Source organism: Macaca nemestrina, chromosome 1 (genome assembly GCF_043159975.1).
Source record: "Macaca nemestrina isolate mMacNem1 chromosome 1, mMacNem.hap1, whole genome shotgun sequence".
In the NCBI taxonomy this organism is placed as follows: Eukaryota; Metazoa; Chordata; class Mammalia; order Primates; family Cercopithecidae; genus Macaca; species Macaca nemestrina.
The window spans coordinates 224669298-224811306 of record NC_092125.1 but is presented as its reverse complement, the minus strand read 5'-3'; the positions used below and the strand labels follow the sequence as shown (position 1 = coordinate 224811306).

General features: G+C 53.0%; 1 protein-coding gene across 5 annotated transcripts; it reads left to right on the top strand.

The window, feature by feature from the left end:
• Nucleotides 1–22943: 22943 nt before the first annotated feature.
• LOC105479077 (splA/ryanodine receptor domain and SOCS box containing 1) lies at nucleotides 22944–97988 on the top strand. Of its 5 annotated transcripts, none has more exons than XM_011736892.3 (3): nucleotides 22944–23099; nucleotides 86316–87157; nucleotides 97715–97988. In XM_011736892.3, exons 2-3 carry the CDS (start codon nucleotides 86464–86466, stop codon nucleotides 97840–97842), a joined length of 822 nt encoding a protein of 273 aa, XP_011735194.1. In that variant the 5' UTR covers nucleotides 22944–23099; nucleotides 86316–86463; the 3' UTR covers nucleotides 97843–97988. The 5 variants fall into 5 exon arrangements, with proteins under 5 accessions (XP_011735194.1, XP_011735201.1, XP_011735188.1 ...); XM_011736899.3 differs by lacking the exon at nucleotides 22944–23099 and adding an exon at nucleotides 23482–23807; XM_011736886.3 differs by lacking the exon at nucleotides 22944–23099 and adding an exon at nucleotides 36554–45104.
• Nucleotides 97989–142009: the final 44021 nt, after the last annotated feature.

Genomic DNA, 142009 nt, shown 5'->3' with positions numbered 1-142009 from the left:
GTCCTCCCTCCAAGCTGTGTCACACTCCCAGGAATGTTAAGTGTTTTGGGGAAGTCAAATAGGATTTCAGGACCACTTGAGGTACAGGAGTTAGAGGTTTGCAGGTTGTCACCAGTGGCATGCAGGAGCCACACAGGTTTGGTGACAGCACAAGGTGGCAAAAGGAGCAGCACGCCCATTCGAAATAGGTGAGCTCTGGGCAGGGACCCCACGGCAGAGGGGACAGAGACAGGGGTGAAACATGCCCAGAACCTGCAAGGGAAGATGTCAGGAAGGCCAGAAACCAGAGCTGCAGTGACCGTCCCCGCCTGTCCCTCAGATGGGAAGTGCGTGGGGGATGTGCTGCTTCCCTGGGGGTAGCCCAGGGCGCACCTCCCTGCTTCTGTGTGGTGATGGCTACTAGTTCTGCAGTCCTCACAGAAGCATGGCGGGCAGGACTGCGGGTCCCAGCCAGCATCTGTGAGGGGCACACTGGAGAATCACCTGGTGACCAGTCCCCGTTTGGGGACCCTCCTGTACATGCGTTTCTGGGGAGTTCTGACGGCAGCCATGGGGCGTGGGACCCAGTGCTGGCCGATCAGGACATCCAATGCCCACAGCCGCAGCAGTGGGATCAGGGAGCACTCAGGGCCCAAGCTGGTCAAATCAGAGTGACCCCAAGGACTCAGGCTGAAGTGGTACCATTGCTCTGGACTCAGGCCTTGGTGAGCTGCAGGAGCCATCTCAGCACCACGGGGGCCTAAGGACAAGGCCGGCATGGAGGAGAGGGGAGCCCCAGGATCCCACTTCGGGGGCCATCTCTGGGACCTGATTCCAGTCTCCTGAAATCAGCCTGCAGACCTCATTTCCGGGTGCCTAAACTACCTTATAGCAGCAGAACCTAACAGATACCGGAGCTAGGAGCTTTGTTACGTATTTCCAGAACCCCAGCAGAAACCCTACACTGACCTAAGTAAGAAGGTGATTCACGTGAACCAAGAGGACAGATCCTTCTGTTTCGGGCCAGGGTTTCATCAGGCCAGTGTGGCAACACCAGTTGGGTGGCCCCTGCTGTGGAGCTTTGGTTTCTTCTTGCTTAATTGGAACAGTTTTCCTGAGAGACCATAGTTTTGGAGATGCAGGGACAGATGGAAGGGCAGGAGGGGAAGAGTTGAGCAAATCATAAAAGAAGCCATGGTGGAGACAAGCTCAGGGGCTGCTGGCCTGAGTCCACCTTCTCCAGGGTCTCACAAGCTCTTTAGAGGCAGCCAGAGCCCGGGTGGGGTCAGCCAGCCGCCCTCCCCGCCGCCAGCTCCCAGCAGAAGGGGAGGGGATGCAATTCCACCTGTGCCCTCTGTAACCCCCATCTTCCCACTCACCTGTCGGGCTGAGGACCACGAAGGCAGAGACTCCACATGTTCTCATTTTCGTGTTTCTGATACTTTACATGCCACCCTGCAGTGAATGTATGAGTGAATGAGTGAGTGAATGGCAATAATGAAAGCAAGGCCAGAACTGTTATCTCCAGCTGGGAGAGGTCTGGGATTGTCCCGGTGTGATCGTCCACAGGTCATGCAAACACTTGTAGGGTTTGATGCTCTGGACGCCAAAACCTTGTGCCGTCTTCTGAAGGAGGACAGAGCGGGGCTGCTTCCTGGGTCACCTGGGGAAGCTGTGCCAGCAGCTGCTCAACCAGTGCTCACGACCTAGGGGTGAGTCACCAGGAAAGGCTCAGGCAGGATCTGCGAGTGGGACCCAAGGCAGGTGGCACAGCACCAGTCCCGGTGTCTGTGGATGAGGAGAAGAAAAACTGGTGGGTCGGGCTCAGGGCTTCCATAAGAGAGTGGTCAGCAGAGCGGCTGGAGGGGTGGAGGCCCGAGCAGGTGTGGGGCTATCCGTGAGCCTGGCATGTGTCATCCTCTCTAGGGAAGGGAGGTTCTGAGCACATGGGTCTCCTGTGCCCAGAGTGGGCCAGGGCCTAGGGGTGCAATGGATGTGGTCCAGCCATGGCAGGTCACCACTCTTGTTGGCACTATGGGATAGGAGGGCCACTCAGAAGTAGGGCAAGGTCTGGCCCCCACTCCTGACAGCTCCCGCTGGCTGCTGATGGAAAGCAAAGCCAGGGTCAGTGCCTACTGCCGGATGCTGCAGCAGGGATGGCAGCCGGGGGGCCCCCCCAACAGCCTAGGGCCGCTCTGCCCCCCTGGAGAGGCCTCACTACAGCCCTTTCCTCTCCCCCGTCCCCACTCATTGACTGTGGAAACCCAGCCTCATGAGTTCTGTTTGTCTGAAGAAGCATCGTTGGCAGGAAAAATTATCAAACTAAGCTCATGCTGTTAGTCAGGCCCTCCTCCTACTCTGTGCATCTTTATTTTTTTACTGAAAAAAAAATACAGTAAACACTCGGATGAGAATATTAATCCGTGGAGATTGCCCTCCTCAGCATTCACTGTACAAGGTCTTTTTATATTTGCTTTTTTAAAAGAAAAAACACAAATATATATTTTTTGACGGCGAAAACCTGGACACACACGTTTTTGTAAAAATCACACATGCTTGTTACCAATGCATTCAAGCAGTGAAGAAAAGTACACAAATGTGTGTAAAGAAAATCACTGTAGTCCAACCCTCCAGAAATTAGCAACAGCAGCATCAGGCACACATCCTTCAAGACACAGAAGCAAACAGAAGATCAAAAATATTTCGTAAAAATGGGATCCTCCTCTTGATGCTAATTTTAATCTTAATAAATAATAGTGCATTAATAATTTTACTAGAAACTGAAGGAATTGCTGGACTTCAGAAATATATCTTGTCACACATCAATATCATTTCCCAAAAGGTCTCTTTAACATTAGAAGTGTGTGAAAAGCCGGGTGCGGTGGCTCACGCCTGTAATCCCAGAACTTTGGGAGACCGAGGCAGGCAGATTATCTGAGGTTAGGAATTTGAGACCAGCTGACTAACATGGCGAAACCCTGTCTCTACTAAAAATACAAAAATTAGCTGGCCGTGGTGGCAGGCGCCTGTAATCCCAGCTACTGGGGAGGCTGAGGCAGGAGAATCGCTTGAATCCGGGAGGCAGGGGTTGCAGTGAGCCAAGATCGTGGCACTGCACTACAGCCTGGGGGATAGGCCGAGACTCTGTCTCCAAAAAAAAAAGAAGAAGAAAAGGAAGAAGAAAGAAGAAGACAAAGAAGAGGAAGAAGAAGGAAGAAGAAACATTAAGTCTGAAGTCCTTAATGGATTTTAATGTGATTTTTAACTCCCTGAATCAGTTTTGATTGGGGGTGTCTATTGACAAATATGGACATTGATTCTCCATCACTTCCCGTTGCCTGGCTTCCAACTATGGATTTTTTTTTTTTTTTTTTTTTTTTTTTTTTTTTTTTTGAGATTTTTCAGTCTGTCACCTCAGGCTAGAGAGTAGTGACGCGATCTCGGTTTACTGCAACCTCTGCCTCCCGGGTTCAAGTGATTCTCCTGCCTCAGCCTCCCAAGTAGCTGGGACTACAGGTACACACACCACCATACCCGGGTAAGTTTTGTTTTGTATTTTTAGTTAGCAGCGTTGCCACTTGGCAGCTGTCATCTTGGGCAAGCTGGGTGACTTCTTAAAGCCTTGGTTTTGCATCTGCAAACTGGGAGCCTCTTACCTGAGCTGTGAGTCAGCTGTTGTGGGAGTGGTGGCCTCTTACCCTCTTGTGGGCGCAGCCTCTGAGCTGTGGATTTGTCCTGCAGCAGGGCAGTGGTGGCCTCTGAGATAGTGCCTTCAATCATCTTTAAAGTCTTTGGGTTAAAATGGTGAGAGCTGGCGGGGACAGCAGAGGGTAAGGAAGACTGTTGAAGATGGGTGGGCGAACCCCAAATAAGGGAGCAATGCAAGACTCAAGAGAACAAAAAGCATACGGCCCGGGAGGATGGGCTCTTGGTTCCTTGGTATCCCCTGGAACAGTGCCCAGCCCTGAGCCACTAGTCACTAGTTGTTAGGACGTGAGCCCCGCGTGCTGGGCAGTGCAGGGCTGTGTGGTCAGCCTGCCCATCCACATGCATGAGGGACAGATGGACACAGCCAGAATATGGGGCAGCCCTGGCCTCAGCGAGAGAAGGATGTAGAGAAGAAGGGTGCTCTACAGGCAGGAAGACAACTGAGACGTGGTCATGCCTCCCTCCTCCTGGATAGGAGACAGTGCCTTGAGTTCGGGCATTAGAAGTGGGAGGCAGCCAGGTGGGAGCCCACAGGAGGCAAATCGTACAGAGTAAACAAGGAAGGAACAATGAAGGATCCTGGAGAATAGTGAGAAAAAACCCAGAGTTGGGGCCGGGCCCGGTGGCTCACACCTATAATTCCAGCCTTATGGGAGGCCAAGACGGGTGGATCACTTGAGGTCAGGAGTGTGAGACCAGCCTGGCCAACATGGCGAAACCCCATCCCTACACATAACAAATTATTTATTTGCTCCCACATCCACAGCTTGGAGGTTGCCCCCACAAGAGGGTAAGAGGCCACCACTCCCACAACAGCTCAGGAAAGAGGCTCCCAGTTTGCAGATGCAAAACCAAGGCTTTAAGAAGTCACCTCGCTTGCCCGAGATGACAGCTGCCAAGTGGCAACGCTGCTAGAGTCTGCCTGAGCCCTTGGTGCACTCCCTTAACCAGCAGCGGCTCCAGGGAGAGGAAGAGCTGACACTGGGCAAACCCGCAGCTCCAGCCACCAGCAGCCGACCCATCGCTGGACGCTGTGTTACATCTCCAGCCTGTATCAGGCCCCCACGGCCCCCAGGTCAGGACTCCAGCCAAGACTGGGATCCAGTTTCCCCAGCTCTGGCTTCTCCCACAGGAAGCATCTACCTGCTGAGCCACAGCAGATAGTATCATTCAGTTGGGGCAGGAGCTGTCACCAAGGCCTGCTGGCTGCCACCAAATCTCGGAGACTAAAACGATGTCTGCCAATCCCGAGAGCAGGTCCAGGGGTAACTTTTATTTTTATTGCCTGGGCTGCTCTATTGTCCTCTTGCTTTATTCTCTTTGTGAATTTAATTATGGGGGGCACATAGCTGAGGCTTGTCCACCTTCTCACTTCTTCTCACTTCTACCCCAAAGGGAAGGCAGTTTGTTAAGGGTGAATTTTCTCCCCTTGGATTTCTATTTATGTGTAAAAACTACCTTGGGCCGGGTGTGGTGGCTCACACCTGTAATCCCAGCACTTTGGGAGGCCGAGGCAGGAGGATCACTTGAGGTCAGGAGTTTGAGACCAACCTGACTCACATGGTGAAACCCCATCTCTACTAAAAATACAAAAAATTAGCTGGGCGTGGTAGTGCATGCCTGTAGTCCCAGCTACTTGGGAAGCTGAGGTGGGAGAATCGCTTGAACCCGGGAGCCAAGATTGCGCCACTGCACTCCAACCTGGGTGACAGAGTGAGACTCTGTCTCAGACAAACAAAAAAATTAATCATGTAACCAAAAACAACTCGTTGGCTACTGAAATAAAATATATATGTATATGTAATATTCTAATGAAAAAAATATAAAATAAAAATAAAACAACCCAGTAAGTACAAATTTCTTTGTAATGAAAGACAAATGCTGATATAATTCAAATCACAATAACAGCCAATGGCCTAAGAAAGAAAGGAAGGGAGGGTTTAGAAGACTCAAGATAGCCCAGGCACAGGTGGAGGCCCAGAAAATCTTTAGGTCAGGAGAAAGGAGTGAACCTCAGGTCACTTGCTATGTAGGCAGCTGCAGGGATGCAGGGCACCCACCTTGAGAGAAAAGAAAGGCTGCCCTGGACTGGAGGCCACGACACCAGACCTCGAAATTCTCCTTCTAGGAGATTTGGGCCCCTGTGTATTAGTCTGTTTTTACGTTGCTGATAAAGACATAACCGAGATTGTGTATTTTATTTTGTTTTGTCTTGTTTTATTTTATTTTTTTGAGACAGAGTCTCACTCTGTTGCCCAGGCTGGTGTGCAAGGTGCAGTCTTGGTTCACTGCAACCTGTGCCTCCTGGGTTCAAGCAATTCTCCTGCCTCAGCCTCCCCAGTAGAGTAGCTGGGACTACAGGTGTGCGCCACCACACCCAGCTAATTTTTGTATTTTTAGTAGAGCCAGGGTTTCACCTTGTTGGCCATGGCTGGTCTCAAACTCTTGACCTCAAGTGATCCGCCCACCTCAGCCACCCAAAGTGCTGGGATTACAGGTGTGAGCCACCCCACCAGGCCCAGACTGAGTAATTTATAAAGCAAAAGAGGTTTAATGAACTCATAGTTCTACGTGGCTGGGGAGGCCTCACAATCATGGCAGAAGACAAGAGGCACATCTTACATGGTGGCAGGCAAGAGAGAATGAGAGCCAAGTGAAAGGGGAAACCCCTTATAAAATCATCAGATCTCGTGAGACTCACAACTGTGAGAACAGTACTGGGGAAACCACGCCCATGAGTCAATGACCTCCCACCGGGTCTCTCCTACAACACTTGGGAATTCTGGGAGCTACAAGGCAAGATGAAATTTGGGTGAGGACACAGCCAAACCATATCACCCTGGTTCTAAACTCTCCCTCTCCAAGCCACTAGATTTCCATGCCACACCTCACTTTGATCCTGAATTTTGGCCATCACTTTCTATATTTCCCAGGACTCCTTTGGTTGCAAGGGACAGAAACCCAACTCGAACTAAATTTAAAAATGAAAAAATACAAATAAAAAAAGGAAATGTCCTGGCCCTTCTCCTTGGAAGCCCCAGGGGTGGAAACAGCTTCAGCAGAGCTGGGTCCAGGGACATTAAGCAACGTCGCCAGGAAACTGTGAGTTCAGCTCCCTTTGCATTCGTGTTGCCAGATTGAGCAAGTCAATCTTCAAGATGCCTAGTTAAGTTTGAATTTCAGGTAAAGAACAAATACAATTTTCATGTAAGTATGTCCTTTGCAACATTTGTGACATTCTTATACTAAAAATTATCTGCTGTTTATTTGAACTTCAAATGTTCTTAGGTGTCCTCTGTTTTATCTGGCAACTCCACCGTCTGTATCGGCCATTTTCTTGCCTCCTGCGTTTGGCTTTTCTTGTAAGGGAAAACGGCTCCAAACAGCTCTCAGCGTCCTGATGGCCCAAGATGCCAGAGGAAGAGAGGCCATCCAGCTGCATGGCTGCGCCTTGGGCATCCCAGGGAGGCCCTGGCTGGGTCTGTTGTGGATGCTGTGGCTGCAACATTGGGAAGCCCCTGGGGTGCCTTCTCACTTCCCCCAACCCCAGCAGCCTCCTCCCTCCCACACCAATTCTTGGGTAGGACTGGTTGAGAGTTTCTCAGTCTTTGTCGAGGGCTGTGCCAAGGCAATTTCAAGCCTGGCTGTGCTCCCTCTTCCAATCGGATTCTGCCCAGAACCCCTCCCCACGGGGATTCTGGTAGGGTTCACGTCTGAAGCGATCACTTGCTGGATGGGGATGGGGGCCGGTTGTCCAGCCCTGGGGTGTTGCACGGCCCTGGGTGAGATGCTCCCAGAAGGAAATGCTGAGCACAGAACCACACGGATCCATGCAGGGGCTGGAGGTGAAAGTTCCGAGGGATCCCGGGAACTTGTCACTAAGCGTCTACCAGGCCATAGAAATCAGGACGGCCTAGTGAACAGAAAAAACAACTTTAGCAGTTGTGATTCCATGTTCCAGGGAAGGGAATATCCACCCAAAAGTTTTTCTAATCATAAAGTTATTTCAGAAGCAAGTCATGCCCCAAGAAAACCACGCCGAGGGGTGCATTTATAACAGCCTCACAGGGAGTCGGCTCCAACGCCCACCTGTGTTGAGAGCAAAGTTTGCAGGAGACTGAGGTGGGAGGGGAAGAAGCATCTTCCTGCTCTCGAAAATCAGCACGGGCCGCAGTGCTTCACTTCCTCAGCTCCCCCACCGCAGGCTGCTAAAATGACCCCGAATGCCTCAGAAATCTCAGGGCCACCGCAGCCTCTCCACTCTCAGCCATGGTTCGATTCCTTGTAAATATTAAGACTTCATGTGCTGCTGTGGGGGATTTTCACCAAGTCCTAAAATGCGGTGTAGAGGTTCCAGGGAAGAGGAAGCAAGTGACATTCCTGGCCCGCTCGGATGCCAGGAGACGAGCCACGAGCTCTGCAGACGCCGAAAGTTTGCTCATGTGAGGCGGGAGGTGCCAAGGGTTGGGCCTCAGGTCATGCAGAGGCCAACTGTGGGCCAGGGTCCCAGCGTCAGCCTCCCCCACACCTCCCGGGGCTGTGTTGAACCCTGGAGAGAGAGAGCGAGAGAGCGAGAGAGAGAGAGAGACAGACAGACAGACAGACAGACGGAGCGAGAGAGAGCTAGCATGAAGGCTTGTCGGAGGCCTGACTCCCCAAGGCCAAACCCTGAGGCCTCGAAGGTCAGTCAAGAAGTTGACCAAGCCAAGAAGTGCTGAGACTTGGAGCCACAGGGCCAGTGGGGCACCATCTCCCCAGAGCAAAAACCGTACCCCAAGAATTGAAGGGAACTATTATTTTTACTCTGAAACGTTCTGGAGCAGAACGCAAAATTCCATCCCTTTCAAACAGAAAACACAAGACTTCAAAGCTATTCCCACTTGAGGTGGGTGAGGGTGCTTTTGGGGAAGAGTTTGACAGTCGTTTCCTGGGCATTGGGCAATGATCAAAGGGTGTCTCCCTCGGGAGGGGTCCAGTCAGGCCTGGCTACACCGGGATGGTCAGTGAGGTAGGGCTGGGCGAGGAGCGGCGGCTCCTCCTCAAGTCAACCTTTCATTCATTCATTCATTCAGCAAATGGCAGCCGCGGGGTAGGCAGCCATGCACACGTGAGTCCTTGCCCGCTGCCCTCCCTTTCCATTCCAGACCGTGATTGATCCGTGCACGCCCCCGCTCCCCGCCCCGCCCCGCCCCGCCCCGCCCCCGGCAGCGGGCAAGGACCCACGACTCATCCCCTGGCCTCCCTCTGGCTAAGTGCTTGTCGACTGAGTCAACGACTGAATCAGCCGCGGTTGTCAGGGCTCAGCGGGACTGAGCGCTGCTGCCTGTGGGCGTTTCCTCCTCATGTGTTTTTTATCAGCAGCAGCAGATACAGGATCCCCGTGCCCAGGGGTTGCCTCTGCGTGCTCACTTTGCCGCGCACTCTGCCCACATCCCTGCTCCATCCAACCCGCAGATGGAGCGGTTTCCTTCGAGCCCCAGGCCTGTCCAAACACACGCCGGTGCTGGGCTTTCCCTGTGGCACGTTTTCTACCCTCTCTGTAGGCAGGAAGGAGCAAGCACATGGAGGGAGCCCTGTTGTCCTTGGCCTTTCCAGGACTCCTGGGAGGAGACAGCACCCTGTAAGGCTAAGAGTTGAACTCTGGAGTCAGAAAGGTCTGAGTTCAAATCCCACCCCTGCTGCTGAGAGTGGCGCAGGACAGTTTCACCGCTGCGAGCTTCTTCCTCCTCTGTGAACTGAAGAATAAACCCTGCTTTCCAGAAAAGAGGCGCACAGTGAGGCCTTTATCATAGAGCCCACGATGAGCTCCCAGGGTCTGAGCGAGAGACCCGCAGCACCGCTTGGTGGGGGCAGGGCCATGTGTCTGTGTGTGCACCTGTTCATCTGCTCACCGCAGGCTCTCACATGCCAGAGGCTTTGTCTTCTACAAAGATGACCAAGACATGGCCCTGCACTCAGGAAGTGACAGGCAAGGAGCGCTCTCAGGGGTGGCAGATGTCGTGAGAGCCTTTTTGACGGAACCACAGGGCTCTGGGCAGAGACTGCAGTTCTGTGGTGAGGGAAGGAGATTGGGGAGTCAGGAACGATCTCCATCATGCGGGGGCCTCAAATTAGAAGTTCAGCAAGTGCCACTGACTGATTTCACATCCCACCACAAGTATTTATTGAGCACTTATTGTGTGACAGGCACTGTGCTTGGTGCTGGGATAGATAAGGTGGTAGCACAAAGGAAGACCGTGTCTGGGGCTCCTGGCCTGGTAGGGAAAGTGATGGCAGCCCCAAGGGGCAGGGCCAGGCTGGGCCATGTGGAGGATGCTGGGGGACTGCCTGGCAGGGGCACCCGCCCGCCCTGGGGATCAGCACAGAACATGATTCCATCCTGATGGAAAAGATGTTTCGGCTGGGAGCAGAAAGATGAGGAAGGCGCTGTTGTGTGGCATGCGGCCAGCTGCTTCCCCTCTCTGGGCCTTGGTCTCCTCACCCACAAGCAGAGGGACTTGGAGCTCTGCTCTCTCAGGTTCCGGTGGCTCTGATGGGATGTGACACCCATGACATTCCCAAGGGCTGAGAGGATCTCCTGCTACTTGATAACCTGGTAGCCCTGTGAAAGCTCAGGCCTCTGTCAATGTAGGAATCAAGGCTGTGGAGGAGATTAGCAGCAGTCCAGCCAAGGGCCGGGCCCTGCTCAGCATACCTCCTCTGCACTGGCATTACCTGCATGCCCCAGTCCTGCCACAACTGCACACTCCACCTCTCAACCTGAGCCCCAGGGCCCCAGGGCCCTCTGAGAGGAGGCAGAGCTTCTCTCTTGGCCTTTGCTGCAGCTCCGCGCTCTCCCCAGCTGGCCCAGGAGCCAGATGGGATCCGGCCGAGTTGCAGAACCACCGTGAACCTTCCTGTAGTCCTCAGCCTGGGACCCGAGGAGCACAGGCTGACGGCCTGATGCGGCTTCCAGACAGAGCTCAGCCCACTCTTGGAAAGTGCCAGCTGCCTGGGTGGTCTGGTATCGGAATGAAATCCAGAGGCCAGAAGGAGCCCGGGGTTCAAATTGCCACCAATTTCCTGAAAGTTCCTCTAGAGCTCCAGGCAAACCCACCAGTTGAGTGTGGAAAATAACAGACCCCTCACTTAAAACCAGATGTCAGCATCTGTCTTGAACCAGCCTAGGGAGACAGAGGCCTCCTGCTCCCTCCTTTTCCTCTTCCTCTCCCTCCCCCTCCCCTTTCTCCTCCCCCTCCCTTCTCCCCCTTCCCCCTCCCCCTCCTAGTCCTCCTCCTCTCCCCCTTCCAACTCTGCAACCAGGTCAGCCACGACCTCTGGCCACACAACAGACCCTCTGCAAAGGAAACAACTTCTTAGCTGGCACCTAAAAATATTGACGTGTGTTTTTCTTTAAATAGGAAACTCACTCACTCCACCCCAGTGCTCCTCTTTCTGGATTCTGAGTGGGCACCCTGGGACCTCACCCAGACTCAGCCGCCCCCTCACTGAGCCACCTCGGTTCGGAGGGATGGAGCCATTCAGGATGCAGGAGGGAGTGGGGCTTGTCCACTCCTGAGAGAGGTCTCCTGGGGCAGGGTGGGAGTGGGGTTGGCCGGATATCCCAAAGCCCATTCATCCAGAGAGGGATGGCCTCTGATCAAGGAATGGGGTGTCTCTGTGGCACATATAAATCAGAGGATGAGGTGGTCACGGTTACCAGATGATCCATAAAACAAGAAGAGTGACAGGGGCCAGGCACAGTGGCTCATGCCTGGAATCCCAACACTTTGGTAGGCCAAGGTGGAAGGATCCCTTGAGGCCAGGAGTTTGAGACCAACCTGGGCAACATAGAAAGACCCTGTCTCTACAAAAAAAAAAAAAAAAAAAAAAAAAAGCTAGCTGGGCATGGTGGCATGTGTCTGTAGTCTACAGGCACTAATTGGGATTCTGAGGCGGGAGGATCACTTGAGCCCAGGAATTGGAGGCTGCGGTGAGCTAGGATCATGCCACTGCACTGCAGCCTGGGTGATTCTACCACTGCACTGCAACCTGCCTCTAAACAAAGAAAAAAAAGAAAAGGAAGAGGGTGACAGGTGATGCCTCAAGCAGGCAGGCCTTGCCCAGATCTTCAGGGCTTACTGAGCTTACCCCGCCCCAGATCCCCACTTGGGCCTGTATGAAAAGCAAGTCAATGGACAGTGGCCAGGGCAGGAGCATCTCCTTCTGGGTTGGGTGCCAAGGCCGTGAGCTCTGCCTGAGAGGAGAGGCCCCTGGGCCCGGTGGCTCTACTCCTGCATCTGTGGCTGGCCTCATAAGGGCCCTTGAGCTCACACAGGCCCCTGCAGCTGGGAGCCCTGCTTGATAACGAGGCACAGCCATGCGATAGGAACTAGGGAGAGACCCTGACGCGCTGACGGGAGCCATCTCCAAGTCAGGCTGTTGGGGAAAGAGGAAAGAGGCAGCCCTGTGTGTGGTGTGAGGTACCTATCTTGGAGAGCACAGATGGGTCTGAAAGCTCTGGGCAACGCCCAGGAAGCTGGCCAGAGGGTGACCACTGGAGAGGGGAATGGAGATTCCTTTTATACTGTCGGAATCTCCTTTTCTCGATTTGTTTTGCATTTTCATCCAATAATGCATGCTGCTCAGATCTGAATGTTTGTGTTCCCTCCAACCCCCAAATTCCTCTGCTGAAATCCTAACCCCCAAGGTGGTGGTATTAGGAGGGAGGAGCTTTGGGAGGTGATGAGATCATCACGGTGGAGCCCTTAGGATGGGATTTAGTGCACTTGTGAATGTGGCCCCAGAGAGCTCCCTCACTCCTCCACCAGACGGGGTCACACAAAAAGAAGCCAGCCCTCAGGGAACAACAAATCTGCCAGCACCTTCACCTTGGACTTCCCAGCCTCCAGAACTGTGAGAAATAAAATTTATGTCATATATTTATCTTTTGCTTATAAGCTACCCAGTTTACAGTACTTTGTTACAGCAGCCTGGATGGACTAAGACACATACAAATAGTTTTTTAAATGTCAGAGTGTTACAAGTAAAACAAAACAAAAAAAAAACCCCAACCACTTCCTACCCCACCCCTTCCCACACCCAACTGCTACACCCAAGAGGTGACAACTTCCTATTCTTTTTAGCTGTTCTGATATTTACCGCTGTTATTTCTCAATAGTCTGCTTATGCTTCTGTTTCATAATCTTTTCATTTCTGGCATTACCTAAATGTCTGAAATCTAACAGGCTACATAGAATAATGATTAAGATGCTGACTTCTGAGCCAGATTACCTGGGTTCAATTCCAGGTGCTGCCACTGACTAGCTGTGCAACCCTGAACAAGTCACTAATCTGTGCCTCAGTTTCCTTATCTATGACATGGAATCGTAGTACCTACACCATAGGGCTCATGTGAGGATTAAAGGAGTTTACACATGTAAGTATTTATTCTGTGCTTGGAACATAATAAACTCTCAATTGAGTGTTGGCACTATTATTATTATTATTACTATTAACTTCCAGGTACGAGAAATGAGGAGTCACACTCTTCTTCCAACTTCATGGTATGGTTGTATTACAACTTTTGGTTAAATCAATATTCATCGTATTATTATCAGTATATAAATATTGTTTACAGCTGAGCCATGTAGTGTACTATGATTAAATTTCCTTTCTAGTTTATTTTTTGCTCTGTTTTTCCCGTATGTAATTATTGCTGTGTCTTTTAATTTCCTAACATGAGTTTTTCCCTTCAAATCACTGACAGAATTGTGACTTTTCTGTCAATATAACCAGTACATAAGGTCACCCATTGATTCCACTTCTGGAGCCTGTTGGCCTCCTCCTCCTCCCCATTATGATGCCTCTTTGAACAGGGGTCTAGCATGGCTAAGGGCCAGCCTGAATGGGCACCCAAATCCTGAGTTCCAAATATCTCTCTCCAGTAAAAGCAATGGGCCGCCCTGACTGTGAGTTGCCTGCATGGCAGAAATCATAATCAAAATAATGGACTCCCATAGGGGTTGAGGCTGAGCTTGGGGCTCACTCTGGAGGAAGGAGAGGGGCTCCCTGGTGTGACATGGGTTTGCTTGGGGTCCATGGCACAGAGAGAGACTTTACAAACAGTTCTACTTCCAGTCTTGAAATTTAAACCTAAAACACTAAGACTAATTTCTAATTTCTGTTGCCCACTAGTTCTGGGCCCTGAACAAGTCACTTAGGTCTGCATGCCTCAGTTTCCCCACTCAGCCATCATGGGTGTTTCAGGATCATCCACTCCCCCAAGTGCTGGCATTGGAGGATTTTGTGATTTGGGGGCTGCCCAGCTCATGTTCCAGGTGGGTAGGGGAAGCATTGGTCCACTGCTGCCTGCCTCTGGGGAGGGGGTCTGTAAGGAAACTTCCAGAAGCTGGGAATGTATGGTTCTTTTGCTATAAGGAGAGGGAGGGGAGGGCAGTCGATGTTGGGGTCCAGGGCTGATGGAAAATACACTCCTCCTGCCTTTCAGCTCTCGGGTGAACTGCAAAGGTATCAATAGAATAACAGAGTGAATCCAAATACAGTAGAAGGAAGGAATAATAGAAAATATTACAAACAATGAAATGGAATATGAAGAAATAGTAGAGAAGATCAATAAAGCAAAAAATGATGATTTTAAAGACTAAAACAGAACATTCACACTTGGCAAACTTGATCAACTACAAAGACAGAAAAACAAAGAGAGAGAGAAATGCAAACAGTATTAGAAATGAAAAATGGGAGCTAAATATAGAGACAATAGAAAATATAAAGATCGAAAGAATAGACCATGAAAAACTTCTTTATGGCAATACACTTGAAAACATATATTCTAATAAACAGGGATGCCCAGTATACATATGATATACACATTCTACACTTGTGGCATGACTAGAAATCAGCATAGAGTCCAGGTTGAGTCTGGCTTCCTAGAATGGAAATTCATTCAATTAATATTTATGGATACATACTGCATACTTTTAATTGTGCTAGTGCTAACTTTTTTTTTTTTTTTTTGAGACAGAGTCTCACTCTGTCACCCAGGCTGGAGTGCAGTGGTGTGATCTTGGCTCACTGCAACCTCAGCCTCCAGGGTTCAAGCGATTCTCCTGCCTCAGCCTCCTGAGTAGCTGGGACTACAGGCATGTGCCACCACGCCTGGCTAATGTTTGTATTTTTAGAAGAGACAGGGTTTCACTATGTTGGTCAGGCTGGTCTTGAACTCCTGACCTCGTGATCCACCCACCTTGGCCTCCCAAAGTGCTGGCATTACAGGCGTGAGCCACCATACCCAGCCTAACATATTTTTATAAATGAGATAGACATTAAACAAATCAGTAAAAGAAATAAGTATTAACAATTGTGGTAAGTGCAGTATAGGAAAAGTGAGAGTGTTTGACAGGGAACCTAATCTTATTAGGGCAAAGGGCAGATCAGCAAAGGTTACTTGAAAAAGTGATATTTAAGCTGTGACCTCAGTGAGTAGAAATAATCCGGGTTAGAAGGTGGTACAGAGTCTAAATACAGAGGAGAAAGAAAGCGATATATGAAAGCAGTCTTGATACGAAGGATCAACCGGGGATCAGAGGGTGCAAAGGTAGAAAGGTGTGTGACTCGGTGTGATCAGAGGGGGGCCCATGGGAACCATGGGGAAAGTGAGCGGCAGAGGGTCCTGTCCCAGAATCCTCTTCTGTGGCCATGGCAGGGCCAGCGTGTGTCGCCCCATAGTGAAGGTGGGCAGGTACGTGTATGTCCTTCCACAGGAGCCTAATGCCAACCTTGGCAGGGTCCCCTGGAGACGGTTTCCTGAAGGCCACCTCAGGAGGCCAGGGCTGGGGCCCATTAGACCTACAGACTCCCAAGGTCCTCCTTTGGTTTTTCACCTGCTGTCTCTTCGTTTCCACTTGACTCAGTTCTGCTCAAGGAAATGTCTCAATTTGTTCAACAAACATTGTTTGAGGACAGTAGAAGATTATATTAGTGTTCAGATGTTTACTGTCCCCCCACCCAGTGGAACAGCGTTCTTCTCCACCCCATGGCCTGGGACTCGACCACAGGACTTGTTTTGCAAAGCCACTGGAAGTGAATGGATGGGACTGAAGCCAAATTGAAATGCACTCGCTCCAACAGGCTTTTCTTCTCCTCCTCTACCATCGCAGGGAGAGCTTCCAGGCCTCCCACCGCCCTTCAGCCCAAGCCCCAGGATGAACACATGCAGAGCCGTTCTGTGGGCCAAGCCCAGGCAGCCTCCATGCCAAAGCAGTCACCCAGTCAAGCCCAGGGGGACCTGCTGAGCCCCCCCCAGCCACCCTGCAGAAATGAGAGTGAGAACAAATGGTTTGAAGCCACTGAGTTTGGGGGTGGTTTGTTCCACAGCAATGGATGACTGACACAAGGGACTACCATGGGTCAAGGTCCCACCCACATAAGCCTTGGGAGTTCACTGGGAAGCAAAGGCAGACCCTCATGAAATGAACAGTCTGGCGAGATGTAGATTAACGAAAAAATCAGACAAGTAAGTGTGAAAATCACCCCCATGACAAGTGCAATGAGGGGGTTCATGGGAGCATGTGCCATAGGAGCAGTGAGCAAGTCAGACCACAGAGAGTCTGTGGCCACAGAAGGTTTTTGGACTCTATTTTAAAAGCGGTGAGTGGGGGTCTGAAATGTGCATTTTGCAAAGATCATTTCTGCTATTGAGTGGGAAACAGATTGGGAGGGGCTGTGAATGCCAGGAGGTGGATGAGGAGGCTCGGCAGTCATCTAGGTGAGAGGCAATGGTGGTACGTGGCTGACAAGGTCAAGATCAAGGTGTGGGCAGGGCTGTGCTCTCTCTGAAGGCTCTAGGGGAGGATTCTTCCTTGCCACTTTCAGCTTCTGATGGTTGTGGGCAATCGTTGGCATTCTTTGGCTTGTAATGCCTCACTCCAATCTCTGTATCTCTTCTCCGTGTTTCCATGTTCAAATCTCCCTCCTCTTATTAAAAGGACACCTGTCATTAGATTAAGGCCTGTCCTAATCCAGTATGGCCTCATCTTAACTTGGTTATGTCTGCAAATACCCTATTTCCAAATAAGGTCGTATTCACAGGTTCCAAGTGGACATGAATTTTGGGGGAACACTCTTCAACCCAGTACAGAGTGGCATGGGGTGGGGGCAGAAGATGTGACAGCGTGGACAGTGTTGGGGGTTACTTGAGGAGGGGAAATGAATGGAATGTGGGAGGGGGCCACCAGTGGGCCATCTGGTGCCCTATTCTTTTCTTGACCACATTCTGACCTTTCTTTCTGGCCACGGAGCCACTCCTTAGAGTCAGCGTCTGCTCATTTCCTTGTTGTGCGGTCAGGCTTGTCCCTGACTTGCACAGATCCTTTATTTGGCTATTGTTCTGCCTATGACCGTCACTGGGGCTGCGAAGGGAGCACCTACCCTTTTCTTTGCCACTTGGTACTCCCGGTGCTCTGGGTTCAGAAGAGTCACTCTCAATCTGACCTGGGCCAACGTGCAACTTGGCTTTTGCATTCAGGGGTTCAAGTCCTGGCCCTACCACTTACTGGCTTGGCGACTCTGGGAGATCTATGTAACCACTTTGTATCTCAGCTTCCCCACCGTAGAGTGGAGATAATCATAGAACCCACCTCATAGAACCCACCTCCTACGAGGGTCACATGAGATAGTCCCTGTACCATACAGAGCACGGTGCCTGGCACATAGCACTCAATAAATTTTAGCTTTGAAAACGTCTATTGTCATTCTATGGGTTTGGATCCCTTAATTATTTCTTCTTCCAAACTGACATCCCCTGAAGAGAAAGATCCAGGACATCCCCACTGAAGCAGCCCTCCCAGAGTCAGCCTCGCTGTTTTCAGCTGGAACGTGCCAAGCTCTGTGCAGAAGGGTGGCAGGACAGACTGGGTGCGGTGCCTCACACTTGTAATCCCAACGCTTTAGGAGGCCCAGGCAGGCAGATCACATGAGCTCAGGAGTTTGAGACCAGCCTGGCCAACATGGTAAAACCCCATCTCTACTAAAAATACAAAATTAGCCAGGCGTGGTGGCGGGTGCCCCTAGCCCCAATTCCTAGGGAGGCTGAGGCAGGGGAATCACTTGCACCCGGGAGGTGGAGGTTGCAGTGAGCCAAGATCATGCCACTGCACTCTAGCCTGGGCAATAGAGGGAGATTCCATCTGAGAAAAAAGAAGGGTGGCAGGACTGACGCTCCAAGCTCCTGGGGGTATTTTTCCAGGAATGAGGCAGAATGGGAGGTGATTCACTCTCATTCTCCAAACTGGTCCTTCATGGGATCAACGCTAACTTTAAAACCCAGCACAGAGCAAGGCATACAACTTACATCCAGTAAATGCTTGCTGAATGAATGAGGCAGTTGATCCTCTGGCTGGGGACAGGGGCATCCTGAGATGAGGATGGAGCAGAGAAGCTGGACCTGTCAGTTTGGCCTCTTTATCAAGGTGTTGACCAAACACAGCAAGCTCTGTGGTGGGGAACAGGAGGGTGAGATGTGTCCCTGACTATTGGAAATCTCTGATCTGTTATTTGAGACAGAAAGGTGAACTTTTCTAGAATATTTATATAGATTCTTAAAATTTGAACTGAAGCCACTGAATACAGGTCTTTCTCCCTCTCTCTCTAAGTTTTTAAAAAAAGACCACAGAGCAAACTTACATAAAATGATTATTTGTTAACACTGTTACCAACTGGAATGATCTCATTTATTGTTTACTATTGGTCTCTCCCACTGAAATGGAAATTCTCTAAGGCCCAGAGCCTGGTCCATATTGTTTATCGCTCTCCAGCATGCAGAATAGCACTGTTCCATATTTATTTATTAGGTTCCTAAATTTTTAATAAAAATAAATACTGAGGGATCAAATAATAAATACTTGGAGGGGATTTTGCTTTGATTGTTTAATGGAGTTTTACTACATTAATACTACTAAAATTAGTTAATTATATTATAATGTATATTCAAGATGTCCCATGGATAAAGATAAACTGAAATACTGTTAAAAGCAACTGGTGAAGATTTAAGATAGGCACCAATATCACAGCCTGCTCACTATTACTTCACTGTGTTTTTGAAGAACTTTGCAATAGTTATTGTCCCAAACCCAAGATCATCTCTTTATTTTTTTTTTTATCAAAGTCATAGGAACTCTTTCCAAGCCTGTTTATCATCTAATGTCTCATTTAAATCTCCCCAAAACTTTGCTCTGAATCTTTTCCTTTATTCGTGATTAACAATGTCTGATAGAGCTATAGTGCAATATCATGCTTTGCCAGCAGGCGTCGCTGTCTGACAATATGTGATCCGGTGTGAGCACTACAATAGTTTATGACCAAATGATCTACAAAATGAATCAATGTACTAAATTAGGGAATATTATGAGATCAAAATTCTGTAAGTAGTTGGCTGTGATGGCTCATGCCTATAATCCCAGTACTTCGGGAGGCCAAGGCAGGAAGGTCACTTGAGCCCAGAAATTCAAGACCAGCCTGGGCAACATGGTAAAACCCTGCCTCTATTTTTTTTTAATTAACATATAAAGCACTCTGCTTCTGTTTTGCATCATGAGATAAGTATACGTCTTATGCTAAGGATGCATAATAGATGTAAATTTTATTAATATGCTCCAGTGTTCTTTATGTTCTGGTGGATCTTGCTACAATTCTGTGTTGTGGATCCCAGGCTTAAAAAAAAAAAAAAAAAAAAAAAAATCTATTATCTTGAAAATTCTCAAAATCCTTGATTTCATTCCAGCACAATTAATTGTGCTCAATTAATGTTTGTTGAATGATTGCACCACCTCCCCAAATTCTGGGGAAATGTGTAGAGCAGTTCCACAGATGAGAACAGGAAATCTCAGAAAGGTTAAATAACTTGCTCAAGGTCACATAGCTGATGAATGGCAGAGCTGGGGGTTGCTTTGGGTTTGTCTATTACCAAATCCTTTGCACATTCGCTCCAGTTGGCAAAAGGGACTTGGAGAAGATGGCAGCCCTTAACACTTGTGAGGGCAGGAGGATTCTGCGCTAAGAGCTCAAGGCTCAGAACCATTGTCAGAAAAAGTAGCTGATGCTAATTCACCATCTAACAGTTTCTCTTCACCATTTCCCGGAGACAGATTAAAGACAGGAGCAAATTGTGCTGATGCAAGTAATAAAATGTGTGTGGGGGTGGGGTGGAGTTGGGGGGGTTGGGGGTGACATCACTGGGAGCTCAGAGCCACCTCCCTCCCGACTCACCCCTGCAGTACACAGATCCTTGAAGAAGTCCTGAGTCACCCTTCAAACTTTTGGATAGTATCTATCAGCTTATGTCACAATGTTGCAAGATTGTGTATCTTTTTTTTTTTTTTTTTTTTAACAAACAATAGTATCAGCATGCTAGGGTGATTCTGGGCCCTTCTGACACATAACCTGGCCTCCAGGATTGCTCAACATTGCCCCATGCCGCAGCAGTCACTGCCGGCTGACCAGCTTTCCATCATCCGGCCAACCTGCCCAGCGACCTGGAGGAGAGGAGGTCCACTCCCCAGGGGTTCTTCTGGGAAATTTAGGTCAGCGGGATCTAATTATTCAACTGGATCAGAGCTGAGATTTCCAGATTAACGCCGAAGGGGGGTGGGGTGGGGGTGCTGAAGACTTTTCATCAGGAACTGTCTTTCAGGGCCTTAAATATCAAAGCTGAGTCTCTAGCTCCAAAGTGCCCCAGTCTGCCCTGGAAGCTTCCCAGATGGTAAGAGGTGAGGCCTGGAGGAGATTCTCTTAGGAAAGCTGACACCACCATGGCCCCAGACCACGTGGCCGTAGCACCAGCCCCATGAGATGACAGTGCCTGGTAGAGGCCACACACACAGTGAATAACCCACCAAACAGGGCTACTCTCCCAAGGAGGAGAAATGAACCCATCAGAGGCAGCTGTGATTTTTCAGCAATGACTGCAGTGGGCTGCACCCCATGGGCCTGTCCCAGAGGCTCTCACCAGTCTCCCAAGTAAACAACAGTTCTCAAACTACAGAGTGGCTGGAGGGGGTCATATGCTCTTTTTTTTTTTTCTTTTTTTTGAGACGGAGTCTTACTCTGTCTCCCAGGCTGGAGTGCAGTGGCTCGATCTCAGCTTACTGCAAGCTCCGCCTCCCGGGTTTACGCCATTCTCCTGCCTCAGCCTCCCGAGTAGCTGGGAAATTTTTTTGTTTGTTTGTTTGTTTTTAAGTAGAGACAGAGTTTCACCATGTTAGCCAGGATGGTCTGGATCTCCTGACCTTGTGATCTGCCTACCTCAGCCTCCCAAAGTGCTGGGATTACAGGCGTGACTCATGCTGTTTTAAAATTATTATTATTACTGTTTTTTTTTTTTGAGATGGAGTCTTGCTCTGTTGCCCAGGCTGGAGTGCACAGGTACAGTGTTGGCTCACTGCAACGTCTACCTCCTAGGTTCAAGAGATTCTCCTGCCTCAGCCTCCCGAGTACCTGGGATCACAGGCACGCACCACCACACCCAGCTAATTTTTGTATTTGCAGTAGAGATGGAGTGTTGCCATGTTGGCCAGGCTGGTCCTGAACTCCTTTTGTGTGTGTGTGTTTGTGTGTGTGTGCGTGTGCGTGTGTGTGTGACGGAGTCTCGCTCTGCCGCCCAGGCTGGAGTGAAGTGGAGCAATCTCGGCTCACTGCAATCTCCGCCTCCTGGGTTCACGCCATTCTCCTGCCTCAACCTCCCAAATAGCTGGGTTTTGCAGGTGCCCGCCACCATGCCCGGCTAATTTTTTATATTTGTAGCAGAGATGGGGTTTCATTGTGTTAGCCAGGATGGTTTTGATCTCCTGACCTCATGATCCACCCGCCTCGACCTCCCAAAGTGCTGGGATTACAGGTGTGAGCCACCGTGCACGGCCAATTATTATTATTATTATTTAATTTTTGTGCTGAGTCTGTGTCTTGCTCTGTTGCCCGGGCTGGTCTTGAACTCTTGGGTTTAAGTGATCTGCCTGCCTCAGCCACCCAAAGTGTGGGGATTAAGGGCGTGAGAGCCACCACATCCAGCCTCAAGTGCTCTTTTAACTGGGAAGCACCCCTAAGCTGCTGGCCATGGCTGCCCACCTGACCAGTCTGGGTTCAGCATTCCTAAACCGCTGGCACCTGGAAAGTCAGAATGCCCACTCAGGCCCGCCCAGCCCAGGGCAGTCGGTTGAGTCTCCGTATTCCTATTCTGAGTTCAAACAAAGCTAAACTAAACTGATTTTCAGCACCGTAAGATGGGAGACATCAAACTTTGTAATCTCACAGTTCAGTTGGGTTCCAAGCTCTGGACAGCTGGCCTCGGGCCAGGTACTGTTTCCTCTTTACAGTGAGGGTGATACTAGTCCCGCCTTCACTGTATTGGGTTATGGTAAAGACCCAATAACTACGGTAGCCCCACTATTTGTTTCGACTTCCCCAGAAAGGCTAACTCCTCACCGTTTTCAATGGACACTACACAGCGAGGGGTGGGGAATGCAAGACAATTTTGCTCTCCAAACAATAATGTCTTTAAAATCTTCCCAGTCCCAAGTGACTGCTCTGCTCGGGGAAGGGGCAGGAAAATTCCTTGGACGAGCTAGAGCCACAGGACAAGTCCTCAGAGGCTGGGACCTGTTCAGGGAGCAGCCCTGCGGATGCCAGGTGCCCGCGCCCTCAGGGTCTCGAGGTCCGAGGCCCCCGTCCCCGTGGACACCGAAACGTGCGGGGCTGAAACAGCGCTGCAGGGGGATCCCTGGACCCCCTGGCGGCCGCCCACCCGTCCCCGCTGGGCACTTCAGAGGAACCCGGCGAGGCCTTGCTCGGGATTACTGGGACAACCCCACTCTCCGCGAAGATTTCTCCTTCTCGTAAGACCCCCGCCCCCACTCCAGCCTCCCGCGGCTGCAACCCAGGCCCTGCGCCACGCGTTTCCCAAAGGCGCCTCCGGAGGGACCAGAGCTTCGGGCTGGCAACACCAAGGCGGTGACTCGGGAGAGGGCGGCGGACTAAGGGGGCGAAGGGGGCGGCAGAGCGAGCGTCGGGCTTACGCGACCCGCGCCCCGCGCCCCCTGCCTTCCATGCAGTGTTGAGTGGTCTGTGCGCCCGAGGCCGGGGGCGGGGCGGGGCGGGGCGGGGCGGGGCGGGGCAGGGACAGGGGACGGCCCCACCCACCGGCGCTTTTCTCTTTTTTTCACTTTAAAGCCGTCGGTTGATTTTCTCCTCCGCACAGAAGTCGCGCTCGGGCAGCCTGCGCGCTCGCAGCAGGAACCAGGCTCCAGGCGCCGGCGCCGGGGCCGCGGGGAGGAGGCGACTTAGCTCCCTGCGGCGGGCGCGGCCCGGGCGCCCGAGCCTCCTCGGCCTCGGAGAGCAGCGGCGGCGGCGGCACCCCGGGCGCGGTAGGCGGCGCGGGGCACCTGGGACCCGATGGGTGGGCGTCCGGCCCGGGCGGGGGGCGCGGGGGCCCGGGCGGGGGCGGACGCGGGGATCGCGGCGCTGGGGGACCGAGTGGGTGGCGCGGGGCTGGGCGCGGGGGAGCGGGTGGGGTACGGGATGGGGACTCGGGGCGCGGCTCCTCCCGCGGTGGCTTCGGGGGCGCCTGCCTCTCCGCGGATCCAGGGAAAGGGGCCCGGGCCCGCTCCTCGCTGCCGCCGCTGCAGGGCAGGGGTCCCGGGGCGAGGCCCGGCGGCGGTCTCAGGGCGCGGGGACCGTCGCGACGAGTTGCGGTCCCGAGGAGGGGCCGGGGCGCTCCGGGGCCGTTGACCCGTCCCCTCCTTAACCCGGGGGCAGCGGGACCCCGCTGGGCTGAGTTAGTTTCGCTTTTCCCGCCAGTCCGAGTCGGGATTGGCGGCGCGGCCCGGTCCCCCGTCAGGGTGCCCCCACCCTCCCGCAGCACCTCCCCCAGGGAGCCTGCCGGGGACACCCGAGCGCCGCCCTCCCCGCCGCCCCGGAGCCGCCGCAGCTTCTCCCAGCAGCGGAGGGAGAGCCGGAGAGTTGTCAGGAAATCGATTAAATCGGAAAAACAAGGGCGGCCTGGGCCCGCGGGAGGACTCGCGGATGGGTCACCGTCCCCGGGCGTGTGCGGGGCTCGTGGCGTCCAGGTTCCGGTGAGGGGTGAGGACGGGACGGGACGGCCCCCAGGGGAGGGTGCGGGTCTGCAGGAAGAGCGGGTGTCTCTGAGAGTGCATCTGCGTGTGTGTTTGTGCGTGTCCTTGTGAATATGTACCTGCGTATGAGTGTATTTGTGTGTTCATGTGTGTATGTCTCTAAGTGCATCTGTGTATGTATGTGTCTTTGAGTGTGTGTCTGAGTGAGTCTGTGTGTCTGTCAATGTGTGCCTGAGACTCTGAGTGACTGTGTGTGTGTCTCTGTGTATTTGGGTGTGCCTCTGTACGTCTGTGTGTGTCTTGAGTGTGTGTGTGTGAGTTGTGTATATGTCTTTGGCTGTGTGTCTCTGCAAGTTTGTGTCTCTGAGTGTGTGTCTGTGCAAATGTGTGTCTCTGTGTCTTTGTGTGTGTGTGTGTCGTTGTGTGTCTTTGTGTGTGTCTCTGTGTGTCTTTGTGTGTCCGTACGTGTGTCTCTGTGAGTGTCTCTGTGTCTGTGTCTCTGAGTGTGTCTGTGTATGTGTGGGTGTCCGAGTGTGTGTCTGTGTGTCTTTGTGAGGGTGTCTGTGTGTGTGTGTCTCTGTGAGTGTGTGTGGGGACCATGCCGGAGGACCTCTGGTTCCTAGGTGCTGCTCCTCGTGGTGATTTCTTTGCTTTGTTCTGGATAGCTGGGCGTGCTGGGCCACAGACACCTCACTAGGCCAGCCCTGCTGGTGCCCCCGAGGAGAGTGCAGGCTCTTCCTCCCTCCATTTCTCTGAAAATGAACTACACAGTTTGGGGGTGAGTTGGCAGGGGCTGCTTCCTGAGTGAGTAATATTTAATTAAACACTCCAGTCTGTAGCATCAGAAACTGGTCATGAGTTGAGTTTTAACAGGTGTTCATGGTAAAAGCGCCATCCCTGGTGACTAAGGTTTGGTGTCCTTGGAAGAATGTTCTTGTTGCGGGGGGCTGGGCCCACAACTTCATTTCTCATTGTGGGGTGTGAGGAAAACAGCAAGCAAGGAAGGGGATGAGGGCCTCTCCCTTCTGCCCTGCCTCCTCCTCAGACCCCCCTCCCAGTGGTGGAAAGCCCTGGGCTAAGCATGAGCGGCACAGGTGGTGGGCTCTCCCCATTGAGGAATTTTGGAGTCAGAGAAGCCCTGTCTTACTGTCTAGGCCAACCTGTCCTTTCCCAGCAGAGGCCCAGAGAGGGTGGTTCACTTACCCAGATTGCACAGCCAGGGCTATGGACCAAGACTCCCCAGTCCTGAAACTGTTGCTGTTGGTTACTGTCCCCAGCACTGAGGTCATGGGCCAGGCACTTCATGTCTCCCCAGCTGTGAAGTGATGGGCTGGATTAGATCATTTAAAGCACTCCTGCTCTCTTACAGCTGCTTTTCTTCTGCAGGGAGCACTTTACCCAGTAGATGGAGTGTGTGTGTGTGTGTGTGTGTGTGTGTGTGTGTGTGTGTGTGTGTGTTTGTGGGTGGGGAGGTGTGGAGTGGACTAAGGCAATCACTTTACAAGTCTTCCTTTTCCAGCCTGGCTACCACCGTAGCAGCAGAGAAAACAAAAGCAGTAGCACATTGGCCCCAGTGGCTCAGACAGCCCCGAGCAGGGAGCAAACCCAGTGCCATGCCGGCTTCAGGGAGGCCAGGCCCTGGGAAGAATCAGTGGGTTTCAGGGCCCTTAGGAAGGAGTGGTCCTGCTGGGGGCCCCGGTGATGTCACTTTGGAGCTGGGTGAGGCCGTTTCTTGGGCTGCTCCAGTAAGGCTGGATCCGCCCTTCAGTGGGTTCCTCTGGGCTGCTGCAAAAAACTCACCCCCTTGGAATCATCACAGATGTTTAATTTCTCCACCAGAGCTGGGGAATGGGGTGGGGTCCCAGCTCGTGGAAGCCAGCGTTGCCCTCCCACCCCCATGGTGTGTGCCGTGCTCCCTTCCTGCACCTGCCCCTCCTCCTGGGTGGATGGAAACTTGCCTGCAGACGCATTTTCAAATTTAGCAAAACCTCTGATTCTCATGGTGTTCATGAGTTCATCTGGGCATTTTGCATCAGTTCTTCTCAAGAAATAGGTTGTGGCTGGTGTGCATGATTCAGTTTATCTTTTTGTTCTGAAAAATTTTATCAGACGAAAGCACAAGGTCAGGTACAGGTGTGCCTCAGTCTGCCCCGGGGTGTGTTACCTTCTCCCCAACCCCCAACACTCGATCAATGAAATTTAGACTCTAAGGCACTTTGATTTTGGACTTTCAATGAGTGCTCTCCCCTCCCCCAGTTATCTGATAACATCTCCCCCAGTCTAAAGTTCCACTGGCAGCCAGGTGCCAGGCTCTGTGCTACAGAGTGCTTTATGGACGTGACTTTGAGTCCTAAGCATAATAATAGTGGGAAATGGTTTCATGGTTTCACAGTGCATGTGAGTGCTGGCTCTGACCTGAGTCCTTGACACGTTGACTCATGGGCTTCCTAAGGACCCTGGGAAGTGGGTTCTGCCTCCATGTCCATTCTCCTGAGGCTTGGAATGGGCAGGTAACTTGGCTAAGGTCTCGCTGCAAGGGAATGGTAGAGCCAAAACTCGAATCCAGATTTGGCACCCAAGTCCTTTGCCAGTGCAGTTTGTCACTTCCACCACCTGAGCCTTTTCTTCAAGAAGTATGTGCTTAGTTTTTAAATGAAATGTTTTGTTATTATGGAAAATATCAAAAATGCCAAAGTTAGAAGCAGAGTATGATGAGCCCCCAGGTTTCCTTACCTTGCATGCACACACATACTCACATATGCACATACATACTTATGCTCGCAGAAGACGCGCACATATGTACACACACATACACAAACATATGCATGCACACTTACATATGCACACACATACATGCACACATACACACACACGCTGGATTATTTTGAAGCGCGTACAAGATGTCAGGTCATCCGTAGCTTCTTCCTAAGAAGCATTTAAAGGAAGCATCAAGTCTCAAAGAGGTTGACTGTTACTTTATGCAGGGCAAGAGTCAGGAGATGTACATCCATTCTGACTTGGACTTGAGGCTCCTTCCTTGCTTGGACAAAGGGAGGATGGCAAAACCCAACAGCTCATTGGGGGATCTGTCCTGCTGCCAACCCCCTGGAACCTTTGGGAAGCTGCCTGTTTGCTTTGTGTTTTAAAAGTTCTGTTCATTGCCCAACGTTAAAAATAAATGAGTCCAGTGGTCATGAGACAGACCACATCAACAACAGGCTTAGGCTCTCGGGGCCTTTCTTGGAGATGGGGAAGAGAATCCGCCAAGGCACAGCCCAGCCTTGCCCGCCATTGAGGTCCAGACCTTGTGCAATGCAGGCATGGGATTTGTGGCAGGGCTGGCTGTCAGGAGATGTGACTGTGAGAATGGTTTGTCAACAACCTCTGCATCTGATCTGAAACTGAGCCTGCCCCTCTTGAATTTACTGCGTAGGCAATGGGTGGAGGAGTCCAAGAGTCTCTGCCACCTTTGGGCATCTCTTGGAAAACTAGGAAGACACTGGGTGATTTGAGCGCAAGATGAAGAAAGTATTAGGATGCAAACCCCACCCTTGAGAAATGACTGCTGAGTAGGAATATAGGATTCCAGGGTTGGAAAAACCTACCTGTGACAAGGGCTTGACAGGTGCCCCAGTTGTGAACACCCCTTGCCAGACAGTCTGAGTGTGGCCGATCTGGTCACACCCTTTCCAAGGTCAGAGTGAGGAGCTGCACTCCACTCCAAGAGAACCACTTGAGTTTTCTAACTGATACAAGCAGACACCAAGGGAGCGTGTGTGGGAGTGGATATCAGGATGTGGAACCAACATAAAGTTGGATCCGGCTGAATTTATGGATATAGGCCCACTAAGCAGAGATTCTGCACTTTATGTTGTAGCTCAGGGAGTTAAGAAGAGATCCATTTGGTTGGCTGACTGGAACATGGATCAAAGAATGACCTGCTGTGAGTGAGTTCGAGTTGCTGGGTCTCCTTTGGTTTAATGTAGAGGTAGGGATTCATAGGCTTAGGTTTCATGTAGAGTTAGGGATTCAAAGACTTAAGGACATTGGAATGCTGGAGTGGATCTGTCACTTAAAAGCTACTCACCCACACTGGGAAGATTCAGAAGACAGATCTTTCACCAATACGTTGAGAGAGAGATTTGTGAGGGGCCCCAGCATCCCTGAAGAGCTCTGTGATCCAGCCCTTACAGTACAGTCACTCAAATGGAAAACTTAAATGCAACGGGAGTAATTGCATTTGGAGTGCAGGGGCCAAGTGGCAGTACTCAGCCATCCAAGGCAAGGTCAGTGTGGTTACCTAATGGACTGCAGAGGCAAAGCTGCAATCAGAATAGTCTGACTTGTGTGGATCTATGGCATTGGATAGTTAATCGTGGTGTTCTTAGAAGTGAAATAGACAGGAAACCTATGAAATTCTTACTTGATCTTATAAGTTACTTGATTCTTTGAAGTTTTCTATATAAGCAGAAACTTACAGGTCAAATGAAAAAGAAGTCTTGGGCCGGGCGTGGTGGCTCACGCCTGTAATCCCAGCACTTTGGGAGGCCGAGACGGGTGGATCACGAGATCAGGAGATCGAGACCATCCTGGCTAACACGGTGAAACCCTGTCTCTACTAAAAAATTCAAAAAACTAGCCGGGCAAGGTGGCAGGCGCCTGTAGTCCCAGCTACTTGGGAGGCTGAGGCAGGAGAATGGCGTGAACCCGGGAGGCGGAGCTTGCAGTGAGCCACTGCACTCCAGCCTGGGGGACAGAGCGAGACTCTGTCTTGGAAAAAAAAGAAAAAAGAAAAGAAGTCTTAACTTGAATAATTGAAACAGAAAAATAATTAAAACAGAAAATCATAGCCCTCAATCAGCTTCCCAGGCTTGAGCCAGTTTACACAATTAAGCCCCCCTGAATGAATGAATGAATGAATGAATAAACGAATGAATTGGAGGCTGGGTCCCTTTGAAGAAGGACCTCAGTACACTACAGCAAGTGTATGCTATTAGTCTTCCTCCTAGCCTTCCCCCAAAGGGACCTGTGGCCTTTTACCAGGGTGAATATGCATTGAGGAAAGGGAAATAATTAGACTTTTCAGGGATAACTGGACGCTGAACTAATACTGATTCCAGGAAACCGAAAACATCACTGCGGCCCGCCAGTCAGAGAACGGTCTTATGGAGGTCAGGTGATCAATGGAGTTTTAGCTTCGGTCCAACTTGTGGTGTCTCCAGTGGATCCCTGAACCCATCCTGGGGTTATTTCCTGGTTCCAGGTTTGTAATTGACATACTGAGCACCTAGCAGAATCCCCACACTGGTTCCGTAACTTGTGCAGTGAGGGCTATTATGGTGGGAAAGGTCAAAGGGAAACCATGAGCGTTGCCTCTGCCTAGGAAAATAGTACATCAAAAGCAGCATTGCGTCCCTAGTGGAGCTGCAGAGATTAACGCCACCATCAAGGACTTGGAGGATGAGGGCGGTGGTGACCCCCACCACACCCCCATTCAGCTCTCCGATTGGGCCGGCGCAGAAGACAGACGGACTTTGGAAACTGATAGTGGATTATTGTAAACTTAACCAAGTGGTGACTCCAAAAATTCACATATCTCTGGTCCCTGGTACTGCATGCAGCTGTTGATATGGCAAATGCCTTTCTCTTTATACCTGTCCATAAGGCCCACCAGAAGCAGTTTGCTTCCAGCTGATCAGGCCAGCAGTGCCCCTTGACGGTCTTGGCTCATGGGTATATCAGCTCTCCAGCCCTGTGTCACAGTTTACTTCACAGTCATCTTGATCACCTTTCCCTTCCACAGATATGCTAGGGCTGGACACAGTGGCTCACTCCTGTAATCCTAGCACTTTTAGCACTTCAGGAGGCTGAGGCAGGAGGATCGCTTGAGCTCAGGAGTTTGAGACCAGCCTGGGCAACATAGTGAGACATCATCTCTATAATTTTTAAATTTTTTTTTTATTTTTTATTTTAGACAGAGTCTCGCTTGATCTTGGTTCACTGCATCCTCTGCCTCCTGGACTTAAGTGATTATCTTGCTTCAGCCTCTCGAGTAGCTGGGACTACAAGTGCGCACCACCACTCCCAGTCAATTTTTTTTTTTTTAAGTAGAGATGGGGTTTCACCATCCCTACAAAAAAACTTTTAAAAAAATTACCCAGACATGATGGTGCATGCCTGTGGTCCCAGCTACTTGGGTGGCTGAGATGGGAGGATCACTTTAGCCTAGGAGGTCAAGACTTGCAGTGAGCAGTGATTGTGCTACTTTACTCCAAGCTGGGCAATAGAGTGAGACCCTGTCTCAAAAAAAAAAAAAAAAGGTATCTTGCTGGTTCATTGCATTGATGTCATTATGCTTGATTGGACCTAGTGAGCAAGAAGTAGCAACCACTCTGGACTGATTGGTAGGACATATACATGTCAAGTGATGGGAAAGAAATTCAACAGAAATTTGGGGGCCTTCTCCCTTAGTGAAATTTCTTGGGGGCCAGTGATGTCAGGCCTGTGAAGGTATCCCCTCTAAGGTGAAGAATAAGTTGTTACAGCTTTCCTCCTACAACCAAGAAAGAGGCACAATGCCTAGTGGGCCTATTTGGGTTTTGGAGGCAACACATTCCTCATTTGGGTGTGTTACTCCAGCCCATTTGCTAAGTCACTCTAACGTGTCTAGTTTTGAACGGGGCCCGTCGCAGAAGACTGCAACAGGTCCAGGCTGCTGTGCAGCCTGCTTTGCCACTTGGACCACCAGCGGATCCAGTGGTACTTGAGGTCAGTGGCAGACGGGGAGGCTGCTTAAAGCCTTTGGCAGGCCCCTGTAGATGAATCGCAGTACAGGCCTTGGGATTTTAGAGCAAGGCCCTGCCGTCATCTGCAAATAACTTCATGCCTTTTGAGAGACAGCTCTTGGCCTAATACTGGGCCCTAGTAGAAACTTAACGTTTGACCATCAGCCACGAAGTTGCCATGTGACCTGAGCTGCCCATCATGAAATGGGTGTTGTCTATGATCTGACCCACCAAACCGTACATTGGGCATGTACGGCAGAACGCTCCTGTCAGGTGGAAGTGGTATATATGGGATCAGGTCTCAGCAGGTCCTGAAGGCACAAGTAAGTGACATAAGGAAGTGGTCCAAAGGCCCATGGTTCTTACTTTGCCCACTGCCTTCTCTCTCCAGCCTGTACCTGTGGTCTCCTGGGGAGTTCCCTATGATCAGTTGACAGTGGAAGTGAAGACTCAGCCTGGTTTACAGATGGCTACAGATGACTCTTACTATATGTAGGCACCACCCAAAAGTGGACAGCTGCAGCACTATAGCCCCTTGCTGGGACGTCTCTGAAGGACAGGGGTGAAGGGAAATCCTCCCAGGCAGAGATTCAGGCAGTGCACCTGCTTGTACACCTTGCTTGGAAGGAGAGATGGCCAGATGAGTGATTATATACTGATTCATGGGCTGTGCCTGATGATTTGGCTGGATGGTCAGGGACTTGGGGACTTGGAAAGAATATGATTGGAAGATTGGTGACAAAGAAATCTGGGGGCCTGACATAGTGGCTCACACCTGTAATCCCAGCACTTTGGCAGGCCAAGGTGGGAGGATTGCTTGAGCCCAAGGAATTCGAGACCAGCCTGGACAACGTAGTGAGACTCCCCGTCCCCCATCTCTAAAAAAAAAATTAAAAATTAGCTGGGCATGGTAGCTCATGCCTGCAGTCCCAGCTACTTGGGAGGCTGAGGTGGGAGGATCACTTGAGCCTAGGAGGTTGAGGCTTCAGTGAGCTGTGATTGCTCCGGCCTAGGCAACAGAATGAGACCCTGTATCGAAAAACCCAACCAAACAAAAAAGAAATTGGGGGAATATGTATGTGGATAGACCTCCTGAGTGGGGAGAGGACATGAGGTATGTGGGTAGGATGACCTAGGTGGATTCTAGTCAGCCTCTTTCCTTAGCCACCCCTGTCATCGCCTGATGGGCTCAGGGACAAAGTGGTCATGGTGGCAGAGATGGAGGTGATGCGTGGGCTCAGCAACATGGACTGCCCACTCACCAAAGCCGACCTGGCTGTGGCTACCACTGGGTGCCAGTCTGCCAGCAGCGGAGACTAACACTGAGCTCCAATATGGCCCCATTTGCCAGGATGATCGCTGCACCTGGTCGAAGGCACATTGGACCACTTCTGTTTTGGAAGGGGCAGCATTTTGTCCTTACTGGAACTGGCACTTATTCTGGATACAGATTCGTCTTCCCTGCACATAGTGCTTCTGCCAAAGTCACCATCCATTGATCCACAGAACACCATACCCACTGTCATGCTGTCCACATAGCACTGTTTCCAAGGAACTCACTTCACAACCAAAGAAGTGTGGCAATGGGCTCATGTGCATGGAATTGGCGGGTGAGCACGAGCCCACTGGTTTCACCTATCACGCTAAGTGGAACTATGACCTTGTTATTGCCTTTATTTGGAAATTAAGTATGACTTAAGATGCCAGTGGGTGCCTATGGGTGCCAGTTGATAAGGGGTAGACCTGTGATGATTGATTTTGGATGTCAACTTGACTAGATTAAGGAATACCCAGATAGATGGTAAAGCATTGATTATTCTCTATGCTTCAGTACACACTGAGCCTGTCCCTTTTCTGCTGACAGGGAAACCCAGTGGTTTGACATTATGTAGAATGATCGGGCTGCCCCAGATGTGTCTGTGAGGGTTTTTTTGGAGGACACTGGCAATTGAGTCACTCAACTGGGTGGAGAGGATCTGCCCTCCATGTGGGCAGGCACCATCCAGTCAGCAGGGGGCCTGGATGAAACAAAAGGCTGGAGGAAGGGCGAATCCCGGCTCTCTGTCCCAGAGCTGGGACGCTCTTCTCCTGCGCTTGGATGTCAGAACTCCAGGTTTTCTGGCCTAGACTCTGGGACTTGTACAAGTGGTCCCCGGAGTCTTTGACCTGGGACTGGGAATGACCGTGTTTCCCACCATCCCGAAGCAGCTGACTTGAAAGAAGGGCAGTAGAGTCTTTTGAAGTTGCAATTACAACGCCAGCTAGGTGACAGTACTTTGTAGGGCTGGGGCAGGGGTCTTCAAAAGGCTGTATGTACTCTGTATCAGCATCCAATATATGGTGCTGGTTTCTACCATAGCCAGGGTTCATGGGTCCAGGAATCAAGGGGAGGAAATGGGAGTGGCACCGTGCATCATATCCCCTAGGGACCCACTAGCGAAATTTTTACTTCCTGTTCCTGTGACTTTATGCTCTGCTGGCTTGGAGGTCTTCGTTCCAGAGGGAGGAATGCTCCTCCCAGGAGACACAACAGTGATTCCATTGAACTGGGGGTAAGGCTGCCACCTGGCCACTTTGGGCTCCATGTGCCTCTGGGTCAGTAGGCTGAGAGGGGAGTGATAGTGTTGGCTGTGGAAATTGATCTGGACTACCAAGGGGAAATTAATGTGGACCGCTCCACAATGGAGGTAAGGAAGAGTGTGTCTGGAGTACAGGATACTCCCTAGGGCATCTCTTAGTATTACCATGCCCCGTGATTAAGTCAATGGGAAATTACAAGGATACAATCCAGGCAGGACTGTGAATGACTCAGACCCTTCAGGAATGAATGTTTGGGTCACTCTGCCACTTAAAGAACCACAGCCAGCTGAGGTGCTTGTTGTAGACGAAAGGAACACAGAACAGGACAGAGGGAGGTAATTAAAATAAATACCAGCTCCAACCACGTGACCAGTTACAGAAACAAGGGCAGAATTGCCGGGAGTACTTCCTCCCTATTTTGTTCAGAATACGGTTGTATGCATTTACTTGTATATTAGGCAAATATCAGTTTTCTTTCCTCTCTTACTTCTTATTCTTAGAACATGTGTTGAGTCTATAGCAGTATTTAGGTATTAATTTTACATCATAGTATTTAAGTTATTGAGTATCAGAGGAGAGAGGAGTGAATGGCACTGAAGGACTGTACCCCCTCTCTGGAGAAGGGATTGATGCGTCTTTGGTATGTAGCATAGTAGTGTCATGATAGGTGGAACTATGACCTTGATATTGTCCTTGGAGATTAAGTATGGTTTAAGGAGATGCCAATGGGTGCCAGTTGCTAAGGGGTGAACCTGTGATGATTGATTTCAGATATCAACTTGACTAGATTAAGGAATACCTGGATAGATGGTAAAGCATTGATTATTCTCAATGCTTCAGTATACACTGAGCCAGTCCCTTTTCTGCAGAAAGGGAAACCCAGTGGTTTGGCATTGTGTAGAATGATCAGGCTGCCCCAGGTGTGTCTGCGAAGGTGTTTTCGGCATTTGAGTCACTCGGCTGGGCAGGGAGGATCTGCCCTCTATGGGGGCTGGCACCGTCCAATCAGCTGGTGGCCTGGATGGAATGAAAAGCTGGAAGAAGGGCGAATCCTGGCTCTCTGTCCCAGAGGTGGGACGTCCTTCTTCTCCTGCAGTCAGATGTCACAACTCTGGGTTCTCTGGCCTTTAGACTCTGGGACTCATACCAGTGGTCCCCAGGGTCTTTGGCCTGGGGCTGAGAATGACCCCACTGGCTTCCCTGGTTCCGAGGCCTTCAGACTTGGCTGAGCCACACTCCTGGCTCCCCTGGGTCTCCAGCTTACAGATGGCCTGTAGTGGGACTCAGCCTCCATAACCGAGCAAGCCAGTTCCCCTGACCCATCCCTTCTCATCTGTCTCTCCCTCTCGATCCTATGGGTTTTGTGTCTCCGGAGAATCCTGGCTAATGCAGTTATGGGCGCCTTAAGAATCTGGTGGAGAGGAGGCTGGAGCTGGAAGGCCAGAGAGATGGCGGTTCATATCCCTGACCTGCCAGTTGGGATGGACGCTGGTGGCATCTCCAAGGTGGCGTGGGTAGGCTTCGGTAACTAGTTGAATGTGGGGTGTAGAGACGGGTGAAGAACTGCAGGTGCCTCAGGTTCCCAGCTAGTTTGGGAGTCATCGTGAGTGATGACCTACAGGCTAGGGGAGTAGGTCCATGGAGGTGCTTTGAACCTGTCCCAAGTCGAAGTGGTCCGAGTGGACATGTCTGGCAACTGGGCTCAACGCTCAAGCAATCCTCCCACCTCAGCCCCCCTAGTAGCTGGGACTATCGGAGCACACCACCACCTCCAGCTAATTTTTAAATTTCTCACAGAGACGGGATCTCCCTATGTTGTCCGGACTGGTCTCAAACTCCTGGGCTCAAGCAATCCTCCCAAAGTGCTAGGATTATGGGCATGAGCCACATGAGCTCACCCTCTGCCGCTTGGGTGCCGCTGCCCTATCCTGGCTTAGAAAGCTCTGGCCATTCCCTAGGCTGCACCTGCCTCCTATGCCCAGACCCATCTGGCATTGTCTTCCCTACAGGGGCCTCTCCCACCTCTCCCTCTCGTCCTTGTGGCCCATATGCCCCCTCAGGAGAGTCCCTCTCCGCCCTTGTAGCCTCAGTCACTGTCACCTGTATTCTGCTGACCCTGTTTCACACTCTTCATGCTGCCTGGTCCCGCCTCGGCTGGCCCGTTCCCACCGGCTGGCCCACACCCCTCTCGCTTCACTTTCCAAAACCGGGTCCCCTCACACCTCCCCTCTTCCCAGGGGTGTCCCCTTCAGCAGGTAGCCCTGCCATCCGTGGTCCACCCTGTCACACAGACACATGCACCCTCAACCATGCCAGGGACAGCTGCTGTTGTGGGCAGCCCAGTGACCTGTGCGCTCCAGGAGGGCAGGACCCGGCCACGTGGCCGTTGTTCACTGCTGAGTCCCCAGTAGTTAGGTCCACAGTAGGTTCTTGGATACCTGTTGGATGAAGGAGTAACGGGAAGACTGGTGGCATATTGGATCCTAGCAGGGTCTGGGAGAGCTTGATGTGGGCCCGGGGTATGGGTTCTGGGGGTGGGGACTCCCCGTCACGGAGCTGGACTGCCAGGTGTTCTGTTCTCAGACGAGACTTCCTTCCATGCCCCCGTGGGAGGTCAGGAACTCTGAACAAGCCTCCATTCTCAGGAGTGGTTAGTGGACCACTTGTCATTCTTGCTTTCGTTCAGACATTTGCCGAGCACCTACTGTATGCAGCCAGTCTGCTGGGGCCGTGGATAAAAAGAATGAGGAAGCTTTCATTGTCTAGTGGGTGAGACAGGCCCATCTCTGCTGATGATAGTGCTCAGGGCATCAGAGGACACCGGTGGCGGGGGTGGCCAGGTTGGAAAGGCAGGAAGGGTGCTGGTGTGTGGCCGAAATGAGCGCAGAGAGGCAGGAGGGCCCACAGACCTGGGGACATTTGTGCAACTGCAAGTAACGTGGGAGAGGGGTTTGTGCTTTAGGGAACGAAGACGTGTTGGGGACACAGCAGTGGTTTTTGAGAATCAGTCAGCAGGCTGGGTCCCAGCTGTGCTCCTACAGCAGGAGGGACCAAGACGTGGGGGCTCCTAGAAGGTGAGCCTTGCCCTTGATCCCTCAGGGCAGGGACTGAGGGCATCTCGGACGATTGCCTGTTACTATCAACCACCTTCATTGTTTTGGGTGTGTCGAGGGATGGCGGAGCCCGGGGCCTTCCTAGCCGCGTCCTGCGGCAGTCGACTTTTTCGCTCTACGGTTTTCACCACGGAGAGCCTTTGGAGCACAGCAGAGCTGGGGTGGGAGGGATACCAGTTTTCCTTTGTGATGCCCAGCCTGGAGGAGGTGGAGACGGATGGAGTGGAGGGGGCTGTGGGAGGTACATGGGCTGGGGTCCGTCTATAGTGGGGTTAGTGACAATAGCCACCAACCGGATGTGGCATATCTGAGCACGCTTCCAGGTGCTGTGCATGCATGAAGTCATTCATTCGTCATAGCATCAGTGATACCTATAGGGTAGGTACTACCCATTTTACAGATTAAAAAAACTAGGATGGCTCCGGGCCTCCCAGCCACCCAGGGGAAGAGCTGGGAGCTGAGCCCCAGCAACCTGGCTCCCAGTCTTACTCTTCACCACCATTCCCTGCCACAAAGAAGGAGCGAGGAAGAAATGAGCCATCTGAGAGACAGGTCAACAGAGCGGATGTCACTGTGGCTGGGTGAATAGGATGCAGGGGCTGCTGAGAGTCGGAGGTGGTCCCAGGTACATGGGGATGGGTGTCTGAGCTAAATGGAGAGAAAGTCGAGTCAGCTGCAAGATGTCCTGGATATGCAGATGTGCTCTGTGATATTGGCTAATTAGGGTGTCTTTTTTCTTTTTCTTTTTCTTTCTTATTTTCTTTGAGATGGAATCTCGCCCTGTCATTCAGGCTAGGGTGCAGTGGCACAGTCTCAGCTCACTGCAGCCTCCACCTCCCGGGTTCCAGTGATTCTCCCACCCTAGCCTCCTCGGTAGCTGGGATTACAGGCACCCGCCACCACGCCTGGCTAATTTTTGTATTTTTAGTAGAGACAGGGTTTCACTGTGTTGGCCAGGCTGGCCTCAAACTCCTGAGGTGATCTGCCCACCTCGGCCTCCCAAAGTGCTGGGACTACAGGCGTGAGCCACTGTGCCCAGTTGTCTTTTTTCAATTGAGGTGAAATTCACATCGTATAAAACGAGCCATTTTAAAGTGAACAGTTCAGTGGCGTTTAGTACATTCGCAGTGTTGTGCAACTATCCCCTCTGTCTAGTTCCAAAACATCTTCATCCCCCCAGAGGGAAACCCCATCCACATCAGGCGTCACCTCCCATCCTCCCTCCCCAACCCCTGGGAACCGATCTGTATTCTGACTCAACGGATTTGACTCTGTGCTGGACAGTTCATATAAACAGAACCATACATTGCGTGGCCTTCTGCATCTGACTTGTGGCTAATTAAGTTTTGCACAGAAGATTGAAGCGTTTCCTAAGTGGAAGCTGGATTTCCCGTCCTGGCTCAGTTGTAGAGGCCACGTGAAGGTGGGATGGAAGAGTTGGATCCAAACAGCTTGTCTAAGAGGTTGGCTGGGAAACACGACCACCTGTCTTTTTCTCCATATCCCTCGTCACCAGAGACTCAGCCACTATCCTCTTGGCAGCCAGTGATCTTGTTACTTATTTATATTTTTCCTCATTGATCTATTAAAAATGCCACCTGTTGTCAGTTCCCTTCTGAAGCCCATCAGCCGTTCCCATTGCTCTTACGGTGAACTTGCAAATCCGTGACGTGGTCTTTGGGGTGCGTGCGGCCCCTCCTAGGCTTACCCCGCGCCACTCCCTCCTCGCCATGGTCCACCTCGACTGTGATGCCAGAGGTATCCCCATGGGGACTGATCCTGAGGCTGGGGATCTGCAACTCATGGCGCTCCTCCTCCTGGGGGGCAGGAACTGTTTCCAGGATTAGTTGCTGACAGGGTTGCAATTTGGTGCCACTTCCAAATCCTGTTAACCTGTCTGGGACCAGAACTTCAGCTTTAGCAAGTTGCTTTCTTAATTCCTTTCCTTCCGGTTTTCCAATACATATCAGGCGCCGAAGGGGGTGGACTGTTTCATTTGACAGAGAGTGTGACAGAAGTGTGCTTAGGAGCTTCCTGCCTGTGCTCTTGGGGCAGTGATGCAGTTGCGCTGACTGGTGGCACCTAGCAAGGGGGCTGTTTGCCCTGGGCCCACCCTTGGCAGGGTCATGGGCACTCCAGCAGTAGGTGCTGCATAACCAGGGCCCCCTGGAGCCACGGTGCACTGACTGTGGGTTGGGGGACAGTTTGCAGAAAGGAGACGGGTGGGGTTGCCCCAGGCACGAGAGGAAACCTAAGCTGTCATCATCTGAGGGGCCTTCGACTCCCAACAACTTGTTCCTGCCTCTGGGAACTGGCGTTTAGTTTAGGGTGTCTCAGATCCCATCTGCTGTGAGTGTGATCCTGCCGGAGATAGCCTTCACATGTGTTGATTGAATGTGTGCCATGAGCCAGGCTCTATGCTTGCCACTATAGATGGGTTTTTAACCCCTAAACAATCCTGTGAGTTAGATGTTACCTCCCAGTTTATAGGTGAGGAAGAAGGACTTTTCTTTAGAAAGGTGTTCTGCATCGAAGGAGGTGGCACGGCTCCCCGGATGCTGGAAGGTGGGCCTGTTTTTCTACTCTGACAGTGGAACGTGCCAGTCCTGTTGACTGGGCACCTGCTGTTGCCAAGCACAGCTAGGGAGGTGTGTGATGCACCTCCAGGCCCCTGAGAGCCTGTGGCCCAGCAGGTGCATGCAGGAAACATGAACTCCCTGCCAGGAGCTGCGCTGGCACCAGTTTTGCGTGGGTACAGAGGGCCTCCTGGGACTGTCAGGAGGGTTTGTTCTAGGCTGGGGGGTTTCATAGTAGGGGACCAGGAGACTGGCTGCCATGAGGAGGACCGGGAGAAGGCTGCAGAGCTGTGTAGCAGGGAGGGCACCGAATGCCAGGCCCAGGGGTCATCAGTGGGCATGGGGTGTCCTTGCACTTCCACACCATTCACCTCCAAAGTTGTTCCTGAGATGTGCAGATAAGCTAGACTCCCCCTTCAGTTCCTTTGTGCTCCCCTGCAGAGAGAGAGAGAGAGAGTGTGTGTGTGTGTGTGTGTGTGTGTGTGTGTGTGTGTGTGTCAGGTTCTCTCTCTGTCACCCAGGCTGGAGTGCAGTGGTACAGTCACAGCTTAATGAAGCCTCGAACTCCTGAGCTCAAGCAATCTTCTCACCTCAGCATCCTGAGTAGCTGGGATTATAGGTACATGTCACAATACCTGGCTAATTTTTTAAAGTTTTTGTAGAGATTGGGTCTTGCCATGCTGCCCAGGCTCTCCCTTGCATTTAAAACGTGGTAATCAGGCTGGGCACAGTGGCTCACACCTGTAATCCCAGTACTGTGGGAGGCCGAGACGGGTGGATCACCCAAGGTCAGGAGTTCGAGACCAGCCTGACCAACATGGTGAAACCCCGCCTCTACTAAAAATACAAAAATTAGCTGGGCATGGTGGTGCAGGCCTGTAATCCCACTACTTGGGAGGCTGAAGCAGGAGAATTGCTTGAACCCAGGAGATAGAGGTTGCAGTGAGCCAAGATCGTGTCATTGCACTCCAGCCTGGGCAATAGAGTGAGACTCTGTCTCAAATGGATAGGATAGGATAGGATAGGATAGGATAGGATAGGATAGGATAGGATAGAATAGAAGTAACTGGGGACCCTGGCCAGTCTCCCTTGGGAGACCCAATTGAACTTCCTGGTCCTTTTGTTTGGCTGTTCCTGGGGCTCTTATCTGTCTTCTTGGGAGTTTGGCTGTAGGTCCTGGGCTTCTGGCTGGGGTAGTTTTGCCTGCTGCCCAGAAGCTCTCCTCAGGTAGGGGATGGTGAGGGGCCTGTGATGATGCCCCTGCACCTGCCCTGGGAAGGCCGCAGAGTCTAGGCCCATCTGTGATGATGCCTCTGCACCTGCCCTGGGAAGGCCGCAGAGTCTAGGGACCATCTGTGATGATGCCTACGCACCTGCCCTGGGAAGGCCGCAGAGTCTAGGGGCCATGCTGGTGGGACTTGCCTCTTGGGTTGATCCCAGGAAGCCTCATGCAAACTCAGGATTAAGCACAGGACTCAGACCACAGTGGTTTTTGTGAGGGGCAAGGCATCTCATGTGAGTTTCTTGGGGCGCCTTCCTGGATTTCTAAGGGATGAGCTCCTGGATAGATCAAGAAGACCTGAGGAGCTGGGCACAGTAGCTCATGCCTGTAGTTCCAGCACTTTGGGAGGCTGGGGCAGGCAGATCAGTTGAGGCCAGGAGTTCATGACCAGCCTGGGCAACATGGTGAAACCCTGTCTGTACTAAAAATACAGAAAAATTAGCTGGATGTGATGGTGCATGCCTGTGATCCCAGCTACTCTGGAGGCTGAGGCAGGAGGATCACTTGAGTTTGGGAGGTCAAGGCTGCAGTGAGTTGTGATCGTACCACTGCACTCCAGCCTGGGCAATGGGAGTCAGACCTTGTCTTAAAAAAAAAAAAAAAAAAAGATCTGGGCAGCAGAACCTTGTCATCTCCTTCCTCTGCAGATGGGGGTCGGGGGAGATGAGTGTTTCTCCTGTCTGAGGGTCTTCTCATTTGGAGATTTGAAGAAAGCACTAATGGGAAAGGTCGCCTTACATTTGTGAAGCTTGGGGACGTCATCCTAAGGGGGCCACAGCATGCTTAATTTATTCTAATTCCATAATATATAAATTATATGTAAATGTCAGGGTTCTTCTAAAAGCAGTTCGCCATCTTTGGAAAAATGGAATGTTCAAAAAGATAAATATTTTTCCCCCTTCTTCTAGTTGCATCCTATCGGGCCAACTTTGAGCTGTTCGGTGTGAACAGACCCTTTCTTCCCCCACCTCTAGCCTCCCAGGCTCCCTGAAAGCCAAGTCCTCACCCCCACACCACTCTCAGGGGTGTCTAGACAGCGCGGGATAAAGGTTTTTTTTTTTTAAATGCCTTCATCATTCAGCCGGTATTCCCTGAATGCCCGCTCTGTCCTGGCTGTCACAGTGCCTACGCCGAGAGAGCCATGCCCAGACAGGGCCGACTCAGGAGGCTGCGTCCGAGCCGAGTCCTGACCCATGACTGGGGTTTCTTTCTCCCCCTTGATGGGTCTCAGTGCGGCTGAGGTTTTGCTTTGCTGTCCGCATTTATGGAGATTTTTAGAATGGAAAATTTCAAACACAGGGCAGAGTAGAGCGACTGGCATCCTGAACCCCACACCCACACCACCCAGCACCAATAATGTTCACTCGTCTCTTCACCACACACAGGACATCTTCCTTCTGGAAAGACCGATTGGGCTTAGAAATAGCATCAAAGTCCTGGAAAAGGGTCAGACTTGAACCAACCCTGGAGCCAGAGCAGTCTCACTCTTACCTCTTGGCTTTATTTTTTTATTTATTTTTTTTTGTGTGGGGCAGAGGAGCACTCTGTAGAAGATTTAACTCCGCTGCTTCTGGAAAACGGCAGGAGTAGATTCGGGTCAGCACCCAGGATGTTTCTGCCAGGGTTTGCCGAGTGGTAGACGTGAAACGTGGCTTTATCCACCACGTTTTGTGTGTTTGGGATGGGACCTCTATTTTCTCCCTGGAAAGGTGGGTTTGGTGCATCCCCAGGGGGTATGAATTTTCTTGGTGGCACTGAGCCCTGTTTCATCCTCTGCCAGATGAAATAGCTATGCTCAGACAAAGCAAGAAAATGGGACTTTTTCTCTCCTTAAGCCAGTGGCTAAGTATTGAGATACAGGAGCCTTCACGCAGATGACGTTTTTGTCTTGGTGTAACCGTTGGCCCTGCCTGCCTCTTGTCGCCCAGGCTGGAGTGCAGTGGCGTGATCATAGCTCACTGCCCCTCGAACTCCTCAAGTGATCCTCCCTCCTCAGCCTCCTGAGTAGCTGGGACGACAGACACACGCCACCATGCTTGGCTAATTTTTATTTTATTTTAATTAATTAACTTTTTTTTCGAGGCAGAATCTCACTCTGTCACCCAGGCTGCAGTGCAGTGGCGTGATCTCGGCCCACTGCAACCTCCGCCTCCCAGGTTCAAGCAATTCTCCTATTTTATTTTTTAGAGCCGAGGTCTCACTGTGTTGCTCAGGTTGGTCTCGAACCCTTCCTGGACTCGAGCAGTCTTCCCAACTTGGCCTTCCAAAGCTCTGGGATTACAGGCACAAGCCACTGTGCCCGGTCTCTCTGGTTTTTTATGAGACAAAGCAGGGAGTCCCTGACCTTCCTGAATATTGTAGGCAGTAAGCGCTAACACAAGGTTCTTTCATAACAGCCCTGTGGAGGAATTATGCACACGCCATGCAGTTCACCTGTTGTAAGTGTACACATTGATGATTATTAGTGCACACATATGGTCAGGCAGCCATGGACGCCGTCCTAGAATTCATTTCTTCTTCCTACCTCAGCATGCTCTGCGGGCGGAGACTGGGGGAGGGCCGCATTCTCCCAAGTTTCCTGAGTGCTGCTGGTAACACAGTCAGGTGCCGGCTCGGAGTTTTGCTGGACGAGCAGCTCATGAGCTGAATTTTGCAATGATCAGACGATCGTGCATGGACTCATCTCATTAAATTGGCGCGGTTTTGGTTTTCTTTGGGTTTCATTATTATTATTGTTAATTGATTTTTTCAACCTGGTCAGTCTTATTGCAAGAGGGTCGCAGTTTTGGAAGGCGCCTAGGGAAGGCTGCCTGGTTGGAGTTTGGAACTGTGTGGAAGGAGTGGAGGTGAGGTGGCCAGAGGCAGTGCGTGCCGATTGTCCAAAGCCAGGCCCAAGGCCATGTGTCCCTCACAGACACACCTTTTCCCACCGGCTTTAGAACAAGACCAGTTTGCTTGATGTTTACTGAGTGCTTGCTCTGTGCCTGGCACTGTTCTGGGCACTACCCACACATTAACTTATCGACTGCTGCACAGAACCCTGTGTAATGGGGATTACTGTGCCCATTTTACAGATAGGAAAACCAAAGTTTAAAAAAGTCAAGGCTGGGCACAGTGGCTCACGCCTGTAATCCCAGCACTTTGGGAGGCTGAGGCGGGTGGATCATCTGAAGTCAGGAGTTCGGGACCAGCCTGACCAACATGATGAAACCCTGTCTCTACTAAAAAAATGCAAAAATTTAGCCAGACGTAATCCCAGCTACTTGGGAGACTGAGGCAGGAGAATCGCTTGGCCCTGGGAGGCAGAGGCTGCAGTGAGCCAAGGTCGCACCACTGCACTCCAACCTGGGCGACAGATTGAGACTCCATCTCAAAAAAAAAAAAAAAAAAAAAGTGAACAAGACAACTGGAAAATACCCCCAAATGCCCACCTGACATTTTCAGCGTCTCTGCTGGGCGGGGAGTAGATCTGGCCATGCCCCACTAAATCCTTCCTCCCTCCCACCCCCAAGTATACAAGGCAACTCTCTGACTTGGAAAGCTGGAGGACTGCCTGTTCGGCAGTCATCTATCCTGGTACGTTCCTGATGGGAAGACGGGCACCGGGCTGCCTGCTTGTGGGCATCTAGACCCCGACTGCCCACACACCTTCTGCAGACCCAAAGGGCTGAGATCTACACAACGAGGCCGTTCATCACCAAATGGAGAGAGAGGCAGGTTAGCGAAAGGAAGAGCAAGACCCCAAATATTTGCCTCTGCTCTTCATCTAGTAAATCACACGAAGAATTGCAGAAAGTAGCAGCCTCATCCCTGAGTTTCCCTGGGCCAGACTGGGGCATAGGTCTTCTTACATCGTCTTGTTTTTCTCCAGGAAGAATCAGCCTTGAGTGTCAGACTTGAATTACTTATTCCCAAGGGACACTTCCTGTGGCCATTTCTAGTGGCAAGTGTCTGAGATTGTGCCCCTAAATAAAAGTAGGGTTTTAAATTGGGTCACAAACTCACATGCCCCCAGGGGTCGGGAAGGAGGCACAAATGAGGGAGGCAGCCAGCAGGAGACTCCAGGGCAGGGAGAGGACTGCGGCAAAGGGGAACAGCATGTCCTGCACACAGGAGTGGCCTGTCTTACCTGGGGGAGTGGAGTCCTTGGCTCTCTAGTATCCCCTTTGAAGTCAAGAGTCCAGACTTTTTAAAATGTTGGCAGATAATGCAGTGGAATTTTTGTTTGTTTGTTTTTAAAGACACAGCATTGCACTGGTTTAAAATACAACGTCTGTGGGATGAATCTCCCCTCTGTAGAGGTGAGGAGGGCGAGGCTGAGAAGCTCAATGGTGCTGGGACAAGAGCTGTAGCTGCCAGCACCGGGCCTGGCCCTCTGCCTGCCTCCCCATGCCGCATCACGGGCAAAGCAGTAGGGCTGGGAACCAACTCAGCAGATTCCACTGTGACAAGAGACCCCATACTAGCTCCAAGGGACACAGCCCTGTGCCAGTCTCACCCGCCCACCTTCGCTCTCCCGCAGGAGGGCATCTCAGCAGCAGCCAGGACTTTGTGGCTGTCTTTTGGGTGCCAGGCACAAAGCATCTTGTGTCATTGTCTCTTGCAGTCTTTACAGCGCAATACACACACCTTGTGGTTTCTGCTCTCCCCGTTTTAGAGATGAGGAAACCGAGACCTGGAGAGGCCCGAGTCACATGACGGGGTGGGAGTTGAATGTGAATGTGACTCCTGAGCTACAGCTTCTAACCATCGAGTGAAGAACACTCTGAGGCCCACGGGGAGATGTGCATGGCACCCTCGGCCTGATGCCAGTGACCTTGCCCTCCACCTGTGGGATGCAGCCTCGCTTCGACCCTCTACCAGGGCATCACGTGCAACGAAGAACACTTGAGTCGGGAGTTGGTGGGGGGCCTCAGGAGCACAGGCAGCCCCACCTACGGAGGGACCGCACTGCTCACAAGGTTGCTGACTAATTCTCTTTGCAAACGGTTCAGTTTCACATGCTTGAGTTTCCAGTAACTATGTGGGTGGATTTGTTTCATTTAAGGGGAAAACAAAACAAAACAAAACATGGAGTTTTCTTTCCCAAGAAGAGGGCTCGCCAATTACGGGTTTCACGCGTGCGGCTCCGGGCATCCTGGTGCAGTTCTGCAGCCAGCGGGGCCTCTTGGCAGACGGGCTCGGAGGTGGAAATTGCTTAGTCATTTGCAAGCCGGGACCAGGTGCCCAAGGTCAGGGAGGTGGTGGGGACGCAGCGGCACAGTGGTCTCCGGGTCCTGCTGAGGGAACCACGGTGGTCCTGTGTTCTTCCTGACTCAGCCTTGCCCTGGGCTGGCAGGGGGCGGGGACCTGGGCGAAGAGGAAGGTGCCAGGTCAGACAGCTGGCCTCCCTGACCCTGGGGCTCCGGCACCCCCAAGAGACCTGGCCTGGGAAGGAGACCCTCCCTGTGGGCGAGTCTCCTGCTTCGGGTGAGTTGGAGATGGGGGTGTCGTTTGGCATGCTAGACTGTGCTAGGGCAGAGGTGAGAGACAGCCCCTGGGGGACAAGGGAGGGGCATGTGTGCACTTGTATTTATGTGTGTGCATATGTGCTTGTGTGTGTGTCTGTGTGTGTGTCCCCACACAGGCTCAACCAGGTGGTACCGGTACTCACCAAGCAGAGCAGACTTTGATGGGCACAAGGGCAGGGTCCTAGGGGGCTGCTGCTGGGCCAGGCATCACCCCTTGAGGTGCTAGATAGTGAGGAGGTGGGGGCTGATCAAAGCGGGTTCAGGGGCTGCCATTTATGAAAGGCTGGTAGCGTTTTGCTACCTTGGAGCCCACCTGTTCCTGCCACCTCGGGGCACAGGCGCAGGCGGTCAGCCGTGACTCCCGGATTCCTGTGGGGTGGCACAGGCCTTTGTCAGGACCGTGGCTGCTTCTCCAGAGGAGACCGCCCCAGAAGCGGCATTGGGTCTAGGTCCGGGGGCCGAAGCAGCTTCGAGCCCAGCTTGAGAGGTGGCTGGCCTTCCGCCTCAGTACTCCCTGCTCCTATTACCTGGCCGGGCCGTGTGACCTCTCTGAGCTTCAGTTTCCATCTGTGAAACGGGGCTATAAGAGTGACCCCGGGTGGAGGGAGCTGCCTCATGCTCTCTTTCTGGTCGCAGAGATCCCAGGCCTGTGGCAGGGCCGGGCCTCACCTCGGATGCACCTTCCTCCTTCCAAGTGGAAACACACTGGAATTTAGAATCCTTAACCTGGCCTGTGAGGGTTTGCTTCCTGTGCTCTTGGGAAGGAAAGAGAGAACTCTCAAATAATATATTATTCTAGGCAGAGGGTGATAAAGGTGATCAGAGGCCGGCAACGTTCTGGCCTTGGGGATCAGGGTTTACTCTCAGCAGGTGAATCTGGGAAGGCTTCCTGGAGGAGGTGATGCTGAAACTGGGCCTTAGGATGTAGAAGCACTGGAGAGGGAGGAGGAAGGGAAGAAGGGAGTAAATGTCACTGGTGGAAGGTGGCACGTGTGTGCAAAACCACTGGGAGTTTTGATGATAGCCGGTATATAGTAAGTGCTTGAAAAAAGTCATCGCCAGAATCGATCCGACTCCAGGATTTGGTTTAGGTATCTGGAAGAAGGGGTGTGGGGCGTGTGGTAGAGATTTTCAGACCACCAGGTGAGAACAGACAGGTTTTTTGTTTGTTTTTGAGACAGGGTCTTGCTTTGTCACCCAGGCTGGGGACAAAGCTCACTGCAGCTTCTGCCTCCCAGGCTGGGGATCCTCACACCTCAGCCTCTTGAGTAGCTGGGACCACAGGTACGCACTACCATGTCTATATATATATATACACACACACACACACACGCACATATATATATATTTATATTTTGTATTTTGTATTTTTTGTAGAGTTGGGGTTTCACCATGTTGCCAGGCTGGTCTCAAACTCCTGAGCTGAAGCAGTCCACCCTCCTTGGCCTCCCAAAGTGCTGGGATTACAGGTGTGAGTCACCAAGCCTGGCCAGAAAAGACAGTTTCAGAGCCTTATGTAGGTGATTTCCGGTGGTGAGGGAATCAAATTTTTTTTTTTTTGAGCCCCTTAGATTGGCTGGTTGCTTCGGTGGGAGTTTCTTGCTTCGTTGGCCCCCCATTCGCTCCTCAAGTTTGTTAAGGGCCCCTGTGTGCCAGGCTCAGCCCAAGCATCTGTGGAGCCAGAGGAAGCTGGGTGGACAGTCACAGGTTTGGTGACGCACCAGGTGGGGAGAGGAAGCAGCTGCGCTCATTCCCCTTTCCGGGCAGGTTGGGGAAACCTAGCGATTGTTTTGGGAAGCTGCAGCTTGGGGAGAGATGACGTTTCCTGTGGCCCAGTGAGGGTGGGGCCCTGGGGTCTGGGCTGACAGTGGGCAGTGGGGGAAGGTGGGTGTGGGCACCTGGAGGCCCATGATGCCCCCAGATCCTCCACCAGGGATGCAGCCAGCAGCAGAACAGTGACAGGTCCTCCGCCCGCTTGGGTCTCTGCCCACCCACGCCTCCCTTGCTGGTCGTCCTCTCCGGCCTCTGCTTCCTTGCTTTCTTGGCTGACAGTGTAGGACCCTGCCTGAGGCACAGCATTTCCAGGCTGCCTTGGGGACAGACAGGGAATGGGGACAGCGTCCTGTCCTATCGCCCATGAAGCCCCCCTGCCATGTTCCTCTTTGTCCCCAAGGCCACCCTCCTTCCTCCACTCCCACGTTTCCAGCATCCAGGGAAGACCCTGAGTTTGGAATCTGGCTTCCGACCCAGATCCTGGACAAGTTACTCAGCGTCTTTGAGCCTTGGTTTCCACATCTGTAAGAACGGGCGTGAGACTTACCTTGCGGAATCATGCAGATTGACCAAAGCTAGACTGTGTGGCCAGTGCCTCAGTGGCAGCTGTTTCTACCATTTAGAGGATTGTTCTTCTATCCATTCAGCAATTCGGGCAGCTCACTCAGATCAGGGCCTCTGTCAGGCTCTGGACATACAGCAGGACAGGGGTCCCTGTCTCCAAGGACTCACTGCATGTAGTGGGGGACAGTCACATGAGCTGGTGATTGTAACACAGGGTGACAAAAGAGGAATCCAGCCTGGGGTGTCCTGCAGTGAGTCCTAAAGACGAGGTAGGGCCGGGTGCAGTGGCTCACACCTGTAATCCCAGTACTTTGGGAGGCTGAGGCGGGCACATCACCTGAGGTCAGGAGTTCAAGACCAGCCTGGGCAACATGGCAAAACCTTTCTTTACTAAAAATACAAAAAAATTAGCCAGGCGTGGTGGCGCACACCTGTAATCCCAGCTACTCCAGAGGCTGAGGCGGGAGAATCGCTTGAACCTGGGAGGAGGCAGAGGTTGCAGTGAGCCAAGATCATACCACTACACTCTAGCCTGGGCAACAGAGTGAGACTCCATCTCAAAAAAAAAAAAAAAAAAAACCCAAAACAACAGCAACAACAACAAAAGAGGAGGTAGGACCTGGGAAGTGGGGGGACCAGGGGGGTGGCACAGGGAGGGCACCAAGGCAGGCAGCATTGTGGGCTGCAGGTCAGTGTGTGGACACGTGTGCGCTGCCTTGGCTGTGGCATGTTACTCACCAAGGTGGGGAACACACCCAGCCTTCGAGGGTCAGGTGCTTTGCTTCTCCTCCCTCCTCCGTCCTCCCTCCTCCCTCCTCCGTCCTCCCTCCTCCCTCCTCCTCCCTCCTGTAGGATCTCGAAGTACAAGGGTGGGAGGAGGCCCCGAGGCCCTGCTGTCCCCGTGCCCTCCTTGTGGGACTCCTGGGCCCTGTGCTCCCCGCTGAAGTTGAGTGGAGGAGGCAGGGAGCGCTTAGGTCAGGCCCTCCGGCCTGCGTGTGCCGTGTCTTATGGTGGCTGATGTTCTGTACCAGGCTGCTATTCCGTTCTGGCTGATGCAGAGGATGCTGCGGGAGGCCAAGCCTGCTCATCTGGCCTGGCCAGATCTGCGACGCAGAGCAGCCCCCAAAGGTCCGCTCCAGTGAAGGGAGGGGACTACAGGGAAGTTGGCCTGGGGTGGCGGGTGACTGGTTCCATGAGTCTTTGGGTGAGCCCTCACATCCACACCTGCTGTTTCTGTGGCCGCTGGAGCTGCTGGCCCAGCCACTCTCCACCTGGCTTCAGGTGGGAGGCAGCCTCCCTGCCTATCCAGCCCCAGACCTCCTGGGAGGACCATAGCTGGCTCCTGAGCTGGCCACCTGCAGGCCTGATCCCCGGGGTCAGAGGCAGGACCCTCACCTTCTCAGAGGGGTGGAGGGGAGTCTGTGCTTCGAACTCACTGGGCCAGGTGTGTGTGCAGCTGCACTCACCTGCTCAGGGCAGGCCGCCAGGGACCCCAGGTGCCCAGGCTTCTGCTTCTCACCGGCCCCACCACCCACTGTAGTTTCTATTTGTCGTCCTCCTAAATTTGCATGGCAGAAACTTCCTTCTACAAATATTTGCGGAGCACCCACTGTGTGCCAAGCATTGTTCTAGGCAGGGGGTTGCAGCTCGACCAAGACAGACTGCAGGGCGGTCATCAGCCATTATTGCCTCTTGGACCAGGACTGTCCTCTGTGTCTGTGTCACCCCCCCCACCCCAGCCAGATGGCTGAAAGCTCCTGGGGACTTTGCTCCTTTCACCTTTCCTCCCCCTGCCCTGCCCCAGGTGTGTGCAGATAGGGGGTAGCCCCATCTCCCCCATTTGATTGGGAGGCCTCTCGAGGGCTGGGAGAAGCCATTTCCCTTGGCGTTCCACAGCACGCTGCTACTGGGATGTTTTGTATATAGTGGCCTCGCTCCGTGCATCTAAGTTATTCCTTGATAGACAGAGGAAGCAAGTAGCCCTCTCTTCCATTTTACGAGTATTTGGAGCAATGGAGCGGGAGAAACTGACTTGCCCCAAATCTCTGATCCTTTTCTAGACGTTGCCCTATCCTGGTGACTTAGGGTCGTGACCGCACCCTGGGCTCGCCTCTCTCGGCTCTGACTGGCTACGACCTTCCTTTTGAAGGTACCTGGAGGGTGGCTCTGTGTTTCTTGCTTCCTGGTGGGGGATTTTTATTTTATGTCACTGGTGGTTTGGAAGCCACAATGTCCTGTACCAGGTTTAGCAGGATGGAGTTAGAGTGAGCTCTGGCCATGAAACGCTGGCCTGATGGGGAGGGGCCAACCCCCCCAACCCCCCCCAGGCCCCAGTGGAAGGCCCCCCTCCCCTGCTTAAAATGCTCCTGAGTCCCTGGCTGCCACTCTCCAGGCCAAGGCAGTGGGAGTTGCTCTGTGGGGGATTCTGGCTGGAAAAGGCAGCCGTGTAATTACAGGTACTGGAAATAGTCCTGTTTCCCTTTCAGCCTTTTCCTCCTTCCCCTCCCCCCAAAAGAAAACAACAACCAAAAAATCCCCCAAAAACACAAAGCTGGAAAAAGCTCTTAAACTTTCTTAGTTTAGTCTGCAGAGGCGTCTCAGGCGGTGGGCCTTAAACATTTACATTCTTTGGGCTTAGCTGACTCTTTCAAGCGTCGAGTTTCTGGGTTGATGGCACATCCAGGATGAAGCAAGAACTCCTTACGGAGAAAGCAAGTGTGTGTGGTGGAGCTCTAGACGGCCCGATGGCAGGGGGTGGGCGCCGAGCTCCAGGGCCCATTCTTGGGAGACAGCGGATCCTGTGTGATTTTACGAAACTTGTCCTGACCTGTTATTCATCACCTTGGTGCCTGATAGGGAAGTGTCTCCGCAGTTCTGTTCTCCAGACCTTTACTGAACACTTACTGTGTGCCAGGGATTCCGCTCAGAACACGGAAGAGGGCGTGTGAGAGGCTGATGAGTCAGTGAGGGAGACAGATGCATGGGCAACTTGCTAATGCTATATTTCATCACATCTGAGACCTGTCGACCGTGAGCTTCACCTTTTAAAAAAAAAGAAAATAGTGCTGATTGTCACTGTCATGTGCCCTTGACTCCAGGACCAGGCTGATGGCAGAGATCTTAAGATGTGAATCACATGACTCTGAGTCGCTGGGGGAGGAGGACTCTGAGAGGCTGGGAGACTGGCCGGGGCACTGCAGAGCTCACGGGAGAGGCTCTTCAGTGGCACAAGTATCTCGGGTGGTGCGTTATGGGCAGAGTGGGGCTGGGGAATGTGACAGCAGCAAGATTCATACCCGTAGGTGCCGTTGAGGAGTGATCCTGCTCTGGGCTCTCCAGTCACCTATAACCCTGCAGGGGACAACCACAATGTCTGTTTCACAGATGGACCACAACCATCCCCAGGTGGTGTGTACCTGGGAATCGCACTGGGCAGGTGATGTAAATATGTGCGCTCCTGAGCACCCATCCCAAATAAGGGGCTTGAATAGTTCTTTATTAACGACCCACATTCCCGGGACTTAGCTCCTGGTGATCAAGGCTGGCTCCCTCTTTGTCTTGGACTCATCTCTGTGGCTTCTCTTTAATCAGCACTTAAAAATGCAGCAGGCTGAGTAGTGTACCGGCATCGTCTCCTCTAATCCCCACATCATCCCAGTGAGACAGGGCTGTTAACCTCAGTTCGCAGGTGGGGAAACAGAGGTTCAGAAAGTCTCTCAGGTTATAGCCGGGTCAGGGCAGAGCTGGGGTTAGAACCAGGGTTGTCAGCTCCAAAGTCCATGCCTAGCTCTAATTTTTGCATGTTTCAGCAGATTCTCTTTGGTTATTCCTGTCCCGAAAGGCGCCTGCTCACCTGCGCGATCTGTCACCTACTGGGCTCTTGGCCAGAGGCATTTAAAGCCCTAATCTGATGGTTAATTGAGGAGGGATGGCAATCGTGATGAGGGCTCAGGGTTCGTAGCTGATGAGTTTTCTTTCAAGCCCCTGAGAAGTGGCATCGTTGCGGACAGAGGTGGGAGGTGGGCTGGGGAGAAATCTTGGGCCAGATTCTGGGGAGACCGGGACCACCTGCAGGTTCCACTGTGACTGGAATGTTCTGGAGGCTGAGGAGAGCCAGCACCCAAGGTGGCAGGTGTCGGAGAGGGACGGTGACTCGGAGGTTGGGTCTTGCTCTGGCAGGTCTGATGGTCAGCGGGGGCAGGCAGCCCTGACGTGGAGGGAAGCGCCGTTAGGTCACCAGACACCTCGAGCCCGCACCCACCCCACCCGCCCGTACACTCTTCTCAGCCCCTTTCTTTTGTTGTCTGGCTGCGTCAGACGTCTGGGCTCGCAAGGAGGTTCCTGAATGGGCCTTGGAAATAGGTCACTCCCTTCCCGTGCCGCCAGCACTGACCCAGATGTGACCTTCCCCACAGTGACAGTGTCTGGCTGTCACTCTTTGATGCCAGTGGTGGACGGGCCAGGCGGTCGCCCCTCCCCAGCTCCGGCCTTCGCGGACTTTGCCACCTCTGCAACCGCCTGCCGGACATTCCTTCCCGCTGCCATGTTGGAGAGGGGTATCCACAGGGCCTCTGTCCCCGCACTCAGCCTTTTTGCTCTCATGAAGTACCCTGGCTGGGCTGGTGGCTTTGAGTGTCTGGATGAAACATTCTAGTTCCCGCTGAGCCGAGGGGGGCTGTGGCTCCACTGGGCCCCTCTCTGGCCCCAGCCCCTTGGTGGGGCACTCAGCAGTGGATGTGCCCTCCGTGGAGTCGCTGGGGACTTTCCACATCTCCCCCTGGCTGGCTGTGGAGCCTCCCTCAGGGCCCGTTGGCAGAGATCTCAGGGGATCTCAGAGATCTCAGAGGGTGCTCAGCCTGGCGCTGGGTACCAAGGCTGACCTTGAAGGTCAGAAGTCAGCGGTGGACTGTGCTGCCCTCATGGAGGCCCGGAGCCCTGTCCACAGGCAGGGACTTCATTGAAGCTCAGTGTTTAATCTTTGTGGAATCCAGATGTGAACGAAGCGGAGAAGGGAGAATGGCAGACGCGCCTCCCTGCATGGAGATGGTCTCGAACACATGGCTGCCCGTGCATCTCCAGGCACCGAGAGCCCATGTTGGGCAGATTCTGGGGATTTGGCCTTTGGAGGTCCCCCAGGTGGCTGGTCCTCCAGGCCTCAGTGAGACAGTGCCATTTTGCTGCCAGTTTCCAGGGTGATGAGGAATACATTTCTTCTGCTGTTGCCCATGGACGGCAGGGGCTGCGCCATGTGGTACCTTGGAACCAGGGCCTTCTCCCATCCCTTCCTCTTGGATCCGCCCTCTCGGTGGCCCATGGGAAATTCAGGGGGTCTTTTCCTGCAGGAAGGAGAGCCAGGGTGCAGACCCGGAGGAGGTGGGCCGCTTGCGGGTGACTACCCAAAGCTCTCCTTCACAGCCCAAACTCGGGCTGCGGAACCCTCCTCGGGCCAGCCTGGTTGCTCTGAGCCTGATTGCTCCGTCACGGCCCCACCTTTTTTCCTAGGTTTTTCAGTCCGTATCTTTTTTGTGTGTGCCAAAGTGGGGAACCATATTTCTGGTAGATAATCTCGTATTTTTCTCCTCCGGCAAGTGGGCGCCTCTGACGTGGCTGGAATGGGCCCTGGCGGGAGGGACTTTGTCTTTATCACCATGTGGAGCCGGCACGTAGTGGGACTCACAGCTCTTCATGGTATGGATGAATCGTGCTCCGATTAGCCGTTGGTGGTGTGCCATCTGCGGCTCTGCTCTGGTGAGTTCCGCTGCTGTCCTGTGGCTCAGCACGTGGTAGGTCCTCAGTGAGGCTGTGATGAGCGTGGGGGCGTCTGGTGCCTGGGTGCACGTCCCTGGCTGTCCTCCACGGTGTCTGTCTGTGCCCAGCCTCTGGAGGGTCGGCTCGGAGGGCCGTGGGCCCAGGACTCGGTGTGTCTGACGAGGAAACCAGCTTGGGTGGGGAGGGGGAGTCAAGACAAAAGCCTGGTTGTGCCCTCGGAGAAAACCCAAACCTGGGTTTCCCTGAGGCTGAAACTGCCAGTGGCCGGCCTGTCTTGTTCCTATAAAGGGCACTTTGTGTGTGGCTCCTGGCAGGAGGCAGCGGCCAGCCAGCGTCTCCTGGAGCCCAGACTCTCTCTGGGAAGGAGCGCGGCCACCTCCGAGCCACGGCTCACTCTGACAAAAACACTTGTGGCCCTGGACTTCTTAGAGCCGCCACCGGGCCAGACAGTCGTGTTTGGGACAAGTCTGTTCGCCTGGCCGTGGAGCCAGCATGGTCTTGTCGGATCCAGACCAGACACATGCTTTCTTGGAAAACTGAGTGGAGTGGGGGAGCAGGGACACCCGGCTGGTGGATCGGAGGCGCCTGTGAGCAGGTCTGTACTGGGTCTTGCTGCCGCTGCCTCCTGAACGGACAGCTGGTGCGGATGCAGTGGCCGCACTCGGTGGAAGCTGGGACTCCAGAGCTCAGCACGTGGAGTTGGATGAAGCTTCCTCTGCTCTCACTGCAGACTGGGCTTCCCCCAGCCGGGGCGCTGGGCATCCAAGAAGACCTGTACTCTGCCTCCACCAGTGCAGACGGAGAGCTGTCCCTGCTCCCTGGGTCCTCACCAGCCCTGCACGCTAGGGACAGTCTGGGCTGTGTAAGACTGAGCTCTTGCCACCTTTCGGGAGTGAGTTCTCAAGGAATGAGGGGCCTGGAGGGCAGACCTGGGGCAGGAGAGCTTTGGATCCAGTGGGGAAGGTTCCATAGCAGGTCGGGGACAGAGAGATGGATGCCTGCCCATCTCTTTGGGAAGGTGGTGTGGGAAACCCTAGGCCCTGCTTCTATGGGAGTGGCATTTCTGCAGCGCATGGTGGTGTGGGCAGGTGGCACCGTGGAACAGTCACTCAGCAGGCATGTATTGAGCACTTACTCTGTGCCAGGCACTGTGCCAGGCCCTGAGGCACAGTGTGAGCAAGACTGAGTTCCAGCCCCTGTGTTCTCATAGGGGGACAGGTCTTGAGCAGATAACCAAGTGAACGCCATTGTGAAGTTCCATGGGGAAGCTCAGAGCGTGGCACGGGGGCAGAGGACGTTTGCCATTTGGGCAGGATGGCTGAGAAAGGCCTCGGTGACGTGGTGACCTCAGAGCAGAGCCGTGAGGGAAGTGGGGGAACGGCCACCTGGGGCCTCAGGCCCAGTGTGCCCAGAGCCAGGCAGAGGACTTGGGAAGTCAGAGATCCTGAGGCAGGAGCTTGTCAGGCGCCAGGAACAGCCAGAAGACCAGTGGGGCAGGCGGGAGAGAATGGGGGAAGGAGGTGACAGAGTGTCCTGGGTCCTGGCCAGGAGGAGTGTGGGCTCCACGAGGTCACAGTGACCTGTCCCACTCCACCTCTGCATGTCCCTTAGTCCATCTGTCCCCAGGAGGGTGGCTGGGCCGGCCGCCGTGTGGGAAGGTCAGGTGGAATGCTCTCGGTGAGGCTGAATTTAGTCTTCCCTGCCTTTCTTTGGTTGGGCTTTGGCGCTCATGAGAAGACTTCTTGAAGAACCAAGAACCATCCCCTGGGACTCTTGGAAAGGTCAGCACCACCCCCAGGCCTGGGCAGGTTGCTTTTCTGATCCTCACTCTCCCTGTGCACTGGAGGTAGAGACACCGAGGGGCCACTCAGACTGGGCCTCATGGAAGCTCTTGGAGTCTCTGCAGGGGCCACAGAAAAGTCAGTGGGTGGTGTTGGAGGGGTCACCTCACACTGCCTGGGCACCGTGGCTAAAGGCGTGACCGGAGGGAATGGGGAGGTAGGATGTTCACCTCGAGACCGCCAGGATCACGTCTGCATGTGGCCGAATGTTCCCCCTGGTGGACTGGTCAGGGAGGGTTGGGTGGGCTCCGAGTGGGACGTGGGGTGTGAGTCTGAGAGCGCCAAGAAGCTGGGGGACCAGAGGCCTTGCTGTGGCTCCTGTGCCACCTTCCAGAAGGAAGCCACTGAGGCTGAGCCACCCTTGGTCAGCTGCCTCCAGAGAAAAACAGCAGCCTGACCATCCGCCGTCTTTCCTCCCCCTGGCCGAGCAGAAATGGCAAGCCCGCTGCTGCTGAGGGGCCTTCCTCATTCCTGCAGTTTAGTCTGTGTTGGTTTAATCGGAAAGGCTTATTGCCTCTGAGTCAAAACACAAAAATCCCCGTGGATGCAGCAGGGTGTTTGCTGCCAAGGGAGCAGCTGGCGCCTTTTTTAGGTGGAGGGGGGGACCCTAACCCCTTCTTTCCTGCTTGCCGCCCTTTTCCAGTCTTCCAGATTGGAAAGGCACCTGGGTCCCGAGAACCCCAGCCTCCTTGCACCTGGGGGTCTTGGCTTAGGGGCAGGTGCTCGGGGCAGGGCATTGGGATGGTTCCTCATTCTTAGATGCGTCTGCTGTCATTTCCTGGGGAAGAGACTAGCACAACCCCCAATGCCCATGGGAAGCACGTCCTAGGGGGTCCCAGGATGGTCCTCTAAGCCCACGGCCTCCGGAGCGGCCACTCACAGGATGATCCACCCAAGTGTGGGCAGCTATTTTTATCTCATCCAGTTTCATTTCTATTTTGGGGATGTGTGTTTTGTAACGTATATAATCTATTGATACAGAAGCATGTGAGTATCATGTATGCGTGAGTATCACGTATGCATGGGTATGTATGTCTTTGGCGGGTACACGCTTAAAAGTCGATCGCCAGGCAAGTGCATAACTGAAGCAGGATAGTAGCTTCTGGAAATGAGGTTCTGGGATGTAAAGGGAAGGGGGTGTCACCGGGGGCCCAGGAAAGGCTGCGCCATGGGGAATGCACCTTACGAGGCAGAACGGGCAGACCGGGAGGGTAGGGTTGGGCATGAGCTGGGCAGATGGCAGGATCTGAGTGCTTGTCTGTGCTTGAGGAGCAGCTGGCCACCCCAGTGCACCAGGATGCAGGCACCTGAGCCAGTAGGACAGAGTCTTGGGGGAGTTTGGGGGAGAGATTTGACCCGTTTCTTCACCATTTCCTAAGGCCTCAACCAAGGGTCAGCAAAAGGGCCAGATGGTAACGATTTAGGCTTTGTAGACCATATGGTGTCTGCCGCAACTACTCAAGTCTATTTGTAGCGTGAAAGCAGCCACAGACAACACGTAAGCCCGGCCGTGTGCCAGTCAAAGCTTCACTTCCAGAAGTAGACGGTGGGCCACATTTGGCCCCTGGGCATCATTTGCCCAACTCTGGTCTAGATTTAAGAGGACGGGCCCTAACGGGGCCCAGGACCAGCCTCAGTTTCTCACCAGAGTGCAAGCCCCTGACCTGGGATTGGTGAATGGGGGGCTCCAGTCACACTTGCTCTTTGGGAGGATTTGGGGGCTGTGGCGTGGATGTTTCAGAGAGTTCGCTTAGCTGGAGCAGGTGATGAACGGCCCCATACCTCACACCGGAAACATCTCAGCTCTGCCGCGCACCTTCGCGCCCCCTTCTTTAGAGCCAGACGAACGTGGCTGTCTGAGGATTCAGTACAGGGGCTGAGGGAGGAGGCAGGGCCGGCCCATCAATAGAATCTCGAAGCAGCTGAGCCCAAAGACATCCGGAGGTCCTCCAAACTATCATCCTTCATGATGTTGTGCAAAGATGTACTCTGGGAAGAATGTCCCATTTCTTCAAGTTTGGAAACCGCTAGAGTTCAACAGAACCCTTGCGTTTCTGTGCTGCAGGACTTCTCAGAGCCTTTAAGATGCTGATGGGTTTAGGACTCTTTAGGAGGGATGTGATGTTTTCCCAGCTCAGATATGATTTCAGGTGCCTTAAGAATCTGTCAAGGCCACTTCGGGGAAGAGCTGGTTTCTTTCAGTGCTCCGTTTTATAAACAGGGACTCTAAGGCCCGAGAGGTAAACGTCTTATTCGGGGTAACCCAGAGGCTGATGAGCGCGTTGGGATGAGCACCAAGCTCCAGCTCACTACCTCCCTTCTGGCCTGGGAGAGCCATGGAGCTGACACAGGGCCACAGGTGTCGGGTCCTAGGTGGTGCTTCTGGGCATGTGAAGTTGGTTTTGTCCCAGGAATACCCTGCATCTTTTCAGCTGAAGCTCGCTCTGCATCAGGGCTTCCCAACATGGCACTGTTGACACAGGGCAGAGGAATTGTCGATGTGAGGCCTGTCGGCATTGCTGGGCGTTTAGCAACATCCCTGGCCCCCACCCACCAGACGCCACCCCAACTTGTGATCCCCACGTGTGTCTCCAGACATTGCCAAATTCCCTGGGGTACACTGGGGTAAGGGAGGGAGGGTAGTAAAATCACCCCGGTTGAAAACCACTGCTCTGCCCTAATAGGGGCGGACCCTGCATTTGCTGGAGTTTGCCAGTAAAGGGCAGAAAGACTTGCCAGAACTCTGGCAGATGTGTGGGAGTTCGCTTGGGGGACAGGGTGGCGGGGACGGCCTCCCAAGTGGGAGACTTGAAGATACCTAAGGGCAGTTGTATGAAGCAGCGTGAGGAGCACTGCAGGTGGTTCAGTCTGCACGGGGCCTGAGCGCCGCTGGTTGAGGGGTTTGTGGCTGGGGGGAGATGCAGCTGCAGAGGGAGGAAAGGCGAGATCCTGGATGGGTGGACGGGTGGACAGGTGGACCGGTGGACAGATGGATGGGTGGACGGGCGGACGGGTGGATGGGTGGACAGATGGATGGGTGGACGGGTGGACAGATGGACGGGTGGACGGGTGGATGGGTGGACGGGTGGACGGGTGGATGGGTGGATGGGTGGACGGGTGGATGGGTGGACAGGTGGATGGGTGGACAGATGGATGGGTGGACAGATGGATGAGTGGACAGGTGGACGGGTGGATGGGTGGACAGGTGGACGGGTGGACAGGTGGATGGGTGGACGGGTGGACAGATGGATGGGTGGACGGGTGGACAGATGGATGGGTGGACGGGTGGATGGGTGGACGGGTGGATGGGTGGACAGGTGGATGGGTGGATGGGTGGACAGGTGGATGGGTGGACGGGTGGACAGGTGTGGGTGTCTCGCTCCAGGAACTTCATGCTGAGGGCTGGAGGGCAGTGATGGAGAGGTCAGGGGAGGTGACACACGGTGGTGGGTAGGTCAGGTGAGAGGATCGAGGAAGGGAGTAGGGGAGAGCATTTGGGAAGATGGGCTTGGCCACCCTTCAGAAGTTAGTGCTGGACAGCCTGGCCAACACGGTGAAACCCTGTCTCTACAAAAAAAAAAAATGCAAAACTTAGGCATGGTGGTAGGTGCCTGTAGTCCCAGCTACTCAGGAGGTTGAGGCAGGAGAATCCCTTGAACCAGGATGGGGAGGTTGCAGTGAGCTGAGATCGCACCACTGCACTCCAGCCTGGGTGACAGAGTGAGACCTCGTCCCAAAAACAACAACAACAACAACAACAAAGAGAAAAGAAAGAAAAAAAGAAAGAAAGAAGTTAGTGCTGGAGCCCAGGAGACCTCCCAGATCTCGTCGTCGGACAGATGGCGGTGGGGCCATGGGGATGGTGGGCTTGGGTATGGAGGTAGAAGAGAACGTTCTGTGGGTAGTGTGACTCTGCAGACCTTTCTTCTCAAAACTTGGATACTATGAGGCCTTTGGAATCTTTTCTGGGACTGATTCCTAGAGTCCAGGGAGAAAATTGCTGTGGATGACAGGACAGCGGGTTCAGAGTGGCCCAGGAGCAGGTGATTGCACGTTTTTGCAAAGAGGAAAAGGGAAACCTGACCATCTGCTGGGTCTCTTACCTCCATTTTGAGGACACAAGGCGTCTCTTCTCACTGTAGTTTGTCCGAGATCAGTGGCGTAAATAATTCCTAGGTGATTGCTCATCTAGAAGAATCTGAATGACCCCTGATACGTACACATAAAAGTGTACCAGGCTGGGCACAGTGGCTCACGCCTGTAATCCCAGCACTTTGGGAGAGTGAGGTGGGCAATCACCTGAGGTCAGGAGTTCGAGAGCAGCCTGGGCAACATGGTGAAACCCCGTCTCTACTAAAAATCCAAAATTAGTCGGGCGTGGTGGTGAATGCCCGTAATCTCTGCTACTCGGGAGGCTGAAGCAGGAGAATCGTTTGAACCCGGGAGGCGAATGTTGCAGTGAGCCAAGGTTGTGCCACTGTGCTCCAGCCTGGGCAACAAGAGTGAAACTCCATCTCAAAAAAAAAAAAAAAAAAAAAAATATATATATATATATATATATATATGTATCTAATAATAATAATAATAATAATAATAAAGATTTGCCAGTCTCCTCACTCCTACCACCCCAAGGAAACCACAGTAACGTCCTGCCAGCCAACCTTGTCACGCGGACACACGTATGCCTAACTTCACCTGACACATTCGGGGGAGTATTTTGGGTTTGCCTTTCCTCTTCCCTTCCTCCCCTCCTTTCTCTCTCCCTTCCCAAACTGATGTTAGACTGGAGCATGTCCTTCTGAACTGTTTTTTTAAATCGTGGTAAACTATACAAAAACCTAAAATTTACCATCTTAACCATTTAAGACGTGCAGTTCAGTAGTGTGGAGTACATCGCTGGATCGTGCAATCATCATTCTGAGTTTTTTGAGGGACCACCCTACTGTGTGCAGTGGCTACGCCATTTTGCATTTCCATCCATGATACACAAGGGTTCCAGTTTCTCCACATCCTTGCCAACACTTGTAATTTTCTGTGTCTTTTTTTTACATACTTAAAAAAACCCCATAAATCTTTTATTGAAGGATGATACACCCAGAATAGTTCCATACCTCCCTGCCTGCACTGACCTGTATGTCTGTATCTTTGGGGATGCCATTATTTTATTAGAATGGGCTCTCCTTTCATATTCTTTCATGATCTTCCTGCTGAATGCTTGTGGAAGTGTCTCCAGGCTCACTGATGTGGTTCTACCTCGTCTTTTTTATTGCTGCATAACGACAGTTCATGGTGTAGACATATCAGAGCGGCCTGCCTGAGTGACCTTTGTCAATGACCGTGCACTCGATTTGGAGTGGCAGGAAGTGGCCGCACCTCTGTCATAAACACCTGTTTATGGATCTCCTTCTGCTACTGGTGCTCTTGTTTTTTTGTTTGTTTGTTTGTTTTTGTTTGTTTGTTTTTTGAGACGGAGTCTCGCTCTGTCCCCCAGGCTGGAGTGCGGTGGCGCGATCTCGGCTCACTGCAAACTCAGCCTCCCAGGTTCATGCCATTCTCCTGCCTCAGCCTCCCGAGTAGCTGGGACTATAGGCACCCACCACCACGCCTGGCTAATTTTTTGTATTTTTATAGAGACGGGGTTTCACTGTGTTAGCCAGGATGGTCTCGATCTCCTGACCTCGCGATCCACCCGCCTCAGGCTCCCAAAGTGCTGGGATTACAGGCGTGAGCCACTGCACCTGGCCTTTTTTTTGTTTTTTTGTTTTTTGTTTTTTTTTTGAGACGGACTTTCGCTCTTGTTGCCCAGGCTGGAGTACAGTGGTACGATCTCGGCTCACTGCAACCTCTGCCTCCCAGGTTCAAGCGATTCTCTGGCCTGTGTCTCCCGAGTAGCTGGGATTACAGGCGTGCGCCACCATGCCTGGCTAATTTTTTGTATTTTTAGTAGAAACGGGGTTTCATCATGTTGGCCAGGCTGGTCTCGAACTCTTGACCTCAGGTGATCCACTGCCTTGGCCTCCCAAACTGCTGGGATTACAGGCGTGAGTCACCGTGGCCAACCGGCACTCTTGTTCTTATGGGTTCATGCACCAGGGGTGGAATTGTTGGATCAGTTGCCCGTTCATTTCCCCGAAGATACTGGATTCAGATCCCACCAGCCACGTTGGTACTTGCTTTCTGCTTCCTGTAGACAGGAGGCACCATCTCTGTATTGACTCTGTAGCAATCTGGAGGGTGCAACATGCGATCTCATTACTGCTTTTCTTTTATGTCCCTTTGTCTCCTTGGGAGGTTGAGCTTCTTTTCCTGCAAGTTTACTTACTGTTTGCATTTACTTTTTCTCTGTATTGTCTGTTCCAGTCCTCTGGCTATTTGACTATTGTGTAATAAAAGGACCGAAAACAAATGTGCCAAACTGTTGACAGTTTGTTTTGAGTGTTGAAAATATGTGACTCTTTTGTACATCTTTGAATTACAGATTTTCAAAATTTAAAAAAGCCTTGGCCAGGCGAGGTGGCTGATGCCTATAAATCCCAGCACTTTGGGAGGCCAAGGCGGGAGGATTGCTTGAGGCCAGAAGTTTGAGAATAGCCTGGGCAACATAGTGAGACCCCATCTCTACCCCCCCCAAAAAAAAAGTCTCAATGGGAGCATTTTAGGAAGATCTGTTTGAGTGGGCTGAGATCTAAGGGACTTGGAGACTCTTGCAGTGGCCTTGCAAGCGATGACTTAAGCCGTGAGAGTGAAGGTGGGAGTGAGCAATTATGGGGGGAGCAATTTACAACGTTCGGTGCTAATGTGGAAAGCCAAGAAGAGGAGGAATCGAGGGAGATGAGGGGTTTGAATCTGGGTGAACTGGAGGTTGATGATAGAAATTGGCAGCATTGTAGAGGCCAGGAGGGGGCCGTTTGAGTCTACAGGGATGTATGAGTGGAGGCAGGGTCCCCGCTATTTGGGAGCGGTATTTAGTGGACACGTCAAGTTCACAAGCAGACACTCCCTGGTGCCATGAGAGCAAAGGATCCCACGGAGGGAGGCCCTGTGGAGGGAGAGACCCTCCAAAACATCTGTGTGAAAATAGCAGGAAGAACAGGCAGAGGAGCTGGGACAGAACCTTAGAGAGTGACTCACATACTGTCACAAAGCTAGGAGCATTTCAGGCCAAGGGCATGGTGGTATCTTCAGATACAGTTGAGAGGTAGAGAGAGGATGCTTGTTTTTTAGGCCCATTCAATTTATCGATTAGGAGGTCATGATTTTGCAAGAGCATTTCCCCTGCAGAGTCTAGGCGTGAGGTCAGCTTGCTGCTTCTGCAGCCTGAATGCGTGGAGGGTGACGGAGACCACAGGAAGTGTGGTGGCAGCAGGAGAGGGCATCGGCCGCGGGTGGTCCTGGCCTGGGCCCCATCTTGGGGTCCGTGGCTGAGACTTGGTTTCAGTGCTATCCACCAACAAGTGCTGACTGAGCTCCTGCCCTCATGGGCTGCGTCAGGCACAGCAAACACCCAGGGTCCAAGAATCAGCCTCCCGGGTGCATATTCCACAGAAAAATGGCCAGAAACATGGAACCCACCTTCTTCGGTGAGAACCTTGGTCTGCCCCGTTCAGTGTCTGCTCCCAGAGGGACCAGCACAGCCATGTGTCACTTTCTGGACAGCAGCCCGTCCCCAATTCTTAGCCATCTAGGGCCTGGTCTTATATGCATTTATCTCCTTTTTCAAGTCCACTTCTACTTCCTGCCAATTCTGTCTTCTTGTCAGCTTCTTTTTTTTTTTTAAGGCAGAGTCTCACTCTGTCACCCAGGCTGGAGTGCAGTGGTGTGATCTCGGCTCACTGCAACCTCCACCTCCCGGGTTCAGGCGATTCTCCTGCCTCAGCCTCCCAAGTAGCTGGGATTACAGGTACATGCCGCCATGCCCAGCTAATTTTTATATTTTTAGTAGAGACGTGGTTTGGCCATGTTGGGTAGGCTGGTCTTGAACTCTTGACCTCAGGTGATCCGCCCACCTCGGCCTCCCAAAGTGCTGGGATTACAGGCGTGAGCCACCATACCCAGCCCTCCTTGCCAGCTTCCTGAAGTGCCTGCAGTGTGAGCCTGCTGTGAACAGCCTCATCCAGTGTAGGCTGACCCCCAAAGCGGCCCAGGGAAGAGCACAGTCCTTTTTTTTTTTTATTCCAACGGAAAGGAGAAGAGGTTGCCAAAGAGGCCCAAGGAGCCCATGAGCCAAATAAATAGCAACATTCTCCCTCTGCCCAGCTGGTTTTCCTCTCCAGCGTGGCTCCTGGGAAAACAGCTGAAGGTAGAGATGACCTGGCTGTTGACTGGCGTAGAGGCAGGTGGGGCCTGGCCAGGGATGCTCGGCCACATTCCTTCACACTTTTTCACTTTTGTCCCAGTGGCATCAGGACAGAGGGACTCCTTTCATCACCTAATCTCCATATCTCAGGTTTCTGTTTATTTTTATATAAAACAAAGCATTTTTCAATTGTAGCAAATACATGTAACATAAAATTAACGGTTTATTTTATTTATTTTTTGAGACAGAGTCTGTCTCCCAGGCTGGAGTGCAGTGGTGCGATCTCGGCTCATTGCAACTTCCGCCTCCCAGGCTCAAGCAATTCTCCTGCCTCAGCCTCCCGAGTAGCTGGGATTACAGGCACCCGCCACCATGCCTGGCTAATTTTTGTATTTTTAATAGATACAGGGTTGCACCATGTTGGCCAGGCTGGTCTCGAACTCTTGACCTCAGGTGATCCGCCCACCTCAGCCTTCCAAAGTGCTGAGATTACAGGCATGAGCCACCATGCCTGGCCAATTTTTGTAATTTTAGTAGAGACAGGGTTTCGCCTTGTTGATCAGGCTGGTCTCGAACTTCTGGCCTCAAGTGATCCACCTGTCTCAGCCTCCCAAAGTGCTGGGATTACAGGCGTGAGCCACCATGCCTGGCCAAATTTACCATTTTAAAACCATTTTTAAGAATTCAGTGGCATTAAGTACCTTCATATTGTTGTACAACCATCAGCATTGTCCATCTCCAGAACTTTCTTATCTTCCCCAATGGAAACTCTGTGCCCCATTCCTGACCCCCCATTCCTGCTCCCTGGAGTCCCTGGCAACCACCATTCAACGTTCTGTCTCTATGGATCCGCTTGTCTTAGGTACCTCGTGTAAGTGCAGTCATACAGTATTTGTCTTTTTGTGACTGGCTTACTTTACTTCCTATACCGTGTTCAGGAGTCACTCATATAGCATGTATCAAAATGTCCTTCCGTTTTAAGGCTGAGTAATATTTCATCGTGGGGATGGGCCCCATTTTGCTTTTCCGTTCATCTGTCCATGGACACAGGTCGCTTCCACCTTTCGGCCTTTGTGAACAATGCTGCTATGAAGATGGGTGTACAAATACCTGTTCAAGGCCCTGCTTTGCATTTATTTGAGTGAACACCCCGAAGTAGATTTGCTGGGTCATATGGTAATTCTATTTTGAGTTTTTTGAGGAATTGCCATATTGATTTCTACGGGGCCTATAGAAATTACAATTACAGGCTCACGCCTGTAATCCCTGCACTTTGGGAGGCTGAGGTGGGCAGATCACCTGAGGTCAGGAGTTCAAGACCAGCCTGGCCAACATGGTGAAACGCTGTCTCTACTAAAAATACAAAAATTAACCAGGTGTGGTGGTGAGCACCTGTAATCCCAGTTACTCGGGAGGCTTAGACAGAAGAATCACTTGAACCCAGGAGGCGAAGGTTGCAGTGAGCTGAGATCACACCACCGAACTCCAACCTGGGGTGACAGAGCGAGACTCTGTCTCAAAAAAAAAAAAAAAGAACCATTGTGGGACTGGGTGCAGTGGCTCACGCCTGTAATCCCAGCACTTCGGGAGGCCAAGGTGGGAGGGTTACTTAGTCCAGGAGTTCAAGACCAGCCTGAGCGAGATCCCATCTCTACAAAAACTCAAAAACTAGCTGAGCGTGGTGGTGCATGCCTGTAGTCCCAGGTACTTGGGAGGCTGAGGTGGGAAGATCACTTGAGCCCAGAAGGTTGAGGCTGCAGTGAGCCATGATTGCGCCCCTGCACTCCAGCCTGGGCAACAGGGCAGGACCCTGTCGGTGGCAAAAACAAAGAAAGAATGTTGTCGCTCTCTAGTCCCTTGGTCAGTGGCTGGAAGATGATCTTTGGAGTTTCTACCCTCCGAATGTCATGTGCACACAATAGCCACCACCTAATCCATGAATACATATCAAGTACAAGGTACTCAGGGGTGCCCCATGCCAAGCTGTGTAAGCACCCAGCACTGTTTGAGGACCTATTGTGTGCTGGGAACTGTTAGACTCTTCGTGTCTGTTCATTTTCTTCTCTGAGGCTCTCTGCAGTCTTCCAGGGTAGGCGTTTATTGTTCTCATCTCTGTAGGTGAAAAATGAGCAGCGCTCTCTCATGCTGTTGATTTGAAATGTTATTTCTTGGGTTGTTAACTCACTTTGAATTTGCTGTTTACTGAAAACCAATTTTCTAATTTTTCCTCCTGGTTCTTTACTACTTCCCGCAAAGCGAAAGAAAGAAAGAGGAGTAGGGGATCATCTGCCTGTGTGCATTCAAGGAAGAGTCTGGGGCTGGGGCAGGGGCCGGAGGCCACTGCCTGGGTTTACCGGTAGTGCTGGGCTAGTGAGGACGCAACTCCTGGCCGGCTCGGGCAGGTCCCTCACTCTGAGACAATAAAAGGGCATCGGTTGCTGCATTCAGGGAACCACTGCCCTTCGTTGTCTTATCATTAGGTGGTGGAACTGCACTGCTCCCCGGAAAGAGGGGGACACTAGCCCTCCATCTCCATTTATACTTCTTTCTATAGTCTCTGTCCAGAGACCCAGGGGGGTGTGGGTGAGTTTGGGGAAGGAGCCTTCTGACCTGCCACCTCCCCTTCTGGTGCCTGCTGGTCCCCACTGAGGGGCTGCTCTGCAGCGCTGGGGCCTGACTCCCTATCGTGGCACTCAAGGCCCTTGGCATCTGGCTGCAGACCATGTTTCTAGCTCTCCCTGGCATCATTGCCCCAAATGCTCATTGACATTCTAAGAAACTCCTCCATCAGTTCTGCTTGTCCCAGTGGAAAGAGATGACGAGGGGCCTACACGAGAGGGGAAGGGGTGCTTTCTGGTCGTTTCCAGCTGGTTATCCTGGAAACGGTCCATTTATGTTATCAGCACATCGAAGTCAGGATCTGAGCCTCTAATCCCCGGTATTAGCTCCAACTCAACGGCCTCCCCCTCTGAGGTGGCGTGGAGGGCAGGAGTTGGCTCTGAAGACCCTCTAAGAGGTCAAGGCCGGGGGCTTAGCGGGGGGAAGAGGAGAGGGCTCCTGACACTCAAGGGAGGAGTGTGGCCAGGGCGGGCACCTCACGCCTGGCCAGCCACCTGCCCACCTAGCCAGTGAGACTGTTCACTCGTTTTAACTTTAAGGTCTCCGTGGTTTGGAGACAGGAAGCCCTCTCTGGGGGGATGGGAGAACAGGGCAAGGCTGGGGGTAGGGGAGAGGTGTACCCTAATCTCACACCCCAGCCCTCTGCGGGCTTTTCTCCCCTTCAGCTGTGAGTGCTGTGCCTCCAGCCTTGCGGAGGTGGGGTCCCCACTTAGGTGCCTTTCTGGGGGTGGCACCCACTCAGAGCCTCAGGCCACCCTCCTGATGGGGACACCCTGGCCACTGGGGCCCTGAGCCAACATCCGTGGAGGCTGCAGAGCCACTGGAAAGGATGAACCGCCCTTCTCCCTGCCTCCCTTCATTCTCCTCATGCTCCCCTACTCTGTCTCTGTCTCTCTCCTGGGAGGAGGCCCCATGAAGCCAGGGCAGCTGCTCTAGCCAGAGACAAGCACGGGGAAAAACCGTATCTAAGAGTGCCTTTAGGGGCGGGGGGGTAACTTAAGAGAGTGACCTGGTGTCTCTTCCTGTGCAGAAGGGCTATGGATCTGCTGCTAACACTCTGGCCAAGGTCAGCAACCTGTCTCTGAAAAAAGGCAGGGATGGAGATGCTCCCACCTCCTCAGCTGGGGTGCAGGGAAGAGAGAGCATGGCTTGAATTGGTTCCTGGAAGACACTGAGTGCTCAGATGGGGGAGGGGCCAACATCTCTCCCTGCAGGTCCCCTGTCCCCTCCCTCCTCCCCCAAGACGTGGAGACAGGGAGTTGGTAGGGGGTTATCACTCCGCTCTCCCCTACCCCGTTTCTTCAGGCTTCTGCTCAGGGAGACCTGGGACATAGCCAAGACCCCGGCTGTGGGCTCCCTGGGACCCCTTTGTGGGGTGCCCCTGCCCAGGGGAAGACCCTGTCCCCAGGGAGGAGGTTCGTGACTATCTGGGGGCTCTGAGTGTGCTGTGACAGGAGGCAGTTGGGGATCCATGCCCAGGCTATCCTGGCTGTGCCTAAGGCCCCCCAGGACAGCACTTGTGGGGGTCACTGCACCTAAGGCCCCCCAGGACAGCACTTGCTGGGGAGGGCAGGGGGCACAGCCAGATGCTGCCCTGGCCACTCTCCTGCCAGCCCCGGCCTCTCCCAGGAGGAAGTGTACTTTCTCTTTTGCTTGTGAGTTTCTGTTCATTTCAGGACAAGTTGCCTGGGAACCAGAGAGTTGGCCACGGCTGGAAAAGGGTCTGGGAAGGGAATTGTACCGGCTTCACCTTTGAGTCTGGCCCTGCGGGCAGGGCTGGGGTCTTCAGTGCCGCCTTTTGAGGTCTGAGGGGGGCGTCACTTCCCCCATGTGACTTCATGGCTGTGAAACGTGGGTGGCGCAGGCCACAATTCTGCCTTCGCCCCGACTTCCTGGGGGGCGCCCGCCTTGCTCTGCTGTGCTTTCCTGAATGGGATGAGGGGGTCTCCGGGTCTTGGGGAGGGCACAGCAGCCGCAGGACAGGAGTGTGGACACCCTGGCCCCATTCTGGAGAACTCTGGAAAACCTGGCCGATTACCTTGTAATTGTTCCCAGCAGTGAGGAGCGAGTCTGGGCCCGGGAGCGGCCTCCAGTGTTTGTTTTGCCTTCTGGTTCTCCAGGCCAGTGGTAACCAAGGGCCGCTTCCCCTTGGAGACGGTGGAGCTTGCTCGGGCCAGGGCTGACCCAGCCCAGGCAAGGCAGGCCTGGGGACACAGCAGGGAGGCCCCCTACTGCGGGGGCTCTGGAGGTGCTGCCCTCACCCCTCTTCTGTCATTTTTCCCCCAGTGGTGAGGACCTGTGGGGCTTTTCTCCTGGGTCTTTTCCCAGGCACTTGCCTGGAACATTCGAGAACTCCAGATCCCCCGGTAGGTATCTGGGACACCATGAGAACGCTCACTGGCCAGCCACATGTGGGTGGTCTCGGGTGGGGCGTGGACTTCAACTAGGACTCAGGGCCGTGACTGACCGCCAGGCCAGGTTCTGGCAGGACCCAGGGTCCTGAGAGAATTCCTGGGCGAGTTTGGAGCCAAAGGAGAGGTGCTCTGAGACGGCGGCAGTGGAGGCCAACCAGGGAAGGCTCCGTGGAGGAGGGGGCACTGGAAGATCCCACACAGATGGGATTCCTGTCAGGTGGGGTTGTTTGAAGTGAAAAGCACGTCGTTATAACTCATGTGGTTCTTAAGAACTAGCAGGGCTGGTGTGGCCACTTGTGTCTAAGGGACCGTTGGAGAAGCTGAGAGGGCCTGTCAGGGGCTTGGAGGTGGAGAGCGGGGAGCCTGTGAGGAGGGGAGGGGCCTCCAGCAGGGTTGCCCTGACCTCTGTCTTCCCAGACCCCGAGTGATTGACAGCTTCTACAGGGTCTGGGCAAGGGGATCACAGCCTGTTTATGTGCCCCGCCCCCCATTCTTGTGGACCTGGTGGCAGGACAGGGGATGCTGCCTGCTCCTTCCGTGGCACAGGTCGGCCTCTAGATGTGGCTGGTTAAGGTCAGTTGTATTTTAGGATTGACTTGGAGAAGGATGGAAGCCCCTCCGCCTTTTGCTTCTCATGTGTGTTTCCTCCAGCCCCCCACCTCAGGAGGACTCCCACCAACAGCGCTGAACCAGCTGGGCACGCGGGTCACCCAGAGGTCTGGGGCCAGTGCCATTCAGGGCTGGTAGCCCGAGACTCTGCATTTCCAGCAAGCTCCTGGGTGATGGTCTGTGGGCTGCCCTAGGGTCACCGGGTGCAGGGCACACAGTGTGACCAGTTCCCTCGCCCCTACAGGAACTGTTCTCAAGAAAGGAGACAGACTCTCCTTGGGCAGGCTCTCACTCCTGTCTGGTTTTCCATTTGGGGGCCTAGAGAAGGGGTGCTGTCAATCAGCAGAGGAGGGGCCTGGTGGGGAAGGCAGGGACACTGGTGTTTGGGGACTGGCCCGAGCCCCGCGGTCTAACTTTCACACGGATTCCTGCCACCGGCCCAGCTGCCGATACAATTAAACCTCAGTGATTCACTGTAGTGCATTTCAAGGCAAGGCGTTGTGTTATGAAAACGTGGGTCCCAGCGGCTTGTTTTGTTGGCAGGTCTTGCTGCCTCAGCAGAAAAGAGGCGCTTTTGATATGGGAACGGAAACTTGGGACCATGTTAGAAATAGTGTGTTCGGCGGAGAGGACGTTGGTCCTCCTCCAGCTGTGGAAACTCCACGCCTGGCGGGAAGACGGCAGCCTGTGGGGCTGGGGAGGGTCCCCACAGCACCTGGGTCTGTGGTCTGAGCCGCCTGTGCTGTGATGTGGCTGGCCTTCCCTGCCACCGAGGGGCGTGGGACGCAACCGTCCCCTGCTCACCCCTCTGCCTGCAAAGGTAACATGCTGCTGTTTTTTATTTTATGGAAAATCCAGCTCGCAGAGGAAATACCTTTCTCAAGGCACCCTGTCTGATGTCGCGGAGCAGCTCTGCCCAGCAAGGCGAGCACATGAAATGCACATTTGTAGTCCTCATGTGTACCTGGCCGCGGTGCGGGGAGGCAGAGCGGGAACGGGAGAAGACTGTCTAGCTCAAAAGGCCAGTCCTGGGCTTCAGTTTCCAACACTGGGCTGACTCTGCCGGGACAAGCAAGTGCCTCTGTTCTTGTCTCTTCCTCTTCCGGCCCTGATTGCTGTCCTGGACTAGCCCATTCAATGGATATTGGGCCAATTTCCCTTTTTTCCAGTTCCCCTTTTTTCCCCTTGTGTTTTCAAAATGTGATAAATGGAATAGGCACACCCCAGATCCAAGTTACTTTTCTGAGAAACTTCCCGCAGTGCTTAGGTCCTGGCCCTCTGGCGTCAGAACAGAGAAGCAGGGCGCACAAACCCCTCCCCACCAGCACACTGCAGACCTATGCCCAAGCTGCCACTGCTTCCCAAGGGCATGGGGGAGGCACTGGGGGAGAGTTCGGAGATGCGGGCAGAACCACCGCCAGCAACCCCTTCCCCTGAAGCTTTTGCACTCATTGTTCAAATGATTGGATGTTGCCTGCCTCCCCCCCACTAGACAGTAAGCTCCCTGAGGGCAGCAAGTTCTGCCTATTCTGTGTATCCAGTAGGTGCTTAATACTTTTGGAATGAATTCCAGCCCTGAGGCACATTATTTGGACTTGGGTGTTTTCCCACTGTTCACCAGCTGAACATTGCCAGACCATCTCTCGGGTTGGGTCACTTCTGCCGGTGACATCTTGTCCATGTTGTTTGTTCCTTCCAGTTTCCCCTTGGGGAAGATGTTTTCTAGCAGTTCAGGGGAAGGCCTCTTCTCCTTTCCTGAACACTAACCACGTTGGCCTGTGTTTTTGTTTTTGTTTTTGTTTGTTTGTTTGTTTGTTTTTTGAGACAGAGTTTTGTTCTTGTTGCCCAGGCTGGAGTGCAATGGTGCAATCTCAGCTCACTGCAACCTCCACCTCCCGGGTTCAAGTGATTCTCCTGCCTCAGCCTCCCAAGTAACTGGAATTACAGGTGTCCGCCACCATGTCCAGCCAATTTTGTATTTTTAGTAGAGATGGGGTTTCTCCATGTTGGTCAGGCTGGTCTCAAACTCCCGACCTCAGGTGATCCGCCCACCTCAGCCTCCCAAAGTGCTGGAATTACAGGTGTGAGCCACCGGGCCCAGCCTAGTTGGCCTGTGTTTTTGAATTGGCCACCTTGTTGAGGCACTTAGGGACTGAGAAACAAAACAAGGTCTTGAGAAGCTCATTCTAACCTGTCTTAGGGGCTTAACAGATACTTGTGGGATGGATGAGCAAGCAACTCAGCGCACAGGCCTCGGATGGTCGAGTTCTCAGCCGGCTTCCCATGTTCCGTGTGAGCTAGCCTGGCCAGGAGAGGATCCGTGGGCATGGCTGTGCCAGGCCTGTGAGTGATGATCCCTCCACCTGAGAATGAAGAAATGCAGCCCATGAGAAGAGGTTTGCATAGCGACAAGTCCAGAGACCCTGTGATCAGCCTGGGGCACCCCTAGCTGTGGGCAGACACTCCATGGTACAGCTGATAGTGGCGGTCAGGCTCCAGCATCATCCGTGGGAGAGCACGGAGGATCCCGGGGGCTGGGTGATTCCCTGATAGCAGAAGGTAGGGCCTTTGCCAGTTTGGAGCTTCCTCAGGGTGTCGACCTGCTCAGTGAGAAAGTAGGTGCCTAGGAATCCAAACATTTCTCTCCTGCCTCATCCTGCCTCGTTCCCAGGGTAGGGATCACCCTGACATCGGTTCTCCCGTGTCCTCATCCCCCGCCAGCCCGCAGGGTCATCCCCTCCCCAGACCACAGTTTGGGCCCAGGGGTGGAGATGCAGGCACACATCCCGAACTCCGGAGAAACTCGGTCTACAGGTGCTGTCTCGGGGCAGCAAGGGCTGCCAAACCACGGCACTGCACTTTTTCCTTTGGAGAACAGAAAGGGGAGGGGCAGAGGCCTGGCCTGCAGCAATTCTGCTCTCAAAGGCTCTTTACTCCCCACATCTGAGCGTCGTTAAGGGTGTCCTTTTGTGTAACTCTGGGCTAACAAGCCCAGTCCAACCAGCCAGGTTGTGCCTCTCTCTGCCCTGTGCCTCTCTCTGCCCTGCACCCCCATCCACCCCCACCCCCTGTCCATGTGGATCTTGGAGAGGTGGACATTTTTCATCCATTTATTTATTTATTTATTTATTTATTCATTTATTGAGCTGAAATTCACCTAACAGTCATCTTTTTCAGAGTACAATTCGGTGGCATTCAGTCCATTCACAATATGGTATATTACCACCTCTGTCTTGTCCCAAAACAGTCTGATCACCCCTAAAAGAGGCTCGAGTCCCGAAACAGTTTCATCACCCCTAAAAGAGACCTTTGCCACTTCCCGTCCCCCTGCTTCCTGGCCCCAGGCAAGCACCAGTCTGCTTTCTGTTTCTATGGATTTACCTATCCTGGTCATTTCATCGAAAGGGAATCATACAATGTGTGGCCTTTTATATCTGGCTTCCTTCACATTAATCTAAAGTTTTTGGGGTTCATTCACACTGTAGCATGCACTAGTACGTTTATGGCTGAATAATATTCCACTGAATGTGTATACCACAATTTGTTTATCCATGCGTCCATCGATGGACATTCGGGCTCATCCATTTGTGTTTTTGCAACAGTAACAAAACAACAGTAAAGAAATTTAAAAGGGAGGGAACTCATAAGCTCATCACTCTAAACACAGCGACATTTTCATTTCTCCAGGCTCCTTTCTACCTCTCTCCTGAGTATGCCGATACAGTTTTTTCTAGGTTTTAGTCTCAGGGCAGATGCAGTTATGACCCTTTTTTCACTTGACATAGGAAACCTTTTCCCTTGCCCTCTTGTACAGAGATCCTTCCCATTAGCAGGTTTTTTGTTTTTTGTTTTTTTGAGACAGAGTCTCACTTTGTTGCCTAGGCTGGAGTGCAGTGGCGCAGTCTTGGCTCACTGCAGCCTCAACCTTCTGGACTCAAGCAATCCTCCTACCTCAGCCTCCCAAGTAGCTGAGACTATAGGCATGTACCACTACACCCAGCTAATTTTTGTATTTTTTGTAGAGACAAGGTTTCCCTATGTTATCCAGGCTGGTCTTGAACTCCTGGGCTCAAGAGATCTGTCCACCCCAGCCTCCCAAAGTGCTGGGATTATAGGTGTGAGCCACCACACCCAGCCCCCATTAGCATTTTTGGTGGGTAATACTCCACTTGCTAGCTGGGGAGGCACTTCCACACTCCTTGCCTTATCCTATATGTGATGAGCTGGTGCCATGCCATTCTGGCCCCCAGGCCTTTCTACTTGCCTGGGAAGTTGAGGATGAATTTATTCACTGCCCTTGAACTTGCTGGGACCCTCCCCTCTTGAGTGTTGACCCGTGTGTTCCAGGTTGATAGAATTGGAGGAGGGAGACCTCTGGCATATAAGAGGAAGTGCCCGAAGGTTACTGTGGCCTGAAAAGTATGTTGAAGTCCTTTTTTTATTCACCACCTGCCTGGGAGGCCCCGGGATTTACCCCTCCCTTGGCATCCTGCTCAGTTCCGTGAAATCCCACACGGGAAATGGTGATTGGGTTGCACAAGGAGGCGCACAGCCTAAGTCCTTTTAGAATCCTCTCAGGTTCATTGGCCGAGATCCAGTCGAGGTCCAGTTGAGAAACCTCCAGTCCAGCTATCTCCACAGACACTCCCCACCACCCTGGGCTTGCCTCAGTCAGTTGCAAATATCAGGAACCTGGAGGTGGGTTACTTGGACACTTGATTTTCTTCTAAAAGTGGATGGTGGGGCGGATGGTCCCGAGGTCCAAGATTTTGAGAGCGGTAAGAGGAGAGGTAGCTGTGAACTAAATTAAAAGAAGCTGCTCTAAGGCCATCCTGTTATGGAGAAATAATTAACTCCCCACACATGACCGTGATTACAGCAAACAGCCTAGATGTCCATCTAGGAGGGAATGTCACCAAAATTATAATAGCACATAATGGGATATTATGCAGCCACTAACATAAATTTCATGGAGGAGCTAATATATTACGATGGAAAAAGCAAACTGTGGATTCGTATCTGCAGTGTGATCTTTTGCTGTAAATAGACTATTCTCATATGCACCAGAATGTTCTAGAAGGACACACCTCTGTGCTTCCCTGGGCAGTAGGTGAGAGGAAACACTATGCTTTTTACATTTCTGTATTGAGATTTCTTATGAGAATGTCTAACATTTGAAATATTTCATATCAAGATAATTTTTTTAAATTCTGGTACAAGTGTAATCCTGATAGTTTTCATTTAATAGAGATCTGAGATTCTAAACTGTTGAGGCATCATTCCTTGAAACCAGTGGTTCTCAATCTCTGGCCTCATCATAGTGCCCTGGAGGGCTCTAGAATTCAGGCCACCCCACGGAGTTTCTGATCCAGAAAGTCTAACGGGGTCAGGAATTTGCATCTCTGAGTTCCCAGGTGATGCTGACTGATGTTGGGGGTTGAGACCCCACTTTGAGAACCACTCCTGTAAAACAGGGCCTTTCCTGTTTTCCTCACTGCCAGATAGAGGGAGGCCTGTGGGTCTGGTGACGGGGCCAAGCAACTTGGGTCACCCCTGTGAGCTGTAGGACCAGCACCTGCCATGGCATTCCCCAGCTGAGTGCTCTCTCCTGCACTTGGCATTCAATATTCCAAGCTATCAGGTGTCCCCCGATAGCCTCAGGTGTTGAGAGGCAGCAAGGGGAGGGCAGGGAGCGGCATGTATGAAGCTCCTACTTTGTGCCTGGAGCTTTAGTTAGGCGATTCTATGGTGAAATCATGAACATTGCCCTTCCTATTCCCCCAGGTGGTTTGAGGGCAGCCGCCTGGGCCTCAGGGGGGAACGCGTGGATGCCCGGCCCCCTGACTCTCACTGGTGATGAGTCCTGAAATCTCTCTGGGTTGATGCTTCCTGAGTCCTCAGATCCTCTCCCCAGCCCCTTCCTGGTTACCCTTCTGCTTATTATCCCTGGAGGGACATGAGGGTGACCCAAGGACCACTCCCAGAGGTGACCTTTGCCAGCTGGCACATCCCACAGAGAGAGGTCAGTGTGTCACTGCCTCCCATTCAGGCCTTGGCACCCTGAAAGCCTGGGTTTGGTTGGATCCCCTGTGTCCAGGAGACTGCCTTGTTGGGGGGAAGTGGCAGACTTTGGATGCACTCCAGCCTCCTCCTCTCAGCCAGGCAACCCTGAGCTCTGGAGTCCCTCGGGAGGCTAGGCTGGAGCAAGGCCCTTCCAGAGAACCAGCTTCTCTGCAGAGCCTCCTCCTGGGAGTCACTGGGCCCACCGGATCCACCCTGCCTCGAGCTCCCGTCTCCTGCCTTCTGGGGAGCTGCTGGGGATCAGAGGGCGAGGAGCACCAGGTCTCTGAGCCTGTCCCGTGGGCATCCTGTTGGTGGCTCTTTTCTTGGAGATGTGGCCATGGAGCTGCTCTTGGCCCTGCCTTTCTGCCTCCACTCTTTGGGGCGCCCCCACCTCCTGTGTGAACCAGGTGGACCCAGTGTGTGACCCCCGAGACCAGGCAGTGTTGGTGGTCCATAGTCTACGTTTTATTCCCATTGCCGTGGGACAGCATGTCTGCTGCTATCTGGGTCACCTTTCGGGAAGGTTGCTGTTTGTCCCTGGGGTCCCTCCAAGAACTGGCTTCTCGTCTGCACCAGGCACAGTTCGTTGTCCTCGTCACCCTGCCTAGGCTACAGCTGCGATTTATTGTAATTTTCAGTCTCTGTATGAATATCATGCTGGTTTCCCAGGCCGTGGCTCCACTGATTCGAGCCCTCTGAAAGTGCTGTGAGTCATCTGGGCCCTTCCATAGGCGTTTACAGCAGGTGCATTTTGGGTCTTTTGAGGTCAGGGGCTAGAGCTCTGGACCGTGTGGGATTTTCTCTCCAAAATCACTTGTCAGAACTTTCCAGAAGGATCCTGTTGATTCTAGGGGCACAGACTTATTTTTATATCCCTGTTTGAGGGGTCCCTCCTCAAGTTGGCGGTTGGTAGGGTGAGGGGTGGAGGGTGGTAACCACGTGTCACAAGCCCTGCTGGTGGTGGCCCCTTTGCCAGGGGCTCCATGGCCCAGCCAGCACGGAGCATTCCCTGAGCCCTTCCACCACCAAGAGTGTCCCTGCCACTCATGTTCAGGATGCTGGAGGGAGCACAGGAGCCCAGTGAGCAGGCAGAGCCCAGGCGGCGGCTGAGCCAGGCTGCAGAGGTTCATTCTGATAAAATAGCAGATCGCTCGGGGCATGTTTCTCTTGCAGAATCCTGGGCTGCCACCACTGGTGTGTGAGACGGGCGGCAGAGGGAGGGAAGTTACGTGATCTTCAGGTGAAAGGAGGCTTTATAAATAGGTCACCTTGTTCCACATCCTGAATTTCATTCTTTCCCCATCCTGGGGCAAAACAATGGTTTCACTGTTCTGGGGTTAGTCAGACACTGGGGGGGAACCGGGCGTAAGGAGGAGCGTGAGTGTCTGCCACTCCCTGGTGACGGACCCACCCCTGTGCATCCCTTACCTGCCCTTTCTGTCCGTTTGTCCCCAGTCGCATTGGCTACATCCCCAAAAGAGGGTGTAGCCGCTCCTTCAACAGACCTCTTCCTAAACACCACCATGAACAGGTAATTTTTAGTGGAAGCGAGGCTCCGGGACAATTGATCTGAAAGCATTTTGGGGGAAGGTGGGGTCTGCAGGGTTGTGGCTTTAACTGAAATGCCACTGGGGGGTTGCAGGCAGGTGCTGTGCAGTCTGGCCTGTCTCAGCCTCTCCCAGGGTCTGCTCTCAGAGCCTCATTCCCCCTCCCCTCCCCTTCCCTGGAGTGGGTCTGTCGGGGCCGGAACAGCCACCGGTGTTTCTGATGGGGCCGCCTCACCTGGCCTTTGCCACGTGCACAGCCGCTGTGCAGCTGCCACCTGGCTGGGTATGGGGACAGACCAGCTGTTCTCTTCTTCTTGTGTTCTGGGTCAGTAGAGAGAGATAGCTGCCCCATTTTTACTGGGCTAATCAAAATCTGTAATTTTGAAGCAGTATAACCGGAAGTCTTGGGATAGATCACTGTAGACATAATGTCCCTCTTTGGCATGGCCTCAAAGCTTCCCCAGGATTCTCATCCTTTATTTAAATACCCTTCTGCCAGGCTGGGCATGGTGGCTCACACCTGTTATCTGAGCACTTTGGGTGGCCAAGGCAGGAGAATTGCTTGAGCTTGATAGTTAGAGAGCAGCTTGGGCAACATCGCGAGACCCTGTCTCTTTAAAAGGAAAAAAAGCATTTTAAATGCCCTTCTGCCAGTTATGGATCCTTAACACGTACCTTCATGGATAAAGCATTCAGGACAATAGTGCCAACACATTACGCTGTGCTTGCTTTATAAAAGCAACACAGGTGCAGAACTTGTAGGAATTGCTTTGGGAATAACTTGTTCTTGCAAACATAGTGCGTGAAATCATTGTTTCTCAGCCTTTGATTCTCTTTTGTGTGCTTAAACATCATTTTAGTTTCAAAAGGAATACATGCATTTTAAAAAATTCAATTCAAAGCATTTTTTCCCTCCCACCCACCAGCATTAACCGTTGTGAAAGGTTTGATGTTTATCCTTCTAGACCTTTCTCTGTACCTACAGATAAATGTGCACAGAGAGAATCTTTTTAAATTCTGTTCTTTCAGAAACGGCATCATGATCTGCGTGTTGTTCTGCAATTTGCTTTTAAAAATGTGACAGCATTGCGATACATTTTCTGTTGCGTCACCACTTTGGAGGGGCTGCATGGAGCTCCATGATGTGGACGAGGTGGGACTCATGCTGTCCCCAGCATCTTCACCCTCATGCCCCTGTGCAGGCCTGTAGGGTTTGGTGGACAAGAGCCATGGGTGATTATTGGGCATTTTGCACATGGACAGGACAGGGACTGCCTCGTTGCACCTGCACACCTAGAAGGCTGTCCCAGTTCAGGATCTGTCCCCCTTCAACACACACCCACGCTGTGTAGGAATGTCCTTTCCCCACATCCTTTGCAGTCCCTGCAACTTTTTTTTTTTTTTTTTTTTAAACAGAATCTCTCTCTGTCGCCCAGGTTCGAGTGCAGTGGCACGATCTCGGCTCACTGCAACCTCCGCCTCCTGGGTTCAAGCGATTCTGCTGCCTCAGCCTCCCGAGTAGCTGGGATTACAGGCACCCTCCACCATGCCCAGTTAATTGTTGTATTTTTTAGTAGAGATGGGGTTTCACCACGTTGGCCAGACTGGTGTCAAACTCCTGACCTCAGGTGATTCACCCACCTCGGCCTCCCACGGTGCTGGGATGACAGGCATGAGCCACCACGGCAACTGTTTTTAACCCTGTGCATGCCACAGCACTGTCTCGCCCCTGTCTCGGTGGTAGTGCTGTGTCTAGCATCACATTCCTCTCTGCCTTACATAATGAAAGCAAACTGTGGCTGTATCCAGAAGGCACTCTCCAACCACAGGGGCCTGCCTTGCCTCTCCTACCACTCCAGGCTCCCTCGGCCTTCAGAGAGAATGGCTTCCCTAGATCATTAAAGGCTGAAGACAGGTGCCCTTCACCTGTCCTGGGTCTGGGACTCCCAAGCAGTGCACTTCGGGGATGCTTTTGACTCCTCTCCACCTGCTGGGGATCAGCATTCATTTCCAGGCTTTCTTCCCTGTGGATCTGCAGACCTGGCTGCCCCCGCGTGGAGGAGCCCACGAAACTGGAGGCTTTGCGAGGTTCTTTTCTTCCTTCCTACTAAGATCTGGGGCCCCCAGCAAATCCAAAGATGGCCCCTTCCCTGGACCCAGACAACCTTAAATGGCTGTTCAAAGCTGGCCAAGGGAGTAGGGGCTTTCGGAAGCTCATCTGCTTAGAGCCCAGGCTGCCACCGGGAAATCCAGTACGGACATACAACTCTGGTGGGTGTTTGGGACCCCAACCCACCCCCGTCCCATGGCTGCTCTGGAGACACTGGGTTGAGGGCTTTTGTCCTCAAAGGGTGTAAGGGACATCCCCTTTCACTCATGCAAGAATGTGTGTGTGTGTGTGTGTGTGTAGTGGTGGGGTATTCCTCCTGCTGGGGGAAGAAGTTCACTGAAGCCAAACCCCAGGGCTTCGTGTCATCTGCTGTCCCTGCAGGTAGCCCCTCCCCCTTCTCCAGAGCTTTTAGTAGCCTTCACTGTGTTGTAGGAAAGGCAGAATCTCCTCCAGGCTGTGTATCCCTCTACAGGGGAAGCCAAGGTGACTCCAGGGCCGGTGGCTGCTCTCTGGCTCTGAGGGTCCGGGCGGTGGTTCCTGCCTCCATCCCATTTTGCACTCCTCTCTGCTTCCCCCAGCCCAGCCCTCCCATGCATGAGACAGACGCTCCCGCCATGTGCTTGACTTTGATATTGGTGACGTGTCCTCTCCCTTTATCCCCCCATCTGCTTGTGGCACGATGGGGCCCGAGCTGTGCCGGGCCAGGACTCGGGGTAGGTGAGTGTGGGGTCAGGGGGTTGTCCCAGCTGAGCTCAACCAGTGAGGCTGAGGGACATGGAGCATGAGAGGCTGAGGCCTTGGTGCCAGCGCCATAGATGCTCGTCAGATTTGACAGCTGATCTCTGACACGAGGCGTGCAGGAGCGTGGGTGTGTGGACGGCTCGCCTGCCTTCCTCCGGAGGAAGCTCTCCACGGGACATGTCCTGAGCAAGTGTCAGGGAACTCGCGTCACACACAATCCGCCACCAGCATCGGCTCTTCGACCCAGATGAGATGCAGCTGTTCTCCGTGACTTACGGCCTCTGGGCCAGTTGTGTGAGGAAGGTCCTTTCGGGAGCTCCCAAGCCACTGTTTTATGGCTGTTTTTCTCTCTTGACCCTTCTTGATCTTTACTTTAATCTGATCTTATGGGAAAATGTTGCTAGGAGTTCCTGACCCAGAGTGACTGGTGAGCTCCCTGATGCCCATGAGGAGGAGGGTCTTGCAGTTAGAGCTCCTGCACACACAGATGTATACACACAGACACACTCCACACACGCAGACACATGAAGACACACGACATACATGTACATACACGCACACACATATACATGCATGCACGCACAGCACACACATATGTACACATGAATACATACCACACACATATACACACATCCAGACACACCACACACACAGATACATACACACCTCACATATCTACACACACACATGCATACCGCGCATACATGCACACACATACACATACACACTCTTTCTCCTGGTTGAAATACCCTCACGGCATTCATGCCTGTGATGAGGTAACAGCCTGGTCTTCAGGAAGCACCAGACACTGGACCCCTGCGTGCGACAGCTGACCCTTGCAGCCTGAGGGCTGCGTGCAGTGAGAACTGTCATTATTTAGAGTGAGTAGAGTTTGGTGGGGCAGGAGGGGTACAGGCCAGGAACTGGTTTGTTGTGGGGCTTGGCTGAGACAGTTGTGCAGAGGAGGAGGCAGGTGCGGTCCTGGGGACATGGTGGCTAATGCAAGAATGTGCTTTTGGGGATAAAAACTTTCACTAAGGGAGTGGAGAGCAGGCGCCGCCGGCCAGGGCACTGCCTGGACTGTGACACCTCTGTTAGTCTCAGCTGCTGCCCTTACTGTCAGTGTGCAGGCACACAGAGTACACGTGTGTGTATGGGTGTACACACGTGTGTGCATGTAGGCATGGGTGCTTGCATGTATGTGGGGGGTGGTGGTGGCAGCAGCAGGGCCACATCTGTCCTCTGCTCTCCTGTTCCAGCCCTGCAGGGCAGTACAAGCCACGCCCTTTGTGGCTTGTACTTTGCTCCTCCTGGGTGGGGATGAAGGCTGAGTCCTCCCACCTCCTGGAAACTCACCAACTGCTCAGCAATGCCAGGCCCCGAAGCTTCTCTGGTGCTGCTGGGCCCCACAAGGCCTAGGCATCTGCATTTGCTTCTCAGAGCAGCAGTAAGTGGGGGTGGTCCCAGAGCGGGGGCCTGTACTGTTCTCCCAGCTCCTGCCTGAAGTGTGGTGCCCAGTGCTGGATGCCCTCCAGGCCCAGGGATGTCCGTCTCGGTCCAGTGTTAACAGGAGCCATCCAGGCACCTGTGAATGTCACTCGGCACCTGTGGGTGGTACACACCCCCCATCCTGAGCACCATGTCCAGGAATTATGGTGATCGTATTAGCATTTTTCCATGGGTTTACAACAGGGGTCGGCAAACTACAGCTCCTGGGCCAAATCTGGCCCACTGTCTATTTTTGTAAATAAAGTTTTATTGAAACACACCTATGCCCATTCATTTACATATTGTCCGGAGGGCCTTAAATAGTTACTATCTGGCCCCTTATGGAAGAAGTTTGCTGACCCCTGGTTTAGAAGGGACCTTAAACTTGGTCTGCCCTAACCCAGCCTTCCAAGTCCTTGGGTCTTGGCCCAAAGGCAGCGTCCCTCTGTTGGGCCAGATGTGGTGACCAGGAAGACGGGAGAACAGTGATCTTTGTTCAGTGAATGGAGCACAGGCTAGGAAATAAATGAAAGTGGAAATGCAGTGACGCCAGCCCCCTCTGGAACACTGTCTCCACTGAGTTTTAGGTAAGTGTGTGACAGATGAACGAGCAGAAGCTTGGAGAAGCTCGGGGTGGATCTTGGTGGCTGGAGCTACTGTCTCGGCGCATGAGCTTGGAAGCTTCAGGAAACAGGGCTGGGGAAGCGCCCGCCGGGCTGCAGTTCCAGGGGAGGTGGCGAGTCCAGCTCCTGGGGACCCACAGGAAGGGTGGATCTGTGCGGCCACATTTTAAAATAGAAGGAGGAGGACAAATGGATGGCTTCAGCGTTCCTGCACAGCAAGGAGGTGGCTAGGTGTGGACAACAGGAAGGTGGGAAGGCACTGTCATCTTTAACCATAGCCTGGACACAGGGCGGGTGACAGATGAGTCAAGAGTAGCCCCAGGGCCACCACAGTGATTGACCGCCTGGGTGGTGACTCAGATGGCAGAAGTGGCCGGGTGGGTGGGCCACATTCCCTGGGGTACCCTTGTGAGGGAGTCACCCCACAGTGCTGCAGGCCCTTTACCTGCCTGCCCTGCCCAGGGAAAACGCCCCACCCTCTTTCCCCAGCCTCCCTCCTCCCAGACCCTCCCTCCCACAGACCCCCACCCCTCACCGCCATGTAATCCAAGGCCTGGGCCGGGGTGAGGGGGTAGGGGGAAGGTGGGTGGAGGTGGAGGGGTGGCGGTTCGGGTTAGGTTTAGGGAGCTCAGCCCAGCATTGGTGTTGAGGACTTGCTGGGCCACCTGAGGTGATGGCATCTCAGAACTAGGAGAGCTTGTGGAACTGACCTGGACAGACAGACAGTGGATGTCCCACGTCGGGGTGAAGCCACCCTTTTCTGGTGGCTGTTTCTGGGATGAGGCTGGCCCAGCCTCCAGGGACCCCCCCGCCACACCACCATCCGGCTAATGCCTGCCCCAGCCCCACAGGGCTGTGTCTTAAGTGGAGTCGACGCAGGGCCCCGTCTTAAGCTCTGGCTGGCGGACCCCAGGCCGGCCTGTCCTTATAAATAAAGTTTTCTGGAACTCAGCCACATGCGTTTATTTATGTCCCGTCTGTGGCTGCTTTTGCGCGACAACAGCAGAGACTGTCTGGCCCTCAAAGCCAGGCATTTACTATCTCGCCCATTTCAGAAAAAACTGATCTCCGGTCTCGCTGAGACAGACATTCTGTGTGTTCAGGCCTGGGTTTATTAGCCCGAGAGCTCCCTCCCCTCCCTCCGCTCCCTCCCCATCCTTCCCCGTCTCACCCCACTTCACCCTTTCTCCCCCTCTGAGGTGTTGCTCTCCTCGCCTCTTCCCCCCTCAACCTCCCTGTTACGGTCCCTCCTAGCATTTTCAGTTACCTGCTAGAGGACCCCTCCCCGCCACCTTTCTCTCCCACCCTCCCCTCCCTCCCCCAGCCTCCTCCCCACTCTTCCCACCTGCTCCCACACGTGGAGAGAGGGCGGATCTTCCATGACAGACGAGATCCCAGGAGAAAGGTCCTCCCTGCTGCGACAGTTGAGCGGCAGGGGGGCTGTGGAGGGGCTACGCTGCGGGAAGCGCGACATGAACTAGCTCTCTTAGAAAGTAATTCGCGCCCCGTCCTCCCAGAGAGCTGACCTCTGTGCCCACAAGACCCTGCGGAATTGAGAATATGGAGAGGTTCCTGGGCACCAAGCTGGAGGGGGTGTCCAGACAGAGATAGGGGTTGTCCTCTTCGCCCCCACTCCTTGCAGCTCTGACCTCCAGAGCCGCCTCGGCCCGGCCTTCCTACAGCTCAGAAAATGCTCCAGTGGAGGTTGGGGAAGAGGGGAATTCAGGGAAGGCCACACTGGCGCCACATCAGACCTAACTCTCTCCCGCTCCCGCAGCTTGAGGCGCAGGCCCCAAAGCCACGGGGTGCCCCTCTGCAGCAGCATAGAGGGAGTCCTCGAGGTTTCAGTGGCTCCCAGGAGAGGAGATGGAACTGAAAGCTTGAAAATGGGATTTTCCTGGGAGATCATGGATGTGAGGTCACAGTATTCACAGAACTTTCTGGAACCAGGGTGGCCCTCCAGGCTGCAGAGGGTACACCTCCGCTCTAATGGTTCTGCAGACACTGGACACAAGGAGTCCTACCCTGTCTCTGAAGAGATGACCGTGCCCCTGAGATCAAAACCCTCTGTCTTGGGGTTGGGCGTGGTGGCTCACGCCTGTCATCCCAGCACTTTGGGAGGCCGAGGTGGGTGAATCACCTGAGCTCAGGAGTTCGAGAGCAGCCTGGACAACATGGTGAAACCTGGCCTCTACTAAATAGAAAAAATTAGCTGGGTGCGGTGGTGGGCGCCTGTGATCCCAGCTACTTGGGAGGCAGAGGCAGGAGAATCGCTTGAACCCAGGAAGCGGAGGTTGCAGTGAGATGAGATCGCGCCATTGCACTCCAGCCTGGGCAACAAGAGCAAAACTCCATCTCAAAAAAAAAAAAAAAAAAAAAAAGAACCCTCTGTCTCACATCAGAAAGGGGAGGGCGAGAAGCATGACCTGACCCCTGAGATAAGGGGGTCGGGCACCAAGGGTTCCCACATGGGAAGTTTCTGCCAGGACCAAACTTCCTGGAGGCCTCGCTGCCCCGGGGACAGGGTCTCATGGGGCCTCTTCCCAGCTAAGAGGGAGCTGGAGGCCAGCCCCACTGCAGAGCCTGGCCTGGCTGGCCCCACACTGAACGGGGAGGCCAGCCCTCTGAGATTCCTGGATTTCCCTGTGTCTGGGAGCCCACGGCCTCCCCCACTCCGGGTTCCTTTGGATTCTCTTTGTCTCCTTTACTCGGGCACCCTAGTAACAAGCGACCCAGCATGACTCTCTCCCGGCAGCCAAGGCTCCGATGGCCTACCGCCCAGGCACCCCCACAGGCTCCTTTAGTACCATTTTCAGCCAGGAGCCTGCCTTGCCTCTGGCCTGGTTGATCCTAGGAGCCTGACCCCAAACCAGGCTGCTCTCCCTGGCCTCTCTGGTCCCTTCCAGAGACCAAGGAGGTTCTTGATGGCAGAAAGCAACTTCTCTCTTGAACGAGGCTCAAATCTTCTGCTGCCTTCTCCTCCTTGGATAGAACTCTTCCTGACCAGCACTTTGGGAGGCCAGGCCAGGTGGATCACTTGAAGTCAGGGAGTTCAAGACCAGCCTGGCCAACATGGTGAAACCCCGTCTCTATTAAAAGTACAAAAATTAGCCAGGCATGGTGGTGGGTGCCTGTAATCGTAGCTACTCCGGAGGCTGAGGCAGGAGAATCACTTGAACTCAGGAGGTGGAGGTTGCAGTGAGCCGAGATCACACCACTGCATTCCAGCCTGGGTGACAGAGCAAGACTCTGTCTCAAAAAAAAAAAAGAATTCTTCCTGGGCTGCCAGTGGAGAGGATGGGGTAGATGATGCAGTGAGATCTCTCTCCCATCCTGGAGTCCCTGTTCTCCCTCCTGAAGGACCCAGGGAATGGTGAGGCCAGAGAGGAACGAGGCATCTTAGTGTTGGACTCTCCTCCCTAGACGTGCTATTGAGACCCAGAGGGCGAAACCCTGGCTTCTAGTTGAAGGGTGTGGGCAGGAAAAAGAGGTGGTCAGTCATCTAAGAACTCCTGGGGGTCGGGGGATGAGCCCCCCATGCTGTCTGAATCGAGGCCTGCCCTTGAGAAGAATGTTGCTGGCGGAGGAGGCTCCTGGGGCCCTCCCCGCCAAGCGTACACAGACGCCTGAGTTGAACCGTCCGACTGCACCAGAGAGCCCTTCTCTGGAGTGAATTGGTGGTGCGTCTGCTGGAGGTGGCTGTGACAGAGACAGAGACGGGGAGGAGGAGCTGGGATTGGCATCCTCACAGCCTCTGCTGCTACCTGGGGCTCCACTTCCCCTCTGAACAGCAAGGCAAGGGCCAACCACCTCCCTCTGTTTTGACCAAGCAGATGCCCACTGTCGTGGCTGAGTCCTGGTTCTGTGACACCATGGCCTGCCGTCTTGTGGAACCCTGATGAGGTATTTGGTGGGCATCAGCCGTATGCCTGCACCCAACACAGATGAGGGTGACGCGCAGCCCCCAAGCCCACCTCTCCGTGCAGTCTGCCGGGTGGATGGACAGCCCCTTTCCTTTGTGACAAACTAGCCAGGGAACGGGGGATTTCATTCCACGCCAAGACTCCAGCCTGTCCATGTCAGGCGTGACGGAGCCCAGGTGCAGGCTGCCGGGACGTGCTGATGTGGTCGCCTCGACCTCCGGGTTAACTTTCCCCTTCATCCCGCAGCCCCGCTCACCGGTTGTTTGTCTTTCCGTCCATTAGGCAATACTGAACGCTGTGCAGCTTGCAGAGGTCTCCTGGCAGCCCGCCTTAGGAATTCTGTCTGGCCCCGATCAGAATACTGGAGACGAGACCACGAGATTGATGAGTTTGCCTTGGGAGTCGGTGAGAAGGTGAAACCAGGGCGAACATGGGTCAGAAGGTCACTGGAGGGATCAAGACTGTGGACATGAGGGACCCCACGTACCGGCCCCTGAAGCAGGAGCTCCAGGGTCTGGATTACTGCAAGCCCACCCGGCTGGATCTGCTACTGGACATGCCCCCTGTGTCCTACGACGTCCAGCTGCTGCATTCATGGAACAACAACGACCGGTCGCTCAACGTCTTCGTGAAGGAAGACGACAAACTCATCTTTCACCGGCATCCGGTGGCCCAGAGCACAGACGCTATCAGGGGCAAAGTCGGGTATACCCGTGGGCTGCACGTGTGGCAGATCACATGGGCTATGAGACAGCGGGGCACACACGCCGTGGTGGGGGTGGCGACGGCAGACGCCCCCCTGCACTCAGTCGGGTACACTACCCTCGTGGGGAATAATCACGAGTCCTGGGGCTGGGATTTGGGGCGCAACCGGCTCTACCATGATGGCAAGAACCAGCCAAGCAAAACATACCCAGCCTTTCTGGAACCAGATGAGACATTCATTGTCCCTGACTCCTTCCTGGTAGCCCTGGACATGGACGATGGGACGCTGAGCTTCATTGTGGATGGACAGTACATGGGAGTGGCTTTTCGGGGACTCAAGGGCAAAAAACTGTATCCTGTAGTGAGTGCCGTCTGGGGCCACTGTGAGATCCGAATGCGCTACTTGAACGGACTCGATCGTAAGTGTCCCCTCTGCTGTCAGAGGCAATGCCCTCTCTCTGTCCCCATGGTCCTGGCTGGGCTTAGGCCAAAAGTTGATACAGTCATTGGAACTAAGGTGTTTTAAAGTTGATATTCCAGTGTATTCAGACCCTCAGAGGCAACTTTTGCACCTGGTTAAGTGAGGAATTCTACCCAGAGTCTGCTAGATTACCTAACGGTGCCTCATGAATGAATGGACAGATGGATGGATGATGGATGATGAATGAATAGGTGGATGAATGATTGGTTGGATGGATGGATGATGAATGGATGGATAGATGAGTGAATAATGGATGGATGAGTGGATAATGAATTGATAGATTAATAGATTAATGTTTGGATTGATAGATAAGTGGTTGAACAAAAGGATGGACGGATGGGTGGATGGGTAGGTAGGTGGGTGGATGAGTGTTTAGATTGATGGATGGATGAGTGGATGAAAAAGTGGATGGATGAATGAGTGGATGGATAAATGAATAGATGGATGGGTGGGTGGGTGGGTGGATGGATGGATAAATGAACAGATGGATGAGTGGGTGGATGGGTGGATGGATGAGTGGATGGATGGATGGATGGATGGATAAATGAATGGGTGGATGAGTGGGTGGATGGATGAGTGAACAGATGGATGGATGAGTGGTGGATGGATGGATGGATGAGTGGATGGATGGATGGATGGATAAATGAACAGATGGATGGGTGGGTGGGTGGGTGGATGGATGGATAGATGGATGGATAAATGAACAGATGGATGAGTGGGTGGATGGATGAGTGGATGGATGGATGGATGGATGGTTGGTTGGATGGATGGATGGATGGATAAATGAATGGGTGGATGAGTGGGTGGATGGATGGATGGATGAGTGGGTGGATGGATGAGTGGGTGGATGGATGGATGGATGGATGGTTGGATGGATGGATGGATAAATGGATGGGTGGATGAGTGGGTGGGTGGGTGGATGGATGGATGGATGGATGGATGGATGGATGGTTGGATGGATGGATGGATAAATGAATGGGTGGATGAGTGGGTGGATGGATGGATAGATGAGTGGGTGGATGGATGAGTGAACAGATGGATGGATGAGTGATGGATGGATGGATGAATGAGTGGATGGATAGATGGATGGATAAATAAATGAACAGGTGGATGGGTGGGTGGATGGACGGATGGATGAGTGAACGGATGGATGAGTGGATGGAAAGCAGATAGACTAATGAATTGATAGATAAATGGATAGATGGATGAATTAATGAGTAGGTGGTCTTTGTTTCTCTGGGTGACCTGCCTCCAGGTTTGATCCTCAGTTGACCAAATTCTAGCCCAGTTGCCAGCATATTATCAAGCTGGGGTTGGTAACCTTGGGGATACTAGGGCCTCTCTGGTAAATGAACGCTAGTGACCTCTCTCACTCATTACACAAGCTTAGAGTCTCTCAGAAGCCTGCTGGAGGCTTCTGAGTGGGCTCCTTTGAGATACAGTCCCGAGGGACTTGTTCAGTCATGAATTTGGGGAGGAGCACGCAGATCAGAAACAGGCTGAGTCAACAGCGAATTCCACCTGTCCCTTTGGGAAGGGGAGTGGACTTTCTCAGACTGTGTAAATGCAGCCCATGTGCAGGAACATTGTGCTGGTGTGGGAATGGAGGCTCCATGGCTGCCCAGCTGGGAGCCCGTGGTAGCAGGAGGGCCTGGCATTGCAGAACAGCTCACCCCATGCATGGCCCTCTCTCAGAGCTCCTTGCCTGCATGAGTCCCTTCTACCGCCTGCAAGTCCCACATCGGGAAGCAAGGGGGCTGGAAAACTCCATCCGCCCATGGGCTGACTGTCCTTAAAGGGCAGTTTTGGCTCAGCACCCTGAGTTCTAACCCCACCCTGCAGGCCAGGCAAGAGGCAGAGGGGGGTGAGGCCCCCCACCAGAGGTCAGGAATACAGATGCTGACTCTGTGTTCAAGTCTCCAAGCCTGCAGTTTCTCCTGGAGAAGGAGGTCCTCCTCCTGTTCCTCCTCCCCCACCTCAACCTTTGAAAGATACTGGGGAAAGTGTTGGGGTGGTCAGGCATGTGCAAATGCTTACATATTTCTCTTTGGAAGCCTCCCCACCTCTCTTTTTCTTGGTCCTCTGCTGTGACTTTGATTGTGATGGCAGCGAGTTGACAGCCACACACGACGTCTGTGGTGCAGGCTCCCAGGGCTGCTTGGTCCTCGTCCATGCAGCCTGGTGCCCCTAGGTCATGGGACTCCTGGAAGAGGTGGGTGGCCGGGTCTGCAGCCAGCAGGTAACCTCCCTGGGGAAGTAGTCACCTCGGAACTGAATGAGGGAACCAGCAGAGTGAGGTCTGTGTTTGTCTCCCCAGGTGTCAGAAATGAGTGGCACCACATCCACAGCCAGTTTGCCTCAAGCTGGGATGGGTGTGGATTGGGAGCCCTGCCCAGGACCTAGGATCTTGAGGAGCCCTGGCCCTCAGCCCTGCCTCCCTCCTCCCAGCCAAGGGGTGGTCACGGAGCCAGGGAGGTTAATGTTCATTCTTTGCAGACAGACAGATGAGGAGACTGCCAGGCCTGCTCTTGTTGCCTGGCCACTGAGACCGTGGGGGATCCATGAAGATTTCCAGCCCTGTGTCTTTCAGGAAATGCCCCCAATACTGTCATGAGCTCTGGGTTTGCACAGCTTCATGGTTATATATCCCAGCTCCAATACAGTACACAGACCCCCGGAGTGGCCGGGAGGGCACTGGAGCCTATTTGAACAGAGTTCCGCCCACCCACTCCTGGAGGTGCAGACACGTGTCCTGTGAATAGGTGATTTCCTGCTCAGTTAGCTCTGCCTGAGACGGAAGGTTGGATGCGTTCATAAGTTTCCTTGTTTGGAAAATCCTAAAGGTGTTGGGTGAGCGGGAGATACAAGATTGGGAATCAGTATTTGGGAACCGCATCTGTGAACTGGAATCTGGATGGCCACTCCGAGCATCACAGCAGAGCACTATTAGTCAATGACGAGGATGTTTTTTCCTCTCCACCAGAATCAGATGCCCGGCAAGTCCTGCTCAGACATGAACGGGCCCTGGGCCACGTGGTCAGTTGACTTTAGAGGCTCCAGATTGGAAAATAGATGTGGTCGTTCTTGGGACACTGAGCAAAACATTGGAGGGTGGGGCACTGTCACAGCTCCGCTGCAGCATGGCGATAGGGGGAGGTGTGGGTGTTAGTGCTGCCAGCCTCAACCCGCTTAACCCGACACCTCCGGGCGCTTATTGAGGCAGCATCTTGTGTTTTAGAAGTGTCTTTCTGCGGCTGGGCCTGGTGGTTCACACCTGTAATCCCAGCAGTTTGGGAGGCTGAGGCAGGTGGATCACGAGGTCAGTAGTTTGAGAGCAGCCTGCCAACATGGTGAAACCCCGTTTCTACTAAAAATGCAAAAATTAGCCGGGTGTGGTAGTGGATGCCTGTAATCCCAGCTACTCGGGAGGCTGAGGCAGGAGAATTGCTTGAACCCAGGAGGTGGAGGTTGCAGTGAGCCAAGATTGCACCACTGCACTCCAGCCTGGGCAACAGAGCAAGACCCCATCTCTGGGGAAAAAAAGAAAAAAAGTATCATTCTGGCTGCTTTATAGAAATGGACGGCAGGGGCAGGAGTGGCCTCTGAGAGGCCAGGCCAGGGAGGAGCCAGGCTTGTCCTGGTAAGAGGTGATGGGTGCTTGGTCCAGGATGGAAGCCACGGAGGTGGGGCAGGGCCGCCCAGTTCCGGGACTCTTTGGAATGGGCTCATCCATGGACTTGATGTGATGAGAAAGGGAAGCACCAAGGTGACTCGAGGTGTTTGGGTTGAGCAGTTGGAAGGTGGGGGCTGCTGACCCGAGATGGGAAGGCCCGAAGGAGGAGGAGATGTTACATTTGAGACGCTTCTTCGACACATCGAGGGGGCCCTGTGAGCCCAGTCTTGGAAAGCGGTCAGTGGGGGAGTTGTCTGCATATAGGCGGCTTCAGAGCTGCCACCCTGGGCGAGGTCTGGGGCTTTGCTGTCTCTGTCTTGGAAGTGGAGGTAGTTCCAACTCCCTGGGACATGTGGAGAGTCATCAGTGTCCCTGCCACACCTGGGTTCGATGTTAGCGAGGGGCAGCTGTTTGCAGGGCCGCTCAGGCAGTTACCCTGCGTGTGTGCCTGCCCGGGGATCTCCCAGCCCACTGCCCCCTGTGGCCTCTTTCCTGCATGCCAGGCAGACCCCGCCCCCCACGGCAGAGTCCCTGCTTCCACACTGAGGCCATGGCCGGGCAGAAGCAGGGGCACTGAGTTCTTGACGTTTCCTCATGCGGTCTCCCCACTGCCCAGCCAGCTGGGGCCACAGGCCCCATGCTCTGATTCCTCCTCAAGGCTTGAGGCACAAGGCCTTGTGCTGAGGATGCAGCCAGAGAGGCTGCTGTGTCATCCTCCTTCTCTTTCCTGGGGGGCAGGAGTGGAGATGGCCATTGCTAAGTGGGGAGACACAGGGCCTGGCCTGTCCCCAGGCCTGCCCGCCACCCTCCCTGGAGATGTGGAAAAGCCTGTTTGCAAGCAGCAGGCTGGCAGGCAGTCCAGGGAGAGCCCCTGACCTCGCGGGTTCTCTGGCTCCACCCGCACTGCTTTGAAGACTCCCACTGAGGAGGCATCTTCCGTGCAGTTCCGCATTTTCGAATTTTCTTTAATGGCTCCCACATGGGTTTGCTGTGGTTTGTCGTGGTTGAAGGTTCAGGGAAGGTCAGCTCGTCTCCTCAAGATCAGCGCCTCCTCCCGGGTGCCTCCTTCCTGCCCTCCACTCCAGCCGGGCTCTGCAGGGAGCTACTCCTCAGGAGACTGATACCCCCGCCACCAGGGCTGGCTGGCCTGCCGGCCTGCGCACCTGCCCTCCCTCCCTTCCTTCCTTCCATGTTGGGGAGGGGTCGTTCCAGACCCTATTCCCCACAGCCTCCAGAAGGTCTGGTCATATGAGGACCACAGGCTATCAGAGGTCAGGGGGGATAGGGGACCGAGGGTGTCTGATCACCTAGATGGATCTCAGGCGTCCTTCCCCAGTTGACAAGGACAAAGGCTCCACGTTGTGTTTGGCTGTGCTCTTTCGTAAGAACTGCTTAGTGTAGAGGAAAATACACACACAATCTATGACGGCCGCCCCACCCGTGACATTCTAGGATCCATGTCCTGGAGCATGGTCCCCACAAGCTGCTTGCAGGGCCAGCCACAGGAGCCATGACAGCTGTCAGTGAGGACAGTGCAGAAGCCGGGGCATTCTCTGATACGGAACGTTTTTCTTTGACCTCACCGTTCCACAGCGCATTCATTCAGCCCATGAACTGGGCACAGCGCCACACTCTTGATGCTTGAATTGGGTTGAAATCTCTCAGGGAACGGCGAGACAGTCGTGGGCTCTGGGGCTGTGCATGTTCACGTTGGCCACCAGGTAGCCGTTTCTCACAGAAATGTGGAAGCTGGTGCACCGTCTCTTCCAGTTCCTCAGCCTTCTGCTCCCAGAAATAGCTCCTGATTGACTTCCTGATTTCTTTGCTGCTCATTCAGCATTGCACCCTCTCATTCAAAGAAACTTTTTTTTTTTTTTTTTTTTTTTGAGACAGAGTCTTGCTCTGTCGCCCAGGTTGGGGTGCAGTGGCCGGATCTCAGCTCACTGCAAGCTCCGCCTCCCGGGTTTAGACCATTCTCCTGCCTCAGCCTCCCGAGCAGCTGGGACTACAGGCGCCCGCCACCTCGCCCGGCTAGTTTTTTGTATTTTTTAGTAGAGACGGGGTTTCACCGTGTTAGCCAGGATGGTCTCGATCTCCTAACCTCGTGATCCGCCCGTCTCGGCCTCCCAAAGTGCTGGGATTACAGGCTTGAGCCACCGCGCCCGGCCTCAAAGAAACTATTTAAATGAATGAGCGCCTAAGCTTCCCGGGGATGGGCATAGCAGCTAGAGGCCCCAGGCCACAGGACAGGTGCCCACCCCCTCGGTGGATTTCAGCAGGCACCTGGGTTTGTGGCTGGAGCTGGGTGCAAAGCTGGCAGCCCCCAGTCAAGAGTGTGGAGGTTGGGGAGAACTCCCTGGTCCTGGTAGTGACCAGCTGGAACGGGGGCTGGGCATTTTTTTCACGGCGCAAAGCCCACGTCTGTTTCTGTGGCCGTGCATTCTTGGTCTCTGCCCAGCCTTTGGAAAGCAGTCAGGCCGGGCCCCATGCGCCATCAGTTTCCTCCTGCAAGATCAAGGAGGCGTGACCTGTTTATGTACTTGAGGCCCCAGAGAATAGACCCATTCACAGGATGCCTGGGTGACTCTGGTCCTATTTTCAGCTCATAACGCATCACTGCAGCCATTCACTGTCGCTTCTGTAGCCCATCTTGGTGGATCCCATGACCCGTCCCTAACTGGTTTATTCAGTAGGATCCAGAGATGGCCAGGCTGTGGCAAGTCCTCCACCCCACACAGCTGCATTCACAGGGGATGGATTGCGCCAGCTGGAGGGCCTCATCCCTTTGGAGTCCATGGCTCTCAGACCTTGGACCCCTAACTCTCACCTCTCCAAGCCCATTTCCCCATCTGTAGGTTGGGGTCACAGTCCCCACCAGGCACACGACTGGTACCCCACAAGCCATGACTGGGGCTGGGGCTGCAGTGTCAGCCACTCAAGGTGCTGGATGGAGCTGGGGGCTCAGGGGCCTCTGCAGTTTAGAAACTTTTTTTTTTCTTTTCTTTTTTTTGGAGATGGAGTCTCATTCTGTCACCCAGGCTGTAGTGCAGTGGCGCCATCTCAGCTCACTGCAACCTGCGCCTCCTAGGTTCAAGCAATCCTCCTACCTCAAACTCCCAAGTAGCTGAGACTACAGCCTTGTACCACCATACCCGGCTAATTTTTGTATTTTTAGTAGAGATGAGGTTTTGCCACGTTGGCCAGGCTGGTCTCAAACTCCTGACCTTAGGTGATTGCCCACCTCGGCCTCCCAAAGTGCTGGGATTACAGGCATGAGCCACCGCACCAGTCCTAGAAACACCGAGGGGGTGGGCACCTGTCCTGTGGCCTGGGGCCTCTGGCTGCTATGCCCATCCCTGGGAAGCTTAGGTGCTCATTCATTTACATAGGTTGATTTGAAACCCATTACACCAAGAGGGTAGCGACAGAACTCGCTTTCAGCCCTCGCTGCTGCAGCCTGGCAGAGCTCTTGGGCCACATTCAGTGACTCTTGAAGCTTTCTCAGGTGCCTTCCAGCCACCACGGAGAACCCCTCCACCTTCCAGTGGGGGTGAGCCACATCCTCCTGGGAGGGAGCTCAGGGCAGCCCAGGCCCCTTGGCCCCGATGAAGGCCAGATGCAGGCGTGCTCCCAAGCAGAGAAGAGAACACACCTCCAAATTCCCCACTTCTCTGTGGGAAGACGCACTCCCGACCGCCAAGCCAGGCCAGGCCGAGGGCTGCGATAAGCACTTCTGGCCTTCAGAATCTTGGCTGCATGGGGCTTTGGGGAGAATCTGGTCTGGATTCCGTGTCTTACAGATGAGGAAACAAGTCCAGGCAGACAGAGGGATCTGCTCCAGGTCAGGGTCTGGAGTCACCAGGCTGGTGCTTCACCCGAGAGAAACCCAACCCTGTGAACCGCTGGGTGGGGGAACCCAGTCCCGCCCCATCCACGAGGGATCTGTGGGCTCCTGGACCTTAAAGGACCTGAGGTTATTTTGTTCCTCCTTTCATCTCCAAGCAGAGCTCCTCTTAATCATCCTAAGCTGGCCACGAAAGGCCCCTTTCAAAATTCTCCATTAAAAACACTGAACGTTTCAGTTCCTTGTCAGCAGCTGTGGCTGTGACCGTCCATGGAGGATGAAGAGCAGTGGTCCCTCTTCTTTTGTTTGTTTATTTTTTCAGTTTGGGTTTTTGTTGTTGTTGTTGTTGGTGGTGGTGGTGGTGGTGGTGGTGGTGGTTTTTCTGAGACGGAGTCTTGCTCTGTCACCCAGACTGGAGTGCAGTGGTGTGATCTCGGGTCACTGCAACCTCCACCTCCCAGGTTCAAGCGATTCTCCTGCCTCAGCCTCCCGAGTAGCTGGGATTACAGGCCCAGGCCACCATGCCTTGCTCATTTTTGTATACTAATTTTAGTGGAGACGAGGTTTCACTATGTTGGCCAGGCTGGTCTCAAACTCCTGACCTCAGGTAATCCGCTCACCTTGGCCTCCCAAAGTGCTGGGATTACAGGCGTGAGCAACCACACCTGGCCTCTTTTCATTTTTGAGACAAGGACTCTGTTGCCCAGGCTGGAATATAGTGGCGCGGTCACAGCTTACTGCAGCCTTGACCTTCTGGGCTCAACTGATCCTCTCGCCTCAGTCTCCCAAGTCCTGGCTCATTTTTATTTTCTGTAGCGATGAGGTCTCCCTATGTTGTTCAGGCTGGTCTCAAACTCCTGGGCTCAAGCAGTCTTCCGTCCTTCACCTCCCAAAGTGCTGGGATTACAGGTCTGAGCCACTGTGCCTGACCTGGTCCCTCTTCTTTTAAAGCTTGGGGTTTAGTAAATGCATTATCAAGCCTAAGCTTCATTCTTTTATTTTGTAACAGCTTTACTGAGCTATAAATCACATACCGTACAATTCACCCATTAAAGTATCCAGTTCAGTGGCCTCTCGTGTGGTGAGACCTGGGAAACAATTTTAGAACATTTTCATCACCCCAAAAAGAAAGCCTGTGCCCATAAGCAGCCTCTCTCCATTCTGCCATGCCCCACCCATAGTGTTTGGTCTTCAGTAATTGATTTTCATATTTTTGAGACACATTGGTGAATACTGAAGAACTTTAATCCACTTTTTACTGGTAGGATGGAGTTTTGTGGGTTCTTTTAGTTTTGGGGGCTGACTTTATTTTGCTCACAAAGGAGTCTCAAAGTCAAGGGGAGACCCTGGATGAAGCCTCAGATCCGTTGGTTTCAGGGCTTTCCATCTGCAGAACAGCATGGGCGGTCCCGTGAAGGTCCAGGTGTGCTTACTCGTACCTGGTTTCAGGAAAGAGAGCAGAGAGGAGTCTGCCATGGCGAAGCCGGTGAGCAGGGCCACGCAGGCTTCCAAGCTCAGGAACCTTGGAAGGCATGAGTTTCAGACTCCCAAGATCTGAAGCTGCCGGCTCATCTGAGGTGCAGCTGAATGAACACAGCCTCCTTTGTAGGAAGGCAAGGCTGGGGGCTCTGGGAACGCAGGACGGAGGTGCCCAGGAGGCTGCAGCTGCAAGCGCTCTGTAACCCTGGGGCTTGAGGCAGCTCTGCCCAAGTTCCCCTGGCTGTGAGAGGGCCCCATGTGCCTGGGGCAGTTGTGGGGAGAAGGCCGAGGCAGCTCTGGGGGATCAGCTGAAGCTGGGCTGGCATTTCCAGTTTCCTGAGGCCTGAGCTTGGCCTGGACCCTCGGCCTCACTGTCAGACAGAAACACAGACACCCGGGGTTTCTCTGGCTCCGTGTGGCACAGAAATGACGCCTTCAGTCCATGGGGCCAGCCAGGCCTGTCACGTGTGATTCAACACAGGGTTTGCCATGTCTTCATTTGCAGCACGGTTAGTGGCTAAGGGCATGGACACTGGGCCCAGGCTGCCTGGATTCAGATCCCAGCTCTTAACCCTTGGCACACTGGGTGTCCTCTCTGTGCCTGTGTGTCCTCAGTTCTTTTTTCTTTTTTTGGACAGAGTCTCGCTCTGTCACCCAGTTTAGAGTGCAGTGGTGCGATCTCAGCCCACTGCAACCTCCGCCTCCAGGTTCAAGCGATTCTCCTGTCTCAGCCTCCTGAGTACCTGGGGTTACAGGCGCATACCACCACGCCCAGCTAATTTTTGTATTTTCAGTAGAGACGGGGCTTCACCATATTGGCCAGGCTGGTCTCGAACTCCTGGCCTCAAGTGATCCACCCACCTCGGCCTCCCAAAGTGCTGGGATTGCAGGCATGAGCTACCATGCCCAGCTGGCCTTCAGCTTTAAAATAGAGGTGAGAACGGTATCTGAGAGCAGCTGGTAACAGAAAATGATTCCCTTCCTGAAGCCTGCGTGGGGTCCAGTGCTGGGGCTGCGTGCCGGGAAGAGCTGGCTTCCATGTGCTGCGACCCACAGGCTCCAACGGCGGCTGCTGGCCTGGACAGGCAGAGTCACCAGTGGGGAAGAGCAGGGATGGCCTGGGTTCGACACCTAGCTCCATCTCCTGCCAGCAGGGCGACCCCTGGCAAGTCATTTAGACTCTGTCCCTCAGTTTCCTCATCTGCAAAATGGGGATGAAGGTAATGGTGTCTGTGACTATTAAGCCATTCATAAGAAACCACTGGGAGGATTCAATGAGTGTTAGCAGAGGGCTTGCCCAGGTGCCCAGCCCAGGGTGGGCTCCTGTTGGTAGCTATTCACATGCTAAATTTAAAATGAAAATCAAAGCACTGCATTTTTAATTGTTTCTTTACTGATTTGAATGAACACTAATCAGTGATAATATTGCTGCCGTGGTTAGCGCTGTTTGCTGAGCACCCACCCAACTGCGCTGACCTGCAGTTTCTCTGTCTCCCTAGCCGAGCCGCTGCCGCTCATGGATTTGTGCCGCCGCTCGGTGCGCCTGGCCCTGGGGAAGGAGCGCCTGGGGGAGATCCACACGCTGCCGCTGCCGGCTTCCCTCAAGGCCTACCTCCTCTACCAGTGATGTTCGCCATCGGACCGCCAGCACGACAGCCACCTGGTGCCACCTCACTGAGCCACCCGCCGCTGGGGCCGCCATACCCTGCGCCTTGGACCGGCATCCACAGCCATGGACAGAGGTCCCTGGTCTTCCCTCATCCTCCGTGGCTGCCTCCATGGGACAAGGACCGATTCCAACACAGGCTCCTCTTTCCCCCTTCCCGACATCAGCAGAAGGCAGCGTCCCTGCATGCCGTCCATATACAACCCCTCTTTGAGAAAAGACACAGAGAATAAACTTCTACGAAAGCCCTACGTTGAGCTCCAATCTGCTCTCGGGGTGGGACGGGTGCTCCCCACATCTCTGGGAGAAGGCTGCAGCCACCTGGGGTCCCAGGGTGGTGGGGGTGGCAGGTGGTGCCACAGCTCTGAGAGCAGATACCAGGGGTACTAAGAGGTGCTTAGACAAGGGCTGGTGCCCCGCCATGGGTGCCCAGCCCAGTAGGGCCATGCCATGACAGATAAAGCTCAGGACGTCAGAAACTCACCATGGACCCCAAAGCAGAAACCAAGGACCGTCCGCAGGCAAATAAGCACCCAGCATCCCTCCCGGCTGTTGGTGCCCCATACCCTGTATTTATTCTTTTAACAATAACAAAAGCCATTTATTTATTCCATCTAGAAAGGAAACCTTGTTTCAGTCCCCTCTCTCTGGCTGTTCTGTTACTTTCCTCCCACCTGTGCCCTCCCTGGGATGTGTATGCCTTGCCCGCCCTCCCTGGGCACATGTGCACACGTGCCCAGGCACAAGTGTGTCTTTGGGTCCCTTGCCCTGCAGTTTCCAGAGAGCTCTGCTCCAAGTTCCCTAGCAGGCCCTTCAGGGAGGAAGAGCCTCACATGCAGTCTGGGTGTCTTCGGGGGCCCATCTGGAAGGGCTGCAGCAATTCCCCTGGGTCTCCAGGTAGCCAGTTAACTCTTGGGCTCAGGCATCCTTGCACATGGTTGCATTTCTTTAGTCTTCTGTGGGTCTTTTGGTGTGAGTTTGATTTTGCTTTTGCTTTTCTAGCTGAGTTTTCCCAAGTACATCCTCAGAAGCTCTGGGTGTGCCAGAGGACCCCCGGAACTAAGAAGGGAGGGCGAGTGGGTCTCCATTCCCTGAGAAGCTAGGGGCAGAGTCAAGCCTCACAGAAGCCAGCGCGGGTCTCTGCTCAGCACCCCAGCTGGGGCTCCGGGCCCAGGGAAACAGCCCCAGTTGATCCCAACCCCTCTCAGAGCCTCAAGAGGGGTGGCTCGGCTGCCGGCAAGAGAGGGGTGCTCTGTCCCTGGCAACCCCTCCACGTTGCATACCCCAGCACCTGCCACCGCCTTTGCCATTTCTTTGAGCTTGAAGTTAACTCTCTTAAGAGTCTAACTTTGGTTCATTTCTGCACAGGTACAATAGATGACTTTATTTGTTTAAAATGTTTAATATATATACATACATATATATATATTTGTAAGAATTATGTTTTAAACAGCTGCTGTAGAGTACCTTTTTTTAAGTAAATCTTCCAGTGGAGTATATTTTTTAAAGCACAAAATTGGTGCCAAGACTGGGTGAGAAATGTACATTACCCCCTTATTATTTTGAGGTTTTTGTTTTTTTTTTTCCAGGGCAGGGGACCTTATCTGTAAGACTTTCAAAGATTTTCCTCCCTCCTGTTTCAGGTGGGTCACATTCTGGTGAATGTTTCCCTTGTACAGATACCAGCTTATGGCCTTGACTCAGCCGTCCCCACGGATGCTGGGTGACCCTCTAGCTCTCTCTGCATCTCCCACCCCCTGACGCCCTGGGACCCTCGACCCCACCCTTCTTTCCTACCAGCCCAGAGCCTTGTGGCTTGTACAGTTTTGAAACTCCCGTTCTATTTTATGATGGTTGGTAATAGTCAGTAACCTAATAAAGGAACGTTTGTTAAAATATCAAACCATTTTTGAGTTCCTTGTTTGTGCCTCGGGGGAGGGGAAGAGACACGGCTGACCCCTCCTGGGTCCAGCCAGCTCCACGGCCCACAGTTTTCAGCAGATGATGGGCCGACTCCCTACCACCCCTTGGCAGAGGGTGAGATGCCAGGTGAAGCCCCAGAGAAGGAGGAGGAGAGTCCTGGAGGGGGGACCCCAGAACAGCCTCATCCCCATTTCAGAAGTTCCTCAGCCTGGCAGCCCAAGCTGCGGAAACTTGCTGAGCCTAACAGAAAGTGTTCTGTGCCTTCGTGGGCACAGCAGGTTGGTTTGTGGGGCTGTAGAACTTGAGTTGACTGTGGGCTTTTTAGGAGCAGAGTGTGAGCCATTGTGGGCGTCCTCAGAGTCTAGGGTCTAGGGGAAGGAGCAGGTCCTTCATTCATCTTTGTGTCCCCTGAGGCCGAGTGCACGGTGAGGTTTGCTGAACAGTTGCAGAGTGAACTTGTTTTGCTAGCCACGTGGGCAGAGCCCCCAACAGAAAGGACAGGAAACTCTGGCTTATTTAGGGGATCAATGGGTGATAAAATGACAGTCAAGAAATTTACTAAGATGTGATCCCATGTCACGGCTAGTTTCCAAAGAGTTAGCAAGAGCACATTCAGCTTGCGGTGGGGACGCTTCATTCTCCAGGCGTGCTGGGTCCTGATAGTGCCGTGAAAAGTGCCTGACCTGAGGGCCTAAGATTCCTGGGCCCAAAGACCCATGTTCCTTTCTCTAAGAGCCTCCTGACCAGCTGTCTTTAGACCACACACATCAGCAGCATCTGGGAGGGGATTGAGAAAATGCAGATTCCAGGGTCCCACCTGAGATGTTCCAAGTCAACACTTCTAGGGCCAGGCCCAGGAATATGCATTTCCTGAACTCCCTAGGTGGCCGTGCCTAAGAGAGTTTGGACACCACTATTTGTGACAGTGTCAGCTGTTTTGCAGAGTTGCTGGGTAGAGGGAAATCATTCCATGGTGTCGGTGGGTTGGCCCAATGAGGAGTGTATGCGCTCCTGAGTCAGACCTGGATTCAAATAACTGGCTTTGTGGCCTTGGATGAGCCTCTGGAACACAGCAGTCACTGTAGTGTTGTAGCACTGTAGTGTAGTACCTGTCTCACAGGAAGATAGCAAGGGTAAGATGAGGCTCTCTGAACAGGACCTGGTGTCTTAGCAAGTGTGCAAACGAATGCTTTAAAAGCTCCTGCATTTCTGGAAAATTGCAGTTTCTGGGTTGCGACTTTGTCTTTAAGAATGGACCAGATGTTTGGGCATGGTGGCTCATGCCTGTAATCCCAGCACTTTTGGGAGGCCAAGGCGGGCGGATCATGAGGTCAAGAGATGGAGACCATCCTGGCCAACATGGTGAAACCCCGTCTCTACTAAAAATACAAAAATTAGCTAGGCATGGTGGCGCGTGCCTGTAGTCCCAGCTGCTCAGGAGGCTGAGGCAGGAAAATGGCGTAAACCCGGGAGGCGGAGGCTCCAGTGAGCCGAGATCACACCACTGCACTCCAGCCTGGGCGACACAGTGAGACTCTGTCCCCTCCAAAAAAAGAATGGACCAGACATTCCTAAACCAACTTCCTGATAATGATCTTTCTTCCCAGGTAAAGTCTCCAAAGGTCAAGGTAGGTATTGGGAAGAGGGACCCCTAGATGCGTTTCCCAGATGCGGTTGGAGGAAAGGGTGGTCTAAAATGATTTTCAGGTTGGAGTTCATGTCTGGGTTGCAGTTGGAACTCCGCTTCCTTTGAAGGGGGCGGCAGGGGAGGAGTGGGGTTGGGGTCAGGCACTGGGGGCGGGGGAGGCACAGGGAAAATCAGGGCCCTTGTGCTGCCAGGAGACTTCTCGGGGAGCAGCGTTTTGTGCCGAAGGGAGTGGGATTAATAAGACCATCTGTGCAGACTTGGCCCATGTGGTTGTAATTAATCCCCTGCCTTCAAGCAGGTAGCAGACTCTCAGGGCTTGGCCATAGATGGGAAGAGTCCTCCCGTCCCCACCCTTCAGCACGCAGCTTCCCTCCCGCCTTCTCCACTCCTCAACGAGATGAGGAATGTGGAATTTACTGAACCATAAACTATGCCGGGGGAGCTGGGGAGGGGGCCGAAGACAGAGCAATTAGTTCATGCTCCAGTCCAGACACCCAAACATGGTTGGATTCCAGCTGCAAGGAATATTTGAAATAAATGAGCTGCCCAGGGCCAGGAGTTTGCTGTGTTTTCTGTACGGGGCCATGGCAACCAGGGAGGAAATCGTGAGCTAGGGACTGGGCTCTAGAGTCAACAAATGATGTCCTGGCCCAGCAAACGCAGAGGAAGCCGCTCATGGCTCTCCTCGGGTTTCTCAGGATTCAGCTGCTGGCAGGCAGGACTCGGGCTGACCATCTCCCTGGTGCACTCAGACCGTGGTGTTCTCTCCTGGGTTCTGATTTTTTTTTTTTTTTTCTGGTAAGAAAAGAGAAAACGAACTCTTCTCTGGAACCTTTCTTCCTGGGCCAGAGAACAGCTGCTGTTGTTGCTGCCGGGCTGATAATGATTTTCCTGGGTAGAGGAATATGCTCCGTGGGAAAGCTCAGGCTGAGGCAGCTAGCTAGACAGAGGTGGCACTGACCTTGTGCAGGGTTGTCTTCCCACCCCACCCCAATCGCAGCCTCTACTGGGTCTGCTTTATAGGCAGGAGAGGCAAAGGTCTCCTCCAGCTCCCTTCCCCGGTGGCGTTTGGAGGTGAACCTTCGAGCTGCCCCCAAGGATGTGTCTTACAAATGCATGTGAGTACCAGGACCTAATTGGGGATTTCACCCTGAAGTTCACAGATGCTCCCTGCATCTGAATCACCCGGGGGAACCTGGGCGGGGGGGTTGGGGGGAAGCAAAATCCTGGTAAGCTTGATATGCAATAGGATGGGCCTGAGAATAGGCATCTTTGAACACCCATAGATGAATCAGTTAACATTGCTCTGAAGGTTTCTGGGGTCCCAGCGTTACGTGCAGCGTTGCATCCATGCAGAGTTGCATGCAGAGCTGCACCTATGCAGACCTCTCTGCTGTATCCTCATGGTCCTTCAGGGTCCTGCCAGGGGCTGAGACCCACAGAAGCTTGGAGACCACGGGTATAAAAGATTCTGTTCGAGTGGCCCTCCCAGCTCTCTCTGCTCTGTGTCTCAGAGCACAGGCACTCCGAGAGCTACAGATCAATGCATCAATGCCAGGCACAAAAACTTCTCACCCAGGCACAAAAGTGCTTGTCTTAGGAATGAACAAAGTAGATCCAAGGGAGAAATACTGGAGTCCAGGTAGGGAAACCTTGAGCTCTAGCCTTTAGCCTCAGTTTCCCCAAGGAAATTAGACTCTGGAAAGCTGAACCAGGAGCTTGGAGACAACATTCGGGTCTACAAGCCACGGCCGACGCAAGACCCTTCCAGCAGGGCCATCCCCACGGGAACCGCTCAAGGGTATTTCCCACAACCTCAGCACAGCATGTAGGGACAAGGGCCTCGTCAACCCAGCTATGTGCCTCTCGGAGTATGTCTTCCTCTCGCTTTACAGCCTAAGAAGCAAACATTTTAATCCTGGGCCCTACCTTTCGCAAGATGTTCAGCTTTGCCAATGATTTCTGTTAAGCAAAGTGGGGCCGCCAGGGTTTCTGATGCCTACAGGTGGAGTCAACTCCAGTGGAAAAGGAACCCCACCTTCCAGGCTGGCCATGTGTGGAGACTGAGTGACTGGGGAGAAGGGGCCTGGCTTCAGGACTGACGCCCGGCTTCCTCCTTCCTGTCCAGGATGCTAACTTTAAAGCCTGGAGCCTTGGCGTCTCCATCTGTGAAATGGGAACAGTACTTTCCTCCCAGCAGGGCCACTGAGACCCATATGCTTAGGGCTGGGCACATCAGGGCCTGAGCCCAGGGTATTCCTATCTCTCCCTTTGATTTGTAATTAAGGTGAAATTCATATAATATCAAATTCACTGTTTTGAAGTGCGCACATCAGTGTGGCGTGTAGTGCATTCGCAATGTTGCGCAACTGTCACCTCTATCTAGTTCAAAACATCATCACCCCCAATGGGTACCTCACACCCATTAGGCAGCCATTCCTCATTCCGCTCCCCCAGCCCCTGGCAACCACTAATCTACTTTCTGTCTCGATTTGCCTATTCTGGACATTTCTTATCAATGGTATCAAACAATAGGTGACCCTCTGGGTCTGGCGTCTTTCATTGCCAATTGGCTTTTTAAGGAGCTGCTCCCTGGCCCCTCCCCCGTGACTTCCCTGTGTCTTCGTTTCCTTATTTCATCAAATGGGAGAACGTTTCCTCTTCTTAGGGTTGTGAGAATTAAGCGAGCCATGTATGTAAAGTGCTTAGAACGCTGGTCACTGGTCACAGGAAGTAATCAATAAAAATAGCTAGCATAATTACTCCTCCATCCCCAGGGCACCCAGAGACCCTTGTGTATGCTCCTAAACTCACTGAAGTCGCCTAGTCCATGAATGACCCTTTCCTAGAGTGCGCCTTGCAGGGAAATCGCCTGGGCCCAGGGGCCTCAGTTTATCAGATCCGGTTTTCTAAAAACCAGTCTGGTCACCAGGGCTAGCAGAGTTGGGTGGTTAAGAGCTCTGTGGCCTCGTGCGCCTCCTCTGATCCCTAGTTTCCAAACTATATTCATTTCCTGGGGCTGCTATAACCAAGTACCACACACTGGGTAACTTAAAACAATGCACATTTATTCTCTCCCCACTATGGAGGCCAGAAGTCCAAAATCAAGGTGTGGGCAGGCCTGCACTCCCTCCAGAAGTTCTAGCAGAAGATCCGGCCTATGGCCGGGCGCAGTGGCTCACATCTGTAATCCCAGCACTTTGGGAGGCCGAGCTGGGTGGACCACTTGAGGCCGGGAGCTCGAGACCAGCCTGGCCAACATGGCAAAACCTCGTCTCTATTAAAAATACAAAAACTTAACTAAAAATACAAAAAATTAGCTGGGTGTGGTGGTGTGCACACACACACTGGTGTAATCCCAGCCACTCGGGAGGCTGAGGCACAAGAATCACTTGAACCTGGGAGGCAGAGGTTTCAGTGAGCTGAGATTGTGCCAGTGCACCTCAGCCTGGACAACAGAGTGAGATTGTGTCTCAAAATAATAATAATAAACGTGATTAAAAAAGAAAAAAGAAGATCCGTCCTGGTCTCTTCCAGTTTCTGGCGGCTTTAGACTGTATGGCCTGTGGCTTGTGGCTGCATAGCTCCAATCTCTGCCTCTATCTTCTCATGGCCTCCTCCCCTCTGTGCCTCTGTCTGTCTTGTAAGAACACTTGTCACTGGATTTAGGGCCCACCCAGATAATCTGGCATGATCTCATCTCAAGATCCTTAAATCAATGACATCTGCTAAAACCCTTTCTCCAAATAAGGTCACCTTCACAGTTTTCAGGATTAGGACAAGACATACCTGTGGGGTCCTAATTAGGGAAAAGGAGTCAGGCTGGCGGGACCAAGGGGAAGCAAAATGATAAAGCAGATAAGCTGTAAATCTGTCTTTCTTCATGGTCCAGGACACAGCGCCCTCCTGCGCAAATAACTCTCAATCTTCCTGGGCCCAGCTATCCCCAGACCCTCAACTGATAGGAAAATACAGGTTAGCTCACTGCAACCTTGGCATTTAAGTACTACACAAAGCCGTCTTCAGCACATGGCAAAGCACCATCCTGTAAAATCCCAGCAAGCCTTTCTCTCATTGCAATCAGCTCCTTTCTTGCTGATCTGCCCATTGCACCCTTGCAACATATTGCCATATTTTCTCTAATAAATTTGCCTTTCTTTACCTGCAATTGTCTTGATAAATTCTTTTTTCTTTTTTCTTTTTTTCTTTTTTTTGAGGCAGAGTCTCACTTTTTCACCCAGGCTGGACTGCAGCGGTGCTATCTCGGCTCACTGCAAGCTCCGCCCCCCGGGTTCATGCCATTCTTCTGCCTCAGCCTCCCAAGTAGCTGGGACTACAGGTGCCACCACCACGCCCGGCTAATTTTTTGTATTTTTTAGTAGAGACAGGGTTTCACCGTGTTAGCCAGAATGGTCTCGATCTCCTGACCTCATGATCCACCCGCCTCGGCCTCCCAAAGTGCTGGGATTACAGGCGTGAGCCACCACACCCGGCCCCAGTAAATTCTTCTTAACCTCACGCCACTGACTTGGGGAGCCACCATGCATCCCTCCACACACACCTTCAGAGCAGAGTGCATAATGGTACCCGCTCCTGGAGTGGCCATGAAGACTGATGAAACCATGCAGGTAGAAAAGAGCCCAGCACCAGGCCGATGGTGGGTGCTGCCCAACAGGCAATGACTCCCATCCTTATTTGCGACATGCCATCTGCCTCCTGCCCTGGCCTCTTGCAGCCAGTCTCCTGAGACCAGATTTGCTCTAGAATTAATTGGTCAATGTTCTAAGAGATGAGTATCAAGGGCTTGCTTAGAAGCCACAGGACCAGGCTCGGACCAGAAACTTGTTCGACAGAGGACTTGGACTCTTCTCTTGCTCTCTCCTTGACAGGCTACAATGAGTGGGTTCTGGGCCCTGCGAAGGGTGGGCATTGCCCAGGAGTCACTGGAAATAGGGGCTAAGCTCAAGACATCATGCCCCAAGTGCCAAGCATCGCCTCCCCCCATCTTTCACTGAGACAGACGGATGAAGCTTGCATCCCTGCAGCTTCTGCAGCCAGGCCTGCTCTGAATTCATCGTACAAGGAAATGGAATGTGAGCCCCAGGCTATTTAAAGAGCCAGGGAGACTGGGGGCTCGGCGGGGGCCCAGCCAAGCCAGGGTGCCTCGGATCGGCACAGGGCTCCTCTGTGCACATGGTTTGATTTACAGGAGGGCTGCGAGTGACTCCAACTTCAGACAGAGAACTATTTGAAGCAGCTGCCAGATGTTGTGTCTGAAATGGGTTTTTACAACTTGCTTACTGGTTAGCAGCCTGCCTCCCGCCAGAGTTCAGCTTGCCCCGGCGGGTTCAGGGTCCTGGCACTGGCCCACAGGCCTTTGCTCAGCAGCCTGATCCCTCCTGTTCAGCCCGAGTCTGTTCTGCCTCGAGTGCACTGGGGGTGGGTGCCTGGTTTCTGAAGCATCCCACCTTCCTGGGGTGGTGTTGGGACCCCGATTTCGGTACATCCTTCAGGCACCCTAAGAATGCTCTGGAATGTTCTGTCTGAGCTCACTGCAGGATCCTCTGGGAGAGGCAGAAATTTCACAAACAGCTTTCAATGAGGCACCCCTTGGAGCAGATAGATCTTCCACAGCAAGACTGTCCCCAACCCCTTGAGCGTGGCCTGGGAGGTGTGGCATGGACTGGCAGGTCCTGTTCTTCCATCCCAGTCCCTCCCACTCATTTCACTTTGGCTGATGCCAGCCTCTTTAATTGGACCATGGAAGGTCACAGGGGACCGGGGTTGGGACCCCAGTTCAGCTAGGGACTTCTGGATGGATCCCAATCCTCTGGAAATCCCAGTGAACCAGGGAAGCTCCAGGCAGGCACCTGTGGAACCAACCTGTGGGTGGAGGCCACTGTGTCCAGGCCAGACCCACCCTGTCAGGGTCGGTGAGATTTCTCCGAGCGAGACTACGGGAGTTCACTTGGAGTTAGAGGGTGTTTCTCAGCCCCTCCCCACTCTGGGGAGACCTGTGGCAAGAGGCACGTGACTCGGTGTTCACTTCCTGAGGCCACTTGGAATGGACGTCTCAAAAGGTTTGCTCTGGAGTAAGGCGGGTAACCAGGGAAGCGGGTGGGGCGGGAGGTGGGGCGGGCGAGGCCCAGGACGGAGGAGGTTGTGTAATTAATCTTGTTGCATGTGAAACACATTTGTGTCCGTCCAGGAATCCTGCAAGCGCCAAAGCGGACAGAGTGTTCAGTCCCCTCCCGAAAGCGCCAGAAATGTTTTGTCCACTGGGAAGGAAAACATCCTCTGCTTAACCACTCAAATTTGGCTCTCCCCTCGCAGGAGACAGCTCGGAGGGCCCCGATCTGAGCAGCGGGCCGGTGGCTGCAGGGCAGGGTGTAGGGGGCGTGCAGCCAGCCTCGAGCACCCTGCCTCCCTTTGGGACAAAAGCAGACCCCTCCAGCCTGTGTTTTTGGCAGCCCTAAGGAACTCTTTCTGCACCACCCAGACCCAGCCCCTGCTCCCTTTTTTTGCTTCTGAATCCTTCTGAGAATCAGAAGGAGAGGAGATCATGAGCAGGACACCCTCTCCCAAGAGCCCAGAAATGGTGGTGGAACTTAGCAAGTTCCCGGGCTGGCCTGCTGCAGGGGTGAAGGCTGCAGGAGTGCACAGAAGTGCAGGCCAGGACCCAGGTGGTCTGGGGTTTGGACTCAGAACACCAGCCACTGCTGATCCCAGGACCCTGGACTAGTCACCACCTTAGGAAGCCTCAATTTCCTCTGCCTTCAAGTGGGAATAATGGGGAATAATGACACCTTCCAGCCAAGCCTGTGGCATTGTGAAGATCAAATGAGGTCTGTGTGTGGGGCCATGCCTTGGGAGGCTTCAAAGCCCACTCTCCCCAAGGGTTATTGTTTTGTTTTGTTTTGTTTTTTGGACATAATTTCACTCTGTCGCCCAGGCTGGAGTGCAGTGGTGCAATCTCGGCTCACCGCAAACTCTGCCTCCTGGGTGCAAGTAATTCTTGTGCCTCATCCTCCTGAGTAGCTGGAATTACAGGCACCCGCCACCACGCCCGGCTAGTATTTGTACTATTAGTAGAGATGGGGTTTTGCCATGTTGCCCAGGCTGGTCTCAGACTCCTGACCTCAAGCAATCCGCCTGCCTTGGCCTCCCGAAGTGCTGGGATTACAGGTGTGAGCCACTGCACCTGGCCCCAAGGTCTTAATCTAATAAAATTTGCTTATGGGAAAGAGAGAAAGAAAAGCATCCCTAGGAATGTCTACGCCTTCTGGAGAAATCCCTCCTTCTGGCCCAGCGGCTTCTCCTCCTGGGTCTCCTGCAGCCATCCCTGGACACTGGGGGCCCTTCCGAGCAACCCCACCCCTAGCTTGCTGGAAGGATGAGCTGGAGATGCCATTTCCCCCGAGGGGAGCCCTGAGGCTGAGGCAGCAGCCCAGCCCAGACACTGCTTCGGAGGACAGCCCTTGAGGACGTCCTGGCCACTTAGGAGCCAGCAAGCGCCTTTCCCTTTCAGGGCCTAGCCCCCAAGTCCGAGAGGTCCTGTCACGGTGGGGCATACAGGTGCTGCTGCAGACCCACAGTCTCCATTGTCCCATTTGGCAAATATATCATGACTCTTTTGTCCGTGCTGGATACATGTGGACATCCAGATTCAGACTCAGGGCCAGGCGCGGTGGCTTATGCCTGTAATCCCAGCACTTTGGGAGGCCGAGGCGGGCGGATCACCTGAGGCTGGGAGTTCAAGACCAGCCTGACCAACATGGCAAAACCCTGTCTCTCCTAAAAATACAAAACTTAGCCTGGCCTGGTGGCGTGTGCCTGTGATCCTAGCTACTTGGGAGGCTGAGGCAAGAGAATCGCTTGAACCCAAGAGGCAGAGGTTGCAGAGAGCTGAGATAGCACCACTGCACTCCAGCCTAGGCCACAGAGTGAGACTTCGTCTCAAAAATATATATATAAAACATAAATAAGTAAAAAATAAGATTCAGACTCGGAAAACCAGGATTCTGAGCAAGGAGTCCAGTGCAGGGCACAGACCAGGAAACACGGGAGAAGGGGTCTCAAGCGACGCAGAGGACGGAGCAATAAACTTTGCCAGGCAATTAGGATAGGGACGTGCTAGCAAGGTTTTGAAGGATGAGTAGGAGTTTGCCAGGGGAGGAAAGTGAGTTCATTTGTTTAGGTTCCTCTGTAAAGTGGGGACCTTGCTGGGTGGTTTTTTGTAAGGTACTGAGAACAGGGCCTGGCACATGGTGCCATTTAAGTGTTGGGTGGATACAGTGACGATGATAGCAGTAATAACATGCTATCTATGCTTACAGCTTCTCTGCCTCCTACGGGCAACACCTTGAAGGTGCCTGAAACCCAGAACTTCAGGTCTCCAGGGCCGTTTATTCTATTTAAGTTCAGAGGTTCTTCTGCCTCCAGGCAGCTCCTGGTCTGGGCCCTGACTCTGAATTCCCACTGGGTGCTCCCGTTGTGAAACCCACTAGCAGTCTATATCCCAAGTGTTTTCCCTGGAGAGGCTGGCCCCAGCCTCTCACAGGAAGAACCTGGGCTGGGTGCGGTGGCTGAAGCCTGTAATCCCTGCACTTTGGGAGGCCGAGGCATGCAAATCGCTTGAGCTCAGGAGTTCGAGGCCAGCCTGAGCACCATGGTGAAACCCTGTCTCTACCAAAAAACAAAAACTTACCCGGGTGTGGTTGTGCGCGCCTGTGGTCCCAGCTACTCAGGAGGCTGAGGCAGGAGGATTGCTTGAGTCTGGGAGGCGGAGCTTGCAGTGAACCAAGATTGTGCCATTGCACTCCAGCCTGGCCAACACAGTGAGACCCTGTCTCAAAAAAGAAAAAAAAGAAAGAAAGAAGTCGGAGTTCTTGGAGGCGTGCTGACAAAGACAGATTAAAACCTTTTTCTTTTTAAAATAAATAAATAAAATGTAAAAAAGAAGCAGCCAGGCGTGTTGGCTCACACCTGTAATCCCAGCATTTTGGGAGACCAAGGCAGGTGGATCACCTGAGGTTAGGAGTTCAAGACCAGCCTGGCCAACACGGTGAAACCCCGTCTCTACTAAAATACAAAAATTAGCTGGGCGTAGTGGCGTGCGCCTATAATCCCAGCTACTCAGGAGGTTGAGGTAGAAGAATCGCTTGAACCGGGGAGGCAGAGGTTGCAGTAAGCGGAGATTGCACCACTGTACTCCAGCCTGGGCGACAGGGCAAGACTACGTCTGAAAAAAAAAATTAAAAAGAAAGAAAGAAGAACGTGGGCCTCTATGGGTGGCTCCCTGAGCCCTGCCCTTTGGTTTTTCATTTTTCTGGGAGTAGCCATAGTGGCTGCTTGGAGCCCACTCAGTGCCATGTGGGGCAGCTAGCCCCAGAGTGTCCTGGATCCCAGACCTCCTGTGTGCCTGGAGATCAGTCCCTCAGGCACTCTGAGTGTGCGGTGGGCCAGCCCAGAGATGCTGTACAATGGAGCATTGCTGTGGATGGGAGCAGGACTCAGCACCTCCCAGGCTCCAGAACCGCCAAGAGCAAACCCAGACTGCCATCCTCCTAAATTCATTTCCTGGGAAGGATCCCAGGAGGAGCTGGAGTTTGCTCCTCCCAAGGGTAGTAAGTTCAGAAAAAGAGATCCAGGTAGAAGACCTGGGACTCGGGTGGAAGACAGGGCTACAGTTCTGCTACTCGTTTGTGGGCCTCACCTCTCTCAGCCTCCGTACCTGCCCTCCCAAACAGGCATGATTATAATATTCACATCTTGCCAATAACATAATTCTGAGAACTCGCCCTGTCTAGGAAAAGCAATTTGCATGTATTAATGCATGTAATCCCTTACCAGCTCTCCATGGCAGGTGCTGCTGTGACCCCACAGGCTCAGAAAGGTTCATTCGCTTGCTCAAGGTCACACAGCTGGAACTGAAAACCAGGCTTCACTGGTATCAAACCCTGAGGTCTTGACCCTATGCTACGCCACCTCCCTCAGCAGATCCCAGGCAGCTTGCAGGCAGTCAAGGGCTTCCTGAGACCCAGAAGTCTTGCTCTTATACCTTCGGCGCTCACTCACCCCTGCTCCGTGCAGGACAATGTGTTGGGTTCTGAGTGTGGACCCTAGAGACAGAGTGAACTCTGCCCTGGGGCTTTCCTGCCACAGGAATGGGAGGGGTGGTGCTGTGTCCTCTGGTCCCTTGCTTGATCCTGGCACATAGTAGGTGTTCAATAAATGCACATGGGCTGGGCTCGGTGGCTCACGCCTGTAATCCCAGCAGATTGGGAGGCCAAGGCAGGTGGATCACTTGAGGTCAGGAGTTTGAGAGCAGCCTGGCCAACATAGCAAAACTCTGTTTCTACTAAAAATACAAAAAAAAAAAAAAATTAGTTGGCCCTGTTGGCAAACACCTGTAGTCCCAGCTACTCAGGAGGCTGAGGTGGGAGAATTGCTTGAAACGTGGGAGGTGGAGGTTGCAGTGAGCTGAGATCACACCACTGCACTCCAGCCTGGGTGACAGAGCAAGACTCCGTCTCAAAAAAAAAAAAAAAGGTGTTGGATAAATAAGAAAAGAGGATGGGACAGGAGCAGCTCAGCTGAATGGAGAAAGGCAGGCCTGCAAACTTGCTCTAGAGGACCTCAGAAAAGAACCCTGGGCTTTGGGCCGGGCGCGGCGGCTCACGCCTGTAATCCCAGCACCTTGGGAGGCTGAGGTGGGTGGATCACCTGAACTCAGGAGTTCGAGACCAGCCTGGCCAACATGGTGAAACCCCATCTCTACTAAAATTACGAAAAATTAGCCAGGCGTGGTGGCAGGCGCCTGTAATCCCAGCTACTTGGGAGGCTGAAACAAGAGAATAGCTTGAACCAGGGAGACAGAGGCTGCAGTGAGCCAACATCGCACTATTGCATTCTAGCCTGGGCAACAAGAGCTAAACTCCATCTCAAAAAACCCTGGGCTTTATCAAAGATGAAGGCTGAGGAGTCCCAGGCCGAGGGAGGAGGCCGGAGGGCAGGTCGGGAGGGAGGACTCCACACTGAGAGCCCGGGCGGCCTTCAGGGCGATGCAGAATGAACTGGCACCTCCAGCCAGGGCCAGGGTAAGGATGGGTACAGGACACGCACCAGGTACCAGGAAGGACGACATTCCTCTCTCCCCTGGCGCAAAGGAGGGGCTGTCTTTGAGTGCTGGGCTCGACATGCCTGCAGAGTTCACTCGGCATGGGCTCTGCTGCTGGTCTGTCTGCTTGTTCTCAGGAGAAGTCAGGACTCAGGCATTCAGACCACAGCTGGCGCTCCCTGGACACTAGGCACACTCCACCCCAGGCAAGCCTCGGGACCTTGCAGGGGAGCTGCTGCTGTAACTGTTTCTCAGAAGCAGAAACACAGGCTGGGAGGGGCGCCGTGACTTTCTGCTGAAGGGCAGAGCTGCAGCCCAGCGTTCCCTTCCGCTATGCTGGTTCCTGCGGGGAGTGCTGTCTCCCGACCAGGTCTGGGCCCCTCTTCATGCTGCCCAGGCAGTGTCCACACAGAAGCCTTCACTGCAGCTGTTGGCCCCTTGGGAAGGGCTGGGTCAAGGCCACCATTGCTGCCTTCTCTTCCTTCTCTTTCCCAGGAATTGACTTTTCTGTTTGGAGCTGAGAAATGGGTCCCCTGAGGATGCCAGCAGCGAGGGGATCTTCCCAGACGACCTCCTCCTCTCGTGTTACTCATGTAGGCGAGAACTGTTTTGCTCATTCCCCGTGGGTCACCCTTGGAGTCAGGCTCTGAAGGTAGGAGGCAGCGCGACGGAGGGAAAGGCAGGGTCACAGTGGCTGGCATCGGTGATGTCCTTGTGTGTGTTAGCACTGCCTAACTTCCTTTAGCCCCTCATCCCTGCAGTCCTCACCCTGAGGCGGAGGGTCTGCGCTCATCTCCACTTTATAGATGAAGACACCGGGGCTCAGGGCAGCTAAATGCACAGCGAGGCCACAGGTCAAGCCCAAGCCCATTGTGCTCAGCCCCACAACCCCTGCCTCCCAGGAGCTCCAGGAAAGGGAGGCAGACAGAGTCATCACAGCCCATGGGCTTCCAGGACCCCAGCCTGGGATGCCAGCTGCCAGGGCTTCCCCGAGGGGGGACTCTGGGATGGATTTCCCAGGGGGGACTGAGGGTACCCTGTGCAGAGCAGATGGAGCGGGGGCTCCAAGGAGGGGAAGATGGCCCCGGGGAGGGAGGAATGTCATCTCCAGGCTCGGGGATGCAGACCAGGGAGGTAGGAACTGGCAAGGGGAAAGGTTGACAGCAAGGAAACCTGAGCCCCGGGGTCCTCCCTTCTCTCACAGGCACTGGGCAGCTCTTTCACTAAGAGAGTATAGCCTGGGCAACATAGACCCTGTCTCAAAAAAAAAAAAAAAAAAAAAAAATCAGGCCGGGCACAGTGGCTCACACCTGTAATCCCAGCACTTTGGGAGGCCAAGGCAGGAGGATCACTTGAGCCCAGGAACTCAAGACCAGCCTGAGCAACATGGTGAAACCCCATCTCTACTAAAAATACAAAAATTAGCTGGGCATGGTGGTGGTGCGTGCCTGTAGTCCCAGCTACTCGAGAAGCTGAGGCTCACTTGAGCTGGGGAGGCAGAGGTTTCAGCGAGCCAAGATCGCACCACTCCACTCCAGCCTGAGCGACAGAGTGAGGCTTTGTCTCCAGAACAATAAAGATAAAAGAAAAAAAAGAACTAAGAGAGTGACGCTCAGATTTGGGCATTTCCGGTATTTCTCACTGGGACTCTCCCGCCTTTTTTTTTTTTTTTTTTTTTTGAGACAGGGTCTCACTCTGTCCCCAGGCTGGAGTGCAGTGGTACAACTGTGGCTTACTGCAGCCTTGCAGCCTCTGCCTCCCAGGCTCAAGCGATCCTCCCTCTCAGCCTCCCAAAGGGCTGGGGTCACAGGTGTGAGCCACCACACCAGGCCAGTCTGTGTTTTCATGTCCCTCTTCCCCATGTCTGTCTGGAAGCCTCTGCCTGGGGCCTTGTAAGTAAGCACTCGGTACACATTTGTAATTCACTGGGCCAAAAAATGAGCAAGTGGATGGATAAATGAACGAAGTAGTAAGTTGACTAGGACATGGGACTCCTTGATCAGTCCCCAGGGTCCAGCTCCCCCATGGAGCCCAGATCACCAGGGTAGCCAGGAATGGCCCCTGTGCCAAGGGCAGGAGCCCAGGGAGAGGGCGGCAGCTGCTCGTCCTGGCTTCCAGGCCAGTGGAGACGGAGCTTCCCATCGAGGCTAAGCTGTTCTGGATGGCCTGTCCCAGGCAAGGTGGCCCCTCCGTCCCACCCTCCTCCTCCTCTCCCATGTGTGTCTCTGTGGAGGGGGCACCAGCAGGACTGTGACCAGCAGGACTGTGCTGGCTTTCCCAGGGCCACAGCTCTCCTTGTTTTCTCTGAAAACATTCCCGTGTCCAAAACGAATGAGGACAATTGACCTAGCCAAGGTTACCTTGGTCTTCCTGGCCCAGTGTCGGTTCCCAGCGTATTTTTACGAGCTGTTTAATCTGCACACTGTCCTCTGTTCTCAATAAATGGGGCTGCGCATTCCAGGATGGCCTCGAATGATAACACCAGCCGTCTAGACGGAGACCAGCCCACTGACACTATCATAAATAAAAATAGCTTTGTATTCCAGTCTCTTGCCAGAGCCTGGGAGGGGCCGGCACATTCCCTGCAGGCTGGCTGTGCCAGAGCTCACCCAGTCTCCCTGTCTGGCTCTGCCCCGCACCCCATGCCCGGGGGAGCCTGGCAGAACCCGCACCGCCTGTGGGCAGGAGGGAGGAGGCAGATGTTCCTGGAGTGGCCTGCTGGGACCGCATTGGTGAAGCGTCCGTACGATGTCTCCTTGATGCCCCTCACTTCACGTGGCCTGAGGAAGCTGCATGGGCAATGGATACCCAGGCGGTCATCTGGGGCTTTACTTTGTTTTTGTTTTTGTGTTTTTAAGGCAGAATCTCACTCCGTTGCCCAGGCTGGAGTGCTGAGGCGTGATCTCAGCTCACTGCAGCCTCCGCCTCCCAGGTTCAAGCGACTCTCTTGCCTCAGTCTCCCAAGTAGCTGGGACTACAGGTGCGCACCACCATGCCCAGCTAATTTTCTGTATTTTTAGTAGAGATGGGGTTTTGCCATGTTGCCTAGGCTGGTCTCGAACCCCTGGCCTCAAGTGATCCACCCGCTTCAGCCTCCCAAAGTGCTGGGATTACAGGCGTGAGCCACCGCACCTGGCCTTGGGGCTTTAACTTTGAACTCCAAAGTCAGAGCTCTACCCACTGTTCCCTGGGCCCAGGCCTGCCCTGGGACAGGCTGCAGGACCCAGACCCGGGACTGCCTGGGATTACACCCAAGACAAAAGGTGCTCAGCCCAAGAAATGAAGGCCTGAAAATGTAGGGATTTTCAGTTGCTGGCCCCTCCTCTCATGGTCCTTGCTCCCTCCGTTGCTCGCTCACTGACTGCTCCTTCACTTGCTCCTTGAACAGTGAATGCCTGTCCTTGAGGAGCCAGGATAGGGTGGGCTCAGGTCTCAGGGCAGCAGATGGGCGGAGGCAGCTGGGGTCCTGCGCTCAGTGGCCACGGCGCTGCTGCACACATTATGTGGGTATGCCAGGGTGTGCAGGGTGTACTGGCATCTCCCTGTGTGTCCAGGCCAGTGTGGAGCTTCCTACTCCAGGCCACAGGCACAGGCCCAAGTCTCCACACTCACCCACATGCTCTCAATCGATTAGTTTACATCTACACTGAGAATGGCTGCCTGGTGGGTGACATACCCTACTGCAGTACACAACCTGAATACCTGTACAAGGCAGCCCTGCGCCACTTTCCCTCCCTTCCCCATTCGGATCAAGTCTCAGGAACAAAAATCCTGGCTGCTCTTTGGGTCCGTAGAGTCTTCATTTTGGCCTCTCATGTGGGTGCAGTGAGCCACGGGGGACAGTGGGTGAGCAGAAGAAGGAGAGTTACACAGAACGAAGAGGATTCTGTAAGATGGAACTGGCTGAAGGTGGGGAATAGGGCCGTGGGCTGGATATGACCCAGCACACCATATGTGCCCTATAGATGGGGTAGAGCTTCTGTTTTCATTACGAGTGACCGGGGGACCAGGTCCTTGCCGTGCAGGCTCCTAATCCAGTGCTCTGGCCCATCCTGGAGGGGAGGCTTCCCGATAACTGATAACACCACGCTGACTTCCTGTTCCACAGCCCTGAGGCTCTCCAAACCCTGCCCCTCCATTCACAGAGAGCGGGGCCCTCAAGAGCCAAGCCAGAGGAAAACGGGGGCCTTGGGCTGACCCTCGGAGAGACAATGCCAGCACAGCACATCCCGAGAAGCACTGAGGCCCTCCCCCACTCAACAACAGCCAGGAGGACTCGCGGGTCCTTCTGTTGGGATCCCTGCTGACCTTCTTTATCTAAACAGCTTGTTTATTTATGTATTTATTTATTTTGAGACGGAGTCTCGCTCTGTTGCCCAGACTGAAGTGGCGCAATCTCAGCTCTCTGCAACCTCCACCTCTTGGGTTCAAGCGATTGTCCCATCTCAGCCTCCCGAGTAGCTGGGACTACAGGGGTGCACCACCACACCTGGCTAGTTTTTGTAATTTTAGTAGAGTCAAGGTTTCACCTCGTAAGCCAGGCTTGTTTTGAACTCCTAACCTCAGGTGATCCACCCGCCTCAGCCTCCCAAAGTGCTGGGATTACAGGTGTGAGCCACTGCACCCGGCCTAAATGGAATCTGCAGACCTAAATGTTCAGTAAGGAATTTCCAGAATCATGCCAAGCAGATCTGTGATGGGGAGAGGCCATCCCGCCAGTCCCCGGCTCAGGACAGGGCTCTTCAGAGGGAGGGGTGCCTGCAGGCCTTCATGAAAGGGGCTTCACACACTGGAGGCTTTTCTGCTTCCCCTCGCTCTCTCCCCTTCCACCAACAGTGCATAAAGCAAGAAGAAAATGCCTCTCTGCCCAAGTACTCAATAGTAACGATGTTGGAAGAGGAGCGAGTGAGAGCCTCCTGTGGCCTCAGCTTCTACCTACGTCATGACACAGAGACTGACCACCAGGCCAGGTGTCCCCTCACCTGCGGGGGCCATGGAACCGGCTTTGCTGCGCCCCCAACTTCCTGTCCCACTAGATGTCTCCCCGTCCCAGCTGCAAGGAAGAGAATCAGAGAAAGTACTGGGAGACGCAAGGGGGTAACAGAACAAGGAACGGTGAAGAAAAGAAGGGAAGACCAGCCGCTCATCCCTTCTCCCCAGGGACAGGAGTGGAGGGAAGAACAGAGGTGAAGATGGCCCCTCTAGAAAGGACTAGGACCAGGGCAGGACCAAACTGGCAGGTCTCTTGACTTGTCACCAACCTTCCCTTCTCCAGCACACAGGAGGAGCTAAATCAGAAGCAGAAGGGAAGAATGAAGAAGAGACCAGAGCATTTCAATGCACAGGCCTGAGCATTTTACATTTGAAATTGATGGAGGCTGGGCACAGTGGCTCATGCCTGTAATCCCAGCATTTTGGGAGGCTAAGGCAGGTGGATCACTTAAGGTCAGGAGTTTGAGACCAGCCTGGCCAACATGGGGAAACCCCGTCTCTACTAAATATACAAAAAAAAAAAATTAGCTGAGTGTGGTGGCACACACCTGTAATCCTAGCTACTTGGGAGGCTGAGGCACAAGAATCTCTTGAACCGAAGAGACAGAGGTTGCAGTGAGCCGAGATTACACCACTGCACTCCAGCCTGGGTGACAGAGAGAGACTCTGACTCAAAAAAAAAAAAAGAAAGAAAATGAAAATGATAGGAAAATCTGTGAGTCAAAGAATAGGAAAGAGTAGTTTGACTTTGCACAGCTGGCAGACAGGAACTGGAGAAACAATCAAAAGACTCCAGGCTATTCCATAAACCAGCTCCGAAAGCCCCATGCAAAGCCCCCCAGAACATTCCACCACATTTAATGCTGGCAGCACTCCTATGAGACTGCAGTTCTGTCCTCTTTTTACAGAGGGGGAAACTGAGGCACAAAAGGGGAAAGCCTTGACCAAAGTGTGACTCACAGCTGGCAGGAGGCAGGGCCAGAGTTCAGACAGAGACTGCTCTGACTCCAAGCCGCGCCTTGTCCCCCTCGGCCTCTCTGTGCCCCTCACCGCCTGGCACTGTGTTAGCTCAAGACGTGTTTATTCAATGCACGATCTGGAATAAACAAAGCCCTCCCGTCTCGCACATCAGCCACTCAAACAAGCATTTGTTGAGGATATTGAGGGTGACAAAGGCAGCATTCGACCAGCGGCCCTGATAGCCTCCAGGCTGGCCAGGCACAAGCTGATCTAAGAGGAGACAAAAGGGAGACATCCACAGACAGGATAATTGACGAGTGCCCTGCTCCGCTGCACCCCTGGGGAAGCTCAGAGGCTGGGGTTTCAGATTTGGGCATGGCACTTGCTGAATATCTCCTAAGACCTGGGTAATCTGCTCACATCCAAAGTCCCACTAGAGCCTCTCAAGAAAGGGGAGCAGGCCCCCTTTTTACAGCAGGAGAAGCTGAGGCCCAGAGGGTTCAAGGGTGGTCCAGGTTCACATAGCCTGATTACGGTAGGCAGGGCTCCTCCAGAGCCTCTGTGGGGAGCGTCTGGGCCCACAGTGCCTGAGGCTGGAAGGGCACACTTTGAAGTAGCAGGTTGGCCAGCCGGGGTGGAGCAGAGTCATCCGTCCCTGGGGAGGGTTTATGGTGCTGAAGTCCTTGGGACCAGGTCGGGGGTGAGGACTAAACTCTGACCTTTTTTCTCTCTTGCCCAAATTCATATCTAAGGGGCCTAGGGAGTGTGAAAGGAAAATAAATCTTGGGATCCCAAAATCACTAAGCTAAAGGGAAAAGTCAAGCTGAGAACTGCTTAGGGCAAACCTGCCTCCCACTCTAGTCCTGAAAAAAAGAGCTACTAAGATTTAAAAAAAAAAAAAAAAAAAAAAAAAGCTACATGGCTGGGCGCGGTGGCTCACGCCAGTAATCCCAGCACTTTGGGAGGCCGAGTCAGATGGATCACAAGGTCAGGAGATCGAGACCATCCTGGCTAACATGGTGGAACCCCATCTCTACTAAAAATACAAAAAATTAGCCCGGCGCAGTGGCGGGCACCTGTAGTCCAGCTACTCGGGAGGCTGAGGCAGGAGAATGGCGTGAACCCGGGAGGCGGAGCTTGCAGAGAGCCGAGATTGCGCCACTGCACTACAGCCTGGGCGACAGAGTGAGACTCCACCTCAAAAAAAAAGAAAAAAAAAAAAAACTACATACCTCCCTCACAATTTGTCCGCAAGGAAATTCCTTGTGGACAAAGGACAGACCGAACTCAGTCATCCTTTGCTCACTGAGATCAATGCATATCTGATTGCTTCCTTTGGAAAGGCTAATCAGAAACTCAAAATAATGCAACCACTTGTCTGTTCATCTACCTGTGACCTGCAAGCCCCTTCCCCACTTCGAATTGTCCCACCTTTCCAGAACAAGCCAATGGACATCTTACATATATTGACTGATGTCTCATGTCTCCCTGAAGTGTATAAAACCAAGCTATGCCCCGACCACCGTGTATAATTCACACGTCGTCAGGACCTCCTGAAACTGTGTCACAGGCATGTCCTAACCTTGGCAAAAGAAACCTCCTAAATGAAGACTTGTCTCAGATACTCTTTGGTTTATAGGAGTCATACCCTAGAAACCGTAGAATCTCATCAGATAGGTTTTAGTTAACCTGATATAACGTGGCTTACTTTTCAACCTGACTCCAACATAACATCACATGACAGATAAAGAAACAGATAAAGAAGGAAGTAATCTCAACACTTTGGGAGGCTGAGGCAAGAGGATCGCTTGAGCCCAGGAGTTCGAGACCAGCCTGGGCAGCATGGTGAAATCCTGTCTCAACAAAAAATAAAATAAATAGCCAACATGGTGGTCCCAGCATGTCTGTAGTCCCAGCTGCTCGGGGAGGCTGAGATAGGAGGATGGCTTGAGCCTGGGAGGTGGAGGCTGCAGTGAGCCCTAATCACCCACTGCACTCCAGCCTGAGTGAAGGCAAATTTGCATCTTTAAAGAATCTCTATTAACATAACTAAATTTTTACCCACTTCCAGGCCCTCCCAATCCTGAAGAGATGAACTGAGAGTCTTGCACCTTTTAAGGGTCTGAGTAGGAAACATTTGCCATCTACTGTCTCTAAGGGTGCTCACCCAGGAGGCTTCATAAGAAGCTTGGTCTCCACAACCCCTTATCTTAACCCAAACACTCCTTTCTACTGATTCCAGGCTTTTAGATAATATAACTCTTTCAACCAATTGCCAAGCAGAAAATCTTTGAATTCACCTACAACCTGTAAGCCACACTCCCGCTGCCCCACGCCCCCACCCTTTAAGTTGTCCCAACTTTCTGGACTGAACCAATGCATTCCTCACGTGTGTTGCTGATGCCTTAGGTCTCCCTAAAATGCATAAAACCAAGCTGTCACCCAAACACCTTGGGCACATGTTCTCAGGACCTCCTGGGCTATGTCTTGGTCATGGTCCTCACATTTGGCTCAGAATAAATGTCTTCAAATATTTTACAAAGTTCGGTTTTTTCAACAGGGGAACGATTCCCATGTGGCACCCTGTGTCTTCTCCATCCAACACAAAACATCCAGGTGCTTGCATGTCCCTCCCCAAACAGCTTCTGACTGTCCCCTTACCCCTCCTCAGCCTGGGAGGACTCCTGCTGAAACCGCCTTTGCAAAATTATGACTGAGAAAGTGCAAGAGATCTAACTTAACCAACTCCATCTTGCTTCTAGCCTCCAAGCTGTCCTTGTTCATTCCTGGGCGTAGGCTGAACTAACGTTGGGAGAAACTTAGTTTATAGTTTAAACATAGACAGTCACAGCCCTTTCCTAAAGCAGACTTCCTTCTAGAATGGGGACTAGATTGTCTTTGTAGGATTAACTTTAGCCACAAGAATAGAAATGATGGTTTAGGAGTCATGTAGCTGGAGTCTACAAGATTCTGACCCTTCCTCAACTGCTCTGAAGGTCAGTGCTTGAGCTCGGCGTGGTGGCTCATGCCTATAGTCCTAGCACTTCGGGAGGCTGAGGTGGGTGGATCACCTGAAGTCAGGAGTTCAAGACCAGCCTGGCCAGCATGGCGAAACCTCTTCTTTACTAAAAATACAAAAATTAGCCCAGCGTGGTGGTGGGCACCTGTAATCCCAGCTATTAGGGAGGCTGAGGCAGGAGAGTCTCTTGAACCTGGGAGTTGGAGGTTGCAGTGAGCCAAGATCTTGCCACTGCACTCCAGCCTGGGCAACATAGCAAGACTCTGTCTCAAAAAGATAAAAATAAAAATAAATCATCGATGCTTGAAACATTTTGCAGACCCCGCACCTGATGGATCAGCTGGCCCCACCCAGATCGATAAACTGGCTCATCTGATCTTATGGCCCCCACCCAGGAACTGACTCAGTGCAAGAGGACAGCTTTGACTCCCTGTGATTTCATCTCTGGCCAATCAGCACTCCCGACTCACTGGCTTCCCCCACCCACCAAGTTATCCTTAAAAACTCTGCTCCCTGAATGCTCAGGGAGACTGATCTGAGTAATATTAAAACTCTGGGTCAGCATAACTGGCTCTGAGTGAATTACCCTTTCTCTATTGCAATCCCCTGTCTTGATGAATCAGCTCTGTCTAGGCAGCGGGTGAGGTGAACCCCTTGAACAGTGACACTGCGACATGGAAGAAGAAGCCCCACTCCCACGTCCGCTCTCCCCCTTCCCCTCAGCTCTGTCTCGTTCCCTGGCACACTAGAGCTCTGGAGCCCAGTCTGCACCTGTTCTTCCCAGAAGCCTCAGAGGTACCCTGATTGCCCTCTGGGAAACCAGCTTTCAGGCGTGTGACCCAGTCCACCAGTGTCTTCCCTGAGACCTTCGCAGGCACTGTGGGGAAAGCAGCTCTCTTTCTGCTGAGACTGGAGTTGGTAGGATGAGGGTCTGGAGACACCGGGAGGCATCGTAGCTCTGCTGCTGCAGAAGGAACCAGTTCCCGGCAGAGACAAGGCATTGAGATGGGGGCTGCACCTATTCCAGGCCGGCATGTGCACACCTGAATCCAGAGATGCCTCAGGCCAGGCCACCCCCAGGACCTTGAGGCACAGGAGCCAATACATTCTCTCTTTTGCTGACACCAGTTGGAGCTGGGTTTCTCTCACCTACGGCAACCACACAGTCAGGCCCCCCTCTTCCCGAAGGACCCAAAGGACCCCTCCCAGAGGCAGAACTGGCTTTCCTGGGACCCTGAGAGGGAGGACATTGCCCATGACATTGAAGCTCCATGGTCAACAGCACGAGTCTTGAGGCCAACTTTGGCCCTATCTCAGCTGCAAGGCCTCGGGCAAGCACCTTGGCCTCCTGGGGCCTCTGTCCCTTCATTTCAAATGGGAATGACAGTAATTGTGGGGATGGAAGGAGACGGAGTTGGTGCTCCATGCCAGTCACTGTACCCATCAGTGTCCCAACAGGAAATGACAGCAGCTTCAGGATAATTCTAGGAGAGCTTACTTACAAGGCGGGGCCCTAGGGGAGGCCCACAAAAGAAGTGGCAAATGAAGGAGCCCAGTGCTGGCGATGGCAGCACTGTCTCCACTCCTAGGCCCAAAAGGACAATGGTGGGGAGCAATTACCCGAACCAGAATGCAAGCTGGGCATAGTGGGACACCCTCAGGGGAGCAGTGCCCTTCAGTCAAGGGACACTGCCAGTCCAAGGAGACCTTGCGTCAGGTTGACGCATATCCTCAAAGATTCACACCCACCCAGAACCTCAGAATCGAACCTTGCTTGAAAATAGGTTCTTTGCTGAGGTAACCAGTTAAGGATCTAGAGATGAAGTCATCCTGGTTTTAGGGGGTTCCCTAAATCCAATGGCGGGTGTCCCTATAAGAAGAGGAGAGGGCCGGGTGCAGTGGCTCATGCCTGAGCACTTTGGGATGCCGAGGCAGGTCGATCACTTGAAGTCAGCAGTTGGAGACCAGCCTGGCCATCATGGGGAAACCCCGTCTCTACTAATAATAAAAAAATTAGCCAGGCGTGGTGGTGCACGCCTTTAGCCCCAACTATTTGGGAGGCTGAGGCACGAGAATAGCTCAGACCTGGGAGGCAGAGGTTGTAGTGAGTAGTGAGCCAAGACTGCACCACTGCACTCCAGCCTGAGCGACAGAGTGAAACTGTCAAAAAAAAAAAAAAAAGAAGAGGAGAGGACACAGAGAGAGACAGGGGAAGGTAGAGCCAGGATCCAGAGGGACAAGAGGAAGGTAAAAGAGAAGAGTTATTGTTGCAGTGACATCCCACCCAGATGTCTACAGGACGTCTGTGGCTCTTCTGTTCCTACTGCATCCACAGAGACCCTGATGGCCGCTTGTCTGGCAACCTGGCTGTCATGCTGCTGTTGCTGAGAACATGGGCATCTTGGTCTATTTCCTCTCTGCTGGTTATCACATGCGCATCCATGGTATTTCTCCAGAGACCCACCCTTGCTTTCTTCTCCCATGCCCACATGCTGTTCTAGACCATCTTGGAACAAAACATCAGAAAACAGGGTCTCCACTGGCCCGAGAGAGAACCGAGGTAGGTGTTCACTGGGAAGGGGCAAAGTGAAGAGAGTTGCAACAGTTTTGTTTCAATCATCTTTTGCTAGCTCCTCTACCAAATACCAAACTCCGAGCCCCTCAACCACCCCCTGCCAGGGTCCTGGAGAGCAGCAAACACCCCCCCCCCCACTGATTTCGTGATCGCCAGCTCCAGTGGCTCCCACTGAGTGCCAGGAACTGAGTTCTGCACACGTTTCCTGATTACAAATTGCCAGGAAAAGGCTAAACATGTCCAACGACTCTCTGGCCTCCAAAATTGCAGTTCTCCATTTTTTCCCATGCCGTAGACATAACAGATGGAAGACATTCACACAAGAAGCACACTCCGATTTTAATGGACGTTCCCAAAATAAAATTGTTCAGAGAGCAGTACAATAACTCATAATTACCCCCAACAAACAGTAAATGGCAGTAACTGACATAAAGGTGAGCTGAGGGTCCCACACAGTGGCCGGAACTCCACCCTCTCCCCCACCTGAGAATAGGAATGGATGGAAGTGACATTCGGGTAGGGCTTTGGGGATTGCAAGTAACAGAATCCCACCTCAAACGGGGTTAAGCAAAACAGGAGCGTTAGTGTTTTGTGTATCAGAAAAGCTCAAGATCAGTTTGATTGAAGCTTGACTAGGGTGACCAGGGAGCACCCACCCTGTCATCTCTCTCGGCTCAGGGTCCCTGGTTTTCCTGCATGGGGTCCATCTAGAGGTGGGCTCTCCCACCACAGTGCCAAGGCAGCTGCCAGCCCCTCTGGGCTTACACTGATCCTCAGCCACCTCTGAGGGAGGAGTGATTTTCTCTTCCCCACGGTGTCTGTAAATGGCCCCAAACAGAGCCCTGTCAACTCAAGGCCGCCTGCACTGTGACCAGGGAGATGCCCTCTTCTGATTAATTTTCTATCACATGCACTGAGGAGCCGGGGCATGATGGGCCAGCTCTACCCAAACCCAGGACTGAGAGTAGGGAATGGAGTTTCCCAAAAGAAGGTCCAGGAGCTGTCACCAGGAGAAGAGGAACCAATACCCAGCAGGGCAGGCAAGACCACGGGTGGCCCCTGTGAGGTTCTTGAGGCTGCTGTAGTACACAGTCACAAATCAATGCTTAAAACAACATAAATGTATTAACGTACAGTTCTGGAGTCCAGAAGTGCTGGAAGCAATGTGTCAGCTGGGCTTGTCCCTTCTGGAAGCTTTAAGGGAGAATCTGTTTCCTTGAACTTTCCAGCTTCTAAAGGCCACCTGCATTCCTTGGCTCTTGGCCCCATCCTCCCTCTTCAAAGCCAGCAGAACATGACATCTTCCGGTCTCTATTCCTTTCTGTCTCTGTCTGTCTCTGACCCTGTTTCTATATGTGTGTGTGTCTCTCTCTCATCTGTCTCTTTCTTTCTCTCCCTCTCTCTTTCTGATCCTCCTGCCCCTAGCTTATAAGGACCCTTGGCATTACATTAGGACCACTTGGGTAATCCCATCTCAAGGTCTTTAATTGAATCATGGCTGCAAAATCCCTTTTGCTGTGTAAACATCTTCACAGGGCCATTATTCTATCCACCATGTCCCAGTGAGAATTAGCCTCACCTCCATCTTCATATGCTTATGGCAAAGCCCTAACTCTCACCCACTGCAAGTTATTCGTCCCTGCCTCGGAGGGCTGTCTGATAGGTCAGACCCCTGCAGTGGAGAAGCCTACCCCTGACCTTTGACCTACACACGCAGGGTCCAGCACTTGGTCTGGTGGCAGACAGAGAACCTTCCCCAGAAAGCCCCAGGGGTTGCAGGGTCAGAGGCCCAGTGACCAGATCCAAGGGGAACTGTGTCCTTTCAGGTCACTGTCCCAGCTCTCCAGGAAGTCACAGGAAAGTAAAATCATGGAGAAGAATCCCTGGGCAGAGGAGAGAACTCCACTTGCCTCCTCACCTCCACTTGCATGGGGTCTTGGGGCAGAATTCCAGGTCCCATACAGAGCCTTAAGATTTATTTTTAGGCCGGGTGTGGTGGCTCACACCTGTAATCTCAACACTTTGGGAAGCCAAGGCAGGCGGATCATTTGAGGTCAGGAGTTCAAGACCAGCCTGACCGACATGGTAAAACCCCGTCTCTACTAAAAATACAAGAATTAGCCGGGCGTGGTGGCACTCACTTGTAATACCAGCTACTCAGGAGGCTGAGGCAGGAGAATCACTTGAACCCGGGAGGCGGAGGTTGCAGTGAGCTGAAATTGTGCCCTTGCTCTCCAGCCTGGGCAACAGAGCAAGACTCTGACTCAAGGGAAAAAAAAATTTATTTTTTGGTTGGGCGCAGTGGCTCACACCTGTAATCCCAACACTTCGGAAGGATGAGGCAGAAGGATCACTTGAGCCAAGAAGTTCAAAAGCAGCCTGGGGGCTGGGCACGGTGGCTCATGCCTGTAATCCCAGCACTTTGGGAGGCTGAGGGGGGCAGATCACAAGGTCAGGATATGAGGCCATCCTGGCTAACATGGTGAAACCCCATCTCTACTAAAAATACAAAAAACTAGCTGGGCATGGTGGCGGGCGTCTGTAGTCCCAGCTACTCGGGAGGCTGAGGCAGGAGAATGGCATGAACCTGGGAGGTGGAGCTTGCAGTAAGCTGAGATCTGGCCACTGCACTCCAGCCTGGGTGACAGAGTGAGACTCCATTTCAAAAAAAAAAAAAAATTAACAAAACAAAAAACAGCAGCCTGGGCAACGTAGGGAGACACCGTCTCTACCAAAAAAAAAAAAAAAAAGGTGTATTGTTTTTAAAAAGGTAAATTATTTCTAATATGAAAGGAATGGTGAATCCTGACTCAGGTCACCCTTCCTAGAGTTGACATCAACAGGAGTGACTCCCTCTCCCCATTCCAAGAAACGTGGGATCGTGGGGTCAGCAGGATTCTGGCTTCCCACCCCTGGACAGTTTGGGCCTTGGCAAAGGTGCTATTGACAAGGGGCTGGGCCCTGCCAAACATGTCCCGGGATGGTCTCAGCTACCCTCAGGAAGAGGAGAGGAAAGAAAATGCTGCCCAAAGACAGCGCCCACCAGGCACACTGCCCCCAGCCCAGCTGCCATGCTGCCAACCCCATAAAAGCCCAGGGTCTCGCTGAATCCTGGTAAACTGGACTCCACGGGAACTGAGGCCTCACACAAGCTGAGTCCCCAGGCTTGGGCATGGCTCTTGCCCCTCCCCTCCCCTCCCCTCCTCCTCCCCTCTTTTTTTCTTCCTTCTTTCTTCTCTCTCTCTCTCTCTGTCTCTCTCTCTCTCTCTCTCTCTCTCTCTCTCTCTCTCTCTCTCTCTCTTTCTCTCTTTATTTCTGACAGGGTCTCACTCAGTCACCCAGGCTGGAGTACAATTATGCAATCATAGCTCACTGCAGCCTCAACCTCCTAGGCTCAGGCGATCACCCTGCCTCAGCCTCCCGAGTAGCTGGGACCGCAGGCACGCACCGCCTCACCCAGCTAATTTTTTATTTTTTATTTTTTTGTAGAGACAGGGTTTCACTATGTTGCCCAGGCTGGTCTCGAACTCCTGGACGCAAGCCATCCTCCCACCTCGGCCTCCCAAAGTGTTGGGATTACAGGTGTGAGCCACTGCACCTGGCCTGGCCCTTGCTGTTTCTTTCCTCCAGGAGGAACAAGAGCCTTATGGGGCTGGAGGCTTCCACTTCCCCAAGTGGAAACCTCAGCCCGGGCTTGGTCAGAGCTGGCTTACGAGCTGCAATCAGTCCAGTCCACCTGGCCGGAGACTTCGACAGCCCAGGCCATGCCAGCCTCGGGGAACCTGAAGGGAAAAGTTCAGCTCTGATACCTCTGGCCCCTGGAAGAGGAGGTGGGCTCCTGCAGATCTGTGCCCTGGGATGGATTCTAGAGCCCAGGGTCCCCTGTCCAGGCCTGGATGAGATTTTTAAATATTTTTCAATTAAGTCAGTGAGAGAGCTCAGAAGCCACCCCTGTGCGTGGCGTACAAGTCCGGGCCCTGCAGCAGCAGCTCAGTTGGCAGGGGCCTCTCGCTGGGCCCGCCAGCCACACCCTTGGACAGGCCAGGTTTTTCCTGAGTGGAAGCAGGGTTCAGGCCCTCTGTGCCCTGCAGGACTGAGGAGTCCAGCAGGCTATCCGGGTCTCATAGAAAAGGTGGGGAATTCTGGCCAGCAGCCGGGGAGGGGACAAAAGAGGATGCTGAGAAGCTTTCAGGCATTTCTCCACCCTCCTGAGTCACACGGGAATGTCTGAGACCAGGAGGCAGGTCGGGGGACTGGGCGGGGGCGTGCTTTTTTGTAGCCTCTGCCAGGATCCCAGTGGGGGCAGGAGGAGAGACGGGCCCAGAGCTGGGCGAGGAGAGCTGGAGAGAGGCTGAGGAGGATACAGCTGCAGCCTCAAGCCCAGACACCACTTCCTCTCTCCCACCCCTCCCTCCTTTCCAGTGATGTGGTCCACCAAAGACCTCATCCTCGGGAAGCACAGCCAGGTCCCACCCACGAGGGCAGGGGCCTGGGGCTCCCCATCCCCAGCTGAGCTCAGGGCAGCATGAGGCCTGGCCTCACCTCCCTCTGCTCTCCCACCTATGGGGGCTGCTGCTCTCACCCGTGGCTTCTAGATGATAGCCTCCCCCTTCATCCTATCCTCAACACTTCGCACAAGCTGGGCATACAGCTGTGGCTTAATAAATGCCAGTTTCCCCTCCTCTACGGCACCACACAGAGATGATCCAGGTCCTCACTTTGCCTGGTAGGCTCATTGCAGGACATGGACAAATTAGAAACTATTTTATTTGTTTGTTTATTTTTATATTTATTTATTTTTGAGACAGAGTCTTGTTCGGTCGCCCAGGTGGGAGTGCAGTGGCACCACTTGGCTCACTGCAACCTCTGCCTCCCAGGTTCAAGCAATTCTCCTGCCACAGCCTAAAGGGATTACAAGTAGCTGGTATTACAGGCACCCACCACCACACGTGGCTAATTTTTGTATTTTTAGTAGAGTGGGGTTTCTCCATGTTGGCCAGGTTGGTCTTGAACTCCTGAGATCAGGTGATCTGCCCACTTCGGCCTCCGAAAGTGCTGAGATTACAGGTGTGAGCCACCGTGCCCAACTTGTTTATTTATTTATTTATAGTTTGTTTATTTATTTATTTATTTATTTATAGACAGTGCCCCACTCTGTCACCCAGGCTGGAGTGCAGTGGTGCAATCCCAGCTCACTGCAACCTCCGCCTCCTGGGGTCATGTGATTCTGCTGCCTCAGCCTCCCAAGTAGCTGGGATTACAGGTGCCCGCCACCACACCCAGCTAATTTTTGTATTTTTAGTAGAGACGAGGTTTCACCACGTTGGTCAGGTTGGTCTTGAACTCCTGACCTCAAGTGATCCACCTGCCTCGGCCTCCCAAAGTGCTGGGATTACAGGTGTGAGCCACCACACCCGGCCCAAATTAGGAACTAAATCATCAGCAAAAGCTGAGTCGTTCGCCCCTGGAAGAGGCAGCTGAGGACCAGCTGGGGCCACTTGACGTTGGGGGGGGTCCCTGCCCTGCTCCGCCCCAGGGAGGTGCTGCTGCAGACCCTGCTTGTGCTGCAGCCTGAGGCCGCCCTCAAACCACCACTTCCAGCAGGATCCCCGCTGTCACTGAGATCCAGACCTTCCACTGCTTCCACATCATCCTTGTTTGCTATTTGGTGCTTTGGGCAAGCAGAGCTGTGTTTTGCCAGCTGCCGGCTGGCAGCTCAGCCCATCCTGCAGCTGGAGGCCCGGGCAGGGGGCTCAGGGAGCCCTTTGAAGTCCCTGTCTCAGTTGACAGCCCTCCCCCTCTTGCCTCCCACCAGGGAATCCCACTGCCTCTGGTATGGACAAACACTCGCAAAGCTCAGAAAAGTGTAGCCACCTTTCCTGAATATTCAGCCCAGCCCAGCGCTGCTGGGAGCCACTGCACACGGTTCCTGGGGCTGAGACCATGGCTTTCTGCAAACTGACGTGGCCTTTGGGTGCTGCAATGGAGCCAGAAGACATCAGGGTGGCCTCAACCTAGAAGCCAGGTCCCGGCCACCTCTCACACAGGCTGGGCTAAGGGGAGGCTGCAGAGGAAGTTCAGTGGCAGCTGCTCCCTTTGCACCGGGGACTAGAGGTTGGACAGCTGGGATTAGTCAGAGGTTCCGAGTTGTGTCCTCCGCCAGCCCAACCATGGGGACCTTCTCCAAGTGGAAACCTCGGCCTGGGCTTAGCCAGAGCTGGCTTACGAGCTGGAATCAGCCCAACCCACCTGGCCGGAGACTTTGACGGCCCAGGCCACGCCAGACTCATGGGGTCTGCAGGGAAAAGAAGTTCAGCTCAGAAATCTCTGGCTCCTGGAAAAGGAGGTAGGCGCCCTCCTGTCAGAGCCAGGTGATTTTAATTCAGCTACCCAGCAAACCTCCCTGGTCCCTGCTCTGTGCCAAACCCAGGGCAGGTGCCAAGATACAGAGATAGACAAAACTCAATCCCTACCCTAGAGGAATTCGCAGTCGGGTAAAATAATGGCCACACAGTGTGTCTGCGCCCATGTGGCAGAGGCCCAGAGAAGCAGCCCGGGACTGAGCTGAGCTGATTGGCTTTGCAGGAAGTGGTGAAAGTGCTGTAGAGGCCTGGGAGGCGGGGGACCAGGTCTCTGGCAGTGGGGGTTCTTTCTTTAGCAGTCTCCTTCTAGCACCCACAGAATGCCAGGCCCTGGGAGGGTCAGCTCTGCACCCCAAAGCTGCTAAGTCTGTGGTCCAAGAGGCGGGTGGCCGCAGCTGCACCTGCCCGTCCCTCAGCCAGGGGAAGTGACTCGCCTCGGAGGCTCCTGCAGGCTGCCTCCCGGGGAAATGTGCAGGAAAGAGTTTGCAGGTTTTATGGCCAGTGAGGTCCGGCTCAGGCCTGAGGAGGGTGCAGGCCAAGCCGACCGGTTCTAATTAGGGGACTGGGCTCCTTGCAGCAGCCCAGGGGCCTGTGGGCTTTGCCAGTTTGTAGAGCAGCCAGAACTGTTTTGCACAGCGTCTCCCGGCAACGGGGGCCACTCCAATGGGGAGCAGGGTACCCTGGGAGCTATTATGGGCAGCAGCCAGCCACTCAGCCTGGGTTCACACATGCGGTCCCCTCCAGGTACTTGCGTACTACCAGACGGACCTCAGGGGACACAGATCCCTGCTAGAGCATGGGGCAAATTGCCCTCTCCCAGCCCGGGTCAGTGCTGCCAGAACCCAAAGGGACTGGGAATAGAGGCTGGGTCTGTGCTTCTCCTCACCACCTCAGGTTGCCCTGAGTGAGCATTCTAAAACAAAAGGAGGCTGGGGACGGTGGCTCCTGCCTGTAATCCCAACACTTTGGGAGGCCGAGGCAGGTGGATCACTTGAGGACAAGAGTTTGAGACCAGCCTGGCCAACATGGTGAAATCCCGTCTCTACTAAAAATACAAAAAGTTAGCCGAGTGTGGTGGTGTACACCTGTAGTCCCAGCTACTCAGGAGGCTGAGAAACAATAATTGTTGAGGTGGAGGTTGACAAAGGGGGCGGAGGTTGCAGTGAGCCAAAATCATGCCACTGCACTCCAGCCTGGGCGACAGAGCGAGACTCTGTTTCAAAATAAAATAAAATAAGCCAAGAATGAGTACCGACGCCTAGTGTCTAGACAATGCGTAGCACACAGGAGATGCTCAAAGAATGCAGAGCGAATAACCAAGCTCAGTTCTTGGAAACCTTGCTGGCACACAGTAGGCTCACAATCCATGTGCTGAACACAAGAAGGAATGAAGTTTGTCTTCAGCCCCATGGAGTGAGTTCTAGAAAGCAGGCAGCCTGCTGCATTCACCTTGTGTCTGCAATGCCTACTACAGGACCCAGGACTCCCCGGGCCTGGCAGGACCTGCCCCAGCCAAGGTTCCCGTCCTGGTGGGGGGGGCGGAGGGGAGGGAGGGAGGCCGGCAGGCGGCTGGTCAGACAGTGTGAGTCTGGCCTTTGAATGCTATTCCCGGCAGTTCCTCTGATTCACAGCTGTCCCAGGAACAGTCATGGCTGTGTCAATAAATATTGGTGACTCTTAATGACCTCTCCGTCTCGCAGGGCCGTGTGGGCCTTCCTGCCCCTCCAAAGACCCCATCCAGGCTGTTGTTTTCCTAGCCAGCGTGTAGCGCTCCGTGCCAGTGAGAGGGCCGCGGGGACCGAATGGCCCCCCGCAGGCTGATAACTCAGAAGGCATTTTCTGTCTCCTAGCTTCACATGCTCCTTTCACCAGAACTCCCCAGACCTCCTGGGAATGACCCTGAGTGCAGAAGGATGGGCGAAAGCAGAGGCCCTGACTCAGAAAGAGCCAGAAGGGAGCCGCCACCTTGGTCCCCCCTGCCCTTCCCCCTACAACTCTGCCTGGGTGTCTTGTCCCTTCTCCATGCTAGGAAAGGACGTCGCATCTCACGCCGACACAACATGCCAGGCAATGATAAGCTGCCTTTCTTCCTTCCACACTCACACTTTCCACGGTTTAGGCCGAGTGAGAGTTTGAATTAAAACTCAACTGCAGCACGGCCGGGCACAGTGTCTCATGCCTGTGATCCCAGCACTTTGGGAGGCTGAGACGGGTGGATCACCTGAGGTCAGGAGTTTGAGACCAGCCTGGCCAACATGGTAAAACTCCATCTACTAAAAATACAAAAATTAGCCAGGCGTGGTGATGCATGCTTGTAATCCCAGCTATTTGGGAGGCTGAAATGGGAGGACCGCTTGAACCTAGGAGGCGGAGGTTGCAGTGAACCGAGATGGGGCCACTACACTCCTGCCTGGGTGACAGAGCAAGACTCCATCTCAAAAAAAAGAAAAAAAACACCTCAACTGTAGCCCTCTTTACTGGACGACAGATTTTATCATGAAAGCAAAGAACGGTTATGAGCACACAGGATTTGTGTCATCTCCTCAATTCTACTTCAAAGAATATTTTATACATCAAGCACTCTGGGGCGGTGGGGAGGCCACGAAACCCAAGACAGATTTGATTCTGCTCTCAAGAGCTTGCAGTCCAGAGGGAAGGCAGGTGGTGCAGGAAGCCGCTGTACACACGGGACTGCAGGTCCTCAGCGAGGGGTGTGGGTGCTGCGGGGGGACTCACGGGGACTAAAGGGACGTGCGACCAAATGCAATGTGTGATTTTTTTGGGGGGTTTTGGTTTTTTTTGGTTTTTTGGGCTTTTTTGAGACGGAGTCTCCCTCTGTCACCCAGGCTGGAGTGTAGTGGCACGATCTCAGCTCACTGCAACTGGTTCAAGTGATACTCTTGCCTCAGCCTCCTGAGTAGCTGGCACTATAAGTGTGCACCACCATGCCTGGCTAATTCTTGTATTTTTTATTTTTTTAGATGGAGTTTCACTCTTGTTGCCCAGGCTGGAGTGCAATGGTGCGATCTCGGCTCACCGCAACCTCCGCCTCCAGGGTTCAAGCAATTCTCCTGCACCAGCCTCCCTAGTAGCTGGAATTACAGGTGTTTGCCACCACGCCCGGCTAATTTTGTATTTTTAGTAGAGACAGGGTTTCTCCATGTCGGTCAGGCTGGTCTCAAACTCCCGACCTCAGGTGATCTACCCACCTTGGCCACCCAAGGTGCTGGGATTACAGGTGTGAGCCACTGTGCCCGGCCACTTTTTGTATTTTTAGTAGAGATGGGGTTTCACCATGTTGGCCAGGGTGGTCTCGAACTCCTGGCCTCAAGTGATCTGTCCACCTCGGCCTCCCAAAGTGCTGGCATTACAGGCGTGAGCCACCGTGCCTGGCCCCAGTGTGTGATTCTTGACTGGAACTTGCATTAAAGCAAAAGCAGCAGCTGCTTTCAGGGTGTTTTGGAGAATTTAATGATGGATTGCACGTTACATAATATCCCCTGCATCAAAGCTAAATTCCTGAGCATGGAAATGGACTTTTGGCCCTGCAGGAGACTGTCCTCGATTTTGGAAGGTACCTGCTGAAATATTGAGAAGGGCCGTGTCATTGTGTCTGTAACTGACTTTCGAATATTTCGGTGGTCTTCCAGAAGGCAGACTCCTGCGGGCTGAGTGGGAAGTAGCCTAGCAAAGCAGGGAGAAGAGTGTGCATAGGACCGAGGGTGGCCCAGCAGGGGCCCACACCCAGGAACCGCTGCTGGAGACGAGGTTGGGGACAGGGCCAGGTCGTGGCAGGGAGTAATCAAGCGACAGGGAAGGCACGCTTGGACCCGGAGGGTGGCCATGGGCATGGAGGGAGTTGGGAGGGATTTGGGAGGTCGAATCTGCAGGAGCAGCCAGGATGTGGGGAGAGAGGGTATGGGACGGGAGAGAACTCATGCTGTCTGGCAGCAGAACCAGGAGAAGGAAGGTGCCACTCACAGAGGTGGAAGACCCAGGGAGCAACAGGGTTGGAGCAGGAGAAGGTCAAGGGCTCAGTTCCAGACATGCCGGGGCTGTGGGGCATCTCCAATGGGGTACCAGGAATTTGAAGGTGTATTTGCCCAAATAACCATGGAGCCAGTACTCTGTCCTCAGGCATGGGTGTTGAGGACGTCTTGTGGCCATGCCAGCCAGGCGTGGTGGATGCCGCAGAGGTGGGGCCAGGTGAGGACAGCCAGTTGTGCCTTGCTCATCCTGCATTTATTTTGCAGGCTCCTCTCTGTCTGCCTTAGAGGAACAGATCAAGACTCTTCACCCCACAGGCCCTTGATATGAGTCAGGATTCAGAGCTGCCCCCTGTGGCCACCCACCTCCTGTCACAGGCTGGAAAGGAGCTGATTGTCCAGAACTCAGCTGAAAGGAGGCCACACATTTCAGCCTGGGTTTCTATGTCCCCTTGTGTCTTGTTTATTTATCACTGGGGCAATCTGGGTGGCTTGGTCTGTGGGAGTGGGATGGGCCACCCTCCTGAATGTTGGGCGTCTGGTCCCATACCAGCCCCTGCAGGCGAAGCCCGCTCTGCCATCGTGTAGCCATTCAGCACATAATTGTTGAGCTCCTGCTGTGTTCTAGGCATCGTTCTAGATGCTGGGAAGATAGCAGAAATAAAAGTCCAGTCTATAGGAATAATAACTTCTCATTGTAAATAATTATTGTGTAAAGATGTATAACATACGTGATGATCATGCCTACCATTTATTGAGCTCTTAGTATACACCAGACACTGTGCTGAGTGCCCCATTCCCCTGTAATCTTCATAACCACCTATGTTTAGTATTAATATTACCGTTTGACAGATGGGACAACAAGGGCTCAAGAAGGAAGGTAAGTGGCCACCCAAGATCACAGCTTATAAGTCAGGGTCAGGGTTTGAACTCAGACCTGGAGCCTGTACTTCCAAACTGTCAGCCTGCAACTTGCCAGGGCCCAGCTTGCCCTTTGGTGGGTGGGGGTGATTGAGTTGGAGGCCCCATCTTGTTCAGGTCCAGCTCTGAACCTCACAGGCCTGGCCTGACACCTCCACTACTCTGTGTCCTCCCCATCCTGGACTCCTCCTTGCATCTGGTTCTGACCCCAGATTCCTGCTTTCATGCTGAGCTCAGCCCACCCAGCCCCTCTCACTCAGCAGCTAACCCACCCAGGGGGATGGCTGGAGAGAGGGAACGCTGGCCAAGGGACCAGCTCAGGCAAGTGCTGGCAGTGTAGTTACCAGATGTTGTACAGGACATACACTAAGAAGTTGTTTGTGGGGTGGTTGCAGTGGCTCACGCCTGTAATCCCAGCACTTTGGGAGGCCAAGGTGGGCGGATCACTTGAAGTCAGGAGTCTGAGAAGAGCCAGACCAACATGGGGAAACCCCATGTCTACTAACAATACAAAAAATTAGCCGGGTGTAGTGGTGCATACTTGTAGTCCCAGCTACTCGGGAGGCTGAGGCAGGATAATTACTTGAACCCTGGAGGCAGGGGTTCCAGTGAGCTGAGATTGCGCCGCTGCACTCCAGCCTGGGTGACAGAAGGAGACTCTATCTCAAACAAAAAAAAAAAAGTTATTTATGGATTATCTGAAATTGAAATGTAACTGAGTGACCTGTCTACTTGCTAAATCTAGCTACCTAAGGGGTGGGGGTGCAGAACACTGTGAGGGGATTTCAGCTAGGAGGGGGCATAAGAAGGGGGTTTGGATGAAATGCTCCAGGAAGAGTGTCCTCAGATATTCAAGAAGAATCTTTCATGCCTCCCTTGTAGACATTCAGGTGTGAGCTTCCTGTCTCCCGATCATTCTCACTCAACCAACATGTGCTTATGTGCTTAACTAGAATGCTGCGCTTACAGTCACTATTTACATATCTTCCTGATCAGGCCCGTCTGTTCCTGCACCTGCTGTCACCCAACAACCATCACCACCAACTCCAGCAGCCCTCTCAAGTTTCCAGGGCCTGTTTCTTTCGCCAAGAATATTCTTGCTCTCCACTCTGCCTTTCTCCTGGGAGCCCTCCCGCACCCCCAGCCCATCTGCTGCACCCTGAACTTCCTGTCATCACACTGATTACACTCTATGGTAGTTGTGTCTGGACTTTGGGAGGGTCCTAGCCTGGGAACCGCCTCCTGAGACACACACACAATCCCCACTGCAGAGGATTTACAGACACCCCTCTTCCAAGCCCATTCATAGACCCCAGGTCGATGTTGGAATTTCCTGGTTACTTCATTATCTCCCAGGAAACTATAAGCTCCACAAGAGCCTTGTTCACCACAGAGCAGGGCATGGAACATGGTAATCATCCATAACAATCCATTCCAATATCAATAAACTATCAGCAAAGGTAACAATAGTCTATATTAAGTATCAAGAAAGATAAATGGCAGGGCGTAGTGACTCACGCCTGTAATCCCAGCACTTTGGGAGGCCGAGGCATGTGGATCACCTGGGGTCAGGAGTTGGAGACCAGCCTGGCCAACATGGTGAAACCCTGTCTCTACGAAAAATACAAAAATTAGTGGTGCACACCTGTAGTCCCAGCTACTCAGGAGGCTGAGACGAGAGAATCGCTTGAACCGGGGAGGTAGAGGTTGCAGTGAGCCGAGATGGCACCGCTGAACTCCAGCCTGGGCAACAGAGCAAGACACCATCTCAAAAAATAAAAATAAAAAATAACTGAGCTGTATGACCCAGCCCAGCGCTGGTACAGACCGGACGCTTCTTGAATGCTGTTTGAATGAATGAACAAATGACTCAGTGCAAATGACCCAGAGCTCAAAATTTTGTCTGCTGGGCTGGGCTCACTCAGGGTATGCACCTCAAGGCCTCTCCCTGAACCCCAACCACAAGAAGTCACCAAGGCCCCAATCGTGCCCTTCCAACCTGTTCAGTCCAGGTTAACCTGCGGTTCCTGGACCAGCTCCCAAGATGGGTGAGCACTGGACCTGCCCAAACCAGGTGGCTCCCACCTGGAGTTCCCAGATACCTCACCTGTGCCCAGAACATGCCCATCCAAGGTGTCTTCATGGGAAGGGACAGTGGGACCTCCAGGCCATGATTACAAGAACTAGTTCTGGTCAGGGGTGGTGGCTCATGCCTGTAATCTCAGCACCATGGGAGGCTGAGGTAAGAGGATGGCTTGAGCCCAGGAGTTCAAGATCAGCCTGGGCAACGTAGCGAGACCGTGTCTCAAAATAAATAAACACGTAAATAAAAAAAGTAAAATAACTCAGCCAGGCACAGTGGTTCATGCCTGTAATCCCAGCACTTTGACAGGCCAAGGCAAGAGAATCACTTGAGCTCAGGAGTTCGAGACAAGCCTGGGCAACATGGTGAAACCCCGTCTCCACCAAAAATACAAAAATTAGCTAGGCATTGTGGCGCATGTCGGTGGTCCCAGCTGCTTGAGAAGCTGAGGCAGGAGGATTGATTGAGTCCAGGTGGCAGAGGTTGCAGTGAGTTGAGATTGCCCCATGGCACTCCAGCCTGTGTGATAGAGTGACACTCCATCTCAAATAAATAAATAAAGTAAAAGAACTAGTTCCAGCTGGGCACAGTGGCTCACGTCTGTAATCCCAGCACTTTTGGAGGCCAAGGTAGGCGGATCACGAGGTCAGGAGTTCAAGACCAGCCTGGCCAATATGGTGAAACCCTGTCTCTACTAAAAATACAAAAATTAGCCAGGCGTGGTGGTGCGTGCCTGTAGTCCCAGCTACTCGACAGGCTGAGGCAGAAGAATTGCTTGAACTTGGGAGGAGGAGGTTGCAGTGAGCCGAGATCGTGCCACTGAACTCCAGCCTGGGCGACAGAGCAAGATTTTGTCTCAAAACAAAACAAAACAAAACTAGCTTCCACCTCAACTCAGACACACATGCCGCCTTTCCAAAGGGCTCCAGCCACAGGGCCATCACTGAGCTGACATCGTGGAGCCCCGTCTGTGGTAAGAATTTTCACATCCATGGCCACATTCTGTGCTGTGCTGGGTAAATGCTGAACAACCAGCTATCCGGAGGGCAGGGTGGGATGGGGGAGAGTACGCATACATATGTGAACATAGAGAGTATAAATCCTACCACAAATAAGTGCTTCATTACTACCCGGCCCAACAACCAACAAAACAAATAGCTCATAGCATTTTTTTTTTTTTTTTTTTTTTGAGATGGAGTCTTGCTGTGTCACCCAGGCTGGAGTGCAGTGGCACGATCTCAGCTCACTGCAACCTCCACCTCCTCCCAGGTTCAAGCAATTCTCCTGCCTCAGCCTCCTGAGTAGCTGTGATGACAGGCGCCCAACACCACACCCAGCTAATTTTTGTATTTTTAGTAGAGACGGGGTTTCACCATGTTGGTCAGGCTGGTCTCGAACTCCTGACCTCATGATCCACCCACCTCGGCCTCCCAAAGTTCTGGGATTACAAGTGTGAGCCACCGTGCCTGGCCCAGAAATAGCTCATAGTATTGTTGAACGAGTGTGGTTCTAATATGAGGGTTGATTGGCATTTTCATTTATGTCAATGAGTAAGAAAGAGTGAAACAAAAAAGACATTCGGCAGGCACTTTAAATCTGTGGATTTCACATTCATGGATTCAACCAACCATGGATCTAAAATATTCATTCAAAAAAAAAATGGATGGTTGCATCTGCACCAAACATGTGGAGATTTCTTATTTTTGTCATTATTTCCTAAACAATACAGTATAACAACTATTTACACAGCATTTACGTATTAGGTATTATAAGTAATGTAAAAATGATTTAAGATATATGAGAGGATATGTGTAGGTTATATGCAACTACTACACCAATTTATATAAGGGATTTGAGCATTCGTGGATTTTGGCACCCAAGGGAGGGTCCTGAAACTAATGGGTCCAGATGGGACAACAAGGGCTCAGAGAAGGAAGGTAAGCGACTGCCCAAGATTGAAGCTTATAAATGTCAGGATCTGAAGTCGGGAGTTCAAGACCAGCCTGACCAACATGGAGAAACCCCGTCTCTACTAAAAATACAAAATTAGCCAGGTGTGGTGGTGCGTGCCTGTAATCCCAGCTACTTGGGAGGCTGAGGCAAGAGAATTTCTTGAACCCGGGAGGCAGAGGTTGCAGTCAGCCTAGATCGTGCCACTGCACTTCAGCCTGGTGACAGAGTGAGACTCCGTCTCAAAAAAAATAAATAAATAAATGTCAGGATGAGTGTTTGAACTCACACCTGGAGCCTGTGCTTCCTCTCTTGGCCTGCAGCTTGCCAGGGCCCAGCTTGCCCTTTGGTGGGTGAGAGGGATAGAGTTGGAAGCCCCATCCTATTCAGGTCCAGCTCTGAACCTCACAGGCCTGGCCTAACACCTCCAATGCTCTGTGTCCTCCCCATCCTGGGCTCCTTCTTCCACCCTGGGTGGCTGGGTCTGGTACACCAAGGGACAACTATGTATTGGAACTTTACCTTTTTTTTTTGCTAAATTGGATAACAGCTTTGAATACTGGAAGAATATTTCCTTATTTTTTTGTACCATTCACAATGTTATTGCTAGAAGTATAATTCACTTTCAAGTTTAATTTACAATATTAACTTTTTGTTTTGGAATCTCACACTGTGGCCCAAGCTGCAGTGCAGTGGCGCAATCTTGGCTCAGTGCAACCTCCACCTCCTGAGTTCAAGTGATTCTCCTGCCTCAGCCTCCCAAGTAGCTGGGGTTACAGGTATGCGACACCAAGCCCAGGTAATTTTTGTATTTTTAGTAGAGACACGGTTTCATCATGTTGGCCAGGCTGGTCTTGAACTCCTGACCTCAGGTGATCTGTCCACCTCAGCCTCCCAACTGCTGAGATTACAGGTATGAGCTCCCGTGCCCAGCCAATGTTAACATGTTCTCCATTGCTTTCTTCAATCTAGAAAATCAACAAACCAGTAAAGAAAGCCCTGACTGAAAGCGTTTGTCCATTTCTGTGGTAGAAATACTCCCAGCAGCTGATTTTGAGGTCCCAGTGTGACATTGTTGAATGTGGAGTTGGGAAGAGGTGTTCAGTAGCCACCACTACTAGTATTTCCACCAGGCAGAGACCATGGATATAAATAACCTCAGGGCACAGGTAAAATGTAGTAAAATAATTAGGAAGCCAGGAGTCTTGAGTCTTTAGAGCTTTGTTTTTAATATAATTTATTTAATCGTAAGTGTATAGAACTTAATTGTTAATGATGGCTGTATTTACAAACTGGCTCCAGCGATTTCTGAAAATCATCAATCAACCCTCCTGAGTCAGTACAAGTCACTTGTACTGGGCAGCCGCTTACCTTCCTTCTCTGAGCCCTTGTTGTCCCATCTGGACCCATTAGTTTCAGGACCCTCCCTTGGGTACCATGCCAGTGAACTCATTTCCCTGCAACTCTACAGGAAAGGTCTTACTAACTCGATTTTCCAGTTCAGGAAGCTGAGGCTCAAAGGCCACACAGCAAGGCCTTGAGTGCAGGAGGGCTTAATGCTGAGATGACTGGAGTCCTGCACAAGTTACTGGAGTTGGGTAGGGTGAGCAGAAACTGAACCACAAGTGTGTTTAGGGATTTGTGGTGTCAGGAAACACTTAAGACACTTCACCAGTCTGGTCTGGCCTCCAGATAGCACAGTCCCTGCACGTATAGTCTACCAGAATAAAGTTGCAACAGTCGACCAGCAAAAGAAGATAACACAGTGGCAGAAATCCCTTTGACCAGGACATTACCACACTACCACAACACCACACCACCACAACACCACACTACAACAATACCACACTACTACACCACCACACCACACTACCACAACACACCACAACGCCACACCACCCTACCACACCACCACACCACACTACCGCACCACCACACCACACTACCACAACACAACGCCACACTACCACACCACCACAACACCACACCACACTACCACAACACAACACCACACTACCACACCACCACAACACCATACCACCACACCACCACAACACCACAACACCACACCACCACACCACCACACCACAACACCACACCACCACACCACCACACTACAATAATACCACACTACCACACCACCACACTACAACAATACCACACTACTACACCACCACACCACACTACCACAACACACCACAACGCCACACCACCCTACCACACCACCACACCACACTACCACACCACCACACCACACTATCACAACACAACACCACACTACCACACCACCACAACACCACACCACACTACCACAACACCACACCACCACAACACCACACTACAACAATACCACACTACTACACCACCACACCACACTACCACAACACACCACAACGCCACAACACAACACCACACCGCCACACCACACTACTGCACCACCACACCACACTACCACAACACACCACACTACCACACCACCACAACACAACATCACACTACCACACCACCACAACACCACAACACCACCACACCACACCACAACACCACACCACCACACCACCACACTACAACAATACCACACTACCACACC

Excerpts from the sequence above, each read along its gene's own strand:
- LOC105479077 (XM_011736892.3), top strand. The coding sequence starts at position 86,464 with ATGGGTCAGAAGGTCACTGGAGGGATCAAGACTGTGGACATGAGGGAC. Across the intron at positions 87,158-97,714 it reads CTACTTGAACGGACTCGATC|CCGAGCCGCTGCCGCTCATG; the intron begins GTAAGTGTCCCC and ends CTGTCTCCCTAG.